This window comes from Melanaphis sacchari, unplaced genomic scaffold (assembly GCF_002803265.2).
Source record: "Melanaphis sacchari strain LSU unplaced genomic scaffold, SCAv2.0 Contig43_pilon_pilon, whole genome shotgun sequence".
NCBI classification, from domain to species: domain Eukaryota; kingdom Metazoa; phylum Arthropoda; class Insecta; order Hemiptera; family Aphididae; genus Melanaphis; species Melanaphis sacchari.
In genome coordinates this window covers 1,233,115-1,373,059 of record NW_020271284.1, presented here as the reverse complement: position 1 = coordinate 1,373,059, position 139,945 = coordinate 1,233,115, and the positions used below count along the sequence as shown (strand labels likewise).

The following is a 139,945-nucleotide window of genomic DNA, read 5'->3' as shown; positions in this document are numbered from 1 at the left end:
CAGTTATAGACCCGTATATGAAATTCAGTCTTCCAATCGCCCTTGTAAATTATAATCTCAGAGTTTATTTAGTTTTTACATTGAAATACCAAGGTGGATACATGTTTAATTCGATACTTATATGCAGGTAAACAATAATGTAAATAATACGATAGTGACATTTGATAAAGTAAAAAACTGTAGTGCATTTTTGAAGTAAAATAATCATTTACATTAAAATTAAGTCAATGAATAAAGGATAGGATAAGGTTGAGTTAAGTTCTTAAAATATCCCCTCCTTCTGGATAAACTTACATCATGGTATAAAAAAAAAAAAAAATTATCAGTAGTCTTCTTGTATGATAGCTACCGCACACCGACGTCTGTTAACAATTTATTACCTTGTCAAACAACTTTAGTACTTTTGCACAAAGTAAATTTGTAACATTATATTTTATCATTTTTTCTTCAGATTAAATAAAAGTTAATAAACTTTATAATTGTTGATAGGTTTATACTCATTTTAAATTAAAATTAATTCTAATATCATAAACCTTCGTATATTATTAATATAATATAATAATATATATATATAAGTGTAAGTGTGATTAAATTGATTTTATTATAACGATTTAATCATAAGTGGATACTAGGTAATTTATAATTACAAGATCTTAAACCAAAATATATTTTAGAAACGTTTTGTAACTCGACAAATTTATTTTCATAATATTTTTTGCTCAATTTAAATATTAACAACATCTAAGTGTGTGCATATAGTTTTAAACGTACAAAGCAATATTTATACATTCATTTTTATATTTTAACTTTAATATAAGCAAAAATTGTAATGTTATGGTATATTGCAGGCTGTAGCCTGCTATTACACACGAATTAAGTGCGTAAAATTATGCGTTGTGTTTAGAAAATATAAAAAATTTAGAGGAAAAGATAATATATTTTAATTATCGTAACAATTATTTATTACTAATACTAAAATTATGTTTAAGTCAAGCTTACTATGTTTGTCATGTTAATAATAATTATCAACGTTAAAGATCAAGAGCTACGAATAGTAATAGTCACTGACCAAGCCATGATGCACTAATATTTTCGTTAATCATACTATGATCATTATAACCACAAATTTGGGAACCCCATGGTTTTGTAAATATAAAAAAAAAAATTATTAAATTTAAAAAATATATATAATATTGAACATTTTTGTATTTAAAATTAAATTTTTATCAAAAAAATAAAAAATAATTTTGTACTTTGCGTATTACCGTTTTAATGTAAATAATAACTATTAACTAATATGCTTCCAAATAAACGAGTGATAAAATATATTGATAAGAAAAGTTATCGTGCTGTTATTTAGGCGCAATTGGAAATTATACGTCAGATTATAATTAGCGCGACGGACAACAATAAACGACAAATTCTTCGTTGAAAACGATTAAATTAGTATAATCAGTAGTATCAACAATACTACAATAGTACGATTTTGTTGGACTATAACGGTATAACAGTTTTTTGGAATGATGTCCTTGAAATAATAATTAACACTGCTAAATTACTGCAAAATCCTACATTAAACCTTAACACTTCAGTTTCTGCTATAAAGCCTTTAAAGAGTTTTATTAAATTCAAACGCAATCGTTTTAAACAGTATAAAAAAATTAAAGGTAGAATTTCGGAAAAAAAAACAAAATTTAAAACATTGTAAACGGCTAAGAAATATCTAGAAATTTTAATAAAACGCCCGAAGTAGATTGAACACCTCAAAATTTTTTTACCAGTTATAGCCTATTGATACGTTTACGTTCAATTTGGACTAGTGATTATCTACCTATTAATTGGTGAACCGACAATGTGGTTTTCTTCAAAAATTAGAAACAATTAATTAAAGCAATTAAACTAGTAAAAAATCACCAGTATAACATGAACAATTTAGAAAACGAGCTTATTCAGTCTAAAGAATTTTACAAATTTTTTTACAAATGAAACCAGCGAATTTAGTAACTTCAGCTATGAACAGTAATTTAATGTATAATGACTTAATCAACTTGAAAAAATGAGCTCAGATTGTGATATTTTAAGTACAATTAATTTTAAAAATGTAATTGAAGATTTTGTGTATATAAAATCAAGATAAGTATTTAACTTTAATCAAGTCATTAAAAATTATTATTATAATTATAATTTTCAATAAAATAAAAATAAATAAATCAAATAAGTATCACATCAAAAATATTGAATGTTATAAAATTATTAAAATATATATTGTCCTGTTTATTTATTTTAGACTCCCCACAATATATTTCACCCACGCGTCTCCAGATACCTAAATCCACCCCTGTTATAATCAATGGTCATATTAGATTGTAATAGCTCAAATCACTATACTATTGAATTAATATTGTAAAGTGAATAAATAACGCGTTAACGGGTACTTAAAAATGTTTTTACTTAAATTGAGAAAAAAAAAATTTGGAGCCACTGTCCTAATACCCTTGCACCATAACATGTAAGCTTTTAACAAAGATTCAACTATATCATGGTAATATTATCTATAATATAGCTCTGAGCTCGAAACGTAAAATAATTAATCGAATCGATTGCCATGAATTAATATCAGATTATTATATTATGTTTCTAATGTTTCTATTGTCGCGTTTGCTGGCGGTGCTACGAATTTTAAATCGTAAATCGTAATAGTATTTTTTTTTTCAATTATTCGTCAACAATGGAGTAACACTGCGCGTGCGACAATATTATATAGCAGACAACAGTGATTTTTTTTTTTTTTTTTTGATTGGCGGTACTTCTGCCCACAGGTATATTATATTCAACAGTTATCAATATCGCGGTAGGTACATATAAAATTTTTTATTGTGTCGAAATAATAAGTAAAATGACCGATTCGCGCCGTTAGTCATAGTCGGTATGAAACATTGTGAATCACAGATTGCACTATAGCCTACTCGTTATGGGTACTTAGCTGTGGCAAGGCGTTATGCACCTAAAATAAATCTTATAAATGTGAGTAAAGGAGGTACCTAGAGTGGCGGTGAGATACCTTGAGCTTGAAATATTACATCGTGGAAACACGATGTCGGTTCATCGCGGTTCAAATGGTTCTACGTTATGAATTTATGATATTATTCAGTCATCGGGCGTATTCTGCGGCTGTACCGATACCTTATAAGTTATAATGATATGAATCCAAAATAATATTAATAATAATAATGATAGGTAGTAGGTACATATGATATTATTATATTAGCGGCAGCGCTTGTTCGTGATAAGTGTATCCGCAGGCTACATATCCTGTACGCGTAATGTTGTAATTATTTATATTGTTATTATTTTTATATGACGCCAAATCAAGCATCATGTATACAACTGGCTGCGTTTCCGACACTCGAGTCAAACGTGCGAATCATAATATTTCAGCCCCGAGCTGTACCGTCTACATATCGAATTATAATATTATAATACTAAGTGTGTGTTCGAATAGCAACATTAACAACGAACTCTAGCCACAAAAGCCGCGAACTCCTTTCCCTCAAATCGACTCACAGAATAATTAGATAGGTAGTTTATCGTATAAAATATAATTTAATATTACATAATATGTACACTGACCTCGAGCTTGTATTTGCAAGAATCGTTTGAAAATAATTCTTCTCGTAAGTGTGGTAATTTTAGAGATGATATAAGCGCCATTATATGATAATAATATATTATAAATTACTATAGCTTCATCAAAAAAAAAAAAAAAAAATGAACAAACGTTAAATACGGTGTTGTTTCGGTCTATGTCACTTAATGAATTATTTCGATCGATATTTTTTCGTATGATGATAGCAATGAGTAGATTTTTGAACGTAGTTTAAACTACTCTTTAAATTTTGACGGTACCTCTAATCTCTGAAATTTTTGTCAAAATCGATCGAGTAGTTTTTCAGCCTGTAAGCTTCAAATATATTAAAGACATTGTTTTTCATTGAATATTTGAATAAATTAAATATTATTTTATTTAAAGAAAAAAATTGATACCAACGTATATATTTTAGCGGTTTAATAAGTCTGTATCGTTTTTTTTTTTTATTTCTGTGACAAATGACCACCCGTAAACACATACAATTATTTAATATTTATGAGCTGAAACAAAATTTACGAATGAACTAGTTGTGTAATTATGTCTGAAGGAGAAGGAGGGTATTTCAAGACTTTTAAACTTAACTGGTTAGTTATATTTCTAATTAACTTAGAATTCAAATAGTTTGACTGTTTAAATAATTTTTTTCAATAGAATTAAAAATAATCCATTATGTTAAAATATATATTGTTTATAACATTTTTAGCTTCTATTTGGTTTTATACATTATTCATTACCGCATATATATAGTTTGAAGTAAAATTAATTCTAGCTATACTATAATATTTCTGTGATGTTTCTTGCTAAAATAATATCATATTATAAAGATCCTATTTTATTATTATCATCATTAATTTAAACAACTCGTGGCGGTAATACGAAAGTATTTATTCTCGTATACGGTTACAATCGTTTATTTTCCACCGCACGTAACCGGTCGAATAGCTGGACCGGTTACCCGGACAAACAGAGCGGAGCCATGCAGATAAAGGAGTCAGTAGCCGGTAACTCTTTCCGCGGGGGGGTTTCGTTGGGGGGCACCGCCGCGCGTTGTACCCTCTCTCATTCCCCTCTGGCAAGCCGCCCGCCACTGCATCGTACCTGTTGTTTCGCGTATTATTTATTATTTTTTTTTATTCCCTTCCTTTTTGTCCGTTGTTATTTTCCCATTATTCTTTGCCGACCGCATCCTTATCGTTTTTTTTTCTCCATCTTCCTCTGCAGTTCTCCCGCACTCCGTTTTTCCGACATGCACGTATTATGGCTATTTAAGATCAATACGTTCGTCACTCGGTACACAAATTGAACCGCAGTGGCTTGAAAGAGACGCTTGCAGTTTGTACTTTCGATAACGTACCACGTACAAACCGCCGTTCGTCTTAAGCCCATCACGTTATTATTATCACCATGCAGGTAAGAATTTTGAACGCGCCACTAAATCGTAATATATTATATTGTGTACAGCAAACGTTCGATTAAATAAAATAGGTATCGAGCAAAAACTATTTTAAAATTTATCTGAAATAATGTATTAATATATTGTTAAGAGAACGTGTGTGTGTTGTTTCTGTCTTGTAAACGAAAATATATTAAATTTGAGTTTAGCAGAACCAATTTTGTATTAATTATTAGGAAGAATTGATGTGTTATCAAAATTAAAAATTATTTGTGATTTCTTGTCGGATTTTATGATGTTTTAATTTTTAAGTGAGACGAACGTGTAAAATATAAATGATGATAAATCTTCTAAACGCTCATAACTTGCTCAAAAATTAAAATATTATAAAAAAACTAACGAGAGAACACAAAAAATCGCATTTACTAAACACAAATTTGCTATATTGAGCTTAAGACAGAAACATTTCATGGAGGTTGAGTGTTTTCTTAATAAATATCTTGTCGAAATAGTATGATTTATATTTATATAAGTCGAACAAATAAAATGTAATGACTTTAAAACCAAGTAATGATGTTATGTAATATATATCAGATACGTAAAACCAAATTTTGGTTTTGATCTTCTGCATACAATTTCAAAAAAAAAAAAAAAAAAATAGTAACACGCGTTCGAATCGTTTATAATATCTTTGCTTTTAAACTTTCTATTTGAAATTATTAAAATTATTGAAACAGTTGTATAAATATTAAATTCATGAAAACAGGTAGTGGCTAATATATTGATTAACTGACGAATTTTTTCGTGTCTTCTGCTCTGCAGGTCTCTTACGCAATCGGACTGTTGTTGGCCGTTGTAGCAGCCGCTACGTCGACGGAAGTTCAAAAATCCACCGCCGCCGCCGCACCGTCGTCTGTGCAATCACAGACGCCTTTCCCGGGACAAGGAAGCGTACCATACCCAGCACAAGGAAGCGTCCCGTACTCGGCACAAGGAAGCGTCCCGTACTCTGCACAAGGAAGTGTTCCATACCCAGCACAGAGTTACCAGTTCTCTTCCGACTTCTCCGGACCGTTGGCCAAATCATCGTTCGGACCTAAGGCCGGCGTCCCATCGTCATCTGCTTTTGGTAAGTCAAAATCAAACAAACGGCAATGGTTATTATTGTTGCTATACATCACTTCGACATGCACATCGTAACCAATTAACGTAAGTTTCAATTTGGTGTGTTGAATATTTAAATATTCAAGTGAAATTACCAATGATCGAACTTAAAGATAAGAACATTATTGTTTTTTACGTTATCTTAATTTTTAAACACATTTTAAGTATGATGTAAAATGTTAACATTTATAAGAACGCAGATAATGTTCTTGTCTTAGAGTAACTGATTGTTTGAATCATTTCACTTTAATATTAAACAAACTAAACACATCAAGTCGAAATCGCGTTGAACGTATATTTTGATGTCATGGCGGTAGTAAGTCGGAGACAACACGTGTGGGTGCGACTTCCTCTTAAACAGTGGCGGTTAGGTTGAAACGGTCATATACTTTAATCATTGTCACGCAATGTAGCTATATTTGAGGGTAAAACCATATTTTTTTTATTAAAATCGCATTATTTGGGTACAACGCGATAATCATTGAAAATAATAGTATTATAATGTGTGTTACGTACTGATCGCGAGCCTCTACGTTTTTCAGCCGCATACCAACCGTACCAGCAACACCAGCAGTACAATTTCGGATCGCACCAACAGTACTACCCGGCTTCCGGATACCCCGCCGTCGGATCGTATCCGACCCCGTACTCGGCTCAACCATCGGCCGGCGCCGCTTACCCGACTCCGTACTCCGGTTACCCGTATCCGGCTCAACCGTACCACGGCGGCTCTTACTCGCCCTATCTGGCCGCCTTCCCGTCGTACTACGGCGGTCAATTCGGCGTCCCGTCCGCCGCCGCCACTCCGTACAACGGTCACTACACGGGCGCCGCACCGTACAACGGTCACTACACGGCCGCCTCGCCGACCGTCACACCGTACTCGTCCCTGCCGGCCGCTTATCAACAACAACCGTTGCAACACTCGTCGTCGTTCTACAACGGCGGTGCGGCCGGTCAACAGTACGGCCAGTCCCAACAGTACCTCTCCCAACAGCAGTACCCGTCCCAGCAGTACCAATCGTTCTACGCTAACTCGCCGGCCACCCCGGCCGCCGCCACTGCCACCGATGCCGTCAAGGCCTCGGCCGAGAGGAAGTGAAAACGATTGATCGCCATCGAGGATACTTCGCTGCTGGACTTTTGACTTATTATTTCACTACTTAGGATGTACGATCATTATTTATTATTGCAACACTTATTGCCATATTTTGTGATAAAATTAAGCACAATAATATACTTAACGTAATTATATTACAAACACCGTTTTGTCATTATTTTTATAATATTACAACACTAGCTGATCCTGTGCGTCGTAGCCCTCAGATTTATTCCTTTTCAAATTCAGTTAAATGTGAACTGCGCACAGATTTCTAACTCGATTATCTGGTTGTTTCAACCTAATATAAAATACAAGTTCAAAATCACAACTAATTATAATAGCTATTTTATTTTCTGTGACCGTCGGCGAAAATAATATAAATGAAAAAAAAAATAAATAAATAATAGTCTTTCGTAAGTCAAATATATTATACGTCATATACTAATGTTTATGTGTCGAACGGTAAAAAGTAAGTAACAAAAATAAATTCACGACATTGCGGATATTTCTGTATCTATTGACATTAGTGTTATATGAACGCTGTGGATATACATATCAAACCATACGTTTTAGGCCTTTGATTTTGTGTGATAGATATTACACTTATTAATCGTAGCTGATCCCTACATGACGTTGCCTGTGAAAAATTAAATAATGCCAGTGGATTTAAACTTTCTTAACTCCGTTAAATGTAGACTAAATATATTTTTAACACATCCATTCGGGTTGTTATGACCAAATATAAAATATGGATCTAAAATTACATCCAATTATTTCAAAAGCTATTTTATTCTTTATATCAATGGCTCCATCTATACATAAAAAAATAAATATAAATATTCATTTTTAGTGAGACAATTTATTTTTCTTGTATGAATCCTTCTTTAAAATGTAAAATTTAAAAAAAATTCTTTCGAAATACGCATCATCGGGTATAAGATTACCTGAGTATTCAATTACAGAACCACGAGTGCACTAGACTTTTGTTGTAGATCGCTTATAAATATATTCATGGGCATTGTCTTTATTAAGATAAATACATCATACTCGTTTCTTGAAATTTAACCCATGCATATAATAGTTGATTAAATGGTGTATTGAATTGTTAAATTTAAACTAAAATATTTCTAAGCACGTTGATAATTTAATCACCATTATTATAGGTTGGTATATTACATAATATATTACATACTCATACAGTCATACCTAGTAATTGGTCGATAACAATTTTAACGATGATTTCGTGAATCAATTAATAACAAGTGTTTGTTATATATGAAATCAATTTATACTTGGTAATATATTACCATATAAATATTATATTGTATACCTGTAGCGTTGGTTTAATATGATAATATAATTTACGTGCGTTAAATTCAAGAAGACAAAATTCATGATGCAGATGACCATTTTATGGTGGTCTGAGTAATAACGTGATTTTATCAAAAGATGACCTTCTTAATGTTAACGATATGTTTAAAGATATGTTGCATTTATAGTCACACAATACATGTGGTTTTTAAAGCTGATTTGAATATTAAGATATTTGAACGAATACGGTTTGCTCTGTACAATTCTGAGTTATGTTGACGCCTGCGTAGAAAAAAAAGTAAACATTTCTTCTAAGATAATTTTATTAGAAAGATGGAAACCATCAACTGGGTTATAAATAGTTCCATACATATTGGAGTTAAAACAAAAATATTGCCATTATAATAATATTGTGATATATGTGATTGAATTATACCATATACTAAGTATAATGTTATCTGTTATGGGTACTATCGTCTATTCGGGAATGCACTAGATAGTAATATTTTATCTTTTATGAAAAATAAATGCTAATTTTAAGTAAAGTTAACATAGTATATTAGTATATAACTTAAATCTTTTTAGCTGCAATACAATTCAACAATAATTATAGTATAGTCTAATAATAATAATAACTTCATATCTTCTCATTTGAATTAATTTTATTATTATTATTATATTACCTTGGAATTTAAATATTGGTAATTACAAACTATAATCAACTTCATTAGGTATATTGTTAAAAAAAAACCAACAAACAGGTGGTATGCATAGTTCCATGGACCAATCATATGGGTTTTAGAATGTTTTAATCTCAATATATAAACTACACTGATAAAGATAAATAAATAAAATATATTTGGTGATAACAGTTAGTGAAATAATAAATAGTATAATATTACTGAAAATAATTTTGTTTATACAAACAACTTTAACAAAATTGTAGAAAAAAAATAATATAAAAATCCTAATCAAAATATATATTAAATGTCTTAATAGGTACTTAAATATCGTAATATTTTACACACAATTAATAAGAAATAAGAAATAATAATACTACAGTATACTATACGTCACACTTCGATTGTATTTATACCATTTTGCCTCTTTCTCTTTTTGCCAAAAAGTATTTTCCAACTTCGTAGATAAAAAAATAATAAAACTATCACGTAAAAAATTATTCGTATAAAAAAAAAAATAAAAGTCAATTGTTGAAAATTACAAATGTGACATCCACGTCGGTGGTGGCAGCAAGTCATCGATCCGACGGAGGTCTTCGACCCTCCACCGCCGCCGGCATTTCATCATAACGTGTGTGTATGTACCATGTAACACATTTTACATACATATATATATAGGTATCTACATAGGATTTATCATTTTATGTAGGTACATTGTTACATGTGAAGAAATTTCTATGCTGGTAATCATATCGAATCCAATATATCCGTAGAGAACTTGATGCGCGTGAGCTTGTGACTATACTATCAGATACAACAGAAATGAACCATCGCCATCATCGAAAAAACACTATGGCGATAATATTATACTTTTTCTGTTTGTGGATGACTAGATCTGTTTAGACGATCTATTTTGCAAGAAATAAATTTAGAGAAAAAATAAATATATATATTTATATATATTATGTAATTATAATATTGATATATTTGCATTTTTTTTATTACGTAATTATGTTGATTTCGTGAAATAGGAAAAAATATTATCTATGAGAACCAAGAAAAAAATTCATTATAAATATTTTTCTCATTAAATGAACGATGTAATATAATATCGTATAATTGTATTCATCATTTGGCTATCCATTCTAAAATATAATACAAATACTAATGGGAGTATTATGTATGTATTTCTTTCACTGAAAATAATGCTTATATTTATTATTTTATATGTGTTTTATTATAATTTATTATAGCTCTTTTTTAATTACCTTTCATATAAAAACTAAAGATAAATTATAATCTTGTAATTAGAGAATATTTTATAAATTTTATAAAATTGAATTTTTATATTCAATATAATGGTATATTAAACATAAAAAAAAAAAAAAAAATCATATTTAAAACATCAGAGCTAATCGAAACTGTAGACTTTATATTTAAAGGCCAACATTTTGGATTTTCATAGTGGTAAAAAGTACATTAATAAAAGTCTGTGTTAGTCTTGATGGTTATGAAAAAGTATTTTGGACTTTGAGTAGAGCAATAAATGAATCGGATTTACAACGAAGTGTTATATTTTTATTTTTAGTAGTTTCTGTCATCAATTTTTAAAGCAGTTATAATGCTTTAAATTTCAATTTTGAATGTGGTTTCTGGTGAAAAATTGAATCCAGTTGATACGTGGGATTTGGGTAAAGGTGATAAAAGTAAAAAATTCTCAGTACTTTTCAACATAATTGAGAGAAGCTCAATTTTCTTTGTTTATAAGAAAATAAATTTCGTTTTCGATTACCTCAGTACATTATAGGGATATATGCCACACTGGATGTATTTATGGATCAGTGATTAATTAATATATTATACTGAGCATAAAGACACGCAGGCTTTAGTCGGCTCCGCAAAAGGATCGAGTCCGGAGTCGTTTGTAAATACGTGAACATTTACAAAATAAAACGACTTTGCGTGCTTGTGACTGTGCTGGATGACCACCGGTCGAGGAAGACAACGATAGCGAGACAACCGGTCCGCTCGACGTCTGCAGCTGTGCACACGGCCTTGATCTTGGAAACGGAGGAGACGGGTAAGACAGGTCACGACGACGGCAGAAACCAGACGGAAAAGGTTATGCGCGACGACAACTACATGTACAACAATATTATCTAGAATATAATTACTACATGAAATACACGGGAGTCCAATAGACAAAGGCTAGCTACAGTCCTGCTCAGTCTGGTGGCACAGGATCAACGTGATTAAGAAATGATCGATCTCATATTGATTGTATGGTGGTACGCGCTGACGATAAACCACGGGGAAGGCTAGATATGTCACATAACAGTGACTCATGAGTCCGTAGATTTTTATGAGTCCAAATCAAATCTTTGTATGAATCGACTTACCAATGAATTGAAAAATAAAGCTACAGACTCCCTCGAGTTTTAAAGAGTTAAACTTACATTGAAAACGGTTCATTAATTCGATAGAATACAAAAAAACACGTTTATTTTTATGTTTTAAAAAAAGGAATTTTTTTTTAAAAAAAAATTACTTTTAATGGTTAATTAAATGGCATTTTCATTAGTTTACGTTTTTATTTTTATTTTATTTCTAGTAAATAAACATGTGTACCTACTAGTGTTTCATTTTTGTGGCCTCTAAAAATTCTTCGACTCCCATATGGCCTCTCTCCAAAAATAATAACTTTTAATTAATTATCACTGATTAACAGTACTATTCAACGTGATTCACCAGATTTTAGTGAAAATTCTATGAAATTTATCATCAGAATTTAGAATATAATTATATATTGAGAAATACGCTCTCGGTACAGTTTCACATGGTTTAAGATTAAGATTTGAACCGTGTACATTTACTAAGGATTTTCAAATCTTTCCCATGCCATATCAGGTCATAGATTCAATACACTACAAAAACCATGAAAAATGTACATAAATTCGATTTTTGCTACCAAAATTATGCGAAGTTATACAAAATAAATTTAATAAAATATATTCAATATAACAATTTACATAGGTAATAAATTATTTACATAGACACTAACAAATAACATAAATACGATATTAAAATGTATAAAAACGAATGTAATAGGTACATTGTGAAAAAAAAATATACAAGAGTCTAATAAAAAAAGGTAGGTAAGTGGTTATCGCTTTGGTGAACATTAAGTGTCGAGTGAGTCACTAATATGAATGTATTAAATTTTAATTCAATGATATATCATTGAATATAAAAACGATTCTAAGCGTAGACGGTCTGTCTATATCACTGAGTATATCTCGTACCTAATATATATATTTTTTAATTTAGCCATAAAAACCGTTTATTTTATTTTTAGTATTACGATAGGTTTATACTATTTTCCAAGAATATTTTATTTATTTTACTATCAGTATATTTAATTATTTTAATAATATTTATTTATACTATATTATACCAACTTAGATAACTAAAAATGTAATAACATAAAATTAAAATAAATACCATAAAAGGATAAAAATAGGTTCATTGTATAAGTAGATAATATTTAAAAAAAAATTAAAAATATCATTGCGTATAATACTATTAATATTAATATAATAGGCGTAAACATTTTAAGTTCCCACGAATGTTTTTTAATTATCAAAAAATAATCGTTTAAATAACCAATTTAGTCCAAATTAAAACTTAAAATGTCTGTAAAAAATAATTTTCTTCTTATATTTTTTTAGACTTGATGGTTTCAACATTAACTATTTATGAAAAATCTTGTATTAAGTTTTGAAATCTTAGATATGAAAACAAATATTTTTATACATTTTTTATAACAAAATAATTTGTTTACTTTTTTAGATTTTGACGAATAAACAGCTTATAATAAACTTTGTATTCAATTTTTAAGAATTTCTACCCAAAAACTAAATTTTAATCGGTAATTCTAAAAAAAAAAAATTAAAAAACTGATAATTTCTCACACTTATAAATAAAATAAAAATAATTAAAATATTTTGAAAATGTTATCGTAGATAGAAATTTATATAAAAATTTGTTGAAAGTTTCAAGTATTAACGGTTATTCATTTTCGAATTGCACTAAAAAACAAAATCGATTTTTTCGATAATGAAATTTAAGTAAAAATTCTTGGTTTTTGTTTCTCCTGATTATCTGTAAATAAATTTTAAAAACCATTTTTTACTTTTGATTCCTTCTATCTCCCCAAAGTATCAGTTAGATTTAATTTACAACTATAAACTACCTTATTTGTAGCATTTTATTAACTCTTTATCGTGTTTACATTTACAAAAAAAATATTTATACATCATTGTAAAATCAATACATTTACGATTTACTGCACTGTTTTGTATCTAAAGTTATTTAAATGTAAGAATTAAAGAAAATGTACTTTTATACACACACACACACACACATATATATATATTATACAAGTACCTATAATATGTTGATATAAAATACCAAATTTATAATTTTTCCACAAAATACAATAAAAACATGAAAAAAGCTATATGACGTTATGCTTATGCATTTATAACTTATACTTTATAATATTATAAATAATAACATTTCAAGTTCGAAAAAATATAATTTCCTATTTGGAATAGGTTTATTTCAAATTTATATTTAACTTATTTTGAATTTAGAATAGAATAATTGATTATAATTTATATTTAAAACCATAAATTGTGTAACTATATATAATAGGCTAAACCAACTTAGCCTGTAACTCAAACAATTTTAAAATATCCGAATATGCAGGCGAAAACTTTACAGGTCACACTACCATACTAAATTTATCCCATATACAAAATAAAATTTTAATGGCATCGAGAGGACAAAAATCACGTCTTAAGTTAGTTAAGTAAAAAATTATTTTCGAACTCGATTGTATCTCAAAGAAAAAATCATATCACATAATAGTGTTCATAAATCCGCAGAACTAAGTTGTATATGTTGGTCGTGAAGAATCGTGAAACAAAAAACTTTTAACGCATCGTTAGCGTCAAGAGACTTTTTGAGTTTAATTTTAGCATTTTATACTTTCTGGAAGCTCTACAAACTCAGAATTAATTCATCTATAAAGGTGTGTCTATAAAGTAAAAAGTTGTTTTACAAGTCGTTGCGGTATTGTAAGAATACTGATATTTATGAAACGTACAATGATTAATAGCCAATATAGAATAAAATCATATTTTAATATAGATACGAATAAACAGGATTCTCAATATTAATTCAAAGAATACATTATCATTATAAATTTACTTGAATATGACAAAAACTCGATGCATCAAAAGACATTAAAAAAAATTATCACATGAACATCAATAAACCATGGAGTTGGCAGTGTATACGTAACATAAGATGCGATAAAATACGAACCCGTATTTTCGTGACTATATTTTTTCACTCGGAATAACTAGTTTTTTACAAATCAAAATTTAGATTTTAAATGTTGTAACTATTAAAATGCGTGTATTATCGTGTTATAGTAGTATCTTCCTAGTGCCTAGACTTCTGTTTTTTATTCTAAAATTCTTTAAATTTACACGAAAAACAATTTATCATGCATATTATATATATGTATATTATGGATTAATTAAAATAAAAAATAATAATATCTATAAATAAATATTTATTCATTACTATTCATAAAAAAATATATTAATTGACAAACATACTGTGGTAATTAAAATTAAATATTTCTTAACATTACGTTTTAATTTTTATAACTACGTTTAGTTATTATTTATTACTTATTAGTAAAGAATAATCTATAATAATAATATTTTATTAAATATAATTTAGTTTAATTTTTAATTACTCATTATACCTTATAAGTTATAACTAAGTGGTAGACCGTAATTGCCTAGTGTTGCACCAATAAGCGCCATTAAAAGCTTAGGATATAATAACTATACACATGAATTAAAAAAATTATTTACTTTAGTAATTATAATCGAATATAAATTACTGTTATTAATTTTTTATTTATCTAACATTAATTTTAAATCCAAATTATGACAAAATCAAGACACCCACCCATACTTACTGCAATACCTGATATATTTTAAGGATTGAAATGTATTACTACCTATTTAATATAGTTGACAAAATTGAAGAATAGATCATATATTTCTCGTGAACCAAACGATATAAGTAAAATTAACTTTATATTGGATAGATTTTAATTATAGATATTTACCAAAAATAAGTTGATATTAATTTTAAATTATAGTAAGTATTTAAGTTATTTTTAGTATCAATAATAAAATTATCCATGTTGAAAAAAAGTGTTTATTAGATAATTCACTGTTGCTTTCAACCTTCGGCGTCAAATTAAGACCTTGACAATTAAATATTAATATTAAGAGACCTCCATAGAAAGTTATAATATACTATGTATTATTATAGCTATAGAAACAATTATTGAAATTAATTGACTACTATTACAATAATTCACAGTATTACCAGTAATGTTTCATTTGTAAGAAAAAATTGATAATTTATTTTGAAATTGATTTTAAATGTTTCAAATTGCATAAACTCAATTGAAATCAACAAGTCAAAAAGCACAATTATTGATTTTTTAGTAAAATTGAATGGATTTGCATAAAAAATATATTAAAAAGTCAATTTATGGTTAAATCGAATTCGTTTTTTTAACCGAACCTAAACTTTATTATTAGTGAAAAGACTATTTATTTGAATACTCAAATTCAAGTAAAATACTTAAAAAATCATTAAACTAAAATGTTTTTGTCTTTATTTTAGAAGTGCATTTTAAATTACATATTAAGACTCATAAGCTCAAATGTAACTTCCTAGATTTTAATATCAAAGAAAACTGAAAAGTGATCTGTTATTAAGCTATTAATAGTACAAACATTGTCAGTAAATATTCTTTGTTTTTTTAATGATATTTTAATGTTCAAACGAGGTATGAGTTTGTAATGAAATTTAAAAAAACTCATTAATTGGTCGAAAATTAAAATATCGTAAAATATTTACGTAAAAATACAGATAATAGACTAATTTATTGTTATGTTAAAACTAACGAATCTAAACACGAACATCTGAGTGTAAATGTGGTATGTTGTGTAATTTTAAGGCGAAGACAATGAATTCGAATGTTTTAAGTATAGTTGATACTTGATAATCATTATTGGTGTGACAAGACGTGAGTCTTGAGGTTATGAATACTTATGACGCTGAAAAAAAAACAACGAATAAACCAGGCATAATTATTTATATTCGTATTTAAACAATATCGCAGTAAAATTAAGTAAACTGCAAATAGATAAAATCGATTACAATAATGAATTTGCAGTGGTTGATGAAGTAACTACGAGAAAAACGATTACTTAAAAATAAAATAAAACAAAAACATGAACAGCAAGAAATGTCTCAAAATAATTCAAAACCGTTTTTACGCCTAACAGAATGTGACAAATTCTATATCGTTACATATTTATTTTTACACGGTATTTAGATAGGCACCACTAGCTCTACTGTGCTAGCTCTAATTATAATCTATACTAACCATATACTATAACAACAACAATAACAAAATATGTTGACATAAATATAATACTATGAAATTTAAATTTATTAAAAAAAATGTTTTATTTAAATAAAATAAATCCTAATTAATTTTCCATATTCCAAATTGGTTGATGATGTTTCATTGTCTTTTATGACGATTCTTCGCTGATTATTTATTTATTATTAATGATTACACTACAAGTTTGTAATTTTTTATTCATGAACCCTATACTAATATATCGAGATAATTTTCTTTAAGTATATTTGTCAATTGTTAAAGTAAGTGGTATTTTCATTAGAAAAAATATACGTGATTTGTATTTAATAATAAAGTATTCTGTTCATTCATACATTATGTTAAATTTAGTAATCTGCAAAACATTAACAAATTAATATTTAAAATTATGCGCTATTACGTGTTGCATTCACAAAATAATTCACGTTTACTCGTATAAAGTATGTTAAAAATGTACTTAAAAGTTTTAGAGACAGTTAAACTTTATCAACAAAACATTTTAATGTCCTTCATACACCATATTTATAGTATAATGGTGTCATAGTGAGTGGTGACATAATATTATATGATTTGTAAGATTTGTTCATCACAATAAATACTTATATTTTAAAATGTATAGTAAATGATAATTTGGGGTTTTTCAATAACCTTTTCAACCCCTCAATAATATTATACACACATACAATTTTAACATTAATATTATTTATAAAAATGTTCATGTTTAAGAAAAGCGTGTTGAAAATGAAAATTTATTAAAATATTTAAAAAAAAAATGTTTTTTTATCATAAAACTAGAACACACACAACTATAGTGATTATATATTAGTCACTCGTGAGTTATTTTAAATTCCTTTCCACAGTTGTTATTATTTTAAGTAAAATTAAATTTATCAAAACATATATCAATATTTAATAAAATATTACTATATACACATTAGCACCAATACAACTGGAAAAATGAGTTAAAGATGTTATTGTTATTTATTTATTAATTATTACTATACGTAGTAATATGATTTGATAGTATAAATTAAATACAATAACTAATTCGAAAGTTAATCTAACATTCAAACATAAAATAATTTATAATAATACAGTTATATAAAATGTAATAATAATTTGAAAATTATTTTGATTTAAATAATTAACGCTATACTGTAATATAAATATTATTAAACAATAAATGTATTCAAAAAATGTATTTAATACATAATAATATAACATTATTTATGTTTAGAGTGGTTTTTAAATCAAAAAAAATCTTTGTTTCAACCAGAAAACTAGAGCATTTTATTTTAAACAAAAAATTGTGAACATTTAATGTATTATTGTAAAATATTTCGTGTGCCCATGTTAAAATAAATAAAGTATACATAATATTGATTCAAAAAAAAAGTATAATCATTATAAATGAAAGGATTACTTGGAAATGTAACATGAGAAAAAAAATAATAGATTTGTGTGAGTCAACAATAGATAACATAGGTAATATATTTTCATAAAATGTGATTTTAAAAATTTCCAAATGTATACATTTTCAAAAAAAAAAAAAAAAATACAACTTAAGTCTACACTAAATTGTTTTAAAAAACAACGTGATTAGTGTGCGATATAGCAGTATTATAATTACTGTTATTATTATTATTACTATTATTATTATCATAGCACCAAATGATTCAACTGTAATAACTTCTATAGTTATAGTTTTTGCATTATTATAAAAATTACTAAGGTAAAAATATTCGAAATATAACACCAATATAATTTTAACTACTAAAATAAATAGATTACAAAACGATATATTTAACAGAAATAATATCGTGTACAAATAATAATTATTGTATAGTATTAAAATAGGTTGTAAATATTATGTATTAAGAGTGTGAGTCGAAACAGATTTCGAGAATTCGGTTAGCTGAGTTTAAGTTAATTAAGTTGATTATACATTGTTTAATATAATACTATATATATATATATATTTCTATGTATACGTGTATGGTATAAATTTACTAGTCCACCTTATTTTATCAATAATTAAAATGTATAAGGTAAGACATTTCACAGCACTGTGCTTGATTTTTATATTGAAAATAAAAACGTAATAACATTTAGCGATAATTCATTTTAAGTGCCTTGTATGTTATTCTAACTTCTAAGATAAAATAGGTAATATTGTAACTATTGAAGGACTTCAGGGATAGGGACGGTATTGATAAGGCCATAATTTATACTATGTACCTAAAGGAAAAAAATATAAGGTTGTTATAATATAATATATAAATCTATATAATAATATAATATTTATATTAACATTTTAACAAGACCTGACTAGTTAATCACAAAAAAAATCATAATAATACTTTTGAGTAATAAATTAACAAGAGTGGTTATGTAACTTAAATGCTGGATAACTTAATCAAAATTACATTTAAATAAACATAATTTATATGAATATATAGTTATAGTTATAATATTCAAACGCTGGGGGGGGGTTAGTGACTACATAAATTTTATTATTATTATTATTTTTTTTTTTTTTAAACAATTTTAAGTATGTACGTAATTTACGCATAAAAATTGTTTTGTTAGTTTACATATAAATAAATATAAATCTATCTATGAATATTATGTGGGTTTACATTAATATATATATATATATATATATAAATATTTATCAATATCTAATAGATTTCTATATACTGATACGATATACTTTAGAAACGTTAAGGCACACGTGTCAATACATTAAAAACGTATGAATAAATAAATAAATAAATAAATAACGCGGATCCGGTGCCGGATATAAAAATATTAAACAGACAAACAAATATTTCCGTCATTGCGTCGTCATCGAGAGGTGTGTTGATGGGTTAAAAAGTGCCTCGCGTAAGCCGTAAAGACGATAGATTATTTTTTTACAATTTTTTTTTTCCGTGTATGTATTGCATTATCATATTATAATATAGTAACGTTAAAATGGCGTTGATAAACATAACGTATAGTCATACGATGTAGTGCAGGGTTGATGGTGATGGTGGTCATGTTGATTAGGTGCGACGAGTTTACATGAGCTTCTGCTTGGCGCATTCCGGACAAATTATGTCTTCGGCGTCGGTGATAAAGCCTCTACCAACCAGTGAGGTCTTGCAGGAGGCGCAGATAAAACAATCGTTGTGCCAGTGACGATCCTCGAACGAGATGAATCTAGTGCCACCGATTCCTGTGGGGCAATACGTGCATGAGACACATTTTAATAATATTATGTTATAATATAATATTATATCGTGAATTTCGCAAAGTATTGCAGATTGCGGTTTATTAAAAGGGTTTAACATAATATTATATTACTATAATCAGTGTTCATTATAGACACAAATGGTGAATTACGTCAACGGGAGCTTGAGCCCTACATTTTTTTAATAACTAGCTTAGTCCCTCCTTTCCAACAACCATAAATACCTAAGTTTAAAATTACCTTCGTGTAATTTATTATTAACTGATAATATTATAGTTTTATTTTATTTTTATTTTTATTTTTATATAATTTCTTTATATTTTTACAAACATTGTGGACCTTTTATCTTGGTTTTAAATCTTTGTATAGCTAAAGAAAATTTATTATCGTCCACTTAATAGTATATAGAAGTGTTAATAGTTATTGTCTTATCTACCTTTGAGTATAGGTACCTGCACTATTTGGTGTTATTTCTACTCATTTGAGGTATAGAGGAACATCATGAGTTATTAATTAATCATTGATTTTATTTTAACTATATTTTCTTGTGCGAAAAAAAAGGAATCCTGAGTCAGAAATATTTATACAATGTTTATACAATTTTCTTCTATATTGTTTACGACCATCCCGAAATTCGCGACACGAGTTTTAATGTTTACGTACCTGTAATTGGTTTTACACATGAAGTGCATCTTTTGGCGAATAACTCTCCGAAACAATCTCCACAATACGGTTTTTCGTCTCTGGACGTGAAACGCTGTCCAGCCAACGACGTGCTGCAATGGCTACACGTGAAGCATTCCCTGTGCCAAGGTTCGTTTTTATATGTCACACCACCACTAGTGATAATCTACAGCACACAAACATAGTAGGTATATAATAATATTATGTAGGTAAATGTATATTATAAATTAATATTGTGAAGACTATACATACACTAGTTTAAAGGGTTTTAAAATAAATTTTAATTCAATTTTTAAATTCTACGTTCATCTACCAACTTAAGTATTTTAATATTATAAACCATAAGTATGTATCTCCTCGATAGAAATATTAGAAATTAATTCAGTAATAATTACTAAACAAGTATATACTTCAGGAAAAACTACTAAATCAATGACAGGAGAAAATTAAAATGCACTTATTCATTTGCGTGTTTGGTTTTTTCAATATAAATAAATTTTATAGTGGCTTTTAATGTTTTTATATACTAGTTAAAATATAAAGATATTTACACATAATTATATATTATATATATAATTTTTTAAATTTTTTTTTAATAAAATACAATTAATTTCAATCAAGTAAATATTAATTTGGTAACGTTTCTTTTATTTTTGTTCTCAATCATTAATATTTAATGGTAAAAAAATACAGTATCTTTTGTTCCTCCAAAAATCTATGCTACCTAAATAGTCAAATATAGCCAATTATGTTTCATCGATACAATTCAGTGATTTTCTACCTGCTAGGATGGTAATAAAAAGAAAAAAAAACAGTAAAATGAAAAGTTAAAAAACTGCAAAAAGAATTCATTAAGTCATAATGCAAGACCAGTACGATTCCACGCTTCACTCGCAGAACGTTGAACGTACACCACATCAAGTCATACAACTGTTTTTTTCTGAATTAATCATAATGAAAAGAAAAAATGTGTATTTAATTCATACATTTTCAAAAATGTTATTAATAGAATGTTAAGGAATATTGTGTGACGATTTTATGATATAGAATCGAAATAAACTATGGTCGGGTCCTAATATATTGATGATCATATGAGTAAATAAGTTTTACATTATACATAATACACATATATTAATATAATATTTATAAGCGACTGGAAAAAATGAATTTCGGGCGAGTGTCTTTGTAGTGCAAAAAAATTTTTGCTTCAATATAATTTGTTATTGTATAGCATGGTACCTTGTCACACTTAACGCATCGGGTCGAGAACTTTTCCTCGTAGCAAGTAGCGCAGTAAACTTCCTGATCCCTGGGTATAAAGCTCTTGGTACCAATAGCCGACTTGCACACAACACAGCTGAAACATTTCTCATGCCACTGTCTGGTCTTGTACTCCATCTTTTTTGTTCCTGAGGATAGAAAAAATAAATATACATGAATAAAAATGAAATATCACAAAACACGTCAATGGTATTTTGTCAATATACTATGCGTTTGCCGTTTTGTATTATAATATTAGTATGACTCAAATATATTATATTGGTACTTGGTATATATTGTAATAAATAATGTTAAATCATATAATATGCCCAATTTTTAAAACCGGAATATTATCCCGTTATCAGTATAACTTCTAGCCCATTGTCTTGACAAAATTCCAATACTAATTAAATCCGTTTTTACTACATTTTCAATTATGAAATTAAACAAAAATAAATGGTGAACATGAGTATTTGTATCTAAAAAAAATAAATAAATTTATCATAAACGAGGATAAAATATTATTTCAATGAAAACATTTAGTCAAATTAACCGCATAATTAAACATATTTTTATGATTTTCATTTTTTTTTTTTTTTTTGTTTAATATTTTTACTTCAAAGTAAATACAAAAGATATCAAGTTTTTGGGGCAGTAAAAAGTCTATCCTATCAGTTTTAAATCTATAAATGCATATTGGTTAACTTTTTAAAAATCATTTAAGGAAATTTTTAATGAGATCTTTAGTAGTTTGCAGTAAATGAAATCTAATGGAGTTAGTTTTCAGAAACTATGTTCATATATTTAGGTTGAAACCACTATACAATGTAATTTAAAAATGCCTGATTAATTAAGAATTTTTTTGGTCAGAAAAAATTATCAAATCCTAAGAAAAATTGATTTTATTATTTATCGCGAAACAAATCTTGAAACAATGTTATTCGTTTGTAAAAAAAAAATAGTCATTGCATATATTATAATGCTTTAATCTAACACTGGTATAATACATACTTATTGTCTAGGTTATTATAATATATCATTGATCATTCCTCCCCTTCTACATAGATAGATCAAGTTTACTGTATTTATTTAATATACGAGTAAATATATTGTATGCAATATACGACGACTGACGAAAAAAATTAAATCTTATGATAGTGTTTAACGATAATCGCCCACTGCAATGCTTATAATCGAACTTGTAGCACCGCTGTTTACGAATGCCTACGCAGAGATGACGCTTAAACCGATAGGACGTGGAAACAATTCCGATTCGCGCTGTCGAAATTTTTTCTTCCGCGGGTCCTTCGCTCCCACGGTGTAGCGGAGTGAAATGAACGGAGTATGAGTTACGCGATTGTCGTCCCACGGACAGATAGATAATTTTTTTATTTTTACCGTTTATACTTCTCCGATAAATACGAATTATTCTTTTGTATCACGAGACGACTACCATACGTAGTCTTAAACCCGTACACGTTTAAATAATGTTGAATCCAGAAAGCAAATATCCGTCTTTAATTTCATCAACCTCCCTTTCTCCCGCGCCACGGACAAATACAATAATAAATAAAATATATATTTTATTAAATGTACAATACTCTTAAGATTTTTAAATATATCATTATTATTATTATTATCATTGTCAACTCATATTTACATATTTTATCAGAGTTTCAATAACGTATATCTACTATATTTACCAAACTTGGGTCAAGACACATTAGGATATTCTATGAAAATAAGTATTAAAGGTAAATGAGATCCAATTCAAAAATTCATTGAAGAGGCAATTAGTTCATATACAAGAAAAACATTGTCGTATTAATTGCTTTAATAATATTTTAAAATAAAATAATATAACATTTAATGTATCAGATATCAAGTATAATGCACCAAATTAATTTTAATAAATAATAATAATAATAATAATAATATATTTAAAATTACTGAAATGTATGACTAATGAAAAATAGAAAACTCCCACCCTTAAAAAGCTATCGAGATTTCACACTGCACAAAACAATACGCATAATGCATAATTTATAAATGATTTGCACATCAAATAAAATTTTTAAAACAATCGATGTGATTGTGGAAAGACGATGTACCTTTAATCTTTCTCTCATACATGACTTTTTTCTCTTTCGTTCTCACTTTCCATATTCGCCTACAGACCGTCATTGTCAAACTAAATCATATTCAAACCCACGGACGGATCAATCAATTAAGTCATAATCGTAGTTGTTACTCATCTCGACAACAATAAACAGACGTAAACATTGCACTCTTTAATATTTTACCATCTTGACCACGACTATAATTTCGTTGTCAGTTACTCGTGATTCAAAACGACTAAGTGTTACATTGAGGCATGTACTATCATAATAATAAATGTTGCGATTCGCGGATGGTCACGATAGTGTGCATATATGGATTAGTGTTTCTTTTTTCTTATTAATTTTCGAGTCTTTTCGATGAAAGTGAAAAAAACGTTATGATAATAATAATAAAATGAAATTTAAACTGACCAACATGTAATTAATAACTATATCTGCAGTTATCATCGTCGTTTAGTACCAGTTATTTCCTTTTAGAAACATCCACGGGATCTAATTTCGCTAACTTGACCTTAGAGTTATGCTAAAATGCGGATCAAGGCTGTTGAAAAATATATATTCTATACGATCTGGTGAACTTAACGAAGTGCAAATACACAGAATGAACGATTAAGTGTATTTATTGTTCCCCGGATATTATGTACGATAATGATGGTCGCTGCAATTGTTACGTTTTTTCAACGGATATATGTAACGTAGGTACGAACGGAGACAATGGTAAGGACACAAATTACGCCCACGGGACCAGACTCGCCGTTGATTCGAGATATTGAAAATCTGCACGCCAAGGTTTTACGATCGACATCTAAAAGGAAATTCAGGCGATTGCATTTGAAAATCGCCACTCCTATACAGACGATTAATGTCCTAAAATTAATTGAGAAATGTTTTATCTTCAAAAACCGATAAAATCCAAGCTGGAGCGATTTTAACAGCATTTCTTTTTCAAAGAAAGTTTTTTTTTTTTTTTTTTTTTTTAGCAAGATATAAACCATTAAAGATTAATAAATAGGTATTAAAATAACAATAACAATACTTATGTAAATACATGATAATAGTACAATTCTAATATTTTCTTATCATTATCTAAACCTACACTTAATATGTATCAGTGTATTTTTATATAGGTACACGAAATATTAAAAGTGCAATAAATTATTGTTTAGAAATACATATTTAAAGAAAAAGTACATCGATTTTTTTTTTTAACTGGTTTTTAATCAAGTTGATTTTAATTTAATAATAATTATAAAGACTATCTATTAATTACAAACAAACATATACCTTTAACATCATAATAAGTTTCAAATATTTAATAGCGTATTAAACATTTCAGTCATTCAATATTTTTCTAGCTATAAAAATACAATTCCTTAACGGTAATTTTATGGTAGATTATGAAACTATCTATACATAAACATAACCATAAAAAACTTAATTTTAAGTTAGTACTCAATGGTACTGAATATGATAATATATGATACAACTTTAAACAAAATTGTAAAATAAAATAGTTAGAACTAGAGCTATGGTTTTCTAAAATGCGATATTAAAAATTTTTGAAATAGAAACTAATTATGTTGATTTTATAATCTGATGCAGAATTTTATTTTTAAATTTTTTTATACATATCAAAATAAATATAAATAAAATTATTTTTAATTACTTGAATTTAAAGTGTTGATAAGTTAACTTGGTACGTATCATATTAATGAGTTACCCCTGTCTCTTTACTATTCTATAAAATTCATAGTAAATTACTACATAATTTCTATTTATTTTAATGCACGTACACAAAACTTAGTTGATTTTGTTAATTTAAAAAAAATACATAATTAAGTTTGGACATCTTGTAAAAATTACCAGTAAACGTAAAAAGATTTATTTTAGTGAAGAGAATCGTAAATTTAAAGAAAAATTTACATAGTATAAATTCTATTATATACGTATACTGTGAAATGTTAATAGGTATCCAATCATGTACAGAAAACAGATGGCTAAGATTATTATAACCACCATATATGGTGATTTCCATACGTCATATTATAATGAGATAAAAAAATAAATTTCATTTTAGAGTGTAATATTAGTCATCGGAAAGAGTTAATTTATTAATCATGCATTATATAGTACAAAATTGATGGTCAAGCAAAAAAACAAAAAAAAATTAAAAAATTCGTAGCAAGGATTAAAAACTGCATTTTGATGATCCTATTATATATTATTTAACACGCTGCAGATTTCTCAAACTGCATATCGATTTAGTAAAAATAAATGATGTCAAAAAAATTAAAGACAATAATAAAATAATAATAATAATAATTTTGTTTAAAAAAAAAAAGATGACTGGTAGTCGTCATACCAAAGGTTAACAAAATCAGTTTTTATATGACTATTTATGATAGAGTGACGGCTGCTAACGGGTTAATTATCGAACGAGTAGATATTTATACAGTGGTTCTACCTGGAGGGGTGGCTTTGGGATCTCCCAGTCTGCAGTCCCGTTTTAACGAACATTCAAAAGCCTTGTTTTTCGTTATGGATGCGGGGCTCATCAAGTATTCCGGTAGAAATGACGACAGAATGGCCACATCGTCGTCGCCCGGATCCTTTTTGGGCGTGCTGGTCTTCAGCGTGATGTTACCAAATTTGCTGGTCATTACGTCCACGGACATGTTTGCACTGGTACTGAACCAAAAGCGCGTGACAAACGATGACGGGCACCGTGTCCGGACGAATATACTTGGTGTACCTATTTCTCCCCCTCCCTCGAGTGCGCGCGCCCCACCGCCGCCAGGACACCGGGTGACCTTTCCGACCTGCCCACGGTGTAAGTATACTATTATATTGATATAGGTACACCTCCAACCATTGCACGAAGATAATGATATTATTATTATGGTGTATTATAATATTGATATTGTCATCATCAGATATCGTTTTCAGTTGCGAGGTGGAGAGAGGTAGTGATCAAAAACCCATAAAGATAAAAATTCGTATACGTCGGAACCAGGAACCGTAGTCGACATTATTAGAGGCGGTTCTACAATATGACCAGAAATTAGTTATTATCCATCATAGTATATTATAACAATATGTCGACCTGTAGGACGTGATACCCGTATAATTTACTGCCTCATTTTATCCAACGAGCATTGTAGTAAAATTCCACTACGCAAAATCAACATTGTGGCACCTAGGTTAATACTTAAAAGTTAAACGCCCATCGCTAAACATGAAGATGAGGAAATTTTCGAGGTAATGCCAGTCGAGTTTGTAAAAAATTGAATAACGAAGAATTTATAAAAGTTTAATATATGACCACATGAGTGGTCAATATAATCCACATATTTTATAAAAATTTACCTATCTTTCTTTCTTTCTTTCTTTCTTATTTTTCTATAGCCTCAAAAACTACAAGTTTTCAATTAAAGTTATAAAAATATATTCCTTAGAACTCAGGAAGGCTGTGTAACTACTTTTTTCAACCCTTATAGTTATAGAATAGCTCACACATGAATTTCGATTCACAAATATCGAATGTTTTTTTAATTTATGTATAGTGTTGCCATTGGTTAGAGATAATAAAATAAATATTATAATCGAGTTTAATAATATGTATCTATGCATGACAAATGAATGAGAAGTAGAACAACTAATCAGTGTTGTGGGATGCATACAAAATAAGATATTGATGTGCTTTTAATAGCAACCTATACATTTATTACAATATATCATGTCCATTTTTTCTATATATGTCATTATCCCGAAATTAAATGCTTATGTTGTGGAACTTTATATTATCCGTTGGATTAACGAAAACAGTATCTTACACTGGAATAATCAAGTCGTCTTAAGTACAATGTGCCGGAATGTTACCCGTGATCACAACAAAAACATACATATAATAAATATTATGTACCTACAACGGACGTCAAACCGTGTGGACTTATCATTTTGACCTTGAATGCACGCGACTTATCGAGAAGAAAATACATAAAACGTTAATGATGCAGCAATATTGGACGATGATGTCACCTGCACCATTACAGTGCATATACAATATAAGAATGGTGTTTTTTAATCAACGCACAGTGCCGTGTGTCGACGTGTATTTTTTCACTCTCGCACAACACACGCGAATCGAAGAACGTCGACAAACGCAGCTCCCACGTGCATGTTTTCTTTAAACAAATTGTTGCTGATAGTTTCACGAATCTCTGTTGGCGCATCACCACCGTGTAGGATGACGTCAAAAAAGAGAGCACATAATAAATTTGAATTTAAATCGGTCTACGAGAGTATTGTATGAAGTCCTGATAGTGGTACAATATAAATACAAATTCGATGTACGAATAGAAAATTTTGAAATGTATATCTATATACTGAACACTATTTAAATTGTTTAAAACGTGTAATAGACTAATAAAAAAAAAAAAAAACGAGTCCATTAAAAATACACGCGCACTGTAGAACATATTAAGTTTTAACATGATACAATTTAAGAGTCTATCAAATAATAATCAAAATCACGATATCGAGCCATTAGCATATTACCGTGAATAATTTGCATAAATAATCTAATTCAACGAGACACATGTCTAAGTGGATATGTCTCTAAAACTGTTAACACATCTGAGCCACGGATGATTACCACACTAGATTTTTTATAATATACATCAATATATGTGTTTTATTATATGCAATAACGAAATAATAATTAATGCCAATTGACATCAATAAAACAACACAACATAATGATATAATATAAGAGATTACTGATAAATAATAAGAGTAAAATACATCAACTGATATGTTTATAAAAATAAAAGATAACAACAATTTACAACACATAATATTAGTAAGTATGATAACGGAAATCGCGATAGACGAACACAGCGGGCAATATACGTAAGGTCCTATAAGGCATTCTATACTTAGTATAAGAAAGCTTGAATTACACAAATTCTACGAAAAATAGACAACCGTATTTTGGAAAACATATTTAATGAATTAATGGATTATTGACCAACCCGATCAATATATTTTGTGTTGTTTAAGAATTAAATTATTAAAGTGACAAGATGAGTGGAATTAGATGTTTAATGAATCATGTCCTATCGTACTATATAATATAAAATACTATGAGAAACACGGTTTTATGAAAATATCTTGCGGGTATGCGTTTTCATTAAACTATACGCCAATAAATCGTAGTGAATAATTATAATTGATACTATAAAATACACCTAAACATCATAACCAACCACCCTATGGGCAAAAACAGCTTGAATGGTGACTAAATAATTGAAATGAAAAATGTGGCAACAAAAATATTATACATAATTTGCTAATGATTTTAAACCAAAGACTCAGTTAATCCCGTATTCTTTTTTTCAGTTTACTTTTACTATTATTATTATTACTATCAATATTGTGCGCCGATTAAAATGTTAAATACAATTAACTGATCCGCTTTTACGTGTATAACCAGGTACCAACGCGATTATTTGTAATGGAATTTAATATCATAAATTGCCTGCACGGAATATATCTCCACAGCCATCGCATCTAGCAGCAAATTGAGTGTCGTAGCAGTTTCCGCAATAGATTTTTTCTACTTTTGATCCAAATTGTTTGTCCACCAATGAGACGCGACATTTGCTGCACAAAAAACAAGCTTCGTGCCAATGTTTGTCCTTGTATGACAAATCCTAAGAAAAAATCGTAATATATAATATTGTTACAGGTTATGTTATGGGGTTAATAACTCGACTTATAAATCAAAACGGTCAACGGACGTACTTTAGAGTCGATCCCGATGGTCTTGTCGCATTCGTCGCACGGGTTAGCGAATACAGATTCGTAGCATTTGATACAATATGGATGATCATCTCTGAGCACATATCTCTGTCCTGTTAACGATTCATCACATTGCCAGCAACAGAAATGACCGGAATGCCAGTCCTTGTTCATAGCCTTAGTATATTCTCCACTGAAAATTAACTAGAAAAAAAAATCAAAATATATAATTTACTAAAAACAATTTATTATCGAGTAAGTGGATTTTTAAACTTTGTTTAAATATGATTAATCGATTCAACTATACAAATTATTTTTTTTTTCATCACAATAAATACCACAATAAATTAATAATCATATAAAAGTATAATATTTTATATAAATCATTGGTTTCAAAAGATATATTTTTTTTTTAAATAAACAATATTATAAAATATATTTGATTCAATAATCTAGTAGGTATATGCAAAATGCTTAACATGGATATTAATCGCTTGTTTATTATTTAATGAATTACTGATGTTTAGTAAACCTAAATAATGTGTGTATGATTAATAATACTGTTTTGAGGATTAAATGTAATGGAATTTGTCGAAGCATTTAAAATATTATTCCAAGAATAATTGTTCGAGCCTTACCAAATTACTAAACATCCATCATGTTTATTTTTAATAAAAATTATAATTGGACTCTAAGGTCTGTAGACTTTTTAAAGCAATGTGTAACCCTGACAAGGGGGTATTATGTTGTTCTATTTATTGGTTTTGTCGGTTTCACCTAATATTTTCGGTAACTTTGAAATGAAGTTAATGAATTCGTCGCACTTTCAATTTTCTTTTTAGAGCTTTTTAGAAAATGTCAAGAGTTGTTCAATTTACTAAAAAAATAATCAAGCCAACAAATAGGTACCTATAGGCACCACGCCCGCATAAAATATTGTCTTTTCACGCGATGGTAGAATTACTCGTACATTGGTCGTGCCGTATGACCTTTAAATTCAAATGCGACCATCGAGGTCGTGGAGTTCAAAGAATCAATTTTTATTTTCGTATAAATCGTCAAAATAACCTATGTTGTCATAAGCTAAATATGATAGATATCATAAACCTACATCTAGAAACATTCTTACCACTCTTAGTGACTCAATTAAAAAAAAAAGTGTTCTCTAACATTAGTTTGGATATTATGGACTTCATACATTCCCACATTATTTTATTTGATCGACATAATATTAATGAAAATAATTTTTCATCAATCTACTGAAGCTATGAAAATATATTCCACCTAAATTAATATTATTGATATTGGTTAGATGGCATTTTACGAGTTAAAAAATAAATCTATATAATGAATCGATATTGTTATTTTTTCAATGTTATGAAGTTACCGTTCACATCTGGTGTCGAATTAACGTGTATAAATGCACATGTAAAACTTATTATTTATAAATAATAAACCAACATCATTAATTTCAAAGAATTCTATAAAATCAATTTAACATTAGTATTTTATTTACTATTTTAACTAAAAATATTATTGAATTATTAAGTTAATTCAAACCTACACTAATGTTACCTTAACTGTCTAAAATAAATTTAAATTTAAATTTAGTAATACAAAACTGTTAGTGAAAGTTAAATTAATTGCAGATTTTTATGTCTGTAATATCAAAAATAATATCATAAGACACAATAGGAAATAATTAACATATTGATTACGTTTCTCTTTTTAGTTTAGAAAGATAATAAACCTTGGAATAATGCTATATGTATAAAATCTATTAATTTTTATTGTAAATAAGTAGAATAATTTAGTATTTAATAAAAAAGGCAAAATGAATTCAAATATTATAACACACTGATTATAAATTGATAAAATATTTAAGTTTAATTCAAAAATCTATACTAAATATCTTTTAACTTAACAAATAACCAATCTATTGTCTAATAATACGATATTTTAAATATTTATCTTGAAAATATTTGAATTTTTTTAAAAATTACTTTACTTGTATCATATTTGAGTATAATTTTTATTTTATAAAGGGATAACATAAAACATTTTAATCTTTTTTACTACCACAAAAATGTTTTTTGAAAATAAAAATCACACATTCTCGTATAGGTCATTCATACTTCGTTACATTCGGAACCTAAAAAACTACTTACTACAGACTCATTGATCTTTAGGATAAAAAAAAAAAAAATGTATTTATAATAATTTTAGTACAACATTACAAGTAAATGAATGCTATTTTTAGATTAGATGAAGCATTAATATTATTTAAAATTTTTAAATGGAGTTTATGCAAAGAAAAATAAATTCAGAAAAGTTATTACTGGAAAAGACATTGTATTGTCAATTAGTATTTAACCACGTTTATATGACCTTTACAGATATATGTCAGCAACTAGTTTTAATATGTAGCTAGTATAAAAATATTTTTAAAAAATAAACAGGAATGGCTACAAATATAGAATATTTTTTATACAAGTCAGACGTTGTTCTGATTTTAATTCTTCTAAACCAAAAATTCTGTCGCATTGTGTTATGCATTTTTATTTTATTTTTACGATCATGCGGAATATTAATAGCTAATTACTATGCACTGTTTAATGCATCACGGTCTATTTCGAATATGAAATTTATGGACCGAAACCATTTTATATTTAAACAGAGAGCGTATAATAAATGAAGAGAAAAATGTGAAAAAAATGTATTTACTTTCCACCGGCTTTTCTAACGCCTTTTACAGGAGTGAATAACCCTTTAATAATAGTTTGATATATATATACAGACATCGAACTCGAAAATATAAAATATGATTAATATGGTTGTTGAAAAATCTTAATACTTGATTACTCAATATTTAATTTTTTCACAAAAAAATCGATTATTATATTTTCATGACTGCACAGATTACATTTTATTCATTACCAGATAGATAACCAGATATGTGGCTATAATTAACGGAATAGAAGTTCCCATAAAAAGTAACCGATAATAATATTGTTTGTGTCGTTTAAAGTCATTTGTAAATCTGAGCGTGTTTACAACTTAACATAAAAAATTTACGGCTACCACATTTCAATGATAATTATATTAATTGTATACTACTCCTTTTCTAAATTAAATTACTAATATTGAAATGGTTGTCACATGCTAATTTATTACAAAGATAGTCCTGACCTAGTAGATTAATCTTATTAATACTAATTTCCAACCTAGAAAATAAATAATCATGTTTAAATTTAAATGTCAATGAAAAATGTAAGCTAGAAATTATTTTTATACACTTTAAAAATGAATAAATATCTATTAAGTAGATCGACCTTGTTTAATTAAACAATAATTATATAATGTATCATTTATCACAAAAATTTGAAATAATAAAAATTATTTTTTGTTTAAAAAACAAACATTTTTTTAATAAATATGTAATAAATGATTTTCATATTTTTGTTTATATGTATATGATAAATAATTAGTTTCTGCTGTAAAAAAACTTCGAGTATAGTACAGTTATACATGATATTTGGAAAAGACTACGTATGTATATTGTGGCGTAACTTTAGGTGGATATTTAATTTAAAAATTTTCCAACAAACGCTTTTAAATCAGTTGCATACAAAATAAATATAATAAGTTAGCAGAAATCATTTTTTTTATCAAACATATATGCAATTGATTTTAATATGCATGTTTCATTATTGTACATAATTAAACTGGTTTCAAAGAAAACATTTTTAGCAACAAGAGTAGTGTGTAAGTCATAGATTTATGGAAAAAATAGTTATATTATTTAATACAATTAATCATTAATTTATATTACTGACATAATTATATTACAATCCATAATTTGTCATAAAGATATTATTTGCTATGTAACGTGTTTAGTTTAGCACTAATACATAAATTAATTATTATTAATTGCACCTTTATTTACTCGATGTATTATCTTTCGTCACAATATACATGACAACTTTTATTCAGAATTTTTTCGCAAAAATATTACCATTTAGCCGTAATTATAAAATGTATTATAACCGGTGAAAAATTTACATTTTTAAAAACTACGATTAAGTTCCTTTGTCATTACGTTATTAAGCTGAATTATTTATTAATTTAAAATTTTTATAAATTATACGTTTATATAACGAACTATAATGTTATAATAACAATAATATAATACATTTTCTTACCAATAGTATATTTGTCAAACAAGAGGTATTTTCCGTTCATACTTAAAAGAACAGTGTTAAAATGAATGCAATAAAAAAAAAATAACCATTCAACAGGTTTACGAAAATGTAATAAAAGCATACATTTATTAAGTTATATTTTTTGAAATAAATGGATTAAACCATAAGTTAAGATGATTTTAAGTTATTATTGTTTTTTTTTTTTTTTTTTTTTAATTAGATTAGGGGGCCTCGGAAAATACCTCTTGTCATCGTGACCATTTTCTGATGGATACACGTTTTCTTTATCCAATTCTGTGATGGTAACTTCGCCCTGATCATTGCTCTCTCTCCTCTTATTTGATGAAGTAGTTTTTTTGCTTTTCCTGACTTTTCTTTCGGTGGTTGTAAATTGATATTCTACGTCTGCCATGTTAATGGAGTTTTCGAATTATAATTTTTAAATCGAAGTAAGAAATTAAACGAAAACGTTCAAAATGAGACGAACTTGCAGATAAATTAAAAAATTAAGATCAAAAGAAAATGCGAGTTTCCCAATACGTCTAGGCTGTAGCAATCACACGTTCAGACTGCGAATATAGCGTTTCGGTTGAGACGGCGTGTGCAGTGCACTGTCCTCTGCGGTGGGAGAATGTTTCCACCCGAAAATCTATTTTTAAATAAAATCCAAATGAAAACTTCGGACAGGAAACGTGGTTTATGACATTAATCTTACTAGATGATGTGTATTCTTCTTAGAATATCAAAAGACAAAAATATTATCTCCCGATCAAACATGAAAAAATTGTCTATTTAGCATTTATAGTTAAGACATAAGTTAATCAGAAAGATGATTTTATGAAAAGAGTACAAAAATTAATGCATCATGATAATATGTAATTAATCGAAATTGTCAACAAAATTATTGTAATTAACATGTATAAATAGTATTACAGGATAAAATATAATTATACCAATGAAAATAAATTATTAATCTATTGACATGAACATAATGTTATTGATGGGCGCTATAATAAGTACTATACTAAGCAGGGAGTTGTAAATAAGTACTTCTAAGTTTAAATAAAGTTTTAAGAAGACATTATGTACTTAAAAAATATAAAGTATATCCCCAAATATGATGAGAGTAAAACTCATGTTTGTTCTTTTAAAAATTATCTATAGGTACACATTATTGATGCTTTATTATTAGTATTAATATTTATATTCATATAAATATATTAAAAAACATGAATATTTAAATTCGATAAAAATGTAATCTATGTTTATCATCGTAATACAAAAACGTTTTGATATATTTAACAGTACAATAATTTTTTCAAATAATTTAATACACTTTATATTATGTTTGAAAATTCATAAGTCTTTCATTCCATAAATTTCTGATGCGTAATTTCCTTCAAAATATGTTAACTGCATACTCAAATTGTATGTTTACAAAAAATTTAAGCGACGATCAACATTATATGTTCTATACCTACAATTTTTTTTTAGCTTATAACAATTATTAGATAATGACATAGTTATATGTTGTATTTCATATTCATTGTTGTCCTTAAGCGTTAAAATAATATGTTGTAAATGTGTATAGTGATTTTTATGCTTGTTTACATTGAATCTATAGTTAACTCGGAATATTACACTCGTATAGCACTATAACAAGACAACAATCACAAGGTACAAACTCACAACTATAAAAATTAACTAACGAATAAATAATAAGTTTATATTATGTCTTTATAAATATTATTATTAATGTATACATTATTTTCACAATACGATGAACGTATCAATTTGCATTTTTATCAAATATAAGATTCGTAATATCAAAAAACGAATAACAAATTTTACACTACATTAGTTTCTTTTACACTATTTCTTAGTAAATGCCATTCGAATGAAATTTAGTGTAAATTTATTTTCATATTAATTTATTAAAAACACAAAAAGAGCAATTGTATTAAAGGGTTTTATTGCTTTAATTTTAATTATACAAATAATTAATTTTCCTTTTATTCGCACTTTGCGTCACATTTAAATAAATTTGAGGTTGTAAAGACAATATAAATGAAATAAAAGTAAATAATAAAATAAGAATTAATTAATATTAGTTAAATTAAAATTGTAATTTTAGTTTAAGTCGATAATTTGATTTCTATACATTTTAACTAATCACACTGCGTGATTTTTAAATAGTTTTTTTTTTTTTTTTTTTTTACCAGATATGTATTATGATAATGTTATACAAAGAAAGCAGTAATATTCTTATGAAAACGTATAGGAAACGAAATCAATAAATTATTGAATGAAAAATCCATCAACTGGATGAATTTCTTACGTTTAGGTATATAATATTATATATTGACAGAATACTACAAACGATACTGCACAAGTTTAATGATCGAAAGAATTATTTAATAAATATTTAATTATTACATAAACTATATTATATAAATAAATGTTTTAAGCTATCTAAATTTATATATTATATTACGTAGTTATGATATAACCAAAATAAAAACCTACGAAAAATGTTCTAAAAATATGCATATATTTATATACTGTTGTTTTTAACTACAAAAATAACAAATACTTTATATATTATATATATTTTTTATTATTATTATTTACAATCTATATTTATTTTAATGTGATAAAATAAGCAAATTGTTATTAAATTATAGAAATTGTTTTGAAATAAGTAACACAAACCAATTGAATATCATAATAACCGAAGTATTATGATATTAAAACGGTAAATACGTCTAAATATGCCAAAACGATTATTTAAAACTGCCTCTTTATTTTATACGTCATTATGTTATAAAATTTATTGTGGTTTGAATAATCTTATACATATATATAAATAATTTAAAAAAATGAATAGTTTTAATAATGCGAAATTAACCTTAAATGTTTAAAATCAATATAAAATGGAAAGTGATTTAACTTCTATAGTTTTCATAATACTTAGAAATATCGAGTACATTGCAAATATTTCACTGAAAAATGTTAACAAATTAAAATTTCAATTAATTTGGGTATTAAATAAATTATTAACAGAAAACCGATGTAAACGACAATGACGCAGTAAGGAGACATAGAAGAGGTTTTGAACGTGTGTGTTTACACAGAAACACACGTCACAATGTAACTACACATTAAACTAAATATTTCCAAAATATAATTAATATATTTTCGAAACTTTTTTCATTATATTATGGCTCATCTACATACTTAGTACTCACTAAAAAAAAATAAAATTGCTCAAAGAAATTGCTTGACGTTTTAAGCATACATTAAAATTATATAGATGCCCAACACGTTCGATAAAATACATTATTTATACATAATATTATGAATTTATGAAAATATAATATTAAGGGTGACGCTGCGTCTGTTTAGTAAATTAATAAAAAATTATCGATTAAATTACGTTTTGACTTCGCTGCGATTCGCAAGTATATATCAAATATTAATTATGAGCCAATCTGTAGCTTAATATATCTTACAAAAGTCATATATCGTTATACAAATTACCTACAAAAGTACAACAGTTGTATTATTAAACGATGATCGGTCATGCAATGAGCTCCACTAACTTTTGAGGTGGTAATAGGTTTGCAGTGGCACAATATAATTACTCGTAAAATGGTTATGTAGTTAACGGTTAATTTTGGATTCAGCGAGCTTTTAACCTAAATTTTCCTCTCTAAGAAACGCATTTACGTTTCGGTGGAATAAAAAAAATAATGTGCCAAATGTATATTATTCATCAGTAGACTATTATAATAAACAATAAAGCGTTTATGTTTTTGCCAACATTCCGTCTGTCATCTACCGAAAGACCTAAAATAAAATATAAAGTTATGGGTATTTAAATATCCGCGGATACAATTTTCATCCATCTACACCCACGAATCTCGAAATCTATTCAACGCTAAACGGCTGAACCAAGCAACTATCATCGCTAGAGTATAAGAATATATACATATTGTAAGTATATCTTAAGTATAATTGTAACTTTTTTTTTTTTTTTCTATTAAAAAAATATTTACAATCTGTATACATTATTATACAATAAGCAAATTATGAAAGGCTTAAAAAGAAAACAAAAGACATGTAGACTTGATAGAAGGAGGAGTCCGGTGACACCACTTCAAATTTAATAACTCATCAATTGGTTAGTTTAATTAAATGTTTAATAAATCTTTAGGCCAGCAACCTTTTAATCGACGTAGTGGATTGATTGCAATGGTTAAAGAACGTAGATTGGAGATAAGTGGATTTTTATGGTTAATTGTGGCTGTGTGTAGTTTTTTGTAAGATTGAGAGGCTAATTCAGGAAGAGTTGGGATTTTCAAATCATTATAAAGGGACTGATTGCTGACGAACCAAGGAGCACCTGAGAAATGTAACTTTAAATAAATTTTTTATCACAACATTTATAGCTAAGTAGATTTAAAATGTTTAAGATAAATAAAATATTGTTGTTTTCTTAAAGTAATAATTATCAAGTAAGGTAAGTACGATCTAAATATAACAATCAAATATAAACACTTATTTATTATTCTTTGAAGTCGATAAATACTTATTACGTTAAATTATTGGGACGTGAACCTATATAATATTATCTAATAGATACGTAGCAACGGATTTCTGGGTTCTACTTGAGAAATTGTTTCTATCTCTTAAAGTCAATACTCAACGGCAGATTCTGCAAACACTATATATTTATACTTTTTAATACACATTGGCGTATTTATTGCTGATAGAGGTTGATAAGTTTATCGCTGCAACACATTTGGAAATAGGACTTTCAGGCCTTGGTTTTTTTATGTATCTATAATAATTATGGTTGTATATACTTAATAACAATTTATTAATGTATTTGAAACAATAAAATTGTCACATAATTCGAACACAGATAATGTTCCTAACTCGTAAGTCATAATTAATCCATCCACACAAATGCAGGTAAGGCGTACTTTAAAATAAAATAAAAATGTTAAAAATAAATTAAAAAAGTCGAAGACCTTCTACCCTCCGTATCAAAAATAATTATACACAACTAATTTATTCTACCTAGGCTAAGTCGAAATTCAAGTACGTCACTCGTGATATGTATTACAATAATATTATTACTATGTCATCTCTGTAGTAAAGCAATAATTTTATTCTCGTTGAATATTCATTCCCGAAAAAATATTTTCAATGTATTATGGACTTCCGTGGAAACACAATTATTAAACAATATGAACAACGCGACTTCCCATTACACCTAAAACGTGAACATACACATCAGCCGCATCACTGCATTGAGGCTAACGAGATTATAATTCTATGGTTGCTGTGATATTAAATATACACATGACAATATGTAATATAGGCCATTTGGATGATTGTACACGTACAAGTACATAATAAGACAATATATAATTATAGGATGGCGATATTATTATTGACTCTAAAATAAATATGAGATTGGATTTCCGATCAAAAACAATGATTGATAATTAATAATATTTATATACGTTGATTGGGTACACATATGCGATATTCACAACAGTCTTTGTGTACGCAATATTTACACCTTGTCCGAATATCACAAGCATATAATACAGAGTGATTCACCAAACATGTTTGCCTATGTACTAATTTAAAATTGAACGAGTTGTTTTTCAGTTATTAAATTTATATTAGAATAAAAGTTCTTAAAAATATAAAACATATATAAATAATAGATATCGAATCCTACCACAAAGTACGCACTTTCACAGAGCAGGTATATTGTTATATATACACCAAATCGTTTATTATTTATCGTTTTCAATGAAAAACGCACGTTTTAAGCATTATTATAATTTTTTTATAAATTAATATTCATATCATACATGAATATAATTTGCAGTCTACGTACCAACTGCGTAGTTTGTTATATATTATTATATTATACGATTAAGCCTTTATCCAATTTATATATAATTTTAAAGACGTATCATATTGTACGAGTGGTAACAATATGTAATTTTATTATGAAGAGTAGCGAAATAGAAATAAGTTAACATTCATGATTAACTCTCTAACGGCCAACAGGTGATTTGACGTGGGTGCGACCGAGTAATAATCGTATTATTATTATTATTATTATTATTATTACGCACATCATATACGGTATTATTATAATTTAGTTTTACAAACGTTACTTTTAGCACATACACACATTGCATGCAATTAATGTGCATGGCGTTAAATTATTGTGTTGAAATGATGATTGTGTTTTAACGAGCCGTCAAGAAGCACCAATTGCGACAATCGTTTAATTATTAATAATTACTACTTAATTATAATGAGTTGGTATAGAATAATAATGTAATTAATATAATAGAAAAATAAAAATATTGTTTGTAACAATAAACGAGGATAAAAGTATAATAATATACTTTTATTATTATTCGCCTACTTCAGTACCACTGTTGTTTCTACAATCTTTATATTATATATTCGTATAATATGGCGTTATATTATCTGTATCCCCGTTAAACACTCGTGTTAACATAACGCCATAAATATTTTGAAAAACGCATAAAAAAAAGTATAACATTATATTGTGAACTGTAATAGATGTTATTTGTACATCAAAAGGGATATAAAATAATGAAATCACAAAGCTCAAAAATTATCAAAATATATTATATTAGTTTGTGATAATATACGTGCATCTGTAAGCAGATACAGAATGGTTATTATATCATACGCGTAAGAGAAAATCTCGATAAATGTAAAAATATAGTTGTTTTTAAGCTCATAATGCCTAATTCAATTTTCCCAAAATAATATCAATAATTTGTTCATGAAATTTAAAAAATCATCATACCCTTTTCCTAAAGTGTAAGACCTAGACTATTGCTGGCATGTTTGGGAAAAAAATTATACTGTATACATATAATAAAGTCCATTGCGCTAAAGAAACCAAATATACGTTGCAGACTACACTATGATAGTAATAATGCCAATAAGTGATTATTATGTACGTACAACCCTCTGGAAACGTGCCAGTCAGGGCCATATGGATATGATCGCTCTAAATACTACAGCTTACCCACGTGAAGTTTTTTACATTCACGACATCAACCGTCCACGCGGAAACGTCGGGCTATGCGCACATTATCAGCTGTTAAGCCAGTATCGTAATATATTATATCATTATAATAACTCGTATACACCATACAGCATACACTGTCAGACGTATGCAATGCAATTATTCTATGATAAAGTTTTTCTATTTTGATTATACTACGACGATACACTGCTGCAATAACTTAATATTTTAATATAATTTATTCGATGTCTCGACGTTCTTATACTTAGGTATAATACTATAATATAATATAATATACCGTTTGATTCACTAAGTGTATGATGTCCGCTATTTTTTCATTTAATAATAAATTAATTTCAAATTTGATTTTTAAAATTTTTAAATTTACTTAACTACCATATTTTAAAATTCCTGAGATTTATTGTACTATTGAAGAAGTTTCCCGTGGAGATAACTATTTATTGGATACTTAGAAAATCTTAATTTGTTAAAATTTAATTTAAGCAGTTTTAGAGTTATTTAATTTGGAAGTTTGGATTCGAAAAATATGGGGGGGGGAATATGATAATTTGAAAATTGTAATTTTTTATAATCCATTTCAAGAGCTATTATTATGAGTATAAACATTTTGATAACTGAGAAACCACTCAATTGAATTTTGAATTAAGAACATTAAAAACTTTCAAAAAAATTATCCACTAAAATGATTTACAGCTAAAAATAAGAGTCCTCATATGAAAAACAGAAGTTTGTGTCATCACAAAATACTTCTTAAGCATTCACAAAAAATTTCAGTAATTAGAATAAAATCATTGTTAAATAAAAAATGGGGATGAACATGTTTGATGAACCATGATGCATAAATTACACAAAGAATGTGTACGACAACCTTCAAGAAAAAATTACGTCAGTTCCACATCTTTGGTCGTTTATCCAGTACGAGATTAGTGATCATTTCGGGCGTATATCGATTGCGCCGAAATGACCTATTTACCTGTAAAAATCTATTGATTCCGTCGACTATCGACTCCACCAAACTTTTTTATATATTATTGATTCTGCCGGCTATCGATTTCGCCGAAGATTTTTATTTATTGATTCCGTCGGTTAATATTTTTAAATTATTTATTTTAATAAAAACAAAATATAAAAGGCTTAAAATAATATAAAATTAATTTTTAATTCACTTAACAGTACTCGTAGTCGTAGAGCATTACATGAACAAATAACTTGAACTTTAAATTCTCCAACTATACCAAACATCTTAAACTCCTAACATATTATTATATAATGTACATAGTTTTCGCATATTATCACATTAGTTTTCATATATCTTAATCAATATAATTTATAAAATTGTATCAAAAAGATACATATTTTAATACACGTAGGTACATCGGTATTATTAGAAATAAAAGTCAATATTGTACAATATGTTTTGTGTTAAAATAATCAACATTTAGTGACAGTTGTAGTTTTATTCGCGTCTTGCATTATACATACACCTTGTGTTAAAAATTAATTTTAAAATCGTCATTAATGAAAGAAAAAGTTAGTTAATATTATATAAAAGTTTTAAATTTTGTAATAAAGCTTATATAAAATATTTAGACGCCTATAAATGGCAACGTGTCGATAAAAAGTGCACTACAAAAATTTTTATTGGTCGTGACATTAAAATGATCGTAAAACATGAGAGCTTACATAATCACAAAAATAAACCCGAATGTGTTAGAAATAAAAAAATTTTCAAATTAATTAAAAAAAAATATGTGAAGATGAATTGGAAAGACCGTCAAAAATTATCAACAAAGAAATCCAAAAATATCCCGACAATCTAAATAATTTACTGGTACTAATGTAAATAATATATATCAATGTTTGTACTGGACTCGTCGATTTTCTTATCCAAAGTTACCAAAAAAACTGAAAAAACATTTCTGAACTCATCGAAGTAATTAAAAATTGGAAGGTTACAACAATAGAAAATGAAGATTTTTACTCGATATAGACTTTACAAACAATATTTTATTTTACTCTATAATTTCAAATTTTAAATTATTTTGTTCATGTGATAAAATATTTGTAAATGATACATTCTATGCCCTAAATATTTTTGTCAACTATTTACAATCCACTTTTTTAAAAATGGACATTATGTTCAATTATCGTTATTTTTACTGCCGAGCAAATGTGCAAATACATAAGTAAGTTTATTGAAGATTTTATGTCAGTCTTACTTGATGACCGAAGGTTAAAGAATTCTGCGATTATATAAGTGATAATTATACTGATGAAACATTAAAATTTAATCCAAAAATATAGCCATTTTTTTCATTTTTTTCCGAATGAACTACAAACAGTTGGAAATTGTGCCATTCGAAACTTAATACTCAATTCAACAAAGTACATCCTAATATATTTTTGTATTCACATGTATATTAAATTTAAAAACTCAAATTGATACATATATAATAATAAGAGGGCTCGATAATAATAAAATAAGTAAAAATAAAAACTATGAACAAAAAATATATAGAAACAACTTTTTATAACTATTTAAATAAAAAAATTGATAAATTTAAGTATATAAAATTTGTATCAAAGCACTATTCTGAAAAATAAATCAATTAATATTATTATTATATTTTAATTATTATTTAGTATTATTTATTTTATTTTATTTTAACTATATTATATTATTTTGCTTTTTTGCGTTAACTAAATAAATTGTAAAACATATTATTTATTATTTTAATACATTTTACTTACGAGAATATTTGAATTGTTTTTTGAAATATTTATATTTAAATTTAAAAAAATCATGGTAAACTGGATGTATCTTATACCTATACTATTAACTGAAAAAAATACAGTCAGTGGAATCAACATAAACAAATATCCAGCGAAATGATAGCCGGCGGAATCAATATAAACAAATATCGGACGGAATCGATAAAACCCCATCATTTCATTTTTGATTACTTACCTGTTATAGGCTATGATAGGAAAGTATAACCTTAGGACTTATGATCTTTTTCCATCCCTGTTACGCGGTTTACGTCTAGTAAAATCTAACGGTTTATCATGTACACTGCCCTGTCGATTTCATTTTAAATTGCACTATATGGGAAATTATTCATTTACAATAAATGTTTATTTATATATAATTTAACTAATGATAAGTAGTATCAATGATTGACGGGAAATATTTAAGAGAACGTAGTTATACCGAAAAAATGTAGTGATAATAGTAAAAGTTCGTTAAAAGTAATACGATAATAAATAATAAGATAGTTTTTATATAGGTGATAAATTTAATAGATACAATTTATAACGATCAAAATCACAAATATTCAAAATGGATAAATACCCATAATCTATATGATTTATACTTATAAAATATTAAATGAATATAATATTATGTGATTAATGTAAATATTTAAACACCAATTCATAATATGTTTATACAACGTTTTTATTTTTAAAATACGGTGTAAACAAAAATATAGTATGGTTCGTTGACCGCTGATATTGTATACACTGATATCTATATTAATTCCAGTAAACATATTTAAAAAACGTATTTAACTGTTATAATTTATAAGACTATAGTTTTTTATACATGATATTTTAATATTTTAACATGATACTAAAACTATAAAAATTTATTTAATAGTTTTAGTAGCTTATTGCTTTTTATTAAGAACCAACACAATATGTTTATATAATTTTGGTATTTTAAAAGGTGTACATGTTTAAAAATATAAACCAAAATTAATTTAGCACTATTGATACATATACCTAAAATACCTAAAATATGTAAATATAATAAGTGTTTATATTTAAATATACATATTTACCTACATTAAATATAAGGGGATATGAGTATTTGGCATATTTTGGGAACTGGCCAAAAATATCATTTATATTTAAAGAATAATAAAAAAACGAGAGTTAATACTTTAGCTAAAGGCATAAATTCCACAAATTTTAATCTCTTTGAGACAGCTACACATAAAAATGATTATACTTATAAAGGCTCATGTATGTGTAATATAATATTTAACAAACGGAAAGTATTTTGTTTATGATAAAGACATCACCTTCGAACATTTTCAATGTGCATCATACGGAGTATTAAAATACATTTAGTTTAAAGGTGTTCTCCAAATCACACAATATTTATTTTCAAATACCTTAATTATTATAACATCAAACTTTAACAAATACTTATTTAACTGCTCATGGAAATATTTTACACATACTTTTTAAAGTATGTGGTTTTTTTAGTCAAAATTTGAATTTATATCGCAGTTTGGAATATAACAAATGCAATGAAAATAAACATATTCTTCAATGATCACACGTCCGGTCATGTATTTCGTTATATATGAAATGAGAACTTGACGGGTTAAAAAACTTCCTCGATTTATCAAAATAACATTATATCGGAACAAGTAGTTTTGTCAACACTAATATACTACGAGTTTGATCCTGAAACTAAATTCCCACGAGAATAATAAGAATATTATATTTTACCAACATATGCCACCATAAAAGGTACCTAAATCTCTTATATAATATTAAAAAAGCAATTCTTGTAACTACGGAATTATTTGTTTACGCGGCGCTTAAATATTACATAATTTCGTATTATACTTGTTTATAATCGAATCGCTATTTAACTATTATATAATACTATAAGTAGTTGTTTTGACAGTCTTTAACGAAAAACCTTTACAGTTTACACACATTGTTTATGTCGACTCATTTTACATTGAGCGCTTATGGAATAGACAGAAAGTATCATTCTAACAACAATTTGAATAATAATATTTTTTGTTGCAAAAGTTATTTTTTACGGTAACACATATTAAACAAATACCGTATATAATATTAAGTTGTGATTGATTCGGTGGAACGAAATTAAATCTTTAATAGTTAACGGACATTATGTGTGTTTCGATATATTTTACTTGCTGTCAGCAATTTTAAATATAATCGTTTTCTTATTTGTATTGTATTATACTTTATACACTATTTCTATACCTAAATTATTAAGTATTTACCGTAACTAATTATTGTTGTTAAACAATTTTCGTAATAAATAACATATTATTTTATGTCTTATTATAATAGTAAAATTCAAATTTTTTTTCGGTTTATTATGGTTTATTTTTGGATCCATTCGTTGGCACTCAGTTTAATTAATGCGGTCGGACCAAATAATACTGGAAACATAAACTAAAAATAACCGATCCTCCTCCCCCTATATTGAGTCGGTGAGACAATGTTTGGCAGAATATTTAGCGTGGTGCCGTGTGCACTTGTGGTGACGAAATGGTTGATATTTTTCACCGTTTTTCTTTCATAAATTCAGCGAATACATCATTCAGTAAATATATTATTTTAATTTTCTATTTTTAAAATTTATTACGTATATTGACGATAGTGATGTTAACGTCCCTACATCGAGAAATTTGTAATTTACACTATCTAAATGTACAGTCAATTAAACGATAAAAAAAGGTAAAACTTATCTAAATGTTTAAATAAAATAAAAATATATCGATATAAAAAATGGGTATTACTTTATTTTTAAATTTTATGTATTTTATACACCTTGAATCTAAAAAAGTAAAATGTATTTTCGATTTAACTCATAATTTTTGAGTTCAATAATAATGTCTTAATTACTAAAAAAACATAAGGAAAGATTAACAATTCTAATAACAACGTTAATAAATTACAATATCTTTATGTATGGGGTGTCACAATATTCATTTTAGATTAAATATTACGCATTTCAATTTACAAATAGATATTATTATTTTATCCTTGAGTACGATTTAAATTCAATGTTGGTCTCTTAAAATACACCATATTATTAAATACTTTAAAAAGGCGTGATAATTTAAATTGCATAAAATAGTCAAATAAGTCAAATAATACTGTCACCTATTATTATTCGACTTATTACAGTACGATGCTTACTATGGAATTATCACAATAATGTGTATACACCGTGAAAGAAACGTCATTATATCGTAGGTAATGTCCGTGTCGTGTTGTGAAGGACTAATAAAACAAACAGTTAAAATTTCGGATTTTCCGATTAGTTAATAATTACTAACTTAATAAACATTATATCGTTGAAATATATAAGTACACATATCAAACGAATTCGCTTATTTTTATTTTAATCAAAGACTTACGTTAATAGTAAAAAAAAAAAATATCATAGGTAGTAAATAGTGAAAACAAACGTACATAATACTCGTTATTCTAGTCCGTAGTTATTGTACGTGTATGGAATTTACACAATATATATATATATATACATCATGTGGCTCATTATGTATACATGGCTCCATATTAAGTATACTATTTTTACTCTATAATAAATTAAAAATATATTCCATAGGTATACTATTTAATATTTTCTGCAGCTAAGGCGTCACATGAACATAATATAGCGTAGTACATACCTATAATTGTTATAAAACGATATTTGAATATTTTAAGATGTATACACCATACATCCATATAGATATTGGAAGAGTGTATAGATATTTATCAATGTCATGTAATGTACATTGTACAACAGACAAAGAGCGTTATCTACAGATTTATAGAACGAAATGACTGTGCAACAGAATAAAAAAAAAACCGTCTATAGTCAACTACTAAACGCTGCTGGAAAAAACAACATAAACATATTATGTCGTAAACACACTCTATAGTCACTCAAATTGAACTTAATGTTACTAACTTAACAACGATATATTATATTCAACTGATTCGCTTCTTATTACAATAATTTTCCCCACCCGAAATACGTACATCTACACAAAAAACAACGAGAGCCAATCTGAAATAAGATGTTTATTAAAGTTGATCAAAGTTGTAATAGATAGATATCAAAGTATACCATTACCAAATCTTTAGATGACTTTCTTTAATTTAAAATATTAATTTTATCAAGAATAAAATATCCTCTAGTTAGGCTAATGAGATATCTCAATTCCAGCCCTCGGTTATTAATACACTACTTTATTTTATTGTATTTCATAATATCATAGTTGTTTATTTAATATTATAGCTAGGTACTTAATTTTAAAATACACTTATAATCAAAATGGAACCTAAAATATTATTCAAAGCCGAAAGAATATTGATTTAAACCTTTTCGATAAAATAAAAAGTACTAAAAATTGTATGCATTGTTTAATACACACTAACGTAGGACAATAGGTCTTAGCCGACTTAGCCCTTGATTAATGACACGTTTTGATTGTATTCTTGTATTTATGCAATACCTACGCATATTTTATAAACACGAATTTGTTTTAAAATGTGCACACTTTTGCGCTTTTCAGTATGTAATTTGACATAGTTTATTACTGTATCAATATTCATCCTTCGCGAACCTTACAATAAACAATAATACTCGCAGCTCGCCGCTAATTGGTGCATATCTGTAGCAGTCGCCACGAGTCCAACAAATAATTGCGCAGGCGTGCACTTGGAACACAAATGGTCTGTGATCAAGGGTGCCAAAGACATTGATCTAGGCGTATAACGTCGAGTCTTTAAATATCCGTTTGTATTTCGTTCCATTAAATTCCTGCGCATATATATTATATTATAATTTGATGACCATGATAACGTACACACGCTTGACTTTGCAAATCTCATCTTGGCATATAAATTCAGAAACGGAGATTGGCAACGGTCTGGAGCACATGGCCAATTCATATATTATAGCCAATTATTTTATAACGATGATAATGCTCTTTCGTGAATAAAATACTTAACACAGAAAAATTCCAAGCAAATAAATTACATGGACTACGCTCGAGTTTGGGCGTATTATTGTGCCGTCAGGATAAATTGCAAAACGCGGTGCGCGGGTAAAACCGAGTAAATTAAAAATCACCATTTTCAAAAAACGAAGATAGAAAGTCTCATTCCTATAATATTATAACTGGCAGTAATAGATTTTTTATTCTTTATACGGCTAATTTAAGAAGACGCTTTAGGCTCACAACGGACGGAGTAGGTACTGCGCATAGCGAATTGCCGTTCAGCAGAACCAATAGGTTTATTAGTTTAAGCAATTTATTTACTCTCGATGTTGAAGTTAACAGCACACAATTGTCTCTACTGAATTGTCCTTGTTGTATGTTTATAAGATGGAAAAACACATGCGGATATGGTGTCTTTTCTAAAATGCAAGAAATTATTCAACAGCTGTTTATATTTTTGTAATAGAACATAAAATATGTGTGAAATATTGTTTCTACTTCTAAAATAATCTAAAAAAGATAAACAATTAACTTAATTATTTTTTAACCGGAAATCGTGAAATTTTATTACGAAAAATGTTTGAACTTAAAAATAACTATGTCGTCACCGAATTATAAATTCTCATTCGTACGAATAAACCCATAATTCATATGATAATCAGATTTGTTATGACAATTCTAAAAAATTTTTACCGGCCAATAAAATCATTAATTTTATTACCCCTTGTAGTTTTGTAGTTATTAAGATTTACTGTTGTAAATAATGTATGAAGCCAAAATTTCAATTTTATTATTAAAATGATTATAGGTACATTTTCATAAAAACATCATACACATATAATATGTGTTATTATAGTAAATATTAATGTAATCACAAAAAAAAAACCTAAAATAATAATGTTCTATAATATTATGCGACTATAACGTACTAATAATACAGATATATGGAATTAATCGAGAAAAATATTTTGTTATAGGGCTAAAAGACAGTTTATAATTATTATGTGACGACATTTTGGTCTTCGGACACGATAAAATTTCGTTACAGTTATAATATGTTTACGCCGTGTGCAAGTTTTATTTACAGTGTCTCGGCCTGGCCAAGGCCAACGCCGCGTCCGTCGTCGCCACCGCCGCTGGGAACACAGCAGTCGCATATTATTAAGTCTCGCCTGAATCGCCTGATCATCTGGCACCCCTTGACTTGGATTAAAATATGATTTATACACCGTCGAGACGTGAATTACCTCTAATCTCGTACACTTCGACGTTCAAATGTCAAATCACACGTATAGCATTATGTCTTGGCAATGGGTCCAGCAGTTCGGTTGCACGACAACTAACTGTGCGTGTGTGTGCTCACGATTGCAGTAATTAATAAACAAACATCTCGTGCGATGACGGTTCATTTTGTTTTATTTCTAAATCACGCACTTGTCTACTTATTGACATATTATTATGATAGATGACGACTACCACACTATAGTACAATGCGATTTTTTTTTTTTTTTTAAGAGAACGTTTCATGGGTTTTTATTGAGGCTTTTAATATATTTATAAATATAAGTGATTTTCATCATTTTATTGTTAACCAATAATTTAAAGATTTTTACAAATGGTGGAAGTCCCACGTTATTGCCTTTTAACTTAGATTGTTGAATAATGATTACGAAACTATATAATATAATAGTCGATTGATAAAATAAAAACTGCAACTAGTTGATTTATACTTAACTTTCTTTTTACCGTTTTTAAGCTGCGTACAAGTTGACTCTCAAATACCTGTTTACATAAATTTAGATCGGTGAATTGATTCTGAGATAATTAATAAGTATTTACTACGTAGGTATGAGTTAATTATTTTTTTGTTATATATGTCAGTAGTGGAAAATTAGTTAAAAGAACTATTTATAAAGGACCATATTATTTAATAAAAACTAAAAAATAAAACTGTTTGAAAACTTTTTAGCCAACCTCTTCGTGGTGTTTTGGGTTATACTATCAGGCTTAAGTTCGGGAATCAACTATATGTGTCCTAGATGCTAGGAATCAATTGATGTGTCTCTCTAATTAACTCGGGAATCAACTCATCCACAAATTAATTAATTAATATGAAATTCAAAAAATATTATATTTCGAAAAAGAATTAATTTATGGACTATACAATTAATATATTAAATTAAGTATTTATTTTCCAATATTGAAGAAACAAATTAACGGAAGTTCACAAGCGTGTTCTTTCCAGACACTGGATATTAGAGCATATTGAGTGATTTTAATTAATCTAAATTATTTTTATTTAAAAATTATACAACTCATGCGTATGATTTGATTGAAATAATTTTATAATACTACTAAAAATTGCTATATTAAACAATCTATTAGTTAATATAGGTATTTAATAAATAGATACAAAACAAGTTTAAAATCTAAGCTTATTGTAGACTTGGATACCTACAAAATAAACTATTAATTATAAATTATAATGAAACCTGGTTATGTATATATAAAAAAAATTAACAATAAACCAGTTTGTAAAACCCTGAAAATCAATTCATTCATTAGAATATCGTAATTGAATAAAGTTCCGAGGACATAAAAAAAAACAAATTTTTAATTATTAATCAAATAATAAATAATAATTTTTTCAAGTCCAAAATAATTAAAATCATGATGTTGTGTAATAAATATGGCACAAAAGTATTCATTTTACTTAGCACATATTCTTATAAACAGTGACCCTATGGTGACTACCCACACGGGTATGTCAATTTATTATTATTATCTATATAATTAAGTAAGAATTATTTTATCTATTAGAAGTACATTATTATTAAAGCAATAATTATAAAATAAAATATTTAGGATAGAAATGATTAACTGTACACTTTGACACAATATAAAATTAATTATTACATTATTAGGTACTTCAATAATTATACCTTAATGGCATTTTCAAAATGTATCTAAACTAAGTTCAACGCAGCCATGGTATTAAATTATTATAATACAATATTTATTTGTAAACTTTTAGCCGTCATTGACGATAGTACGATTTATTTTAAATTATTGGTTAGAAATATATAGCAGCAACTGGATAAGTAATTCCATTATATTATCCAAAATTAATTATTTTTTAACGCTTTTGAAAATCTTGAAAAATATGTCGACAAACAGCATACCAATTACTGTATGGTTAATTGATATAAATTTTATCCGCAAACCATGTACATTCTCACTCTCTCTCTTTCTTACTATGTATTTTTGTCACTGCGACCTTACCACTACACGCGTAAAAAACAAGAACGTATACGTTCCGGATAATTTGAATCGAGTTTACAAAATGCCAGGCGAAAGTAATGCGACGCGAGTATTGAGACGGTCATTACAAGCTATATGTCGCTGAAATTGACGTCGATTCGTTGGCCAATACAAATAGATATATTTATGACCTAATTGCAGTGTTTCCAAATACCTTTAAGTCATGGAACCTTTTCCAGAATTTGAAAATTTAGTTGAACCCTCATTGTTTCAGTCCCAACGAAGAGAAGGCCAGCTCTCATTTATCGTTAGAAGTTTCAAGTTAGTTCTCTCATTAATCGTAAAAAGTTCGTTCTCTCATTAATCGTTTAGTTTAAATCAAAAACATTGTTTACCGATTTATTTTTCCTAAATTTTTTACCATACCTTTGGGTTCCGCAGAACACCAGTTGAGAAATACTGCTTTATCGATAGGTATATGTTAGCATTTCGTGTAAATCTCTAGGGATATGAATGACATGATTTTAATGTTGGTTAAGCTCATGATTAGGCACCTGACCTAGAGGTTTTTTTAATGAGAACCAATACCAAAAAAACTAAGAAAAAAATTGAACTGCCTTTTAATCTATTATTGCAATAAAAATATTATAATTAACAATTCTTTAGAAAATATTTTCTTTTGCAATTAAATACATAAAATATAATACATCTCATTGTAAAAAAAAAAGAATTAACATAGAAAAAAATTATTTTAGCTAAATAAATATAAAATTATTTTTAAAATAGTAATTTTTTAAATTAATTACTGGAAAACCCTAATTTATCAATAAATCTATTGTTGCTTATAAATTTATCGTTAAGTAATACCTGAATTGTGTGCAAGGAGGTATAAGAATTATAAGATAATATCTGAAATATACACAGTGTATTGCATTGAATAAACTATACTAATGATTCTATCTTTAGTTTAATTGAACTTAAAATTTCCTAGGGCACCCGACAATCACTACTGGTAACTATATATAAATATGTAATACCTTAAATACCTATACATTGAATTGTTTTGGTCGGTTGATTTAAGGAGGAATTCTGCAATTACGGCTATACATTACATTTTTGGACTTCTACAAATATTATAATGTTAATTTAATGTTAAATATTTTAATAGCTAAAGCATAGCTTAAAGGTAATAATATTATTATATCATACACATTTTAGTGAGTAGACTTGGCTTATAAGCAGTGAATCGTCAAGCACAACCTATTGGCGAGCAACATGCGTTCAAATAGACTACTAAAATAATCAACGACAGATGGCGCCGAGGTTGGTGTAGGAACATAATATTATTATTTTATTTCCCATATAAATATCTGATTTACTTATTAAAACTGTCAACCAAAAATATGTTGGACACAAGCATATGGTTTATTCGAGGGGGGAAGGAGCTAGGTATAAACGTAGGTAAAATCTCAAATTGTCCACTATGTTATACTTTTTAGGCTAGTTCGCTAACCCGATGGCCCAAGTCCAAGGACCATTGACGGTCAGATCATAAGTAATTCTTTGAAATCAAAAACTGCCAAATTATATCCAATAGAATTTCTAGAGACTGGGAGTTCAAATGTTTAAATATTTAACCCATTCTAATAAATCATTATTAATTATTTTTTATAGGTATTGTTGCTTCAACTCCAGTAATCGTAAACGTGTGATCTCCGACCCCGTCTAAGTAAAATACATCCTTATTATTATAAACTATCGAAATTTGTTTAAAATATAATGTAATTCTTAAAATAATATTGTTATAACCGGTGTAGATATTATATTTCCTTTTAAAATACTTATTTATTTGAATAGAAAAATACATTTTTAATGTTTGATTGATGTAATACTTAGGTAAGAGGTGTCTAGATACATTCATTAGATAATAATTGCCGTAAATAATTTGAAATCACACAGTATTGAATTAATACTGGTTTAAATAATATATTAATCAAATTAATATTATCATGATAAATATATAAATAAATAGATCCCTTAGAATCTGTCTTATAAATTGTAGTCAGAATATACATTCAATAATAATGTTATGAATTAACATCAGCTAATGATTTGCAACATGCTGATTTTTAAATGAAAATGTTTTTATAGTTTAATTTTTCAAATTTAGTACCTATGACAGTTTTTTAAAAATTTGAAAATGTGAAAAATTCTGTTGCAAGACTTATCGTATTAAAATTAGTTCTATAAAAAATCTATAAATAAATTGCGATAATATGTGCTAAGTACTGAGTACTAATATAAATTAAATGTAACACATAACATTCATAACAATTTACTAGAACTATAGTAAAACTTAGCAATTATAATTATTCAATTTCTTTATATGATATATAGTCATGTTATATTATTATATAAAATATGTCGAGAATGTATTAATGAAAAAATATTTAAAGGTTATTGTAATGAATAAAACTTAGTAAATATAGTATTACTATATAGATATTAAAATAAACATTCTGCCAAGTACAATTTCTTTACTAAATTATACCTACAAATAAAATATTTATTATTACCTACTTACAACAACTATCTAATTATAGTACATCTGCGATTCTCCACAAAACTGAATTATTAAATAATTAAATACTAATTTTGAAGGTATATGCACAATAACAATACTATATATGTATATATCTGATAATAATGGCAATAATGGTAATAGTTGTTGTGTTAATAACACATGTTAAAATCATTTTTGTATTAATTTTCTGCCTATTTCGGATTATTAATTCCGAGGATAATCTAGAATTTACTATATTATGTTATTTTTTTACAAACATGTTATTAATTTACAAATAATTGCTATTTAGACCATCTGTCATCATATATGAAAGGTAACGTAATAGACATTCGTTTTTCTAATAGATATATTACCAGTTAAGCAAGAATTTCATTATTTAATAATTAGACGAACTGTTATTTAGTTGAAGTATTAACATTAAAATTAAATTAATACTATAAATAATTATTTTATATAATACTCAATTATAAAAAATTAAAATATAAAAATTATGTTAACTAGTTGTCAGTTGAAGATTAAATACAAAATTTTTATTTTGATATTTTATATTTAAAATAATTTTCATAAACGTTTAAGAAAGAATGTAAATCTTAACAAAAAATGTTGATAGTTTTAATATGATTGCACATTTGCATTCATATAATTTATAAACACATAACAATACATACAAGACATCTACAACAAATTTTAAATAATATAATTAGTTAATAATATTTTTAAAACAAGTGAATTTATTAATTGTCTAAATTTTAAACGTGGAATACCTACTTATTACTACAAGATAGACGTTGGTGAAATTTTGAAATATATAATACATAATACACCATTATTAAATATAGTAGTGTGGACACGAATAAAAACAAGCAATGTTTATACGTTAGTTATGATTATACCAATAAACATGTTGATGTAAACATATTGAAAAACATATGGATGTGTGTATCACTATCATTGTTAAAATAATGATAAATAAATCAATTTAATCGTTGTATCTGTTATTGAAATGAACACAACACTATCAGCTAGTTCACACAAGTTGCAGAAATCTCATTTTATTCTACTTCCAATGTACATAAGGTAACTACACAATTACAGCGAATTTACTTAATATTTATTTATCACCTAGTGTTTATTGTCTTTATTTGGTTAGTAAAGTAGATAGATATTTTATGAAATCGCACCATTTCAAACCTTAACACTAACAAATACAATTTTGTAGTTGTTACACAATAATATAATATTATGTATAAAATTATGGCTCTTACCTCATCACAAGCTGAACACCTTGGTTTGAATTGTTGTGCATAGTGACGTTCACAATACAAATGATCTTCGTATAGACAGTAAGTTAAGTCGACAAGTAGCTCTTGGCATTCGGTACAAGTGAAACACGTCGGATGCCATAAAACTGTATCGCCAAATTTAGACGCAAATACTCCTATTTCACCTGGTTCAACATTTTTCTTACATTTCGGACATTCCTAAACATAATACGGTATTCTTATAAATTACAATTTAATTAATACAATATATAATATAAATAGTTACAATTTTTAGATTAAGTCAATATGAGGATAATAAAATCAATTTAATATTGAAACAATATTATAAATTTGATTGTTAGATTATAAACATGATATGACTTAATATTACAATTTAAAATTTTTTATTTAATAATTGATGTGCTCTATGAATGAGAACCGACTGCCATCATCATAAAAATAAATTATAAAAAACCTAAAGCTTGCTTCTACTTATTTAGTTTGGATTCATTTTAAGAACACGAAAAATTAATTTTGAGCGCCAAGGTGACGGAAAATTTAAATCTAAAATGAATATTAAAACTTAAGAAGAACATTAATACATTATACTATATTTTTGTACATTTAAATATAACGTAGAACAATTTTAAATTTTAAAAAGTTAGTCTTTAAATAATAATACCTGATTTCCGCCTATGAATATAAGTTGAATTTTATGCGCACCGTTAAGTTATAATGATTTATAAAGTATATGGTTTAAATTAATCAACATTGAATTGGTTCAAGATTAAAAATAATATTTTTAACACAAAAATGAAGATAAGGAGATTAAAGTTATCTATAAACAATAAAAAATAAGTGAATCATTATGAATAGGTACTGTATTTAATCAACTATCTACACATTAAAAATGAGTAGCAATTTCCTTCAAAATTAGTTAATGGTCCCTAGACAATGTAAATAAATCTTACAATAATTTATAACAAAACAGTGTTTAAAATAATATTTAAAGTTGCAATGGTAATTTTAACGTAGGTAACTATTTGGTATTCTTTAAATTTATAGCATACAATGAAAATACTACAACTTACAAAAACAATACCAAATAATGCCATACTCAAGGGTCAAGATACAATTCTGAAACTTATGGCTACTTATAAATATATAAAAATTAAATATATTATTAAAATATAATTTACATTTTTTTTTTTTTTTAAACATTTTATTATAAATCAACTAACCACATGGTAAGTACATTCTCTAGCATATCCGATGTCTAATGCTATCTCGTTTCTAGCATTTATAAAGTCTTCGTAGCTCTGATGATGCCTTTGTTCCACATGTTTACAGTAAGTCAAGGCTAAGTCTTGTTTCGGTAGTTGTACGACTACCTGCTTATCTCTGTACTTTTCGCCAGACGTGCCCAATTTAGGAACTTTGTTAGACGGTAAACTGTTGAAGTATTTTTCTACCTGTAATATAATAAAACAATTAAATTAACAACTGTTAGTAAATGAAGATAGAAAATATTCAAACATACGGTTGTAAATACAGAAAATAATTACCCAAAAAATGTTATAATATAATATTATATACCTTATGACTAGGCAACCCAGGAGGAACCCATGAGTACCCTTGGCTATAAGACCTCTCCTTTGACACCCTCTTGTCCGGGTCTTGCACGGGCTTGAAACCAAGCCGGTCCCGTACGTTAACCCACTCCTCGTGCAGCACATCGTGCGAGTCTTTCGTGCATTTACAGCTACCACATGTTTTCCTAAAACGTGACAAAAATATTTACATTTAGGAAATAAAAAATCGCCGGTAAACCGCGTGCGTCGTTCTTGTGAGTCAATGATCCACTAACGTACATGCTGTTTTTTCTTACTAAATGATTCATACATAATAATATATTACACTATGTTGTAGGCCATTTGAGAAATTTGAGTTTTTACAAGAAAAAAAACAAGACCTTTTGTGATAAGTACATCGTTTTGAGTTGTTTATATTTTTTTTCTAATCAAACGGCCAATTTTAAAGCTCTTTGTATGTACTTATATAATGACCTGCAACTATATCATTATAGGCGTTTTGGAAATAAATATCGAATACTTAAAACTCATAACGAGCAACTTAGTCGCAAAGGCCATGGTTTTTACGCAAGAATATCAATTTTTCAGATGGCATACAACATATTATGTATGAGTACGAGTCAGCCGTATGCTCATAAATATTATATATTATATGTGTGTGTATAGTATGGGTTCCAGCCGAATTACCTAATAATAAGTTCGCAAAGCTCTTCCTGCCCAAAGACTTTGCCGTAAAGTTCAAGTATTCGGACGCACGCGAACTTGAGCCCCGGCCAAGGGATTAATGGCGAGTCCAGTCCGCTGTAAAGTGGACAACAGTGAGCTTTTAGGTCTAGCATATCCTTCGGCACCGGTCCTGCGAGAAATTATCTAACTCAAAACGCAGCACAACCACACTACAACACCGTCGCTACTTTAAGCGTCGGCAACAGTATCTCGAAAAAATACTCAATAAACGTATAAATAGGCTCGTTTATTTTTTAGAATAGACAATAAAAATAATATGTTTCCGAACGTTTTCAGACAAAATTTTATAAAATAAAAAACAATACATTTTCCTAAAAAAGAAACTACCTACTTAAGAAAGCACATCTTATGGGAGTCCTGATTTCTCGGTTTGTATTTTATAAAATTCAAGAATAACTTTAAATTGAAATATTATTAATTTATACAGTCATGTTGTCACCAGACTGAATTCAGAACACGTCTAAAATAAAAAGTACAACTACAATTTGTGTTAAAAACACAAGCAAAAAAACCGAGCTATTTATACAATATATCAATGGTAAAGCGCCGCATTTATGTGGTATAAACTTATACTCGTAAATACACTTTCATGAATTTTTCAAGAACCACAAAAAACATTATGTATGACTGTACAATACTAAATATGTATTCAAAATTTAGTGAATAATTTAAAAAAAAAATCATATAAATATCTAATTTAATATTTGAATGATTATTTTTTTAATTGTTAAAATGTTTATACCAAAGGATTACCCTTCATAGTTTTAAAAAATAGCTTTTCAAAAATAAAAATAAATTTAATGTCAGATATAGATAGAACTATATAAATTACTAAGATTTTCAAATTACCATAGCGTCCATAGTCACCGTATCTCTCAAATCCATTATAATGGACATATTATTTTTAGTACACAAAGTTAAATAACTCAAAAACTATTTGTTTAAATCTTGATATTGACACAGTAATATTTTTCGAAAATTATTTGTTGTATAATTTATTGTTTAAAGAAGGGGTCTTGTCATTTTAAAAATAGAAGTTAGTATCTTTATATGACATTCCTAAATATATTTTAAAATCAGATTTTAAGTAACTGTGTTGTTGGAGAAGAAAAACGGGATGATTATATTTGGTGAATCACTCTGTTTACCTAATACGGTCGTGAGACAAAAGTATGTCGACAGTATACGATGTAATATTATATTATTGTACTCGTGCATTTAAAACGACAAATAATTGCTGACCAGTTAGCGTATCGTCGCGTCGCGCCGCGCCGTCGCTGTGAAAACAATAATTACTGTGAAAATGCAACAAAAAGACATACAACGATAAAACAATTTCCTGTTATTACAGACGAACAATGTAGGAGAGAATAAACAAAATACCATTTGTCTGTTGTACAGGAAATTTTCAAGAAATAGCGTAGATCGTCTTTCAATGCAATCTAACAACAGAGTTTCCGCCGAGGAGATTAGGAAAAAAAATTCGACGGTCCTTGTGCGAGACGCGACCTCATGATATTATTATTGTTTTATGAGTGCGTTGTCGCCGACACGATTAGGATAAAATATTCGTAATAATGACAACGGTGCGGTGACGATGATGATAATAATATTATTAAGCGGAGGTGGCGACGTCACTATACAGACAAATTTATCGTTATTGCATTTGGCGGCAGCAGACTCTCATCTCAGATTGTTAATTGATTGCTTGTCGCAAATCATCAAAACACGACATTAAATTATCTCATGTATTTGTATGTATATCGTATACCCTAAACACTTGTCCGATTTGATGTAGCTGCGCTCGAACTTGTACGAAATGATAAACGACTAATATTAATAATCGAATCACCGCTTCTGTTAAACACGATGCATTAAACTTCTCAAGAAAAAGCGTCGATTTGAATGTTTAGTTTTTTTATTATTTTTTATGATAGGTATATTCTATAATTTATTCATTATTTTCACCATCACCACCATTATTTGTAAAAATAGTAACACGTTTCTTATTTAAATTGGTTACGCGTTCTTGTGTAAAAATGAAAAAAAATAACAAAATATTCGACCAGAATCATTTTTGTAATATGTATAAATAATAGTATATGATTTTTTATTTTTACTCATACTATTTAAAAAAATTATCGAATCATCATCTCAATTTTTTATTGGTTTGAAACAATTAATTTTTAATCAAGTTTTACGATAGCCTGGTTGTACGCATTTGAATAATTTCCATTTATTATACAGACATAATATAAACAAGTGTAACACTGACCGATCGTATTTACATGTTATAATTTAGACTTTACAAAAACCAATAAATACTTATCGTAATCTCTCGTTAGTACAAATAATGTACAATAATAATTTATGTGACACTCAAAGAAGATATGGTTATCGTTAAAACAATAATAAACATACCTATAGACATTTCACTCGGTAATAACATTTAAATTTCCATAATTCGAATCTCAAGAGGAATAATAATAATTTTGACTAAGGTATTATTCGAATTATGTAAGTACATCAAACACAACTGATAGACACTCTGAAAAATTGAAAAAAAATTCGAGTTTTAAAGTTTTTTAAATTACTGAGATTTACGTTATCGTGACTTAACTGTAAATGTGTAAGTTAAAAGTTTATGATTAATACACATGAGTACACTAAATAGAACAAATGTTTTTTTTTTTTTTTTAAACATAAGTAATAGTTAAATACTCAAACACTATTCAGTAATATAACAGCGATATAATAACAGTAATAGTAATAGTAATGAACAAATTTATGTTTATGAAAATATCCAGTCAGAACGTGTTGTAATAATTATCAAATAAACGCTGATGAGTACATCGGCGTTTTGCCTACACCGTATCAAAACCTATATAGTTTTATTAAATCAAATATCATTGACCAAACATTAAACAGGTAAGCGGTATCAAATGCTAAAATAAATGATATAGTATTATAATAAAATTTCGACTACAATACAACTATTAAGAAAACGCTTTCCACCGCATGTGTTGAATTGCGATAAGTAAAAGTTATATTTACTTTCAATACTTATTAGCTTAAGATTATATAAAATATTAAAGTTTGTAAATTATTATAACAGGCTAAATAATCAAAATACTATAAATAAATAACGCACTAACAAAAATAATATTCTTATCTTTAAGATTGATAATAGGTCAATTTACTTTAATATTAAATAAAATAACACAAAGTTGCTTTTATATAATTGAATGCAAATTTTCTATGCTGTATATGGTTGTTGAATGGTCTATAAGCAGTTCAAAGGTCCCGAGATCATGTAGACAATACGTATACATATTAAAAGAAAATCCAAGATATGAAATATTAAAAATACAAAATAAAGTAAGAAATTTATTTCATAATTTTAAGTTATAATGAGTTATACAAAATTAGGTATTCAAATAGTAATGGATTCTAATAAACTCTTATAGATCCAATGTAAAACAGATATCTTTTAAAATATTGCGGTGGTTTTGTTCTAGTTTCAAGAAAAGTAATCACGTTTCTTTTTTTTTTTTAAACGACAAGTAACACTGAAAATATTTTAAATGCGGGACTTATTATTGCCATGTGAGAGAGTTAACCGCCATCGAACACTATGAAACGAATTCGCATTATATATATATATATATATATATATATATATAATATTATTATATACGATCGCAGCGATATACAGCAACATGGTGCCGATTGGAAAATACCTACTTAATATTCGGGAAAATACATGAAAATCCTTTCTCGATCCACGACTGCGTACAAAAAAAAAAAAAAAAAACCGAGTATGTAATCCAGTCAAGGTCTGGACCTGCATTTATTTACCAGGGCAAATTATTTTTTCATTTTATCAAAATAACATAATAGTAAATATATAATAAATTAACATATTATTATAACTACATACCTAGCGTTATCGCTAATAATGTTATTATTCCATTAATATAGCGACACATCATGACGTGTATCGCACGGTTAAATAATAGAAATAATTATTATTATTATAATAATAATTACAACGACCACCGGAGTATGAGTATACGGCCTGCAGTGTCAGACATATAAATGAGTAAATAGGTTCCCGCGGCGTAAAAATACAAGCACGCCAGTCGTGGCGGTATATTGAAAACTATATTATTTACTGTGATATAGTGGAGATCCATGACAATATACAGAGAATAAAAAAAATTTTAAATTTCGAAATATCGTCGGCGCTCGGCGTATACAGACAATACTGCAGTTTTATCGAAAAATCACGTCGCGGCCGACGGACGTTGCAACACACTCGCTATACGCGCCCGGACTCAATACAACGGTTTTTAGTGTTTTCAGTTTTTCACGGCAAAAAAAAAACTCAACCAACCAACTGAATAATAAGACGTATAACAATAATCGTAATGCGATTGAACGCCATACATCACGCGCCCGCGCTCCGCACGCTAATTGAAAACTGTCGCAAGTGGCCGCCAAATAAAAATACGATTTGAAAAACAGTACGACATACGTTATAGGTACTATACACTTTTACTGTAATAATTATATTGTGTAGGACGTAGATACAGGCAATATCATAACATTTACACATAACCCGGCGGCGACGGAATTATTGGCTAGCAAATTATGCAAAATTATGATAATATAATATAAATTATAATATGGCAATAGATCTATTTCTTTAAATAAGGTTATTACACAAAAATACACATGGAATCAAACTCTACAAAAAAGATAAATAAAATTGTTATTTGTTTCAAAAGAGCAAATGTGACAAAATTAAAAAATATATTAAAGACATATTTTCTTACTCAACAACGATACTATTGACACAACTGAGTCTAGAATAGATATTATAATAAATTGAACAATTTTTTTGCATTTTAAATAGATGGGATTATTGAATTAAAAAAAAAAAAAAAAAAAAAAAAAAATGTTAATATAACTCGGCCCCGATTAAAATGATATAACTAATTACTATATGCGCGTACTCTCGAAATAACTGTGGTCAATTCTCCTGCTTCAGTCGTATCTATATTAACACTGTCGAACAGATGGTCACACTATACGGAAAACAATAAACTAAATCAAACGATTGCGTTTATATTACATTATATTAATAAAAAAAAATTACAACTGAATAAGCTGACACAAAAATGTTATTATTGCGGTAAATGAAAAAAAAAAAAACAGTTAGTGGAAAAATCAAAAAAGGTTTTCAAGCGTAGACATACTGCAGTACGCGACTCGTCCTCGATTGACTGCTCAACACAGCCGTCAAGAGGCGTCTCTGACACACACGCGCTACGTTTATTGTCGTTGTCGCACTGAACATCGTTCGACTATTATTTACGATGATGGTAATAATAATGATAAAACAGTGTACGCATCATACACACACACACAACGCAAATATGATAACATTTCGTCTTCGGGTGTCTCTCTCTCACACACACTCTTTAACTGTCTTTCCCTCTCAACTAGTACATTAAAAACTGTAGTATATTAATATCATATTATTATACCCGTCACCCGATTAGGAAAGTATATTATAATAATTTATAATATACCTCTAGGGCCTCTAGGCACACTGATATCGCATATCGCTATCGCGTTAGTTCAGTATTATTACACTACAATATTATTAATCATAGTTACCTATCACATAATCATTGGGAAATCCTCAAAACTAAATTTGAAATCAAAAACAATTAAATGTGACATACTGCTTATAAACTTATCTAGACACATAACATTTAAGTACATAACCTTACAAACTGTTATTTAAAACTAATACATAAAATTACGAAAAATGCAATACATCCTTTGTATTTCTTTACACCAGAATGTAATCAAATTAAGATAAATAAATGAACTACATATTTCCAAAATCATTCAAATTCTCTAAGTTAAAATGTGTCTTATAACACTTCCTAAATATCCCATAAAAAAAAAAAAAAAACGAAATAACTTATGAACCGAAGACTTATTTGAGTAAGTACATGGTTAACATACAATATTTAATTTAAAAACATATCTATATTATATTACATATGATAATATTTGATAAGCAACTTTTATGTAACATCGGATACTTGTCATTGGTCACAGCATTGAATGATTTATTTTCATGCTCACACGTAAAATGGTATAATACATATAATTAGGTAATAAAGTTTTTACTTGTAATATCAATTATTTATGTACAAAAAATAAATACACTATTTTACCTATCACACTACCAGGTTAAAATAAATAATCAAAAATATAATTGAAAAAAAAAATAGTAGAAATGCTTATAGAATCTACAGCATGATACATATTGCGTATACAGTCTGTAAATAATTATTACACGAATTTTTAATGGACTATTTATTGCATGTACTGAACTACTATTATAAACAACATGTCGCGGTCATTTACGAGCTTGTAAAAAGTCGTTGTCAAGGATAGGTTATTACTTATTATAATAATTAATAGATAATATATTATAATATAATACAAGGATAAAATGAATATATTTCATAACTGCTTAACTAGTTATTTTTAATATAGTTCCAAGAAACAATTCAAAATCTTAATGTACCATAGCCCACAGTAGATTGTTACCCACCGTCCGAATGATCACGAGAAAAAGAGTGCTTTTCTTTGAAAAGTTCGCAGTCAAATGTCTCCTTGTACAAAAAGTTAAGTTAAAATACCTATTAAATTATAAAGTAAATCATGGTTTCGAAAATTAAAAACTCAAACAATTCTAATATAGTATTCTGTTATGGTTGTTAAAAAACCACATTAAGTTTCGATCAACTAACCCTCATTTGGCACAAAATCAAAATGTTCAACAATCATTATTATATTTGTCATTAAACGTTTTATTTAATAAAATTCAATACAAATAGGTATATTTCACAACATTACTAATTTTTACACATACGAGTGTATAATAGTTAATACTGCGACGTCACTATATAATATATTATGAACTACTGGTAAATATATTAAAATATTGTACGAGCTGGTGTTGTATTAGATATTATATTTATATATTGTATAGAGTATAGACTATAGCATATCTATAAACGTATACGTATTATATATATCTTATATAAAGGTACGCTAGTTATTAGAAATAAAAGAATTAAAAAAACAATTGTTTATTCAAGAAAAAATCTTTATTCTACTTAATCACAAGATAAACAGTTTAATGTGATTTTTGACAATGCTTATCTCTCATGAGAAACTTAGGGGTGATATTTGGATTAAAACTGGATAATTTTAGCCTTAAATAACTCTCAACATTTTATTCCTTAATTTAATAAAAAAAATTAAAGCAGATAAAATTCGTTCACGCAGAAAGGTTTTCGAAAAACTCATCAAATTTCATAGTGCAATTTTAGTGCAACCCGCATATACGCTTCCCACTGTGCATGATAAAATACGATAAAAATGACAAATATTTGGTACCTATTAATTATAAAATAAATACATGAGATAAATAACTACATTCAAACGTTTGATATTGTTAATTATGTAAATAAAAATATTTAATAATATTATTTTAAATATATACGTTAAAGATGTTAATATTATATGTCTTATAGTCCAGTACCACACTGCTCGAGGCCCTCAAGTGGGCCGTGACCCATGAGTTGAGAACCACTGGTTTTAATATTTATAAAGATAATAATAAAAACATATTTGTTAATTTTACGATAATATTTAAAAATCCATGTAAACTTTCACTTGCTACTACATATCAAATTTTATATAATTATTATATTGTTGATAAAGGTTTTGTTTTCGAGTCTATGAGAGACATTTAAATACATAATTGAATATACTTAGGTATAAATAATAATAATATAATACCTAAGTAACGGCGTGTGAGGTAAAAACTAAAGGGTGTGGTCAATTCCCAAAGACTGTAGACACATCTATAAAATATAATATTATGATCGTCGTATCCTGTATAGTATCGTGTGTCAAATCAGATAATTGATTATCGATTTGAAGAAAAAAATAGGTGTTCGAACGGGAATGTGCGAGTGTGTGTGTCACACTAAGTATATATGTTAAACAGACACACTGATAAATATCACTGTATACAGAGTGATTCACCAAACATACACCCCTCTATTTTTTCATTAATAATGAATTCGTTTAAATTCTAATTTTTGGAATTTTTAATATACTTAAGGACCACGTTTAAAATGTTTAAGTTTATTTAAAGAGTGTCATACTTAAAGAGTGTCTTGAAGAATGAAGATACAAACTATTCTGTTTTTTTTTTTCAAACAAAAACAATTTTTTTTTACTGTAGATTATTTTGCGAATAATATTTTTAAAAATTTTGGCATATTTTAAATAGAATTCAAATGACTCGATAGTTTTTCAATTATTTAAATATTTATACTAAAAATAATAGTCCTTATAAAACATTTATTGTATACTTGAACCATTTTTATGTGTTATACTAATATTTTAATAGATTAACATTAATTATTATTAATATTTTCAAATTACATCACCATAGCATCTATATCTTCCAATCACTTAATAGTGAACCTATTATCTTAAATAAACATAGTTAAATTACTCAAATATTAAACCACGAATTTTCCGTTAAATATTCAGAAAAGTTATTTGCTAAATAATTTACAATAAAAAATGGGATTTCATTTTAAAAAAAAAAGTTAGTATTCCCACAGATCACCCTTCAAGTAGTACAAAAATCTCAAAAATTTGAAAAATTCCAAAAATTAGATTTTGTATAGTTGCATTATTGAAGAAATTAAGGAGAAAGCATAATGTTTGGTTAATCACCTCCTGTAAAAGTGTCATGTTTATTTTATATATTTTTAACACTCATGTATACAAAATAAATCAGTTTAAGGAGGATATAGGAATATTAATTTAATAGATTAGATTTTCTAAAGCACTCGATGCGAAAAAAATATTAACAGGATGTTTAGAAAAGTATATTCTGACAACTAATGTAAATTCTGCTATAGATCACCTTGACTAACTTCCTATTTGCTGAACCACAAGTATAGTTTTATGAGCTGTATGAGTTTATTTACCACACGAAAAGTGACGCAACAACGTGATTATAACATTAGTAGATACATTACCGATATTTTATTATAATGTCACTCATACTTAAAAAAAATAAATCAATACAATCGAGGAACCATTATATTATTATCTTAATGAAATTGTAATGTATATACAATATACTTTATCCATTAAAAGTGATAAAATCATTAAAATATTTGCTTCTGATAGAACAAGTATACGACATTCATAGAAAGCCCTATGTATAATGTATATAATACATACCTGATAATATAAAATATTTTATTCTCTTTGAGGGATTGGGAAGTACCTATATTATTTCATTGTTCCAATATGTTTACTTAAAAAAATCTTAAATCTAAGTGCCCATGACGCAAACCATATAGTAGTTACTAGTCACCAAAATTTCAATATTTAATTATAATATAACCTACCAACTGTTGCGGCTATAATTTTATTTACAATGGTGGCCTTTTTATATCATAAGAGAAATGATAAAAGAAATTCATAAACAAATATAGGTAGTAAATACAATATATAAAATTGAATAGAAAAATCATTTTTTTTTTTGTTTTTTGTGAGAGGGTTTTATACATTATACAAAAAATTAAACAAACTATTATATTAACGTAATTTCTAAAAAAAATAGAGTGCGAGGAATTTAGAAAATCCACCCTTCACTCCGTACATATAAATACCATTAACGACTGCACCTACAGCTTTTAACATATCAGAAAAAAATAATTTTTATAAAATTTTAGTGTATACGATGTACTAAAATGGTGATATTGAATTGAGTCTAGATTATTATATTAATATCTTTGCATTGAATCCCGTATAGCTATAATGTCATAACTACCTATATAACTGGTGACTTACTAGTGACACAAAGGTATTATATAATAATTATATAAAAAACCGAAAAGAAAAAATTTAAAAAAATGCGTCTAAACTCATCTTCCAGATGAGTAATTGGCGTGTTCAAAATGTTTTATTGGTTGGTTTGTGGTTCACACGAATTTATTGAAATTAAAACGGTGTATTTTATTTTATTTTTTTACGCAACAGCGGTGTAGTTTTATAGATAAGGCGAAAAACGACTACTAACTAAAGACTACGTGGTGAGTTATACGGTTATTTATCACTACCTATCGCAAATGACTAGCCGCCTTGATCCCCAAATGGCATACCGAACTAATGGAATTGTTTTCTATCGTTGTGTACGCTGATAACGCCTTTAATATAGCTAAAGTAGTAAAAAAAATAATTAACAAATAATAATAATAAAAAGAAAAAATGGCTCTATTCACAGTACTTAGTATAGTTAGTACCATGAGGACTATACACTATTTAACATTTATACGGCTTATATTTTTGAAAAAATAATATCTACACTCAGAGTATTAAGAATTAACATCTTAAATATAACTTTTCTTACTAAGCGTTAAGATTTATTATTTTATTAAAACAATTTTATTTCCTAAAAAATGTACTTATTCATATAATTGAAAAAATCAGGTACATACGAATTTTTAAAAGTATTTGTTAATATAATTAATTAAAAGCTAACGTAATTAGTAAACATAGTGCGATCACTCATCGTGGAAGTCAACAGTAAGCCTTTGATATTTCAAAGGCCCTTAGTTTATTACAATAAGACCTCCCTTAATAATGTTTTAATTATGAAAATAATATTTTATTAGTTATATAAAATAAAACCAGCACAACATGTGGTTTTAAAATATTTTTATAAACAAATGTATGTTTATCTAATTACCTTAACTTAACAATATGGATGTCTTACTAAAATTATATTGTGGCACTGATATTTTTTAGTTATTTTACGACTTAAATCGGTTTCTTACGCTTACGCATAGTTTTAATAACGTATATTATAAATAAAATACATCAATAATTTTATATGATTTAATATGAGTATAAAATAATAGACATACAAAAGTATGAAATTAAATAACATCAAACAAAATATAATAGTAACTATTAATAGTTAATATTATGGTAATATATTATTATAACCTGCATTATATGACATGTGATAATATAATATCGAGCATCAAATACTATTTCTGAATATCTCAACAAACTATCGAGTAGGAATCAAAAAACTTTATAGATTAAAAACTCATTTCATTCTACGTCGATGGTATAAAATATAAAAATGTGTATTTGGACACATCGAGTGCAGCAGTATATTGTACAGAAAATTTTCAAAGTTACTTTTTTAGTGTGAATATGAATTACAACTGATATAAAAATAGAATAGGTAATAATCATTGGCGTTAAATACAATTTTTTATATACTGTGAAATTAAGCATATTTAGTGGTATATTTTTTTCTTTTGCTTTGAATATAATGATTACAGAAGCAGTTTTATTTATATATGAAAGTAGAACATATTATATTTTAATGGATTTACTATAGGTACTAGGTATACAAAAAAAAATTAAATTAAAAATGAAATATCAATTTAACAATAAATAATGGTGTAGCTGAATAGGTATATTTTTTTTAACAATACTACTCATGTCGAAATTCGTCTAGGTATAGCTTATCTAGTGAAAATGACTTTCAGAAATTATATTATTGCGTCCATCATGGCTGAGAGTTGAAAAAACTATATTTTTAATTTGGCTAAATCAAATTAGCGTTAGAATTAATTTGTTTACAAAATAAAATCTTAACGGGACTCAACAGTTTAAAAATAAATTCACTAAAAGAAATATGTTAGCATAATTTTTCAAAGATTCACTTAAAATTAAGTTTAGTTTTCTGACTCGTGTTTTTAAACTTTTATTATAGCACCTATACACTCAACACTGTATGTAATAAGTATATGTATACACAGATTGTGATGTATATATAAGTAGTTGTAAATGTATGTCCACAGAATATATATTATTGAAAAGTATATGTAAAAAAAATTTTGTGCTAGTTTTAATTTAAACATAAATCACAACAACATACAAAGATGCTTTTTAATTAAATCGTTTACACTAGGAAGTAGGAGTAACATATGATCATATTATATTATAATGCTTACAATTAATAGGAATTAGTGTTCAGAGAGAGATTATGATCTATAAAATGTTTGTAAAACGAAAAGATTGATGAGGTTTTAGCGACGAATTACATAATGTATGTTAATATGTGTTTTCGACTCACGAAACACATTTAGTAGCGAGTTAATCATCTCAAGAACATTCCACGCGTGGTCAAGAATTATTAGAACAAATATATAAGCCAACAGTAATAACTAATAATACATACCGGATCGTTCGCTTTTAAAAACTTTCCTCAAAGATTTTAAACTGACCTTTTTTTTCTATGGCATTATTACATTATAGTGGTGAATTGTAATATTAAATATAACCTACTAAAGTATTACCGTATTACCTACTGTATAATACGTGTAGTTTAAACAAAATGAATCATTTTTAATAATCATATTAAATATGTGATATATAAACTATAAAAATAGCATTATTACATATTTAGTTAATTGCATATTCTGTTAGTTATTTTTGTCACATTCTGACATATAAGTACAATAAACTACTATGATGACTATCGTTAATACATACCTTGTTATTTATAATGAAACGACGAAAACAAATATACCAACTAATCGAATTCACTACTTATAAGTATTACATACATATATATATATAATATATATAAATTAGTTATGATGTCTATTTTTCTTTAAAAACTAAGATACCGCAATCCTTTATTGCTTATTACAAAAAAAAAAAAATAATAATAAATGAATCTCGACCAATTTTCTTCATTATTGAAATAAGAAATTATCACGCTCTTATGAATTTAAAAAGATATCTATTAACTACTGGCCAAAAATATTGTTCAAAATTATTGTTATACGTACATAAGCAAAGTTAAATATAAAATCTGAAATAAATTAAAATTAAAAATCTTAGTGATAAAATATTATCATTTTTTTTTTTTTAAATTTATTTAAAAACAAAAATATAACAAACAAATTACTGTAAATTTTCTATTACCTATACATTATTAATATTAGAAATGTTAAAACCCCTAAACCTATGAACATAAATCAACTATTTTTTGTCATCGTTTCATAAAAAGAACAAATAAAATAAATAATTTAAATATTCAAAAAGTTAATATAACGTTATCTTAACATTTGGAAAAAAATAGACATATTTTAAACTCAAAAAATTTGTGAAGGAAAACAGAAAATACCTTATATTTGTTTAAAGAAAAATTAATAGTGAAAGAAAATGTTTTTAATTTGAAGTAAAATTCGCTCTCACAATTATCATAATAAATGCAATCTCAATATTATTATTATTATTATTAATAGACGATGTGTTCTCTTACATTACCTAAACGTACTTCCAATAATTATATTATAAATGCATTTAATGTCATTTAATAATATTATCATAATGATCGCATTATTCAAAAACCTAATAATAAATACAATTTTAGTGGTCTTGTGCCGACTGTAAGTGTAGTACATACCGACCGCCAATTTGACTCAATTTTTTTTTACACGAACGAGATTTTGTCGTCACCTGCTGTGGTTTATAGTGTCGTATGTACATGCAATAATTATGCACGAACGTGTACAAGAAGTGCTTTGGGGTAAGGTTTACGAACAATGTATCACTGTAAAAGTTGAGAAAAGTCGCGACTGTTGCTGGGCATCGAGTGCACGAACCGCTTTTATACCCCGTCAAGTGGAAGCAGCAGTGCGCGGCGGTGCGGCCCTGTCAAAACCACCGGGGGCGCTTTAGAAAAGGTTTTGAAAACAAATATTTCTCCATCCCGCGCCAGAGTGAAAACTAATGCATTTCCTTTTTACAGTCAATCTATCATTTATTGTAATAACAGCGCAATATAACTGAGATCCATAAAAAATTAATAATAATAATATTTACGGCGTAATATACTCTGCAACAGCTCGACCCTTTCTTTTTGAAATATCGATCGTTTAATCTGAATGTCATTTTTTTTCAATTTATTGAATTCGTGTCATGTTTCTTGGTATTTTTTATATTATTTTTTCCCACGGTTCGCCAATATTAATAATAATAATATTAACAACAACAAATCGTTTTTGTCACGATGTATAATACAATAAGATTTAAAATATAAGTACATTCCTTTTAGGACGCACTTTTAAATATTTTCAATTATATTTATTTTAATTATATATAAAAATACACGCCAAGATATTGAATTGAAAGAGCATATTTTTAACATTTTACTGAGTATGATACAATTTTATTGTTGGCAAATTATATTTCATATTTGTTTAAAGAATGCATAACAGAAAAATACAAAAATATAAATGTATAGATATTTTAGTTGAGATTAAATGTTTCTATTATTATTTGCTTTTATAAGAATTTAATTTTAACTAATTCAAATTCCTTATTCGATAAGACTACGGTACACCTAAAGTCTTATCATTCTTAACGCAAACTGAACGGGTCTTTTATTTGAAATAATATAAACTTGGGTTTATACCAAATATTTCTTTAAGTTTCCCTTCGTATTCCTACTATTTAATTGATTGCCAAGTGGCGAGGAAATGAATGGGTACATAATTTTTTGAGAAACACACTATCAAAAATAATACAACGATATAATAAAAGTCTCATACAGAAAAAAATTTGAATAGATAGTAGGTACTGCCTCTAATGAATAATTATATTATCATATATATTAAAAAAAATAACCCTCGATTTTAAAATAAAATTATATTGTCTACTATATATAGATAGTAGGTGTAATAGATAACCCTGAGTAAAACCTACTGTTAGTTTAATATAAAATATGCGTATTGTCTCCAAGTTGTAACTGTAATAAATAATAATAGATATGTAATAATATTATTTTTATATCGTTTTTTATTTATTTTAAAATATATAAGTAGAACGTCACTAGATTAAATATTTCTGCTAAACAATTTTTAGTCAATCAATTAAAATAAAATCTATATCCACTCAATATATCGGTTAGTGTATAGTATTATTTTAAACACTAAAATAATATACTTCGTAAAATATAAAAAATTTCTATCTTTATGGTTAATTATAAATTGGTTAATATATAATGCATATTATTTAAATTAAAATGTACCTATCAGTAAACACATTTAAATAAATTAAAACTAAGTTATTGATAATTTTAGAGCTTTCTCACTAACTAAAGTTGTTTTTGGATTACTATTATAAAACGAAAACATATAATAATAATTAAAGTCAAATTAAGAATACTGTTTAATTATATACAAAAAATCTCTCTAGATATATCTTAAATTTAAAATTAATACATAATTTTGAAGAAAATAATAATTGAAAATAATTACATTTAATTTACGTGTTCAATAACCACTTAAAAAATGTATTTATAAAAATATATCTATGGATACCTAACCACAATATGATACGAGAAAATATTTTTTCAATTTTTCGTTGCTATTATGATATTTATTTATTTATTTATTTTTATTTTTAAGCTATTTATAATTTCACCTTCCAATAATTTATAGAAAAATGGAAACTTTACGAATAGCATTTTAAAATGTTGTATACATTCCGTTTTAACGATACTTAAATAATGTATAACTTTTACTGTGTGTTGAAATCCGAATATTAAATATCTATTTGGGTATAAAGACGACATTTTTATTACCCAAGTGTTAATGTTAACATGTTTTTTTTTTTAAATTGCACCTATTAAAAATTTCTAATGTGCAATCGTAAATAATATTTTCAAAAATTTTAATTTTGTGATCATATCATTTTAAAACATCAAAAGCAAAAACGTTTAATCTAGGGTAGACATCAAACCACGATCTACCGGAAATTATCAAAACGAGCAATTTCAAAAGTAGCTCTAAATCATAAAATTAAAAATAGTCACCATGAAATTAAAAGATAATTAAATGGATCAAACAAATGGACAGAAAAGTCATAAAACTATAAAAGTGTGTTGTATCTGAATAAAATTGGTCTGCACTTAACACATATATATTATAATTTTCAACACCAAAACCCTTCTAGAACGTCGAATGATACGCGTCAGCAGATAATAAATTTTTAGATTGATAAGACATATACATCGACTCTGATATTTTTAATAATCTTTATAATATATACAAGAAAATATGTATAGTTGCAAAGTTTATAAACTCAAGCATAATACTCAATAGTTTTTGACCGAAATTTCAGGGATTATTAAAGATACCAAGAAAGTTAAGAGGATAGTTTGAACTACGTCCGATAGGTAGTGCTAATACAATTTTTATATTGAAAACTATACAGTCATATCAGAAAAACTGTACATAGCCAAAGCTGGTAATACAATTATTTAGTACGTCATAAATATCCTTTGCAATTTAGCGTGATTACGGACTACGGAATAAAATAATCTAAATCTATAAATTAAAATCATTAATCTATTTTATCAAGTAACTAAGTTATTTATGAAATTTACAAGTTTATCAGTGACAATATTATGGTCGTAGCCCATTCGGCTCCCGTTTTACAAAAAAGTCAATTTCCAAACAACTCCCGTCCAAAAAGATCTAACGATCGAGTAAAATCCTAAACAGCTCCGGTTTTTTACAACACAAATTTCTTCCCACTTTAAACAGACTTAGGACTGTCTCAAAAGAGGTGTAGTTAAGAATGTCTGGAGTACACTAAGTAAATTAATAAAATAATAAAAAAAAAAAACGGAAGCCGTTTAGGAATCGACGAATATTATGTGACTCAAAAACGTACTTCATCAAAAGAATAAAATTAACATACTGTTATCTAGCTTTTGTATGATCTTATTACGACATAATTTTAAAATTTCTTTTTTTGAACAGATAAAATTTAATCAATTCAATTTACCAGTAATACCATAAGAGTAATATGAATAAGATTTAAGATGAATTAACATATTCATTTTTCTTTCATAGTGAAATATCTACTGAATTAATGGTAATATGATAAATATGTGTGCGATATAAGTATACAAAATCGTTGGTAGTTGACACTTTAAATGGTTTTGTTCAACAAGTGAAAGTAATTGAAAATATATTACCATTATAATATTGAGTCACCATAAGTGACGTAGATTTTATAAATTTTAAATGTTAGGTTCGTATGTTCGACGTTATGAAAATGTGTACACAATATGTTTTATTATGTTTCTTGTTTCTTTTTATAGTATTATTATGAAATTTACGAAAACAATTTAATACTATCTGCAAACCGTGTGTTAAAAATATATACTATTTGTAGTCGGTTTCCATATGAAAAATCTTATAAACAAAATAATTACATGATTAGTATACAAATACCTTATACGGTTAAACTTAATGTTAAATGCTTCAACATGCAGTTTTTTAAAAGAACTCTACACCCACGAATGTCAATGTCTTTGTTTTAAAATTCTACAGACACAATATTAAATTTTAATTCAGGAATATCCATTTGGTAATTCAAATCTTGTTAGTTTTAATATTATAGTGAATTAGGTTTTTTAATAAATTTAAAGTTTAAAATATTATTGAGAAGGAATTTGGAATGTTATTTAATTAATATTTTAATTTTTATATCGAGTTGTAGGTATAATTATGTAAAATGATACAATATTAAAATATTCATAACTTGTTTTGGAATTAAAACATTAACAAAAGCTTTCCTACTAAGAGTAGATGTTTTAAATAACATTGAGACTCTTAAATTTTACAAAAGGAAATTTCCCTATATTCAATTCAAAACAAAGCACATGAAATGGATTCTGTTAAATACAAATTAGCTGTTGTAAATTTAAAAGATAGATAAAATATAACGTCTTCCTTAAAAGTTTTGACAGTCACATAACAAATAAAACGCCGCCATCGTCAAGCGTTAAGTATAAATATATCAGAATATAGTGGTTTCGTCATAACAATTTGAGAATTCTATAATTAGAACACTACCATATGATGTCACTTGTTGTTCATATTCATTATTGTGTACAAAGATACAATATTATGTTGGTACTTCAGAAATTCAAAATTTGCAAATGTGATATTTTGTAAAATGAAAATTGTATTGGCAGAGGCGGTGGTATGAAAATATAATTTTATATTGGCTGAACCACATAGGAATATTAATAATAAATCATACATATTATAATATCTAATGTTTTTTTTCACAAAAAGTACGGTCAACTGCGCGTGACTGAAATTAATAACAGTAGCGAAAAGCTTCGAGCGTGTATTACTGCAGGTCTCTAGCGGAAAAGAAAGACATGAGACATTTATCCGCCAATTTATAATATTTTTATAAATGTATATATGTAATACACCATACATAAGTCACATACAATTAGGGGGAATGATCAAATCATATAGACGAAGAGAGAGAGAGAGAGAAAGAGTGAAATATAGTGAGAGGGAGAAAGAGGGCGACGACGGTAGAGAGTGAGTAAAGGAACAGACAGTAGGTTAGGTGTGCATTATTATTATTATTATTTTTTTTTTTTTTGCTCACGAATGCCAAATTTGTTCCGGTTTGCTCAATCCGACCGAGCGAGTCACCGTGCGATATTGAATGCCTGCAGTATACGTGATTAAAAATTGTGTGGCGCAATTTGCGTCGCGTTGCGCCAGAAAAGCGGCGGAAAAACAGCCGGATCAAATTTATCACAGTTCGGCGGTGCGGGACCCGCGTGCATAAACGCACGCTTTACATGCCTGTCAGAAGCCGTTAAATCATTCGCGAACTTATCTGTTCAACTATTTCCCCTTTCCACATTTTAATAATATTATACTCACCCAAATTTCCCCCTTGCCACGGGGTGTTCGCGCCCTCTGAGAAAACAGTTTTATTATACGCGCATTGTGTACAATGTACATAATAACATAATACCTACACCTGCATTATTACCTGTCGTACGACGTACGAGTATGTGTATTTATATTATTCGAAGTCGCTGTCATGTGTACTCACAAGCGTTAGGTAACCTGACCTTCGGTTAAGGTCAAATTTCAAATTTTTTTTATATTTTTGTTCTCACTCGACATTCGCGTTATAATACGACGCTTTGTTTGTTATGTATAATATAATATTGAGTACACAACCCGTACGACATGGATATGCAAACGGTGTAATTTACCGTAATATATTTTATTATAACGCACTTGTAACGACAGCACACGTGTGGTTGTGTGTATGTATGTGTTAGATGATTTGTAATTGTTGTACTTAACTTAAATAATAAAAATAATAGTAATAATATTCACTGATATTTGTTTAATTATTTTTATTATTCGTATAATATGAAATAAAGTTATTATTATTATTTTATTAATATGAACAGTTGAGTGGGCCAGTGAACATAAAATATACGATATTCTTTTATGAAAGGAAAGTATTTGATAGGTTATTGTAGGAGAAATAAAAACGAATAACTACGTACAAGGTATTTTCGAATAATCATATTCAAATCAATTATGATAAAATATGATGATATTTTTAAGAAAAACTTTTCAATTTGTTATTCACTTAAAAATATACTAATTAGTGGTGACAAAATCTTATTCTTCAATCGAAAATGCATCTATAATATTTATTACCATATCTAATTTCTATTGTTATAGAAGGCTCCTGCCACTAACTCTGATGGCACTCCATCAATAATCAAATATTTTAGTTTTAGAAAAAAAATAAATACATACATAATAATTGAACATATTTTAATATTGACAAAGTCAACTAGAAAAGTCTTCTAAAGTTAGTTTTAACTATATTAAAAGTATCATAAATATATACATTGAATGGATACAATATGATTATATTGTAATTTTATAAATTGTAAGTTTGGTAAGATGGTAGGTACTATAAAGATAGGTATGTCGGAAGTGCTAATTGCCAATTAGTAAATATCTATCCTCGGTATTTTATCATACATTTTTGTGTTACTGTTTACTCCGATATCTACCATCATAATTAAATATTAGGTACACTTGATTCTTATGAGGAAATCGAAAAATATTTTTGAAATTCAATTTTAACACTCTAATATTTCCATACCCAGTCGATCATTCAAAACAACATAATATTATAGACTGTTTTTACAGACAACCGAATGACCTATGCATATATTTTATTATTACCTTTAAAAAAAACTCGTGCAATTACGTTATGCGTCGAAAGTTTTGGAATGAAAAAAACCACTTTAGTGCTTTATAAATTTAATAATAACATTATTATATTATATACTATAATAGTACAAGGTAAACGGACCTTTATTAAAAAAATAGTTTGATAGAGTAAACATGTTTATGTGCGTGTATTATGTATAATATTATGTATATAAACAGCGTCAACGAAACATAAAATTGTAGGTACATAAATGCTAGTGCGCAAAGGCTTGTTAAGAATTTTTAAACCGTCTATAGAAATAGGTTTTAATTTCAACGGACCGTAGCATGTCAATTTACTAACGTGTACCTATAGTCAAAATCGATTCGAAGCGAAGGGTGTTATTATAGGTATACACATAAAAATGTATATTGTGTTGATCTAAGACGTCACGCCCTGTATAAGGCCGCGTGCGCCCGGACAAGTGGCTCGGCGTCGAAAAGACTATTTTTATAACCCTGCCAATGCAAACAACGTGGCCGATTGGCGCAGTCTAATTAATTAAGTTAAAGGTCAATGGTGTAGTATATGCTTTCTTTTTAACCCACCCTTAAGACCATTCTCGTTTTTATGATTAATCAACGCCCGGCAAGCTCGTCAGTTCAAAGACGACGCGACTATGACGGTGATTTATCGAAATAGCACCTCGCATAATCACGATAATAACAATACATAAGTATACCCAGTATAATATACATTATATACTCCACAGCACTATATGTAATATTTGTTCGCCGTCCAGCGTTCTATATGTATAAAAGCTGCTATACAATCAAACCGATAGAATACTATTGCATTTTATTAGTTATGATTGACTGTTTAACAGATTGAATAATATTTAATTAGAAATACGCGAACACCGGCTTTCTCTTTGTTTTGCATACATATACAATATTTATACCTTAGTGTACTCTCAGTCCTTTTGACATTTTCGGTTATTTAGAAAATGGCGTCGGTGATTTAATTTTTCACATCAAAAAAGACCTTTTGCTGAAATTCCCTCAGGACTATATTATTACTGACTACTGTTAAAATGTCAGTCAAAAGGTTACGAGCTTTTTTTTTTTTTGTTTTAGTATTTGTTGAAAACAAATAAGCGTCGAGTTAGTCGGTTAATTAACTAATATATACCTGTTGACTGTTACTGCAATATCATCCGCATTTACTGAAATATTATAATTAATTACGTAATATTTTAACAGTAATTTGTAATTGTTTAACAATGACCTATACTTTTAAATGTATAACAATATTACTTATTGCATCTACCCATTTTAATTTATTCTTAGCAGTAACTTTTTTTTGTAATTATTAATATTCTATAATACTTTAAATACATTACACAGACTCGTAGTACTTTACACATCGTTCCATGATTGTCTATATAGGTACAAGATAATATAATTTAAGATAAAGTAATGTAAATTATAAGACTACCGCTCTATAAATAATATAAACTATGTTAAATAATATTCAATTAAATAAAATACATTTTAGATAGCGTGCTTATATTACAACGATGAACAAAAAATGATCATAATTAAAATAAAAATTGATTTAAATAACCAGAAAAATCATGAATATTTTATATATTAATTGTTAAGAACTTATACATATTAGGCTTTAAATGAACTTTACATTTTAAAGAATATAGATTCATATGATCAATAGTGATAGGTAATTGTTTCAATAAGCCGCTACCAGAATCCTGAACCAAAAAATATTAATTTGAGAAAACACGTGGCTTAGCCATCAATAAGGACTAAAAAAATATAAATTGACTTCAAACATACAAGCATCGTAAACAACTTTGCTTCAAAAATAACATGTTTAATTGATAAATATTATTTTTATCTCGTAGTTTGCCCTTATTACTGGCAAGCTACACTAATAATTAAAAAATAAATTAAAAAAAGCGGATGTTTACAATTTAACTGTAAAAAAAAAAAACATGGTTATATAAAAATAATTAAAAACATTATTAACGTAATTTAAAGATACATAATTATATTGTATTTCAAAAATATATAGTTATAGTTATGACTTTTATACGTTCATTTCAAAATTTTATTCAGGTCCAAATGGAAGAAACGCACATAATTTAATATAAATGATAACGAAGTAATTATTAAAAAGAAAAATAACACAATTTTGTTATATTAAAATTAATTTTTTATCAAAATACCAACTTTTAACAAATAATTTACGTTTAATTTGTAAAATTCTGCAACATCACAAAAAATGTTAGGTAGTATAATTATATAATATTTACAAATTACGATAATTCTTTGTTCAACTATACCAAATAATAAGTATAGGTAATGACTATAATGTAATTAATTATTAATTATTAATATTTGTAATTGTTTATTATTGGAATCTTAATTTGTACATCATACCATTTATATTAAACCCGAGGAGAAAATATAAACTATGAATAATAGTAATATTAGTAATAGAATAGGCTTATCTATATATTACACTAAAATATAATAACTTTTTGATGTTTAACAAACCTAAACACCAGTGTTAGACTTCTTGTAAAGTCATTATGATACAATATAATATTATACATTTACGCACTGTATATTATTCATTAATCAGTCAACCGTTTAATATTTTAAGATAGAAATACAACTTACAAGTTTTTTGATTATTGAGAAAAGACACATTAACATCGCCACAACAAACATATTTTTATTATACGACAATTTGATTTGTGATGAAAAATACTCTTCTTTAAGTATGTAATTTAATTTTCACGACGACATAAACAATATAATAACTACTAACGTATAAATTAAAAATTATATAGAACACACGTAAATAACGTATATTTACGTTATATTCACGTATATAACGACGAAAAATGTTAGAAAGACTAAATTATTATCGCATTATAAACTATAATATTAAAAAAAATTTTCAAGTTTTAATAGAAATAAAATAAATATAATTGTATAGCACTTTAACGTTTAATATTCGGCGAGAATAATAACGTACCTACCTATTATATACTATTTATAATTTAACATTTATATTTATAATTATATATTGTAACATAATTTATTAATATTTGTTTTTTATGTTCACGGTAGCTAAAATATACATGTGCACATTTGCACAATACAATATAAGTAAGGTATGAAACAAATGTATTTCAGACATATTAGACAGATTCTTTCAAATTGTGTGTAACGAAAATAATGGGAAATGCATACAATTCTACATAATCCTTATAACTCTTGTCTCCTATAATTTGGAAAGACCCTATAAGTACTGTATAAGACACTCATCAAATAAAAAAATTACGTGTGTGTTTAAGCTTAATTAAGCTACATATTAAAATAGGTATAATATAAAAAACAATAAATGAAATAAAATAACTTTGTATCTACGTGGCGTTTTAAATCGAGTACATTTTTTAATCACTCTTTAAGTTTGAAATATCATATCGAAATAAATAAACATTATATTTACATAATCGGATACTGTAGAGAAAAGCTCTTTGCTATGACTAATCATACTTTTAAAAACAGTATAAATAATATTTAACTTTATATTTCACAATATAATGGTAAGCATAATGTACCTTTAATATCAAAATAATATTAATATAAGAGTAGAATAGTTAGCACGTTTAGGTTCGCCGGCCCAGCAGTCGTGCTCTACGTTATCCAGTATCCTACGCTTAGTATATTTTATTCATGCAATTCTTCACCGTTGTTTGTCACGTCAGTTCTTGACCTTCCCGCATACCAGAACGAATAACATTTTACAGAAAGTATCAGACCGTATACTTTGTTGATTTTATAATATAACGATCGTAATTTTTTTTTTTTAAGTTTTCCCCAGGAATTATTACACGGGTGTAACGCACTTAAACATATACTTATAATTATGTAACGCTATACGTCTAATATCATTATAATATGTCCCTAAATTAAATTGATTTCCGGATTTTAGTTCAACAACTGTCGCTTTGAATATTCAAAATATTATTATTTTGATTATAAATAATGAATTCAATATAATACATTCTCCCTATAGATCAATTTTTGGATACCTTCTTTGAAATTTTAATGTTAATATTTACAATAGACATTTAATATGCAGCAGTACTTAAAAAATACATAAACATTGAATCCTAAAATACATAATATGTGTACAAATATGTACAAATAATATATTAGTTTCCATAAATTTAAATTTAAACATTACAGCTCTTTTAATTAAGAACCTATATCAAGCTCCATTTATATGAACATAAATAAGCTAAACTCCCACCTTCACCAATCATCAAAAGACAAAAGGAATTTGATCTTAAAAGTTCTGTAGCTTTGAAACACTTCACCAATACATTGCCATCAAGATCGCTACCAGGCAACCCAAGACGGTTTAAACTTTAAACTAAAATATGGTGCATCTATTACAGTAAAATAGTTTATTTTTGTTTATTTTTTTTTTCAAACCGGACGAGAAACTTTTGACAATTTGATCTATGATCAAGACAATATTTATAAAAAACTATTGTGTGATTTCCCCCTTAAACACTTTCATCGTTAAATTATATATTCTACTTTTATTGTTATAATATTATACTTTTAATATATAAATTATAAATAAACTGATATTAAACTTAAAAAATAAAAATTTTTCTTAAAAATATTGTTTTTTACAAAATTTGTCAACGTTAAGTACCTTAAATTATTTTATACTATAAAGAGTATATGCAATATTTTAAAAACAATATATTACTATTCATTAAAATCAAAGTTTTACGCATATTTATGTGTGAATGTACGTGCGATACAAATGGAATATATTAAGAGTACTAACGTTACGGTATGGAAATGTTAGCAGTTTAATTTAAAAGCAGTAATTAATAACTTTCGAGAAACGATTGCCTATAAAGAAAATTGATTGCGCGTTCAGTTGTATATTTGTATTTTGCCGTATTATGATCAAACGTGCAGACTGCAAAACATTATCATTGAAGAGTGAATTTTAATAATGGACATAAAATAAATATAATCGACGACAATAACTAAAATCGAGTGTGTTGGTTAAGTGTATTAAAAACTTTTTATCGGAATAATAAAGGTGTACCAGCGCGTACACAATGGAATGTGAGTCTTTTTACAACATTATCGCGTGAAACAATTTTTAGCGCGGTAAAAATTTTTTAACAAACACAATAAAAAATTTAAATCGCGTAACAAACGATCGGCTGTACTCATATATAGTCATATATAATACAACAGCGGACGGCAACAAATTTCTCGCCACAATGAAAACTACACGGATCCCCGTTTACGTATAAAGAATATTATATCGATGACGCACAGAATCAGATTTATAGGCAAGTATGAGGAAATGCCTCCCCACCATTATTACAGTGATAAAATGTAATAATATAGGTACTAAATAAGTCGCCAATTTACTTTCTTTTTTTTACAACGGTCGTTGAGAAAAATTATAAGATCGATCATATTAAATATCCATATAGTTTGAGAGCCGTCAAAGTTGCATAACTGCACTGTTATATCTAAAATACATAATGTAAAATGTTATAAAAATATATTTTCATGACTGTATATATTAAATTAACTGCAGTTTAGTTAGTTATTATCAATATTGTATTACTTGGTTCACATTAGTTTTTTAAGATTTAGCACAAATATTACATAAATATATAAATATATGCAAGATTTTAATGAATTCATTTACGATGATAAAATGTAATGAAATAAATTAATCGTAAGCTTTGCTTACATTTATATACGCTTAGTGTTTATGAATAAGCAGTGATAAAAAATCAAGTTTAGTATGTATTGAAAGTTTAACACCAAAATTTCAATAAATAAAAAGATATTACAAATAAAAATATATTTTAAAAGTATTGTTGAATTTATTATGGTTACACTCTATTATAATGTATGTTTTTCATAATACACGTAAAAAGATTAATTTTTTAAAAAACGTTTGAAAAAATCATTCAAACCAATAACATACTGTGGATAAAATAATGTTAACAATCAAAATATGAATAAAACTTTGCATAAATCAAATAAATTAAATTCCAATAAAATCATATATTTTTTTTTTTACATAATACCATATATATCTACAATTTTTAACACTCAAGAATGCTGTATAATTTTACTTCATCCATTAAAAAATGTATTCATCGGATGAGTAATTTTTAACATAGCCTTGTCAGTGAACCATTTATTCGGTGTTTATTAGCATAGGAAATGGGCTTGCATGCGCCTGAACAAATAATAGTTATGATCTTTGCACTTCAAATAATGGTGCAGCATCTGTCTGAATTGATAAAAAAAAAAAAAAACCATCCACAAGATCCATGAAAAAATATCTGGAGACATAATATAGAATATACGAACAAATAGATGAAAAAAATCTGCAGGTAAACAAATATCTGAAAATAAAATACCAAGAATATAAACATTTTTGTTAGTTCAGCTATTATATTGTTTATTTTCAGAACACCGTGAACTTGAAAGTCGGATTCGCCAAGAATACACAAACCTCAATAGGTACTGTTTTTAAATTTAATTGTTTAATTGTATTTAAGTTCCCAAATTTTAAATTTTAATCAGGATAACGTCTATGTTTGTATTAAATATACAGGAATGATTAATTATTATCAGTCATAATATACTATGTAAGTACAATACAAATTATACAATCCTAGGTAGGTATATATTATTTTTGGTTCAGATTTTAGGTTTATAAACATTTATACTTTTGTGTATTATTTTACTCAAAATTAACAAACATAATATAATACGATGATGTGTCTCGGTTTTAATTTAGCTCAATTAACTAGTAATTCGATTTTTGTAAACTAAAATAAGAATTACGTGTGAGCCGCTCTATAACAACCTGTAGAGGTAGAAATAATAATCATAAAACACCACTGACCCAAGCCTTGAGAAATCTATTGATATACATTTTATTGAAATCGATCCAGTAGTTTCTGATATTAATGCATCCAAGTATACAAACTTTTCAGCTTTATAATATTAAGTATTTTCGCTGGTGTAACTGTAGCCACAACACGTTGACCCACATTTCCGGCGAGAAAACGCTGTGGCTATGTGAAAATCGCTCACATGCCGACCTTGGCATTCGAGTGTCCTACCACCGTCTCCCTGTTTCCCCAGCGGTAACAGATTACGTCGTCGGTGTCGCGTGTCCAATTCGGGAAAATGTGTCTCGGGAAATGACCAGTTGTGACGGTGGTGGTATAGAGACCTACGATGTGGGGGACGTTAGAAAAATGTATAAAATCTCAGGTTTGGACTTGTATGATATCAGTGTTCTATAGTTCGGGTTTCGACGACTATTATTCAAAACGATAAAATATAGTAATAATAATATATCGCATATATTATACTAACGTATTTTACTATAAATTTTATTACGAATATAACACACGAAAGTGAAACCCATCGTCCATCCACTATCATCACATCTACAACATGAGGTCGTATCAAGTGAGTAAACTTTTATCATAATTTGTAATATCAGTACTCTTAACTCAATAAACTAAATACTATTTTTATTGAAAGTCTCTATATATAGCATATTCAAAGATCCTGGATTTAATACTAATGTTTTTCAAGATGTTTGAATTTCGGATTTAAAAATATTATTTTTTTCCATATTACTTTTTTTTTTTTTTTTGTAAAATTTGTTTGCTTTACTGCGCGTGTTATAACTTTTAAAATATTTTAAATAGTCCATAAAACAAGTCAGAAATTTGAATAAAACCATCAAACTAATATTTATATTTTTTCGATGCACGATATTTCAATTTTATATATTTTTGAAATTTGCTTAAAAAATGTTTACATAAAAAACATGTATTTTTTTGAATGTTAAAAAAAATATTTTATATTTTATATTTTCTCTGCTACTTAAAAATAAAAAATATTAAAAACCATATTTTACATATTTTTACAATTTTCATTATTTCATACTATTCATAATAATATTATTTAAATGAATATTTTACTCTTTTTAAGTAAACATATTTAAATAATGTCTTTAAAAACGCTTAACGTTAAAAAGTCCTGAGCCCAAATTGTTATGTGTAATATTGTATTGGTTTCTCGTCGTCTTCCATTGTTTGATTCACACGTCAAATTTTTTTACTAATACTGTCGTTTATCTGCGACATACGTGTGTGTTTTTTTAGATAATAGCTGCGCTGAGCGTGATGACGGCATGTACCATGGCCATACCGATTTTTGTCGAAGGAGGACCTCGATCCCAGAGCTCAGAGTCAGCCGAAAATTACGTGAGTAGACAATTTTTTAAAATTTATTTTAATTATTCGAAACGCGATTGTTAATGTGACCACATTTCAAAAATGGAACTTGAATCCGTATTTCTTTAGGTATACCCGCCCAAAACTGTCATGACTGATAATCATATCTCATTTCAAAAGACATCATAAACTTTAAATACCTGCGAAATTTAATTTTTAATTTGATACTGAGTTGGACACCGTATGTAAGGTGTTTAAAATGTTGAACGATATAGATACGCGAAAGTTATTATTGATCTACCTTCTTTCACGTTAAAACTAAATCTCTTAAACCATAACAGTATTTTATATATATATTTTTTTTATTAATTAAGGTGTTCCTTACTAGGTAGCTATCTAAGCCTACTGACGTGTACGTTTAAATATTATCATCTATTTACAACGTAAAAAGGTTATATTATTATTACTGCTATTATTTTCTCCAAAAACATCTACATGTGAGGGCGAGGTTAACCTAATTTGGTGGTTTGGAGCTCTATCGGCATTTGCCACCCAAACGACAAATAACAATCCTCCGTCGACAATTGTGCATTTCAGCATTTGTAATACGTGACAAAGGATGTAAGCACGCTAAACGTTTTAGTTGATATCAACGTTTATTCTGCAAATAACAGGTATACTCGGTTTGCAGTTTTTCGTTCGCGATAACCAATTGAATACGATACAATATCATTTTTACACACGACGTTACAACGTATTGTTATGGTATCACCGTATCGGTTACATGCGGCAACGACCTGTACGATAGCTCTTTTTCGGTTAAATTGACTAAAAATTACATTACACGATCACCCAGCCGGATAAATAATACAAAACATAACCAACAACAATGTCATACACGATAACATATAAATAAGTGCGCAGTGTTCTTAACGGACCGGAACAGCTGGTAAAGTGCTATTGGTTAAGCAATACCGTCGTCGCATTATAAATCTACGCCAGCAAATAGCTATTGCGGCAGTAATAATAATAATATTGTCTGGTCGGAGAATAATAATATTTATAATCGTATACCGGCCGTAACCGCCTGGAATATAATACGATATATTGTACACGCCATCTCGCTCATTTTTTTTTTTTGTTATCGCCGTTATCACTAACTTCAACGGTCCAGTAAACATTCGCACACCATCGGACATTCTCGTTATTTTACCATACTGTGATAACGGTGCGAGTTAGGTTCTAGTCCGATTTATCACCAACATCCAATCGCCCGACGATAAAGGCAATTCGGAGGGGGACTAGCCTCCAACGAACTTATTTAGCCCGTCGCCATGTCCGTTGAATGTGATAAGTAATAATGATATATTATACTATAATAATAATAATAATAATAATAACAACAATGATGACGACGGGACATTTTTTTATAATGTCGCGAAGATAACTCAAATAACCGACAACAACACTCGTGTGTTTGTACGACAGGCACCCAAAGCATACAAGTTCGATTACGCGGTTCACGATCCGGAAACGTACGACGTGAAGAGCCAATGGGAAGCGCGAGAGGGTGACGTGGTCAAGGGAGCATACAGTGTTCTGGAACCTGATGGCGCCATGAGGCTGGTCGAGTACACCGCTGATCCGGAAACAGGTTTCAACGCGGTGGTTAGCCGGTCTGACAGCGGAAACACGGGCTACAGGAAGCCCAGCAATGACGCGTTCGACTTCTGAATCGGCGTCCGCTAAGCCGGCGACCCTCCACGCCGTTGGGGCATCCGATTTCCGGTGTGCGGTAGTACCGACAACGACGACAATGATAACATATTATTATAAACATAATACTATATTATCATTATAGCGTTGTCGTATTGCTACACCGTACACCGTCGTCGTCGCCCGATTATAATACATAATATAGTACGATTATTTTAATATATTATAAATACGTTATTTCCCGTTCTTCCCCCAACAGCATGCGTAGAATCTAATTTTACTAGAAAAAAATCATACTATATTTTTATACTTTTATAATATAATAAATACTGCAGGTACGTGTGTGTACTGGACTATGCGTGGTGTGCATACTGCATACCCATAATTATATGTATGTAAATTTTTAATCACCTGCATTGTTAATCATTTGTATTGTTATTAGTATTATTTTATATTGGTTTGTTTTTAAAATGAATAAAATATATAAATATATATATATATTTAAAAAAAATGTAAAGTCCAACAGTTGTTTGTATTTTCGCGGGTTAACCGTTATAATATTATAAATATTATAAATACGTAAAATCCATAGTATAAAATAATTGCGAAAGGCTTTTGACCGGAATGGTAGAAACTAATAAAATCTCATTATATGGTTTATAGCTAGTATAATAAAATGTCGTGATGTTCCTCAAATTTTTTTTTTTTTAATTCATAGTATATGAACTTTTAATATGTGCTGCAATACCCAGTTTTTTTTATTCTCTTTAGTTTACAATATGGGACATGTTGATTATTTCATCACTATATCATATAGTAATTTCCTCAGTAAATTGTTGTTTTAATTAATCATTCAAATACAAAATATTTGAAAAACAAAATCGATTTAATCATCTAAAAATATAAAAATATAAAAAATAAAAAAAAATATATAAATATCTAAATATCTTTTTTCAATATTATTGTTTATTAGTTTATTACCTAATATTTTACATTTTTTTTTTTTTTTATGGCACATCACACTTTTTTTAATTTGAAATTCTGAATTCTGAGTATTATATTTTTCATAATTTCAAAGTATAAAAATCAAATATCCATTCAATATAGGATCATTAGGATCTTTCCAGTAAGTTACAATTATTTCGAACTTAGATAGTAAAAACACAATTATTTTAAAAACCATGCAATTATCGAGAAAATGACTGTTCAGTGATAATATAATCAGATAGTATAAAATGAAGATATACTATATATTATTACATAATGTATGATTGATTTTCAATATTGTAGACTATCACACCATATCGGTTTCGTGAATTTTGTTTGTATAATATATTATAACTATAATATAGTATATATGGTATTATTACTAGACGTGTTGATGTGACTTCAGAGATTGTGATGTAAAATATAGATATTATACGATATATAACTGCACATATAGATAAAAGAACTTTTTTCAACGATCGCTTCAGGATGAAACATAAGTATAATATTATTATACAGCTTACACTCGCTAACTTACAGTAAGTTTTTCTAATATATTATACATATAATGATACAGTATGAGGTTGACCGTCGCAATTAGATTTAGCTTTCGACGTTATTTCAAAATGACTCGATTGAATACGATAAAAACCCGACTCGCCGGTTTTTCTCTGCATATAACAACACCTCGATGAACCACATTTAATCAATACAACACTCCTGAAGGACGGATCACAATGATTTTGTTATTCTATTACTCGGACACGCGCTTTGTTTTGTCTTCGTCGCTTTATTTGAAATCGTATGAACCGCGCACGTCTATGGCCTACATCACTCGTCGTCGCATGTATAAAATAAACTATGAAATAAAATAATAGCACAAACACAAATCTAAATTAAGACATATCTGTTGAATATTATATGTATACGTAGTGTTTAATATAATTTTTAAATCCAATAGCGCCAAAACGTATTATAATTTTGAACTCGTTGTTTACAATTTCAATCGTATATACAAAGCTACACATTATAATATTGCAAACTAAATTGCGTGTAGGCATCACGATACGACGATGGAAGTTAGACCTTGTTTATGTGCAATTAAAAACGTATTCATAAAAATGAATTTGTCAAATTTGTGTCAAATTTAAATATTTGATGAAATACAAAGAAATATTAAAATTGTTAACTAATAAGAAAAAAATTCGACAAGTTTATTAATGTGACTCGTTGGAAGGATAGCCGTCATTATTTAAACGTATCACTAGTCGTGTTAAAACAATTCAAAAAATGATTTCTATAAATAGTGATACTATTAACATACTTGTCCTTAATCAAACTCTGGATACTACGCAGCTTGAGTTATTATTCAAATTTTTTATTCCTAAAATATTATCATATTATTTGGACGTTAGAGCTATAGACTTATCTAGGGTTAACATTTTGTATGACCATCCCTGTTAACTTTAAATTCATTTTATGGTTCCATCCTCACCTACACATACCATTAGATTTTATATTTTATTTTAGGGTAAAGCGAAAAATATATTGGTTTTATAACGACGCATTTATTATTTTCTGTTTGCGGTACTTTCAGAAGATGACCAATCATGGAAACTGTATACCCAAAATGCTATTATACACTAATCATTGCTTTCTAACCAGTTTTTTTTTTACATTAATTAGTAATATACATATGTATTTATCTTTAATATGAAAATAACAAAAAAAAAAAGTATTTCGGTTAACTATTTCATTGATGGAAGAGGGGAGGACTAAGCCGTTTTCTTAGTTACGCCACTGACATAGATGTAGACATGTTCTGTAGTAGTAGGTATCGATGTTTTTTATTTTGTATTGTTCAACGAGTACACTATGTATAATGACCATACGTGACGCATTTTATATTTTATTTTCATAATATTATATTATAATATAATAATTATAATGTTATACATAATATACTCGAGGTCGTATAATGTTTTACTGCCATTTCGTTCATTCTCAGGTCATAAACTTCGCATAAAAATTTGAAACGCTATAATATATAGGGCTTGGTTCAATATTCAATTATAATATTACTATTATTATGATTTATGAATATAGTATACATAAGTTATAAGCTCACAATTTATACACGTTTCACAGCGTAAAGCGTCTTGTAGGTATCCGTTAAATAATATAGATAGTAATATATCGTAGACTTTGTTGAGACTATAGAATTACAAGAACGTACCTACTGCAGCTTATACCGATTGATATCTATAAATTTGTGTAGAATTTGTCTAGTGCCCACTAGAGGTTGCCACGTTAATACGAAAAAGAAAAACAGCTTTACGGATTTCTATATTGATGTAAAATTTATTATTGGATTATTTTAGATAAGTATATAGAAAATTAACTATGTTGAAATCTCGTGGACTTTTTGCGATTGTCTCAGGTTGACCTTCCAGTAAATACTAGAAATATCCGAAATCGTACTGTAATAATTTTACTTAGCAATTTCGAATCAATAACTAATAGACCTGTTAAAATCTTCACACGTTGTATATAGTTAGGAAAAAGTTTCAAAATTAAAAAAAAAATCAACAATGAAGCCAACACTAATTACCGGCTAGAACAAATCGAAAATACATTTATTATTTTATTGATAACTGTTGCATTTACTAAAATGGTAAACATTATAGACTCATTTCGTCAAAAATCGAGTCAAATGGGTTGAGGTATGAACTTAATTTAAATATTATTTACAGATAGAATGTTGTCTGAAAACGTTCAATGAGTCATATTCGTGAAAAACAAACAAATGAGAGATTTGTGGTGGTCATAGCCGGGAGAAGGGATAATGATCGGTCGTCTTACCTGTTGGCTGACTAATATTATAATAACGTTATGTAATCGATACACCAAGATGTATACAACTCATATTGTCACATTACACAGTGGTGACGATGAAGACGAAAAGAGACAATATTTATACACAGCGGCAGCAGCGGTAGGTAAATTGCAGCAGAGAGTTGTCAAAACACATCACGGCGCACTATCACTATTAGAACTTCGCGACCTCAAGTAATACAATATAATGTTCCATGATTACTTATATTACTATATAGGTAATAGGTATGTACGTTATAATTTATATCAATAATAATAATAATAATAATATATTGCTTCGAACATACGTATAGCGGCGGCACCGGACTATTATATGATATTATTTACCGCGTCAGCTTGGTTCGGCCAAGCCACCGTCGTTTATTTTTGTACGCGCTCGCCGTCGACGCCGAGTGCCAACTGCAAACGCGACCAACATGAAATATAAAATAAAACAGCCTGCGCTGCCGCCGTTGTTGTGGTCGGCACAGGTTTTCTACATCTTGTTAGGTATGTACATGCATATTGTGCGTGTGCGGCTGTGCGCGTGTACACGCGGATAATTGCTGGGCGGCGAAAACAGTTCCGTAAACGGTTATTTACGATACCGGATGCGACCGGAAGTGCACGTAAACCACTTGGGCAAGCCGAGGAGGAGGCGGCGCGCTTCCGGTGCAGTCGGAGCGCGCGAATTCGCTCCAAGCCGTTGAGCCGTTTGCGCGGCACGTGGCCGACGGCCAACACACCGAACGATGATGGTAGCAATAATAATAATTAATAACAATATTTTGTCGGAGGTAGGTACGTCACACCGCACACGACAGTAATAATAATAATATTACATCGTATAGCGTTAAATTATATATATTATTGTATTATAAACAGAGGGACGCTGCGCACCTGCCAACGATTCGTGTCACTATTTCTAAAATTGCTGTTATTTTAATTTTATTTTAATACAAACACTCGGGCAAGACATATTTAAGCCAACGGAATTTTATTTTTGAATGTATGCAAAATCCACTGAATGTTATTTGAAGTTATATTATATTATATAAACGTACATGAACGAGGCACAGACGTCGTCAGTCCACCAGTTGAGCGTTTGATTGAAACGCCACAATCATAATTCTTCACATAATGTTATTATACCATTTACGTTAACTGTTAAGTTAATTTTGGTTTATTACACCCATCACACCCACACATCAAGTTATCATTTTTTCCTCAACTATATGAGATATTCCTATAATGAGCTGTTTCGATACCAAGTGATTGGCGAAAACCCGTTCAAGACGTTTCAGAAATAATTGAGCCAAATATAGCAAATATATACGATATAATATTACGATAATATAAATGGCTTATTCAATAAACGATTAAATAGAAGGTAAAATTATTTTTGTCTAATTATAACAGTATTAAGTACTCTCAAATTGATATACCTATTGTATTTACATAAACAATTATAACACACTCTAAAAATTAAAATACAGAAAACAACTATCTTTAAAATTGTTATACACTAAATTTACTATTTTAATTTTAAATTAAAAACAAAACAAAAAAGGAATTGGAAATGTTGAACGTAAATTTAGAATGCTATGTGTATCTAATATACGACAGGGAGAATTATAACGCGTACGTGTAGCGTCGAGATTATTATGCTAGTCTGGTGTATTAAAAGAGGCGTTGCAATAAAAATCAGCTTGTAGCCCACAACCTCTGATATTTTCGGCTATAATACAACTAAACATAGGTATACGCACGATTTTTGTATGGCAATAGTCTACTTAGTGATATACTAATAACAACATGGTAAATATCACTTAATAGCTTATGAATTATATAGTATACGATACCTTAAATAGATAGGTATCTTTGTAGTTTATTTGTACAATATATAATAATATATTAATACATTATAGTCATGCAATATTATTTTACACTACTCGCCTTGGAAGTTGGCCTTGACTTTTAATTGTATGTAAATAGAAATAATAATGAAATTATAAAATTTACTTTAAATAAAATAAAAATTAAATATTACCGTTAAAAATATCAATATAATACTTCAAAGCAAAACTCTCAGTATCAATTCATAATACTTCAATCATCACCCTCCCTCTCATGACTGAGCTTCAAAAACTCCACAATCGTTGTCTACCACCTTACCATCATGTAAAATATAATTAAATGCAATATGTAATTATTATTTATTATCATCATAACACTCCATGATAGTTTTTTTAATGAAAGAAAACACGATCAAAGACAGTAAGTTTCGTGTTCATTGGTTAACGCTTGTTCAACATCATTACAATTGCCCGTGGTCATGGTTCAATAAGGCCCGTCGTACAGTTTTACTAACTAATAGCAAATATAATAATAGCTGAACAATGCTGTATAGACTATAGACGCATGGCAATTTCGTAAATTAATTCTTTAAATTGTATTTATTTGATAGAACACGACATATTTCAAACGGTTCGTGTTGATAAAAATTGAAAGGCTTAACTTAACGAAAAAATCAAAAAGTCCCGCAGTCTAATGTTTGTATAAATGATAGATAAATTATTTATCATAAATATTAGTTACGTTTACATCCTTTTACGGAGTTCATAAACAATATACAATGTATGACATCATTTAGCGTGCAAGATGTGAATAATGAAATTCTTCATTTAACTGTCATATACTAATCACATATAATATGATATTATACACATTGAGTGTGATAAATTTTAAAAAACCAAACAGTCAGTACTCATAAGTCATAACGCCTAAACATAGTCATGGAAACACATACGATTTACAAAAAGCTAAACGACTGACAAAGTTTTTCATTATTTTTAGAACAAATAAAATGGAATTAGGATTGCAAGTATACATAGATACCATAGGCATCTAATACATACAATTATATATTTTTTGTAATATTTTAAATCAAGAGTTAAACTACATAATTATACGATAATTTTAAAATCAAAGTGTATTAAAGAAAAAAGGAATTATTCTAATGAAATTTAATGAAATCTACTCTAAGTGTATTCGATCAAATGGCCATTGACCATTTATCGATAAGGACGTGCAATTCGTTATTTTATTAAAATGATTAAAACGGTTACTGAAAATAATTTCTTACCTACCGATGTTTACATTTTAATCGAATTATGTATTTTTGTATAATATTATGTTTTCATAGCATTAATGTAATAGATTAAAACGGTGATAATATGATTCATTGAAATAAGTTTGATCTTGATTTTTCGTTTAATTTCTATTAATTTTATATGATAAACAATAATAATAAAATTAAAAAGTTCAATAAAAATATGACATAACTACTATTTTATACATCTATATTAATAATTGTTTACAGCCAGTGTAAAAAGTGTCGAAGTTACTTTGGAAAACCTAGCAATTATACGGAAGCTATATGTTGATATAATTGTTTTTTTGAGTTCTCAATATTTTTTTTCTATTCGGAAAACCGTTTAGAAGGTCAAAAATACATTAGAAAGTTTAGTTGTAACTATAATATTACTATTTGTAGTTCACTATTAAATTACAAAAATATAACTTTAATCAGACATTTATATAAAATTATTAAATAGATATAACATGAAACTAAACAAACAGACGGACTCACTTAGTCATTGGACATTAGTAATCTAAAATACTTATAACACCATCATAGAACAATACTTTAATATCGGTTGAAATTTTAACACATGTTTTACACATAAACAATTTACTTTGACCGTAATAATTCATCATAGTTCTTTTTTTCCCGTCAATATTGTTACCTGCTATTCTAATTTTTTTAAGGTAAAACAATGAGGATAGTCAACATATCCGTTAATATTGTATCATGTCTATTTAATTTATCATTCGGTGGAACCCAGTATATGTACCCAGAATTTATATACACCATTTATCATACATGTTGCAGTAAACACGTGGACCTGGTTAAATTATGTAAAACATATTATTTTTTACCTCCATGGGTGTGGCGCGAATCCTGCGCAATTGTCGTGGCATTCCAGACATGGTCTTCCTTCATACACCTCATCAGCTACAGCTCCCTGAAACAAAAACAAAACAAAACGTGTAAAATATAACACAGTATTATGTATATAGCGAATCACCAAGCATAGTAATCTGCATTTAATTCTTTATAACTTGAAAATAATTTTTTACTTTGAAACATTTTTTCATATTTAATTTTATATCTAAAGATAGAATTCCTAAATACCTAATACAATTTTAGATAGATGCCTAAACGTATTATCATATACTTTTAATTATAATTACTCGTTTGAATAAATAATTTAGATCTATCTTCAAAAAGACATTTACCTACTTGATAATTTAAATCAAAAACATATCAGGACTCAGTTAAAAAAATGTGTGAAGCCACAGAGAACTTAAATAGTAAACAAAATGCAAGTTTTTGAAAACGTAAAATAAACAAATTGAAGAATTCGGAAGTATCCAATCCTGGTGTAATAATTACCAACGATGACACTTTGGCACGTGATACAGCAGTGACGTCACTGCATTCAGTTAGGCACCAACGACCGTATATGGACATGGTTCGATCTCTTCAGTGGATATAGGTACACGTATTGTATATTATAGTGAATGATCACGCGAGAGAAATGAGAGAAAGAGAGAGAGAGAGAGAGAGAGAAGAGAGCGAAAACAATTTTGTTCAGGTTTGGTGCAAGGACAACCTTTTAACGGCAATCTACTACGTCAGTGAAAATACGAGTATGAAATATATAATAGTATTATATTTATATAAATATTTTAAGCCATATTCTTTCAACGTATATTAACTAAGCAGTTAACATATAAATTTAAATTTAGAATTATGCATTTGTGCATAAAGATTTTAGTTATTTTGTTGTACTTCAAAAAATATTGTTCGTTAGGACTTGCAACTTTTTACTATAGTGTAAATTACTATACACAATGACGTTTTAAAAATAAATTAATTTTAAGTTATTTAGGTATATCACAAACCTATTCTTCAAATTACGTTCTGCAGTAAGCTGATATAAAGTATTAACTAATAAGTAGGGCTCGGAAGTTATTGCATTTACATGTTTTTTGGGCTATTAGATTTATTGTTAAGTAAGCTTGAAATTCATTTCACGACATTATGAAAAACATACTAAAAGTTAAAGTGTATATTTTTTTTTTTATTTAGTAATATTGTAGTTTTAAGAGCACATTTTTCAATTTTACTATTTTTTTAAGCATATTAGATGATTTGATATATTAGTATACAATTTGAAATTTGACAATGAAAAAAAAAAAAAAATGAAATACTTTATAAATATAATTTATATTTATTTTGAATGTTTTCAATAGGTTTTATTATATTGTGTTTTTCAAACCCCTAGTTGACATAAAATTTCCCGTTCTTATTTATAAATTTTTAGTACAAATTATAAAATATAAAAATATTTGTATTTATGAAAAAAAAATATGTGCATATTTTTAAAGCATATTTGTACTATCATAAACACATTAGAGTATACATATTTTGTACTTTTGATGTACATTAAAATTCCAATACCTACTTATAAATTATTAATAGTTACTTAATAATATTATATTTAAAAATATGATAAATACAATTTTTTTAAATTTTTTTTTGAGCAAAATTAATTCGATTTCTATTTGACTTTTACAAAAATAAACTACGAATAGAAATATTATGAATAAGTATAATATTTTTAAAAATATTCACTAACAGTAGTCTTCAAGATCAGAATTAATTTTCATATAAAATGTTTCAACGAAGTCAAATTTATCATTTAACTTATTCATTACAGCAGAAGTGCTATGTTTTGTATTATATATTTATTTCATAATAACGCTATACCAATATAATTTATTATAATATTTCAGTAAATTTTTCTACTCAATGAAAAATAGGTTTCTTAGTTTTTAACAGTTATTTTTTCAAAAATTCAGCCATTCAAAAATTAATTTGGAAAAGTGAAATTCGAATTACAGTACTTAATAGTTAATGAAAATGAAGAAATGTCAAAATGTATATGAGTATACTATTATCATGTTTATGTACAATATTAATTTTTATATACTTTCTTATAGTTGAAACTACACGTTCGATCCGATGATGGGCCATCGAGGCGCTATAGATATTACATAGCGTCTCTCTAGTAACTAGTTTGTAAGTAGTCTCTATAAATACGACTTATTTTGAAAACGGATTTTATTTCAAGCACGTCATCATCCAACGCTAAAAATTCTTAGAATTATAATTTTATACTGAATAGTGTTTTACAGTATCAGCGATTATTATACGCTTACAGTTTTAATATTATGATTATTAATGACAGTTGATAAGTATAATATCAAATGTTTGACTTGTTCCTATTTATTTTAAATTACTATTAAAAGTATACATTGTCACTATAAAATTTACATGTAAATAATTTCATCTAAAATATAGTTTTCCGTTACTATAAAATATTTATTTTTTAATGTTTTCTTCAAGGCAAACATTTCTATTCTAGTAATGAAGTATCAAGTTATATTTTACAAAACCAAGTAGTGCAAACATTAAAAAAATTACTTCATACAATTTTACTTTTCTTTTTAGACTTATTAAGTGTAGAATTAACATATTGAGTCTTTCGGAAATATAAAAACAATATAAGCGCACTTACGCAATAATCAAATTTGCTTAAAATTTAAATCGAGCTACTTCCATAGTGACGTAGTCTAACACATAGTACACATTATACATTTATTTTGTTTATCGGCGAGAAATAAACCATTACCTAGAGGAAAAAGTTATAATAATTTATTAAACCAAGTAGATATATATTGCATAGGAGTAAAAACAATAAAAGGTTTTTAAAGAAAACAGTGAACTCTATATTATACATTTTATACTATACACACACCCATTAGATTGTGTTTGTTCGAGATGCGAGTTTACGCAAATAAGTACACATGACTCATTGTCCATTGTTTTCGGAGGTATTTATATTATGTTCCCACATATCAAATAATCCTACTGGTGATAATTTAGAAAAATAAGTTATAACTTATAACTCATATTTTTAAATATTTTAACTTGTCCGCTGTTGCATGACTTTAAGCAACTAACTAACTAATATGCGCAGTTTAAGCAGATGATATTTTATTAATTTATTATAGTCTTATAAAACAAATTTCTTGACCGACCATTAATCATCAAATAATTGTATAAGTCCAACTCGTTTCTACAAACTATTATCATAAAACTATATACCTAAGTAACTTACATTATATTATAGACAAACTTTAAGTATTGTACCTATATTTATTCACAATGTAAAATTTCTTTAAGAACAATACATCTGCAGTACACGTATTAAAACACTACTCATCAAAAATTGGGAAAATCGTTCTACTGTATTATAGGCAGAAGGTTTCAAATATACCTCATCATCAAGTAGGTTAATCCAGTAGATTGAATACATATTCAATTTATACTTAATAATAAATAATTATAAATAAAAAATGATTCAAGGTGGAGACGGCTAGTCAGTGATCGCCAATTTGTATTAAACATTTCTAAGAATATTTTATAATTTATTTATATTACTATTAGTAATACGAACTAAAATAATGAATTAATTTTAGCCAAAAACACTACAAATTATATTATTCCTATTAAGAGGGCACCTAACCTTTAGTATGAAAAAGGCTCACTCGAACTACAAAAAAAAAACATATTTATACACAATATAGAAGACAATATTTCTTGTGTCATAGTTTTATATTTTTGGTACTACTAAATATATTAATATAAAAATTGATTTAAGTTTGAACAATAATAGATTTTAAAACAATAGTAAGTTTAAAAAAAAATAAAAACATAACAACATAAAAAATGTTATCTTCTTTATTGTATATAAATTTATTTGTTTAGCTTAAGTGGTCTTTTTCATGCGCTAACCATTTTTATATATTATCTCATAACCACAAAACAACAAACAATAGTTCTGACATCATGGGACCACAAAAAGTTGTAATTTTAATTTTAATAAGTAAAATAATAAGTTTATTGTAGTCTTATTTTGTATTCAATATAAATCAATATAGGTGCATAATATTCAAATATATAGACGGTACCTAATCCATAATTATTTCTACATCTGTTGGTACTAAAATTTATTTTGATCCCTCTCCCCATAAAAAAAATTCTTAATATGTCACTACAAATAAACAGAATATTAAAAAAATTTGAATTTCTTATGACTGAAATAATTATATCAAGAAAATATTTAATAGCAGAAATTCAGGGTGTGTAAAGTATGTTATAGTTGATACGAAAATCATATAAGTTAAATTTTTTTTTAAACTTATAATTTTGAGAATAATAAAGATCCTTAAAATTTTAAATTAAAATGATTAAAACCAAAGGTTAAAGAGTAAAATTTGCAAATCAGAATATTATCTTGTACCTACTATCTTTTATAAAAATTTATAGGAAGGCAAGAAAATTTAAATGAGAACAAAAACATGAAGGTACATACAGATATTTAATGAAAAATAACAGTTATATACTAACAAAATAAGTCAAAATAAAAAAAATTGTTTGGTATAAATATTTTTTTTTTAAACTTGGTTATTGAGGATTTGAAAACGAAAAACTTTTAATTAACTAAATCTATAGTAATATCAAAAATCTACTATGTAAATATGCAATTGTGAATGAAATATAAAAGTGAAAAAAAAATAATATTATTATACTTAGTGATTGTTACTTTGGTAATTTATTAAAATGCATACCTCCATGAACAAAGACAGGGTTAAATAAATAAAAAATATTCAGTTAATTTTCCACTTGCGTATGTAGTAAACGCTTGCAGACATTTTTAGTACAATTATACTATATAAGTCGTGTAAACGAGTTCCTATGTACTTGTTTGAGCCTATTCTGTACAGATAGTTTGTAATAATAAATAGAATACTACGACAGATAATCGTTTCAAGGGAATCAGTAAAAGTGATTTATAATAATAAATAAAAATAAATAAAAAACATTTTGAACCAATTATTTTTGTTAATATAATGTTATGATAAAATATTTGCATTAGGTATATAAAAATATTTGTTAAAATATCTCGTAATAATTTACTAAGTGTGATAATAGAATGTATATTTACTCAAAACTTTAATTAAAAAATTAAACATCGTTAAGTTCAATACATAAATATACAAGAATGATGTATATATATTATATAATTTATGCGTATGTTTATGTGTTATAATATTTAAATATATAACGTATTTAGTATAGTATATTTTATTTATTAAAATTAAATTAAATTAAATCAGGTAATATAATAGGTAAACCAGCATTAAGAAAATTCGTGCTTCATATTATTAGGATCAAATAAACGTATATTTATGAAAATATACATCCTATAAAAAATAATTATGTCCACTATAGCGAATCATTAAAAAAAAATAAGTCGGTATCAAAATTGACAATAAATAAAAACAGATTTCTTTAGCCACTTTTGGTTAACAGTTTAATTTATTAATCCTTATAATAAGAACTATCATATTTTAAGTACATGTAAACACTTTATATACGAGTAGAAGTGCGTAAAAAGACACTAAGTACATGTTAAAATAATTGGAATACCACGATCGCTTATAATAATCATCCTCGTAACTTGTACAACACAAGTTATTATAAGTACGCAATGATTGTGTTACACGATTGAAAATTTTTCGGATGTTCCTTTGCAAATACTTAATATGTATTATTATGCATACATAATGCATAATATATAACGTCACGAATAACGCATACTGCGACAGCATACACATATTAATAATATATCTATTATATACAACAGGAGTTATCAAATATGTTTTTTTTTTTTTTTTTAATAATGTAATAATTAAAAAACCGATTTTTAGAATTTTTAAATATATTACAAGACCATATTTTCAAATTCTTAAATTTTTTTTATACTTAATAGGTAAGTAATCTGTTGAAATATTGAAAATAATTTCTCTTTTTCTACTTTAGTTTGAAAATGTTAACAAATCAATCAAAATCAAATTTCAAACAAGTAATTTTTAAATTCTTTTACTATGTGTATTAAGGATAATAACTTATTACTCATACTAACAGGTTTATAACATTGGATTTTAAGGATTATGAGACTATTATTTATTAGCATTCATAGTTTGTAAAAATGATCCAGGTATAATGTACAATATTTTAAAGATCTCATATTTCATATAATTTTTAATTTTGTAAAACGATTTTTAAGGACTATTATCTTTAACATAAAAATTTAGAATATTTACAACAACTAAAAATCTATTCATTCACATTGTTACTTAGAAAAATCAAATTATCCACTATATTTAGTAACAATATTTATTGTAAGTTATTATTTACTGTAAAAAAATAGGAAATTGTCATTTGAAAAATAGAAGTTTGTATCATCATGGGACACTCTTAAGTAGTTAAAAAAAATTCAAGAATTTAAAAGTATAGTGTTTAAATACATTTAAAAATTCCAAGCACTTGAATGAAATAAGGGATGAGCACGCTCGGTAAATCACTCTGTACAAGAGTATAATATTAATCATTTTTTTTTTCTATATATTCAGTTATTATCACGTGGCAGCTACATAGACTGCAGGTCGTATCTTAATGATTTTACACTTAAAATAACATTTTAAATCATTAATAATATCAAATCCACTGGGTGTACATTATATTATATATAGGTACTCGTGTAATGATTGCCGTTTACTATTTGCAGTAGTGCGAACGTGTGTTGATAAATACAAATTACCTACGATACAACATCACACAAAAACCGAACGAATTTCTCGGCTGAACGAGTAGGTATCACCGAACACTACATAAACGTCTAAACATACATTTACACGTATACGTTTGCAACACGTCACGAAACGACCACAGAATCGTCAACCGACTCATGAATTCGTTTTGATTTCCCAGCGTGGTAGCGTACACACACTCACTCACAGGTTTGAAGTACAACTCATCCGTTCAAGGTCAGACGCCCACCACACTGACGACGCGTGTATTTTGATAATAACTTTATACGTTATAATGTGCAAGGTGCAATGCCGATACGGTCCAACAGACGGTCTGGTCAGCGGCAGCGTCGGGAGATCGCGCGTGTCCACCCCCTTCTACCACGACACACACACACATACACGAGTACGCGTCCGGCCTTAACCCGAAAAATCACATTATATTATACACCATGTACGTACGTGTTTCATAATAAATAGTACATGGATAATTATAAAGGTCACGCGTACTTACCTCTGATACAGATTTATCTGACATAGGCGCGATTATACATTATAAATAGGTAGGTACCTATTTTTGAACATCCCCCGATAAACCTTGATTTTAAAACGGGAAACGGTTCGATAATATCATAAATTGACATATTATTAAAATACTATAATTATCTACGGGCAAACAACATTTAGGTCCTGTCGCGCTTGTAATGCTCATATTGTATGCATTTCAGAACAAAATCTTTCGGTGATAAAAACCCGCAACGCCTTATGTATATTTACATGCCGACTGCAGAGGCGTAGCGAAGAGAACTATTAAATTTTTTAAAGAGTTAGTGGGTTTCGGCCAAAGGGTGATAATTTAGTGTTAACTGAAGTAGTTTAGTAATAACTGCGAGAGGTAATGGCAAATATGACATCAGTGAATGTCCTTATCGAGTTTGGGTGCTACAATACAGAAGTGGAATATTATAAACTAGTTTATGAAAAATTTAAAATTTACCAAACAGGCGGGTGAAAAAAATCTTACCTTATCTGTCATATTTTTGAGGTGGCGTAACAATTGCAGCAGCGAACACACGACACAGCACGTATGAAATCAGTTGTCGGGCAAAGAACGAAAATTTCTCGAAACACGGGGTATTTATAGGTGGCTCGTTTTGTCTTGTTTTTTTACCACGGTATTCCGACATTCCCTGAAACCTACCGCTGCTGCAGTCAGGGCACTAATAGGGGTTGGTGGATATACTGTATATAAATATAATCCTATAGATATCCCTTTGCTAGTATAATATCATCGTCGCACAAAATTCTCATGGAGACGGATACGGTGCCATTCGTTTCGTTTAATTTTAATGTCTCGTTCGTGTTCGCGAATTTTCGCTTTGTGCCGAGGTCGGTCTTATCGGAGTGCGATATTCCGCGCTGGTACATCGCGCGCGTTAGCGTCGTTTATTTCATTATATTGTTTTAAAAAGAAAGGTATAATAAATAGCACCTGATAACGAAATTGGCCAAATCGTAAAACGGGCGTGTCGCCGCAAGTGTTATATTTCTCACGTAAATGCGAATTTTGCGCGGAGAAAATAAAAGCGACACAAAAGTCAAACACGCTACACGTTACACCGACACCCGTAGTAAATGTATCGACAATTTATATAAATTTATATATATTATACGTTGTTTTAATATTAATATATTTTTATCTTTATTGTAAACAGCTGTTGTACATTTGTAATTTGTAGGCAGGTAAGTATATAAAATAAATATTAAATGAGGCATAATATCATACACACATCAACGGTACCCACGCAGCATCTCGAAGGCGTACATGGCTATATAAACCGTGGACCCCTACGAATAGTCATCATTATCGTATCGTTTACAATGTTATATTTTATTACTATAACTACTATTATATTGCACATACGCTTACGTTACTTTGAGTGACGTAATTTTGGTGGGGGTGATAGATGGGCACGTGCCCCCGTATAAAAAAATAAATCCTGACTGATAGTTGCTTACAATGCGATCAACCTAAATTACTATAGGTATTAGGTTTTTTAAGAACCATATATTATTTTTAAGAATTTTTTTTAAATTTTTTAATTGTTTATAAGGTTCTATAAAAATATTTAACTATTTTTTTTATTAACTAATTTAATATTAGATAACTATACAATATAGTTATGAGTTTATGACTTATGGATAAGCCTCGACTCATGAATGTATGTACTCACCGCATTATATTGTTTTCCTATATTACTTAGATGAATGGGAAATCACGGTGGACCATCACCATACTATTTATATGGAAACGTGCTATATAACATCACGTTACACCAACAACACGGACCGTGTTTTAACTTACGCAAGCTGCTGTACAACTATAATAATATTATAATACACACGTTCGGTGGACAGTTATAGCCGTATATAGGTACACATTTATACCCCCGCATATATAGGTACGTATAAATTACTGTGTGGGGGAACAAGAATCCTCGAAAACTCTAAGTGTTTACATCAGGCGGGTAAACACGCCACGGCGGCAAAGACTACGTACAAAAACTTTTTTTTTTCACTTTCCGACCATCAACGGGTGTCGTGAAGAATGTAACTACACCACTCGAACCGTTTACCGTCAATACGACGCTATTACAATAACAATAATAGTACATCTAATGATGTCGTTAAACTACGATTTTATTTTACGGTTTCCTTCGTAAATATACATAGGAAAGGAGTCTGCGAAACCGACTAAACGTATTTACGATGCAACATATGCGTGTCGGTTTTGTTAAAAGGTATATACTACATACGAAGGTGAAGAGTGACGACGTGTTCGGTAATTCGGGCAGCGTGTCCGACGGATTATATATTATTATTGTTAGGTAGATATATATAATATGTACGAGCTCTGTGCGTTACCGGTCGTTCAGTTCACTGACCACCACTCGAGTAGAGTTCAATACCGGACGTGAAGAACTCCTATACAAATTTGTACAATATAATAATGTCGACTCACGTGGAAGATCGTTAGCAAAAAAAAACTATTTATTCTTAATCGTAACAAAAATAAAACGCAGAACCATATACCTATATCTATATTCCATTATAACGAGTTTTCTTTTATAAATTGTCTATGCTAGTAACGTAATAACAGACTTAAGTACCTATAAAATATAGTGTAGATATTCGTGAATTCGAAAGGGCACGTCTCATTAATATCGCGTGTACAGTAAGTAGAATAAAATTACAGTACATAGGACCTGTGCACTACAGTTGCGATAATAACAATCATAATAAGTATAAACCTAACCTGGGATTACAACTAAATTAATAGAGGACGTCGAGTCGTTAACTATACAATTTTTTAGTCGAGTTATCATGCCACGGTAGTATAGTGACCACAATGGATTTACACTAATTATTCGCCTCAGTAAGTCGCTAATCCTACATCCGTTGTATGTTTGTACATCGCGGTCAGGGTGGTGAAAATGTCAAATGTCATGACTCATGAGTGTATACACTTACCCCTTCGGTGAACTGTTCCTTGGGAGTCCTGCAGTTCATGACGTCGTAATGGTAGTCCATCGCACGATGAACAGAAGGTTCGGCCGAAATATACGATACCTGTCAAGTCCGGCGACTGCGACGGTATATATTTATAAAAATCGGACGATAAATGATGAATAGAAAACGAAGAAACGACGACGACGACGATACGAACCGGTTGCACAACGCGACGACCACCGTCCCACGACGACCGGCCGACTGCGCCAGGCCGAACTCGACGCGCGCGCGCGCACACCGTGTGCACCTTTCGCGGCCAATCTCGCACGCACGCACACACACTGCACTCACACCGTAACTACACCGGTTTGTCTGGTTTGCGAGCCGCAACTACCACACCATGATACTAAAGTTAGGTATAGTAAATAGTGATTAGTAGACGCACGCGACTTCTGCAGACCGTATTTCTATTGTTATCATTAGGGAGCGGATTTCAATACATTTAAAATTAAAATATACATAATAATTCATTAAGAAAAAATGCATTTGTGACTTCGAAATATCGATTTAATATTGTCTTAAATCGTTAAAAATTAAAAATTAAAATTTCGAAGTACCATAATATAACCAATGGTTAGGTTACAACCATGTAACTGTATTTCAGTTACCATACAAGAATACTCTTAATATAAATTTAAAAAGAACTATAAATGCATTATTAACGGAATCGACTAAAATAATTAGCTGTTATGCATGAAGTCAATAATAATTAATTAACAATAATATAATTTCGAATTGCCATTCTTTTCTTAGAATTATTTATTTTAACACATTAGTACGGTACATTAATAATTCTTATCTAACTTTTACAAATAATATAATAAATTGTTAGATTTTACCGTTCGTACAAGCGAACTCGTATATTATCGTGTATAATTCACATTTATAAATATAATATTATTATACCTAACCAACGTTAGTAGTCATTATTTATTTTTAAAAAGATCATAATACTTTTTTTGTTGGTATTCAGAACATTCTAAAAATTCACTTATAGTCAAAACTCAAAAATTGCTCATAAACACAATACAATTTCTAAATATTTATTGAAAACTATACCAAAAATATATATGATAAGAAACAAATATGGGAAAATATTTAAATATAAAAATTTTAAATAATGAAACATATTTTTGGTAGATAGTACGCAAAATAATTTATCGTTTAGGAATTAAAGCGTTTTTTATTTGAGTTTCTCTTGAAATCAAATTATATTCTTAATTAACTAACTCGATAGTTAATAGTTATTTCAGACGTTTTAATGGTTGTTGATTTTAGTAATAATAAAACTTGTGTTTACGAAAAAAAAATTACATAAAAATATAACGAACTAAGAAAAAACAAATAAACAGTGTTTTTTTATTTTTAATAAACACAAATGTTTTAAGGACACGGATAGCGATCAATGAACTAATTATACCTACCTACTACTGTAGCATAATATTGATAAACAAAAAACCGAAAAACACATTGGTTCATTAGAGTTAGTATAGTAAATAGTTGAAAGTAATTAATATTATATTACATATGCTATATGCATAACATTACAACGCGTGTCACCTGTATAATGTATTCCATACATTATTTTCAATTTTTATTATATTATGTACGAATGCGTTAATAATATAATCATACAATTTGAAAACTTGAACATCTTGAACATACATATAATAATAATAATAATAATAATAATAGTGATATGTAATAACATATTATAATATTATTATGCCAAGTAGTTAATTGTGATTTACGATGCGGTTGTCATCGTCGTAGTCGACAGTAGCAGCAACGAATGACAAAAGTATATTTTTTTGGTTTTTTTATGTGGATTCTCGACCACACTAGAAAAAAAAAACTGTTCCTTTAATAATTATATTCCTGACCTTCGTCATAGTGTGTTTTCAACGCATGACTATCATATATTATAGTAGTTGGTATTCAACGATTTAATGATTTTAAAACTACCGCCCGTGATGTGTTCTTTTTTTCGTCGTCTTCTATGGCAATTAAAATCGCGTTAATTAGATATAATATTACATTTACACCGATTCGCGCACTACACTCAGAATACAATATACTTTTACCAAGTTTTTATTCCATGAACTAAAAAAAATTAAAGTATCACGTGTTTTTAATTGTTTTTTTTATACAATCGTATATTTTATGCTTTTTGTAAATTTTATTTACAAATCATTATGTATAGTCATATTATTAGTATGTCATATTTATACAGAAATTCTATATACATTTTTCTTCTATTAAAATTATAACTAGTATGAATATTATTTATATTTTTAAACCGTTTGAAAGTATAATAACAGATAGAATAAAGAAATTACATTTCACGTAAATTTGATATAAATAAGAAAATATTTTTTAGCATGTTCTATATTTCTACCAAAATATTATACTAATACTATTCCAGCTTATCTTAGCTCTTACAATTAAAATTCAAAACTTCTAACAATGACATGTCAAATGATTCTAATAATAATAATAATCTGTAATAAACTAAAAAAATATAAAACAAAATTAGTATAATATAGGTTATATTACTATAGGTACGCAAACATTTAAAACTGTTATGAGTCATGACTTATGACTAATACAAAAACAAGATTATTATTTCTTACTAAATAAAATTCAATACTTGTAAATATACATCATTATAAATAGGATAAAATTTATTTATTTTACGAGTGAATAATTTGATTTATTCAAATATTGTTTTTATAATTTTTATGTGGATCTAATTAGCTCTTATTAAAAAATATGACTGAATATATCGGTTTATTAATTAGAGGGAATCTGAAAAGAGTGAAACATTGAAATACAAATAAAACAAATTATATTCAAATTACAAAACAGAGCGTTTTTAATTTTCGGCGAAAATGATTATTTGACATCGGTACTGTATACATTTACGAATTCCCTATACATCATATTAATAAACATATTAACTAATATTTTTGGCCGGATAAAAGTCAAAACAATATTAATATGCTTGTTTAATGATAACCGAAATATGGTTGTGTATTGTGACCTATCAAAGTTATTAGTTTTCCACGCAAATCAATAATGTCAAAAAAAAAAAATGTATAAAAAGAAGAATAACTTAAATATATAAACATTTCAATAACAATAAATTATAATATATAACCACGTATATAAATTATATTAAACAGATTATAGGCAAATATTTCATATATAATATTCAAAAAAAAAAAAAAATTATGACAAAATAATAGAATTAAAAATTATTATTTTCATCGTAAATCCAAAAAATAATAAAATATAGTGTTAAATAAAAGTTATTGTTGTTATGTTCGTTAAAATAAATTAGGTGCATCATATTTTCAAAAAAATTCATGGGGTTATTATTTCCATTTTTCACTTTCATATTGTTATAATATTTATTTTATTTTACTATATTAATATATGTATTTTAACTTCCATATTTCAGATATGATAAAACTAATTAATATGTTATTTGAATCAGAAAAATATACAAAATATTACATCATATTGTGAATTAAACGCAATTTTATTTTTAAAAAAATCTAAACTTTGTTTTTGAAATATTTACTTATTGAAACAAAATAATAAGTAACAAATAATATTCACAATATTTAATTAAAATTAAATTACGATTTTATCTTAAAAATTAAAACTATAACTAATAATATTGTTTATGCTAAGTATGATAATTGTTAATTAATAATAAATAATATTTATTGTAACATTGAAAACTCAAATGTTTCTAGTATTTATACATTAGAATTACGCCACTATATAGTCAGGTCATTGATTTTAATGAAATTTTTTACTCGTATATTTCTACACTTGTGAATAATTTGCTATAGATATTAAGTTATCATTCCGATAACCCTTGAAAACGAGACCAGAAAAATTATTGATAAACAATTGACAAGATTCACCTAATGGTGTTGTCGGGTTAAACAATCTCGTAATTTAAATGACTTAAATATTGATCGCAGCCGACAATATGATAATATATTTTCATTTTTATTATCGTTGAAACTCGGATATTTACTATGATATTATATTTTAAGGCGTCAGTGACATCGTCACATACATCTCTTTAGCTCTGCAGTCTAAATACGTAAATGTTACCAATCTATAATGGTAGACAACAGACGCCATTTGGTGATCCAACAGCGGAAAGATAATAATCGTCGACGAGCTTCGCATAACTCGCACGAGTAGCGGCACATGATATTGTACGTATTATACAATTATTATTATCATTAGTCGTTTAACGCTTTAGTAATGGTGCATTAAAGACGTTTATTTTTGGGTCGACCAAGTCGCTTGACGTATAGTATATTATTTTGTCGTGAACCATGCAATATAATCATCTCAGGGAACAAAATATTTTTATTTTTTCTATTTAAGCATTTAAGAACACAACATTAAACATTTTACTATTGTAAGTATCTATTTTTTAAATTAAAAGTTTGGTATGCTTCCCTGGTATATTGTCGGGTCCAGGATAAAACAATCATTCCGTGATACATATATATAGGTATACAATATACGCGTATACGCGGCGGCGGCAGCGATGCAGCAGCTATAGTGAGTTGATATTATAAATGTCCTAATCTAAATTAAACTCGTTTCGCTAGATGTATAATATTAGACTAAACACATAAAAAATAACTATCACTAAAAAAACTAAACATATTGTGCGCAGTGATATTGATGTAGTTGTAGTTACTGGGGGACAGTAGAAAAATCTATTAGTATATTTAGACACAACGGTCATTAATCATCAACTCTACCGGGCGTGGTTTTGAGAATTTTAAAATCAATTTAAAGAAACTATCGTTATGTATATCACTTGTACTTTCTTCATATTGTAATAAGAAAATACACGATGCAATTGGATGCATAATATGCAATATTATTGTATTATTATTGACGATTTTAAATAATAAAATCAAAGCTTATGCGCAAAAATATTTAGGTTTTTTTATTATCTAGAGAGATACCTGTTGCTCGGTCTCTTCGTGTATCTATTTTTGATTTTTTGAGGGAAGAATTATTATGTAAATTTTAAAATTAAGCTAGCAAATCACACAAATGACATAACAAAAATCGAAAATCAGTTGTTCTGCGCCTCTTTGTGCGACATACAGTCACTGGAGAAATCCTACTAGTGCAGAATCGGTGCATTCTCTTATTGGTCAGCAAAGTAAACGTCTACATTTAGATTATAATAAAATGGTTAGTAGTAAAAGCATATTATATTTAAGGGGATTTTATTTCTTTATGGCTCCGTTTGCTAATCCTCAATTCACTCATCATAACCGTAATATTTGTACTATTATTTCTCTTTTATTTTTGCTGTAGAAATAGTATTTTTATAAAATAAATATTTTAATATAAAAATAAATACATTAATACTACTTTTCCAAACGTAATATTGTATCTGAATAATTATTATAAATAAAATTAAATCAGCGAATGAATTATCTTTAATTTTTAATTTTGTTTTCTACTGTTATAACTTACACAGTTACATATATTTTAAGTGTATAACCTAACATAATAAAGCAATCACGAAAGAAAGTTTACAACCGTTTTTTTTCTATGTTGTACTTAAACATAATTTTGAATAAGCATTTGTTGATGAAACTATACGTAAAGTGGAATTTTATCAAGCATGTATAATTATAAATTGAGAATATTATTAAATTTATGTTTCAATTATGTATAATTTAATACTCAAAAACATTAATAAATTATAGTGATTCTAATTAAAAAATAAAAATGTATATTTAAATCTTATTATAAACAAATTTTTAATAGTGAGGAAAGGGGCTGTAAAAAAGTATAAAAGGAGACAAATTATTTTAAGTTTGAATTCGATGAAACAATTAATAATAATACAAGTAAGTACCTACATCAGTTTTTTTCGTGACGTGTAATTTTAAAAATGCACATATTATATATTTAGTTCCCCCTCTTATCTTTAATTAAGTCATAATTACGCTACTGTAGTCAACCACACGTTAACGCTTAAACAATATACCTCACACAAAATTCCTAGGAAAATGATAATTTCAGCAGAGTCGATTTTATGAACCCATTGAATAACCTAACCTAACCACATGAGCAAGGATCATGTGTATAAATATTGTTGAAATAGTTCGTAATTCAAGTATTATGTATAATTATTTGTATAATATCAAATATGTATACATAGTGACATGCGCACATTTAATACTAATACACTCTAAAATCATATAATTAAATTTTAAAAGATTTAAAATTCAAAACAATTAAACATTTTTCTACATAACTTACAACTTCATCATTATATCTTGATATTAATGCATTAATTTTAATAAATATAATATAATATAGGTAAATAGTATAATATAATAATTATAATATCTTAATTTTTTTAGATTCAGTAGTATAACACATAACATTATATTAACGTTAAGTTTATTATAAATTAAAGATGATGGTAAAGTATATAAATGCCACTAGATGAGTGAAACAGCATCGCCGTACTCGTAGGTATATTATAATAATTATTGTTATAGTAACATTAATAAATTATTATGTTTAGTAGTTGTAATAGCGGTAGAAATCTGACAATCTATAGTACTGCGGTTCCTCTTGATAGTGGTTTAGACCCTGAAAATAATTATTAAAACAGATATGATGACTTTATTATGATGTTTTTATCATACTTTGGATCCATGTTGAGCTCTCTGCTTGCGCTGAAACTCGTTATTTATATAGAAATCTTTCGGTGATGGGGCAAGTACAACAGGGCGCTCCTCCCAGACTTCTGTAACAATTAATCGTACAATGTTATTATTTTAAGTATAGAAATAATGATTTATAACAATCAATAGTATGCAACCTAAGAAATTACACTGGCTTTAATAACATATTATTATTATATTAATAAATTATTATGCATTATATAATAATATAAATAAGCGAGTAAAATTACGCGATGAGATATCAATGTATAGAAAAAGAGATAGGACAATTAATGGCTGCTGCTAATAATTCAAGCAAAAACATTGGTAACGCGTAACCTCGGTATTCCATTTAAGGAAAAAATCGTAATAACGCATTGAAAGTAAAAGTATGTGTGAATTATATGACAATATATAACTTTTTGAGCGAACGTTTAATACATTTATTACACCACAGGATAAAAAATGTTGTAAAATGTTGTGATATTTTATATGATTAAACACACTCACCTTGGATGTCATCTTCATCATCTTCATCTGGTATTTCATTATCTTCAAATGAAATTGCTTCATGTCCATAATTTTGACCATAATTTTGACCATAACTTTGACCATAACTTTGACCATAACTTTGTGGGGGACGTCTAAAAATATATACACTTTACATATTAGTAAATCAACGATTATTTTTGATTAATTAATATTATACTATAAAAATTATATTTTGTGATGACAAAAACAGCATTCACACTCTCCTCACTTTTGTCTCTTGTTCCTAACTAGAGATTGAGGCAAATCAATTTAATTTTTATTTAACATAAATATTTTCGTAATTTCTTAAGAATGTTGAACGTCATTTTTTAAGTTTTAGTTTTGTGTTAAATACTAAATCACGTTATATTATTTTATTGGGTATTGTTAAACTTATAATATCACTGAAGAGTTCTTAGTTACCTTGTACAAGGTCTTTGAACATAAAGCGTTATAGAATATATATTGTTGTTGAAAAAAAAAATTAAGAATTTCTGCAGGATATGGCCATGAAACACTTGCAGTGTATGTATCACACAATTCACAATAACCGTGTGCAGTTAACTATACGTTATATTTTCTACATAATTTACTATAATGTAAATCTTTTTAAGCATATATGTGTGAATTTTTCAAAGAAGGACGTCCCTTAATAATGTTGCAATTTTCTATTGTAGTTAAATTATATGACCACCCGGGGTCTGTCCTCGGTAATTCATAAGAGGCTCTATAATTTATATTGTATGGGCAAAATACAATTGTACGATTATGACGTATACAACTAAAACGTTCAACTCTTAGAATTTTAATTTGATATTAACAAAATAATGGTTTATTATTTATTGTGTCATTAATTATTATCAACTTATCATTACAACAACGTTTAAAACACAATACATTAAATGTAATAATAAAATAAAACTGTAATATTATTAAATAATAATAATATTAAAACTGATACATGAAAAACTTGCACCTATATTTTGTTTTAAAATCCAATCGAAATGTTAACGTTCAAGCTTAAATAGCATAAAATCGTCATTAAATTAAAATGAAGATCATTAAATAATATTATAGGTAATTTGTTTCCTATTATAATAATATTAATCATAACATATACGATATAAATATTACTTATATGCATGATAATAAATTTAAATAAATAATTATTATTAATTATTGATTACATGCCTGGATTTTTCTCGAGCCTTATTCGGTTCCAGGAGGGACATCAACACCATCAATTCTTCAGGGTCGAAAGGCAAGTCACGTTTGGCACGTCCGCTATCCAGATAAGAACCATATACTCTAGAACCACTTTTAACCATAATATTATGTAGGTATATTGTTACATCGTACATAAAAATTACTGTAGAGTCTTAATAATATCAAAACTTTCAATTAAAAAAATGGATGTGTTTTATCGGAAAATGTTTATGCTCTGGTATGAATAATGCGTTGTATAACAATTGGGTCTAATGCAATTTTCATGAATCCTCTCTCATTCCTGTTATATTGAATGCCTTATAAATATTAAATGGCGGCGTCCAATGCATAATTCAACTGTGTTATTAAGCTATTGCTATATATTTTGTTTCTTACCTCCTCTTAACCGGGGTGCCGAAATGGTAAGCGTTCCTTTTATAACGGTCATCAGCGTCTAGTGATTGAAGTCCGTAGGAATCTTAAACAATACAATTTACTCCATAAATATTTTAGTTTTATATATTAAACTTCATTAAAATGTAATATATTTCGAAATCGTAAAATATTTATTTATATTTGAATTGAAATAATGGGAAAACATAGAAATAATACATTTATCAAAATATCAATTTATTACGTATATTGTGCACCGTAGGAAATTTACTCGATTATTACTAACTAAACTATACAATGGTGAATAACTTTAATTAAAAACCAAACAAATAAAATATATCAAATTAAATAAATCTTTCCAAATTGACATTTATTGAATCTAAATCAAAAATTGTTTGTTTAATGGTTATTTCTTGGGAAACATTTTTTAAGTTATAACTTATTTATTCATTGAATTGTAAGGGAGAAATTATATTAGTTATACAATATATGTATGCATTATGCTTTTTTTTTATACACATTTTTGAATATGAATTTTACTTATATCCATTTTTATAATAATTTTGTAATGTATTTATTTTTTTACAAGTTCTAAAGTTCTTAGTAAGTAATAAGTATTATACATTATTTACTATGTATTTTTCATTGCATAGTAAGTGATAGACATTTGATTTAATCTATGTGAATTATAATCAGAAATATACTATATATTATACACATTTAAACCAAAGAACGAAAACAGTATACATTTTATATGATGTTAATTTGTATGATATATAATTTATAATCTTTGCTTGGATTTTTATTTAAAAATAATTTTAAAATAATAATTCACTCCTTCTATATCATACCAACTACAAAATTTATAACACTTGGCTATAAAATCATAATTCTTGCATCATATATCGTAACATTCAAGAGTATTTATAGGTTAAATTATAATACTATGTTAAGCATTGTATAGGTACTTATATTAAACTTTACTATCAACGATATGACCAGTGACCACGATATATCATCATATTGTTGAATTGTATTGTGTCACAGTTTTAAACATGAGGAGACAAACACTGTAATTAACTGTTATATTTTATATACAGCATATTTGGTAAAAATCAATGGTAGTTTTCGTTATTTAATTGAATATTTTTTTCAAATATAAAAGCTAAAATCAGTGGTTATACATTACTTAAAACTAAAGTTCGATGAAAATACTTTTAATTTATACAACATCATCGGGTAGTTAATCAATATAGTAATCAATTATTATAATATAGCCACGATTATAAGTTACAATAATATGATATGCTTATTAATTTATACATATAAAATCGCATGATAGACAAACATAAATATCTATAAATTGGTTTCAGAATTAAGACTTCCTGGATATACATCTTTTGTTGAAAACGACAGAAATAAAAACTATTTTGATTTAATTCGTTATGTTTAATGAGAAAATAATTTAAGAACATAACTATTATCTTTAATATTCTTAAAATATTATAAAATAGATAAATATAAGACTTATTTTGAAACTAAAGCAAAACAGCCTATAATATTTTTTAATTTTTCAAATAAAAAACAAGCAGAACAATATGAACAAACTATCAAGTTATAAGTACCTATTTTATAAAATTAAAATAAAATATATTTTTTCAATATTATTAATACAATTTGATACTATTGTCTATTATACAAACATATTAATGAGCCAAAAAAATTTATCATTTTGTAACACGGCGACTTGTATATGCAATTTTAATACGAAGAACCTGCTGAGCTAAAATCATCTCAAATAATTTGAAAACTATGATAACTTATCATTTATTAACATCTATAATAAAAAATATTAAGTGTTCAAATTACTCGACTAAAAATTAAATGTTTAATAAATAAATAATTTAAAAAAAAATTTGTTTTTGTATGTTATGTAATTAAATATTTAAGAATTATTTGTTATGTCAAAATTATATGGCATCTTTTTAAATAAAAATCAGTGATAATTAAATATTTTTAAATTATTAAACTTTTTTTTTAAATAATTTTTATCCCAAGGTAAATTAAATACATTTAAATTAGATTGTTCTTAATTGCAATATTATTTAAAATTGATTATATTTTAACATAATTATAATTAATGCTGTATTATAATATAATCTTAATTATTATGTGTCACAATATACGTAATTTTACAAATATAGTATCCACTCTTAAATTACGTTAACTAAAAATGTCATTAGTCTCTTATTAAACAACTTGTCGGCTGTTTACTAAATGGTTATAATTTAAATTTATTTATTTAATACTTCATACTCACTCAGTATTAAATTTTTATAAACTGTAGTTAACAATAAATATTTTATGTTTAAACTCAGAATAAAATAATATCGTAATATTAAAGGTCTAAATATCATATTAATCAAATCATAATAAAACATTAATTTTTTTATCAAAGAATTTAATACTGCAATCAGAAAATTTAAATTGATTCATAATATAACGTAGATATAAATGTATTTAATATCATTAAATTCAATTATATTCAATTGAAATTCGAATTTATGATGTATATTTAAAATAAACTTATATTTTTAAAGAAAATTACAAGATTTTTAAAATAAGATTCATGACACAAATGTGTATTAAATACAATATCAAACTAACTTAAAAAAAATAAAATATAATGATAATTGATAAACAATAACTATAATATCATTATAAATTTAAATTACAGTTTACAAAAAAAAGTTTCCGTAAATATTTGTTTTTCATTTTAAATATAAATTTCCCTTTATTACCATAGGTACTGTATTCGAGTAGATTATTTTCATTGAAACATAAAAACTTTTTAATAATTTGTTTGCTGCTGACAAATATGTTATGATGACCTTATCTTTTTATTTTCCATTATTCGAATCGATCATGCTGTTCAACATGCATGTCAACTGACTAAAATATCACTTTATTCTGTAACTCTAAAAGTTATTATATACATATTGATATATTTTAAAACGAATACATTTTAATAACTAAATACGTAAACGTATATTTCGTATTATAATTTATAAATATTCTAATAGAAAATTCTTCTTTAGATTACATAATATTGTTTTACAGTTAAAACTCTGAAGTAGTACAATATAGATAAGGTTGTTAGTTAGGGGAAAAATGTATACAATAAAAAAAAATATTTGTGATAACTCGTCTTAGAATGTTTTAGTTTTTTTAATTAATAGAATATCAGCACTAGGAGTGTTGATAAAATGTATTAACAACGTCGACCTACCCTGAACCCTGAACCAATACATTTTAGTGACAGAACATATTTTAGATGAACAGAATTGAATTTAAGGACATTAGTTCACCTTATCACTCTCAATTCTCTACCCAGTATATAATTTAATAATGTATAATATGACGATGAAAATTTATTTTGAAGAAATCCCAATAGTAAGGTATACTGTGAATAATTATCCTATTTTAAAACTGATAATGAATTAAAGTCAAAACCATGGGAAGTAGCATTTAAAAAAAAAATGTTTTATCAGTATTTAATGTATTGTTATTTTCCACAAGAAAAAAAAAAACTGAAAAAATTGTTATGTGACAAAAATATTATATTAATCAACTAAATTGGTAAACTCTTGCAATAATATAAAGTGCTTCTTTTGAATAACTTTTATTATGATTAAAAAAGTGTTAAAAAATAAATTGAATACACGGATTTTGAACAAAACTATCTAGACAAACTAATTAAATTAATGTTTAACACATCTAGGTATAAATTAATAATATTAGTATACATAAAAATTAGAATTGTATATTTTCGTAATATATAAAGTTAAAAAATTCATAATATTCTACTATTTAATATTAAATAAATTAGAAAATACAATTCTTTTTAAAAATATCATCTAAACAAACAATAATTTTATAAAATGTATTATTTATTAATATTTGCTAATGTAAACAAAGTATTCACAATTTTCTAAAATTTATTTTTTATGATCGTAAGTATTTGAAAATGTTTGTTTAAAAAAAAATAATAGTATATTATATTGTTATGAAAACGGTTCCCCTTGGAAATATTATTGGTTCAACCGCTCAACGAGTGGTCTACTAAAGTTTACGATTAACACATTTTATGGATAATGTTATTTATCAAGATTACGTGGCATTAGTATAACATTTTAATTTTTATATGTATTGTTTGTTATTGCGTTTTATTAACAATCATCTAAAATGTCTAAATATCTATAGTAGCGATAAAATTGCATCTAGTCATTTTTCACTTGAACAAAAATTACTAACCAATATTAATTGATTGAATCTATAGATTACTAATTATCATTGAACCTTAACGACGTTCTTATTTTATATATGCATAAAGGCCATTTTCTTTAACTCCATTATTAATACATGGTAAATATTGAGTATTGATTATATTTTAATATTTTCAAAAATACATTCAAAATTTAATTGGATAAAATAGTTTGTTATTCTCGACAAATAATTAAAAAAACATTATCATTGGCTTTAGTAAATTTATCGTTAATATTTTACACTTGGATGACTATAAAACTCTTACAAAATAATGATTAAAAACTTCAAAAAAATAATTAAATAGTCACTAGCGATTTTTGTTATTTAATGGAAAATTCATCTAAAACACAAATTATTTACATTTAAATTTTTTTAATTTAGTTATTTATAAAACACAATTGCTTTATTCTTAATATATGTAAATTTTTATATAAAATGCAAATTAATATATTTTTGATTTATTATATAGAAAAGTTCATACTATTTCATAAAATAATTTAATAATAGCGCATTTTTGTGTTTTAACTAAAATAATAGGATAAATTATAAAATCTAAAGTAAAAATATTTTCTGTCTCCTAAATAATTCCTTTTTATGAAGTTATTAAATTAAAATCTGTACAGTTTTTACTTGAATAAAACATGGTTTTAATTTTTAACATAGTATTGTGTACCAAGTACCTGACTTATTTGGCTAAACCTACATCTGTTTATTAAAATAAATATAAAAAATTAATTTTTAGTAGCAGATAAAACAATAATACTGAAGAAGTACATAAAATTCAATTATTTTTATGTATATACGACTTGAAAAAAGAAGAAAAATTATAGTTAGTAATTCTTATTAAAAATTCATCTCTGATAGATAATACAAAAACCAATAAACATTTTATGACTTATGTATATCACGACGTATATTGTATATCTTTATTCTATGCATATATAAATAAATAAAATGGCTTGGTGTGGCGCGTTGGCTGCTGCAAGTCGTGGAATGCGACTGGGAGTATAAGTAACGGCTACAGTTACTAGTTCCCGGATGGGTGACCACCCGGGCTCGTAGTGGTTAAAAACCACGTATACAGGTTTTTGCTATTAACCGTAACAACCATAACAATCGTAAAAACAACCTACCTTAACTAACCTTACCTCTACCCACAGTTCATAACCCTTAAAACAGCTAATAGCCCTAGTCACCAGCCTGAATTCAATAAAAAAAAAAAAAAAAATACAATACAATACAATACCATAACGTTGAATGAGAATGATTACTATGTATACTAAAATTTAAGTCCATATTTTTTTTCAAATAACCATATTATTTGTCTTGGCATTTAACGATATCATTAATGTTTTTATGCCACGATTGATTATTTTAGATTCTTGCTACTTTTTCTATTTTCATCAATTAAATATGATTAAATTTTCACAAGTTAGTTTTCTCGCACCAAGAGATTATTTAAATAATTTTAACAGCTATAATAAAATAAAATATATTAGATACTATTAAAAAACAGTAATATGAGTCTATTATGAATTATGAATTATGATTAATCTACATTTTAAAAATCAATACCTACAGTAAATATGTTATTCGTTTGACATTTGTTAGGGGTCTTAGCAAAAATGTATCATTTATTACGATTGAAACATGCGAAATTATATTTTAGACGCTCTATGTTTTGTATATACGATACAAGCGATATTAATATGATATCAACGACAGTGTTGAAGACTGTGGTGGTGATTATATTAATATTGATATTAATAATAAAATCGAATGAATTATATAGTACCTGGATTGTAAAAGAGGTCGGCGATTTTTTCGTGTCTGGCTGCCTGGGGATAGTGTTCAAGGGCGTTGTTCACTTCGGGCACCGGTTCTGGGTCGTGGTGATCATCAGGTGCTTCTGAAAAACAGAAGCAACAACGCATATACATGTATATATAAATATATTGCATAACCGCGTTAACAATCGATACTTCTAGCGGTACGACGCACGATTGCGTTGGGGTAGGTATATAAATAAACGTATTATTGTAATTATTATTTGTTGTGACTCACGTCTCTTTTCGGCTCTAGCGTAGTTTCTAGTGTCTGCCTGTCTGTTCTGCTGATTACCAAACTGGAGTACTTCTTGCGTCTTCTTTGCTATACACGACAAAAACAAATACATGTGCTCGTTTATTATCATCAACATTTACATAAAAACGCACATCGTGTAGTGACGCATTTAGGAATTTTTAAAAGAGGATTGTGTGATTGACATTTGTTGTTGTTTTGAAACGATAATAAAAAATAATTTTAATAGGATAATATTGTAAAACTGAAACTCAAAAAGGCTACAATAATATAATTATAGGCAAAACACGCGACACCAAAATCATATAGGTGGTCGTGTGCGTGCTCGGTTTCGAGAGATAGGGTGAAGGACGGTTCAGCTGGTGGTTATTAAAACTCACCTTTATTCTTGGCCATGTTTTTTTGGATTTTGGCCGCGTCCGCTTTACCGGGAGCGGGTAACCCATATACCATATGCGTGACAGCCATCACCGCAGCGATCGACAACATGAACGAAGTTAACAACTTCATGGCGTGACGTAAGTTCGACCGTGCTTGTTTACAGTGCAGTAACGCAGTATGCTTACTTCTCGGTGTGTAGACAGTTGCGTTCTGTCGGTGGTTTTGGCGGCGCGATGACAACACACACACACTACTGCTGGCGGCGTCAGTGGTGGCGGCGCGTTCCTAGACGGTGGTGGCGACGGTACCCGTGGACATTGCGGACGACGAAGAGGAGCTGTTTTTTTTTCAGGCTTCGAGGATATGGGAAGTAGGTGTTTTCCGCTCGATCGATATTTCCGAGTATGCGTCCCGGTGACTCCTCATACTCATCCACCCACGAGAAAACGCCCGGGCCGCCACCTGTCGCGCGCGCATGGGGTACTGCGATTTCATACCACCCACGCTCTCCTTCACCGAACCCTTGCCATCTCTCTCTACAACAACCACCATCATCAACTCCTCAACCATTACCACCCTATTGCGAAATTTATAGTCTCTCGCTACCTAACGGAACAACACAATTTATTTTGATCCGAAGTCAGGGGGACTTGGAAGTATAGACTTCCGTACAATAAATATTGGTAAAAGAGCTCCTTTAAAGTTCTCAAGAATAATGTTCATATAATATTTTCTTTAAAAGTAAAAAAAAGCGATAGTGTAAGTGCTCATCAACAGTCATCATTATCATTATTATAAAATAAATAAAATAGGGAGATATTGAGAGATGAACCATTGCATCGCGCTGTACTCACCAAGTTAGCGAAAATAATTGAAAACAAAAGTTATACGTATATTTCATAAAATTTAAGTAGTTTCAATGTTTAAACAAGTTCACCGTGTACAATTTTATTATTGTATTGTAGCCCAATCATGAACGTTTTGCGTGATGTATACATTATTATATTATTATCGCTTTAAACTATTATCATTATTACTTAGTATTTTATGATAGTACGTTAATAATAATTTTATAAGTATACTTTTACATAATATAATCGTCGATACACGATATAATATTAAATAAAAATATGTATTATTAAGGGTTTTTTTTGTTTGATGAACAGAGTTTTGAGTTATGACTTATGAATTATATTAATCCATATTTTTCATTTATAAATCGTAATTATATTAAATAGTATTGTACTACGTATAAATATAAATTGTATAAATAGTGACGATAAATTTAAAAGTGTGTATATGCGTTGCGAATATTACAGAAACTGTGCCATAACTATTTCCAACGAGGGAATATACAACATAACTTTATTTTTTTTATTAATGAATAATACTGTATATAATTCATGTTTGTTCAGCGATCAATTTTTGTAGATTCAATTATTCTTCATAATCATTCACCATTTACAATGAATCTTAAGAATAACAATTTTACTTAAAACCACCTTCTCAATTTATTTGAAATTAATAAGGTTCTATTTATATAAATAGATATATATAATCATTTGACTGCCACTTGATTATGCCCAGTTTACCTTTTTCACGACCCGATTAAACACAGATGCAATCAAACAGTAGAAATCCAAAAAATACTAAAATATACCTATATTATAAAAATATAATTACAAATTTCAAATGTTATTTTTATTTTTAATTAGTGCACATTTATAAAATACATTTATAATAATTTCGTATTAGTAAAGAAGTATAATTATAAGTTTGTTTTATATATATATATATATATATATACCTGTATATATTTATGTATATTACATTTGTTTAATTTACAAAATTACATGCTCTCTTCACACAAGAGCCAAGTTATGTTGTAACATGTAATATTATGAGCACATAAACAATCAAACTAAGTTTTATAGGTAGAAATGAAGACAATCAGCCGGAAGTGTACTAGACGCTTTCAAGGTCTTATGTAACACAGACTAATAATATTGATTTTCCCTTTCAATATATTCCCCGATTGTATTACTTTATACAATTACAATAGATAAAAGTATTGCATAGATACATGGAATTAAAATTATAATTTACTATATTTTTATACATCATACTATTATACAAAGAAAATAATATTATTTTGAAGTAAGAATATTTTTATAAACATTAAACTGTGTTAATAATAAGTATTAAGAATGATAACATTTTTTGAATTTTTCTTGATAAATTTTCAAAGACTTTTTTTAGATGAAACCGATCATAATTAATGACTTTCACGTCTGAGCAACACAAAATAGGAACATAAATATTATATAAACAGTGTACTGTGTAGGCATTAACTGTATAATAATCATTATGAATAAAGTTGGTGGATTTATGTTAAATATATTATACAAATTAAATAAGTATTTAAATAAGAGGTCTTTATTTCACTAGTAGTTAAATTTACAAATACAAGTGCAATTAAAATTTACATATGCAATCTCGTGAATTTATTTCAAGTGAATCCGTGAATTTCTCTATAAAGTCTCATTGAGACTTCAATAAATAATACAACAGTTCAAACAAAAAAAAGACAAAAATAAACTAGTTAAACAGTAGATGATGGGCTGATCAGTTTACACTGCTCATAGAATTTTCACATTGCTGTGCGTAGTATATATTTTTAATTTTTAATTTTTTATAGAAATTACATATTAACATATCTTTTTTAAATATTTTACTATAATTTAATATATTTAGTAAATATTATGTTTAAATACACGTGAAATAAATATCCGTGGTTTACTATTTAAGTATTTGTTAATTAAATTCGTGGATTTTTAAATTGAAATACACGTGATTACGCAAATCTAAATTCACATTCAATAATAATCCAAATACGTTTATCAAATTTAAACTTAAATTTTGATTTTAGAAAACCATGAATTTACTAAACATTTACTTAAATATAATGATATATTTAAAAAAAAAAGTTTTAAGCCATTTATACGCATACTTTTTGTACAATTGATTCCCAATAAATTGTCTGTATTAATAAACAAAATGATCTTTAATGAACAAGGTCTTTAAGAGGTCTATATATAGCAGTGGTTCCCAACCTGGGGGGCGCGCCTCCCTTGAAGGGCGTATACACATCGCTGGAGAGGCGCAAGCAGTCATCACAAAGTAAAATTTTTATTTATCAAATTTTATTATATTTAAAATTCCACTATAATACTATATTATTTACAATTATTTATATTTTATAATTACTATCATCAATAAAAAAGTAGTCTTTCCGAATATTATATAGTTCATTTGTAAAATGTAAAGTAAACAAAAAAAATTATAATTTATTCAATTTATAGGTGGGGGGGGGGGGGGAGATTTTTGAAAATATACAAATGGGGCGTAGAATAAATAAGGTTGGGAACCGCTGATATATAGGATCACGAAAGATTATGATTTATAACAGGGGTGTCCAACCCGCGGCCCATGGTATTGATGCGGCTCTCACTTAAATTTAAAAACTATTAATTAATTGTATATAATATATTAATATTACGAGAACAAATTTATCATAAGAATATAAAACTACATAATATTAAACATCAAATAAACTTTAATAGTGTTTAATACTTTTATCTTAGTAAATAGCACGGGCACACATTAATTATACGAGTGATTAGTGGATCAACTCGAGCTGATTTTGATAAAATATTTTATCGTTGGAGATATGTCCACGACATTGATCTCGTGTCATTTATCAATAAATAAAAATAAAACACTGTATGTATTAACTAATATTGTTAAAAACTATGCGGCCCGCAACAACTTCTACCCATATGATGTGGCCCAGATTTCACAAAAGGTTGGGCACCCTTGGTTTATAACATTATTTAATGTATGAGATATTAGAGAGTTTGTATGATTTTGGAGTTCGCTTAAATGATAAACTACAGTTACCCTTACATCATGAAATATTTTTATGATTTTGAATAATTGACATCTGACATCGTTTTAATGAGATTGAATACGTCCATTTTACCCATAACAGACATGATAAATTGTTCACAAAAGTTATATGACTGTATCATATAATAATTGTTTATTGATTCTTGACTGATTATTAATGAAAAATCAGATTATCTCTGTTTATATTTATTTTTTTGTTATAAGCAGCATAATGTTCAATCCCATTATCTTAATGTTTACAATTTAAAATTGTAAAAAAGTGTTATTATTAATATTGATAGTAAACGAAAATAAACTTGAAATTATAATGTTTAATCATGATTGTATTATACAAGTCCAAGTATTAATTAATTTTAATTCATACATATATAATAGCATATATTATTAAAACATTTAAACATACATATTACATATATGTATATGTATACACATATATACCTATATGTTCTCATTTTAAATAAATAGTATTTAAATGTACTGCAGTTAATTAATGATACATTGAGATTGAATATTTACATATTATCAAGTTATATATACTCCATCATTCTTAATTATAAAGGTATGTGTTTCATATTAGGTTTTATTTGAAAAATACATTATTGAATTCAATATAAAGTATTTGTCTTGTTATTAAAATGGTATTTGATAAGTTTTGATGTCCGAGACTACAACAACTTTTTAAAATAAGTTCATAATTATTTTTGATTATATAATCAAATATTCACACTAAATAATTATGTAAATTATTAATAGTATTTTAAATTTAAAAATATATTTGTTATTTTAAAAATATTATTGCTTACTCTTTAAAATAGTCACAAAGCTTTTGTGCGATTGTTACAATTAATAATTTTAATTTTGATAAGAGATAATGATATAAAATGTAAATATTCTTATTAAAATTTACAACAATAACTAATTATGAAAAGACAGAGTTGAGATGAAATTAAATTAATCATTGTAATCGCATGTTGGTGATGGGAGAAGTACAAATTGTTGACATTTTTTAAGTAAAAATTTTACTGAGTAATAAATTTAAAGCATTTCAGCATTTTACATTAAAAAAATATTTATTAATTGTTTATTTTTTATTAATAACATTTAATGTATTCACTTCAATATGACCCTACGGATAATCTCTACCGTGACAAACAACGTTGCTACATAGTCTCGCTTATAAATTATATTTAAAATAAGCAATAAACAATTTAAATATTTATTAAGTGTCACTAAAATAAATGAACAAACAATTAAAAGCATATTATACACTTTTTGTTTTATTTCAATTTTTTTTTTTTTTTTTTTGATCCAAAAATCCTAGATACGCCTCAGTTTCAATCGGTCACAATATGATGAGTACAATGTAAAAAAAAAAAATTTATAATCGGAGCACGTTCTGTAATTACTAAAAATAATTACAAAAGTATGAATAATAGTTAGTGTGAAAAAGTTAAAAATTCATGGTTTCAGTTTGTGTGCTAAGCTGAGGCTTTAAAATTATTTATTTATAACTTATAACACTTGCATAAGTTATGGATTATAGTTATTTAGACTCAAACGTTTATCGTACAAAATATAATATAGTTATAGTAGGTGTATTATGTATTATGATTTATGATTATCAATAATATATTAAATAGTATATGTATACTATAATATATTTTAAAATATCAATTTTCGAGTATAGTTTTCCGAGTTTTCATACCCAATTTCGGATTTGACGTAAACATATAACAATCGATTCAAAGTGTTTACAGGAAATAGCTGTGGTTTCATATTATATTGTATAATATATTCTTCATTTCAACCCTTGTCAATGTGTAATATTTGAACAAACCCTGTGAAATATATTATGTCATTATATTAAAGTATAGCCATAGTAATGTTGTAATAAACAAAAAAAATCAATCATAAATTTCAATGTTTGTTTCAAAAAATAAAATTTTTCGTTTATTAGTTTAATTTATTTGTATTATAACGTTTATAAAAAAATGAACATATTTTGACCTTTTGGCTCCAATTTAATGGCACAAAAATAAATATCCTTAGTTTATAAGTAATATAAAATATATTTTACATATTTATGGCACATGAATAAATAGAAACTTTACTCGTAAGCCGTATACATTTTTAAAAAAAAATTAATAAATATGATGAACTATTATTCAACTTACCTCCTTTATAAATATTTAAAAATATACATATATATATACGTATATGTAATTGATGTTTTTATGAATATAAATTTTAACATAATAGTACGTATTATGCTCTATTTCTTTATTAAAGTTAAAACGGTCATAATTTTCTTTATTATTAGTAGAACAAATATGTACAAATTGTACAATACAATTTTATTATTTATTCATAACTATGTAATAATATAGGTATTACAACATACAATTAAAACCACACATTTTTTTTTTCCAGTAAGGTTTAGGTAGTATTTATTTGTAAGAAACCAAATTTAATAAATTAATTCATTATTAATTATTATTTTAACATTAAAAATAATTGTATGATTTCATGACAATCTATAAAATTATTTTAAATTCCAAAATTCTATTAAATAAAATTTCATATAGCAAGCGCCGTGATCAACTTATAAATGTTATGTGTTAAAAAATAATATAATTTAAATGTCTTACAAATTGTATTTTTAAATGTATGACGTAATGTAAATACATTTGTGAATGAAAAGTTAAAGTTTATGTAGATCCAACAGGCAAGTATAAAATGTTTGTTTGTTGCTACAGTAACTACCTGTATGACCGTGATGCACTGTTTATATTGTCGAACATAATAACTAAAACAATATAGTCTGTCATATCATTAATCAATTATTTTGGAAATGTGGCGGTCTAACACAGTGAAATTAGTTTATTTTCATTGCGATTTGCATAATATATATATTATTATTATTTAGTTTTGGCGATTTTAGTAGTCATCACGAAGTGAAACCAGAGAAGTTCGTAACAAATAACTCTACATCAATACATCATGTTGTATTTTATTGATATCTTTTATTTTTTTTGTACCTACCTAATTGTTTTTACGTACGAAAACTTAATCGAAATAATAGTGAATATAAAATGTGTTTTGGCATAACATGTTGAACATTTTAATTTATACTACGACTTGAAAAATATAGAAAATAATTTTCTAAATTAAAACGAAGTATTATATTTTGTTAAATGAGTCGTAATAACAACATACATATTTTGATTTGTCAATAAAATAATAAGCAATGTTCACTGCTACTTGCAAGACGGTATTACTTCGAGATTGCTATAATTTCTGATTATAGATACATACTATTATTTCTCTCAAACATTTGTCCTTATGTGTAAATGTAAAATGATTACGTGAGTTTTCATTTAGTTTCCGTACATGGGCTACAGGTTTGATTACGGATTAAACCTTGTACTATCTCCAATAATATGTATATTAACTCAGGACCGAACATAATTAAGTGGGGAAAAACATTACGGAAATCAATAGTTAACTTATTATTAATATATAACTTAATAATAAACGTATGATTTAGGAAGAAATTTGAGCATACTACTTTAATATACTAGGACTTCAAAACACTTGGAGGCACAATTCGAGTATGTTAAGTGTGTAGTGTTAAAGTATTAACTGTGTAGTGCGCCTTAATATTTTATTGATTAACGTGAATTGTATGCCCAAATGCAGCGTTTCTCAGACTGTGGGTCGCGAGAAGTTTTTTTAATTATACAGATTGTAAGAAATTTATGTTTTTTTTAATTGTATAGAACTATAGACTCTATTATTATAAGTATATTATTACAATTATTATTATTATAAAGTAGTAAATAAGTTATAAAAAAATTTGTTTTTTGAAATTACTTTTTTGATTCTGTAAATGTAAAACTATGGGGGTGGCGATAGATTTTTGGAAGAAAATTTGGGTCGCGGTCCTAATAAGATTGAAAACTACTGCCCTAATGTATTCTGAGCCAAGCGATGAATGTATTGATATCTTTTTTTTTTGTGTGTGTGTGTCATCACCTTTTGAGGCAGAAAAAATATTTCAATTTTAAATTCTAGTAGCAATTTGGATTTATTTGGTAATTTGAAGGATTTAAGTGAAACAATTTATGTATTTTTTTTAATTAAAATAAAAAACATAAAAAAATAAGCAAAAATACAAATCTGTACGTTAAATTATTTTTGACAAAATTAATTTCTTTGCTTTGTTATAATTTAAAAACCAATAGCCGTAGATATAGGTACCTACTTGAAATTTGTACAAAATTTTAAATTTCTATAGAAAAATCTTAATTTTTTATTTTTACATCTGTCCTCATTCCTCACTTTTCAAAATAAGGCGTTTTTTCAACATCTAGAAAATATAGTTTGCCTTTTTTTTAAGTACAACATATTTAGATATTTTAATTTTATTTTAAATAAACAATTTTATGCAATTATGAGTTATGAAATATTTCATACTACCTAATCTTTAAAAAAAATGTATTTAAATATACCTCTTTTGTGGTCAATTTTAATATTTTTAGTGCCGCAGTGCCCAAAAACATTTATACTAAGTACTATCAAAACAGACATTTAACCCAACTTATCGGATGTGTTTGGATATTTTTCTAGAGTATATAATAAATGCATGCTTGTTTTGAAATTGTATTGAACATATCGCTCTTAAATTAATAATTACTAATTATTAAACAATATTTTTATTAATAAACAATATAATCCATATTTTGCACTGAATAAAAACAAAGTATAATATAAAATAAAAAAAAAAAAAAAAGTATAGAATGTATGTTATCTAATAAGTCATTTCTATTTATAACAATATCAACAACGTCTTGGACATAAATATTATTTAAATTTGTTTTTTCTCGTGAAGCAAGAATGCCTTTAATTATTCATTATAATCACAATATCAAATGGTCGCAACAACTGCACTGCTAGCCACTGTGAATACTATAAATTATAATGCCTACTATTTTATGACATTATCTTATCGGTTTTCGAGAAGTGATTATAAACGTAGTATTTTTACATCACTGCTGTAGCGGGAATACATCGATTCTCAATATGACAACACTGACAAGTGAGGTTTGTCCACCGTACACGATCGACGATCCCGAATATCCGCGTCCTACCGTGAAAACAATAATTGTATAGTAATAACAATGACATCAGTTAAATGACTAAACAAGTCTACATAATTACCTAAAATTACGAAAAATATTAAAACGGGAAGTGCGGATATGCGGAAGTGCGGTATCCAACGCAATATTCACGGGACGAACCGCGGATGTGTACCAGGATCGTATGCGTCGCACCGATCGGTATACGAACGTCCGTCGGCCGAACAACGCGGTCGCTCCGGCGGCTACAGTGGCGACCGTCACACGTCGAAATTTCCACATAAAGAGTCCGTCGTGTACCAGGAGCCCATGAACTAATTGCGATAGGCTCATAACGCGGGCCGCGACACCGTCACCGCACAGTGCACTCCATGTACCTCTACAACGGTTTCGAACGCAGTAATAATTTAATAATTATTATTATTTAATATTTTGTCAAGAAATCTAAAACACAATAATATTATGATCAGATTCTAAGCGGAACGACGAATGTATTGATATTTTGCAACGATGTGAAGTGTTTTTTTTTTTTTTTATTATTATTTGTTTGTGTCTGTCGTCACCTTTTAGGACAGTAATAACTAATAAGTAATAACCTTTCGATTTTAAACTTTTTGTTTGCTCTCTAGTGGCAAATTGGTTCTAGTTGGTATTTCGGAGGGGGGCAAAAATAAAAAATCTCCAGTAATTTTCAAATGTGTTCCGCAAAAATTAACAACCATATAACTATAAAAAAAAAAATAAAAAAATAGTTATGAAATAAATTACTTTAGTAGCAGTATAAATACATTATAATTGATAAAATATGATTAACAGACTGTCTTCGTTCCGAGTTTTTTTTTCGCATAATTTATCAATTAATTCTGAATACAAGATAACTTATAGATACAATGACTTATTAGTTATTCCTCAATAATGAAGTACGCTGGATGTCTATTGAGCAGCAGAGCGGTAACCTACTTAACTCATTTTTTTTTTATTATTATCATTGTTATTATTATTATTATTATTATTGGGTCATCTTGACTGTGAGCTCAGCACGAAAAATCGTTTAAGAATCCCCACTGTAAACAATAAATAATAACTTGACTAAACTTTTGGTGACGTTTTAAGTACATGTACGACGTACGTTATTTTCTTTATGATTTTTTTTTTTCATTTTAAAAATAGAAAAGTAAGTATAAATTCCGTGTTTAAATTGAAAGGACGTAGGAAGATAAATCTTTATATTATTTTTTTTTTCCGTGATCATCACTAATGATCATTTTTATTAGAACAAAAGTACAATAGTATTAATATACGTAGTACGGTTTTTATATTTTTTTTAACATTTAATGTTTTATTATTTTTATTTCATAAAATTTTTCTTACAGAAATGATGTAATATTATGGTGTTTACGAATTAAAGATGAAACTATTAATCAGCAGCATGCTTAGAGTTTTTGAAAGGAGGGGAATTTTTGACTATTCTCAAATCAAGTTATAAATTAATGTATTTGCATTTACTTGTTATCAATTGTAGATGCTGACTAATTATAATAATATATTAATGGTGTATAATAGGAATATTTGTATACTTTGATTGTTATTATTTATTACTTGTTAATAACATCTTGGCATAAATCAACCCTTGCATATGACGATAAATATGCTTTATCACATATTTTATTGTTATCAGTAAAATTAACCTACATGAAAAATCAAAAATTATCAAAAAAAAAAAAATTTTAAATATGAGTTTTTATTTTGTAAAGACAAAACAATAGCCAAAAATAAGCTAAGGATAAAAGGGATATGACAACTATATAATATGCATATATATATATATATGCTTTTTTTTTTTTTTGGTAATGAACTAAGTAAGTAGCTAGTAATATAAATTAATCATTATTCTAAAATATTTATTTTAATTTATTATTGGAAGACGAAAGTATTTAAAACTTGTAGATCTTAGCTGGTAGTATTGTTTTCGTTCTATATTAAAATTAGATATCTATAATTGTTTTGCGTTGTTGAAGGTTGTCGGGGGAAAAACTTGATTTAATTTAACCGCCGTGTAGTCTGTGTTAGATAATTTTATATACTTAATGCAGCTTTGATACCTTTAATTACGTTTATCTTTTAAATTATTTCCAAGTTAGACATTGAATAGAATACGATACAATAATATTATGTTGTATTGTACTCAAAATACAAATACAGAACTATAGACGTGCTCAAGGTAGTTTTTTGTGCCAATCACCTCAAGACTAAAATGGGTGGGTACCAGGTAATGCAAAGTTTTTAATAATAACTGTATACTGCATAAAGAACTTATATACTAATAATAACATAGAATACTAAACGTACTAAAATTTTAATTTTCATAACATATTTGCTGAGAACGTGTAATGAAATACTCAGTATTCAAAATTCAAATATTGTAATTTACAATATTTAAATATGTGAGCATATTAGGAATATATAGTTATTTTAAACAACGAATAACGCCTGAATTCGATACAAGCCGTGTAAATACATACAAATTTACATACATTATGCACTAACTAAATATTGGTATAAGAAAAATTTGAAAATAAGTATTTTTAATATGTGAAAGAATGATTTGGTGATACGTGTCTACATAACTCCTCCTCGTCCTTATTTTTTATTTCACTCTTAATCCAAGAGCATACAAAATACAAAAGTTAGCATGTAAAAACACACTAAATATTTATTGAGAATTGCTTGAAAATTTAAATTTGTGAGCAGGAGATATATTCGTAAATATTACATCACCATAAAACTGAGGAATGTCTTACCGTTGTGCATTATTTACAACTAGGTAAATAGGTAACGATAAACCAAATAACCAACTTGAGATAAGGACGATTTGGTTAGTTTGGTACCAAAACGAGACGTGGGTATTTTATATTCGTTTTAAAGTGAACGATATATTACACTATACTTTATTAAGGAACTTAACTATACATAAAATAATACAAAATATATAGATAAATCTTTTAATAATATTAAAATGTATAGTATTTTAGTACATATTACAATATAATATAAGTATAAAGAACAATATTACATAATGTAATTTTTATTTTTTTAGTTACGTTTTAATCTATCACTTAATATTTAAACGATTAAATGAATACAATATGCAATAATATAGATTATTATATTAAAATAAAATAGATGGTTACTTCAATATCAGGGGTGGTCAGCAAAAAGAGACTGGTGAGCCGCTCAATATGTGAATAAATATGGAAGAGCCACTAAAAAAAAAAAATTAGTATACAGTTATGTGTGAATTTATCTTTTGAATTATTTTTTTTTAGCTGTCCACTTTGATACTTATGACTCCAAAAAAGTTTACAGTAATTACCTTAAAAAAGTTGGCTACGTTTTGGATCGTTTCCACAGAAACCAGCGTGAGATGTGGAATGGCAGTTATTATGCTTAAGGAAGATTAAATAACCAACATTCAAATACCTGTTCCTGATCCTGCCTACTCTCTGCTCCTGCCTACACCACCACCTCTACTACTACCTTTCTCACCCTTGCCATCCCCTTACCACCCACAGACTATATCATTTTGTGAATATTTACAATATGTTTCATCATTTAGTGATGAAAACCTATTTACTATAAAATTGTTAAATACTATTATAAAATGTAATAAACCTATTTTTTCTTTTTGTATTTATTTTATTTTGCTACTAATATTAACTATGATAGCTCAACAATTACATTTTTAAAAAATAATTTAAATTACATTATACATCAAGGGTGGTCAGCAAAAAAAGACTGGTGAACTGCTCGGTATGTGAATAAATATGGAAGAGCCAAAATGATAAAAAAAATATGTATATGTATATGAATATCGTAAAGAAGATAATTAGTTATAAATTTTAATAAAATGTATAAAATGCGTAACAATATATCTATATGGTAATAATCAATAGTTAAAAATAAAAATAATAAACATATTTAAATATTATATCAAAAACACTATTTTTTTTATACTCTTGCATAGATTTAGAATTTTTGAAAATCTACTGTTTGGTCGTTCATGTTTCGGTGTCTACTATGATAGACTTACTTAAGTCAAAAGTCGATTGCATTGGTTAGTTTAAAATAAAAAAAACTAGAAGACTCAATAGTCAACACTCGTAGATAATACTTGAGTTAAAAAAAAAAAAATGTTTAGCGTCTATATTATTCATTCTTACCTCCTACCTCCAAAGAACGGTTTTGCGAAATTACATTACTTTTATATAATATTTTATTATTATTATTATTATAGCAAAACATATTATATTTATTAGGACATATAAAAGGTGGTAGGCCAGACGAATTGCGTCGCAAATAGTATATTATATTGCGAAACGCAAAATATAAGACACAATATTCTAGACGTTTATATTACTGCACATAACGTCCCACACGCGTTATTATTATTGTCATGGCAAACATGTCGCACAAATGCGCCAAAAACGAGGCTGTATAATAGCAACGTATCACGACGTCGCAGAATTAATGATTTTTAAAAGTCTAATCGTATTATATACTATTTATGGATAACTTCGACCGGAAAAATATTGCAAATAAGTTATAATAGAAACGTTATAATAAAAAACACGGATGACAAACGTTAAGTGAATACCATGAGCATTAGCTATTAAACACTTATATCGTTTCACCGAATTTTGAGCAGAATATTGATATGTTAAGTAATGTATATTATACATTTTAATAATATATATATAATATGAAAGCAATTATTATTTTAAATAGATAGAAAAAAATGTACTCGATATTATTTTTTCGAAAAAACATCCATCTAAAAGATGATGCATGCTGAAATTTTTTGTACACTCTTAATTTACCATTAAAGTACCATTAGCTGATTAGCTAATGAGTATGTATAAAAATCACACTTTTGAATGTTACATGCATATACATTAAGTACTTATACAATATATTTTTTTTTATGTAACTATAAAATGTTTTTCACTTAACAAACGAAAGTGCATTGCCATTACAATGACTAGGCAACTATTATATTATATTGATCATAAATAAAGTGTACTATAATATTAATGTATGCATAAATATTATAAAATTTCCTGGCAATCAATTAATTTTATATTTTATTTCTCAAAGAATTTTTTCATTAATACCTATATTATTATTAACATTTCAAACTATATATCAATCTAAAACATATGGCCGGCAGAAAATCAATCATTCGTATTTCGCGTAACTGTATCAACTTCAATCTTTCAATTGCAACCTTATATCAATGGTCAATCAAGTCTTAAAAATAGGTCAATATGACATCGCCACATTTAAAATCATAGTATTTATTGCTATTCAATACTTCTTCAAAACACATTCTTCTCTTTAATCCGTAATACTCGTCAAGTCTCTAAAAGGCGTAAATAAATATGAAGTTCCGAAATTCAAAACTTATTTCTTTACCTAAATTTCGAGTTAAATGTGGTTTTCATAAAAAAAAAACAGTTTTTCGAAGCCTTTTGTTGTAATTTATTTGAAAATCAAATAAATAATTACATTAAAAGGTAGAGCGACATTTCACTAAACAATAAAGCTTATTTCAAAAAAATTACAAACATCTTACACTTTAGAAAAGAGGAATTATTAGATTTTTAACAAAAAAAAAAAAATCAACAGATAACTGTGGGCCATAAAAGAAAAAAAAATTGTATATTTTTACTACTTTTTTTTTGCTCATTATTTTCTGGCATCTCATTTAATACAGAGACGTCATTTGAGAAGGGGGTCAGAGTGTGTGGTTGCACCCTTTACTTTTAAAATAGTTCTTATTAGCCTGTACCCGGCTGAAATAATTTTCAAAATTAAATCTTCTTAAATTATATATATTTTTTTTTTTTTTACATTTATCAATATTGGTATACCGTCAATTATTATGATTATTAATTATTTATTATAATATAATATAAAATATTATTTTAATTTTTTTATTTTATATTTATATTAATGCAATAATTCGGTACATGTGATGTATGGAATGCAGGATTATGTACATATACGTATATATATATATTTTTATATTTCCTGGTGAACTTTCAAAATGGCCTGCTTGAAACCTAAACCAAAAAAAAAATCTGAAATGACGCTCCTAAAGTCTTTTTTTTTCATATTATAGCTAATACTTAGTTATTTTATTTGTTTCAATTTTTTACATTAGTTACCATTTAAATATAAAAACCTCTACTTATAGTTGAATTTTAAAGTTAAGCTTCGCGTTTATTGTAGTGATCAGATGTAGAAAAAGGGCTTTAATTGAATTAACCACAGAGCTTTGTGTGATAGATGATAGTATTTAAATTAAACACAAATAGTGAATAAATAATAATTTATTTAATACTCATTTTAATATTTATATTTAAAACGGCGCATTGAATATACAACACAATATGTTCTAGTTAATTCAAATTGTTGCTGTCATGATTTTAAATTTTTAAAAAAATATAAATAAATACTTAATTATTAATTTCATTTAGGAGATCGTAATATTTAAAACTTTCCATTATTAAACACAAAAACAACGATACAATGTAGGTTTAATAAAACCATTATCTAAATATGAAAAGACTCGATATCGCATAGATTAATTAAAAATTAAAACCCATAATATGACCACATTCACAGACAGATAAGTTAATTTCATTAAACATCTATAAATATCAGTTCTTTTTTCGTTTGAGTTGTTTCGCCTATTTCGCCTAAAATAAGCCTTTTTCGTTTTAATCAAAAACATTTTAGTAATTTTAAAATTAATTTGGTAGGTAATGGTTTTTAAATAATATTCTTATTTTTACTAAAATGTTTGTAAAAAGCCAACACAAAAGCTTATCACTACACGAATTATCATTATGAAGCTTGTTAGTGTTTAAAATATTTCCTCAATCACCATTTTAGAATTGGATCTTTAAAATGTAGCTAAACACTTAAGTTTCACACATTATCAAAGAATTTCAGTCGTACTAATATTTTTTGAAGTGAAATTGTACTTATTTTTATTTATTTTTTATCAACATAGCCATTGTTGAATATTGATCCAACCAAATGTTTAAATTTAAAATTGTCCACAACTTAAAATATGATTACTAGTAACTAGTAAGTATATAGTGACTACTAATTTATATGGCATATTATGATTTATGTGAAAACTTAGTCAACTATAATTTCATTAATTTTATATTGAGATAAAAAAGTGCATGTGTTATTGGAAGATAATATGTGATCGCGAAAACTACTAGTTTATATTATAAATATTGTGTCTCGCTTTCTCGTGGTTTTCTTTAAATAACCTCAAATATTATTAAATAACGATTGTCAACTTAATTTTAAAAGGATTTCATTAGCTTTGGTCAAAATGGGTCACACCCTTTTGTTTAATTATATTATTTAAAAAAAAAAAATCGAAAAATTTTAGTTTTAAAATTGAATATATTTCTATCTCATTCCGTTACTTGTAAAAATATTGCTTTAAAGACGTATGTGATCAAAAGACAACTATTATATTGATTATATAAATCAAAAATAATGTTGATATTATTGAACGTCGATAATACATAAGATAATCCTATAAAAGACAAGTATGTGGTATGTTTAAATAATTTATGTATGTGTACGGTTTTGTTCCATATGCGTTTTTTAATAATTTATGTGGTGATGTGCAACGTTCATAATGTTATATTATTTCACGATGGGATAAAGACGTATTTACATGGTGACAGTAAACCCAAGCAATTGCTGTCTTAAAAATGTCGTGGTGTAAATCATTCGACAGTGGTAGTTATGACAGTGCAATCGTAATACAATGGCATACACTAACATAAACTGTCACCGTGTAAACGTGCCTTAATAATAATTTTTTTAAACTTATGGCTATAGAGGCCAATACAATTTAGATTATAATAAAAAAATATGAATAAATCTTTTAACAGAATAGTATTGTTCCATTTAAATATAATATAAATATCACAAAGTGCACACCGATAAAGCA

The 139,945-nt window shown here is 27.1% G+C and overlaps 4 protein-coding genes across 9 annotated transcripts; 2 read left to right on the top strand and 2 right to left on the bottom strand.

Moving 5' to 3' along the window:
• Positions 1–4,908: 4,908 nt before the first annotated feature.
• On the top strand, positions 4,909–7,464 carry LOC112597761 (skin secretory protein xP2-like). The gene is made up of 3 exons (XM_025343954.1): positions 4,909–5,059; positions 5,865–6,171; positions 6,749–7,464. Exons 1-3 carry the CDS (start codon positions 5,054–5,056, stop codon positions 7,306–7,308), a joined length of 873 nt encoding a protein of 290 aa, XP_025199739.1. The 5' UTR covers positions 4,909–5,053; the 3' UTR covers positions 7,309–7,464.
• Positions 7,465–19,504: 12,040 nt separating this feature from the next.
• LOC112597848 (four and a half LIM domains protein 2) lies at positions 19,505–107,307 on the bottom strand. 6 transcript variants are annotated; one of them, XM_025344082.1, is made up of 11 exons: positions 63,793–63,871; positions 63,537–63,621; positions 58,472–58,640; positions 57,789–57,969; positions 57,434–57,664; positions 56,196–56,411; positions 29,974–30,174; positions 29,708–29,882; positions 22,028–22,197; positions 20,768–20,954; positions 19,505–20,089 (listed from the first exon to the last, which is right to left on the bottom strand). In XM_025344082.1, exons 3-11 carry the CDS (start codon positions 58,621–58,623, stop codon positions 19,932–19,934), a joined length of 1,671 nt encoding a protein of 556 aa, XP_025199867.1. In that variant the 5' UTR covers positions 58,624–58,640; positions 63,537–63,621; positions 63,793–63,871; the 3' UTR covers positions 19,505–19,931. The 6 variants fall into 6 exon arrangements, with proteins under 6 accessions (XP_025199867.1, XP_025199865.1, XP_025199864.1 ...); XM_025344080.1 differs by lacking the exons at positions 58,472–58,640; positions 63,537–63,621; positions 63,793–63,871 and adding exons at positions 96,711–96,796; positions 107,091–107,307; XM_025344079.1 differs by lacking the exons at positions 63,537–63,621; positions 63,793–63,871 and adding an exon at positions 92,697–92,897.
• Positions 86,341–89,320, top strand: LOC112597850 (cuticle protein 19-like). Its single transcript, XM_025344085.1, has 3 exons — positions 86,341–86,355; positions 87,060–87,161; positions 88,620–89,320. The coding sequence occupies exons 1-3, from the start codon at positions 86,341–86,343 to the stop codon at positions 88,863–88,865; spliced, it is 363 nt and encodes a 120-aa protein (XP_025199870.1). The 3' UTR covers positions 88,866–89,320.
• A 6,279-nt stretch (positions 107,308–113,586) lies between the features above and the next one.
• Positions 113,587–123,121, bottom strand: LOC112597739. Its single transcript, XM_025343922.1, has 8 exons — positions 122,791–123,121; positions 122,393–122,479; positions 122,124–122,237; positions 116,006–116,087; positions 115,595–115,720; positions 114,383–114,516; positions 113,855–113,955; positions 113,587–113,798 (listed from the first exon to the last, which is right to left on the bottom strand). The coding sequence occupies exons 1-8, from the start codon at positions 122,918–122,920 to the stop codon at positions 113,727–113,729; spliced, it is 846 nt and encodes a 281-aa protein (XP_025199707.1). The 5' UTR covers positions 122,921–123,121; the 3' UTR covers positions 113,587–113,726.
• Between the last annotated feature and the right edge of the window lie 16,824 nt (positions 123,122–139,945).

Bases quoted from the DNA above. Each gene is read 5' to 3' on its own strand.
- LOC112597761 (XM_025343954.1), top strand. The intron at 6,172-6,748 runs GTAAGTCAAAAT...TACGTTTTTCAG, and splicing joins CCCATCGTCATCTGCTTTTG to CCGCATACCAACCGTACCAG.
- LOC112597848 (XM_025344079.1), bottom strand. From the start codon at position 58,623: ATGCTAGACCTAAAAGCTCACTGTTGTCCACTTTACAGCGGACTGGAC. The intron at 57,970-58,471 runs GTAATTCGGCTG...GTCACGTTTTAG, and splicing joins CTTTGCGAACTTATTATTAG to GAAAACATGTGGTAGCTGTA. The intron at 20,090-20,767 runs GTACGTAAACAT...ATTGCCCCACAG, and splicing joins ATGTGTAAAACCAATTACAG to GAATCGGTGGCACTAGATTC.
- LOC112597850 (XM_025344085.1), top strand. The intron at 87,162-88,619 runs GTGAGTAGACAA...TTTGTACGACAG, and splicing joins CAGAGTCAGCCGAAAATTAC to GCACCCAAAGCATACAAGTT.
- LOC112597739 (XM_025343922.1), bottom strand. From the start codon at position 122,920: ATGAAGTTGTTAACTTCGTTCATGTTGTCGATCGCTGCGGTGATGGCT. The intron at 122,238-122,392 runs GTGAGTCACAAC...TCTGTTTTTCAG, and splicing joins CGCTAGAGCCGAAAAGAGAC to AAGCACCTGATGATCACCAC. The intron at 115,721-116,005 runs GTAAGAAACAAA...TATGGTTAAAAG, and splicing joins GGCACCCCGGTTAAGAGGAG to TGGTTCTAGAGTATATGGTT.